This window comes from Eptatretus burgeri, chromosome 10 (assembly GCF_056783735.1).
Source record: "Eptatretus burgeri isolate ZD-2024b chromosome 10, Ebu_testis_v1, whole genome shotgun sequence".
NCBI lineage: Eukaryota > Metazoa > Chordata > Myxini > Myxiniformes > Myxinidae > Eptatretus > Eptatretus burgeri.
The window spans coordinates 105,178,259-105,322,437 of record NC_140970.1 but is presented as its reverse complement, the minus strand read 5'-3'; the positions used below and the strand labels follow the sequence as shown (position 1 = coordinate 105,322,437).

At 45.4% G+C, this 144,179-nt stretch overlaps 5 protein-coding genes and 1 pseudogene across 13 annotated transcripts in view; all 6 read left to right on the top strand.

Annotated features, from left to right (window-relative positions):
* The window catches only part of LOC147019366 (uncharacterized), a 46,649-nt gene extending 15,843 nt beyond the window's left edge, over positions 1–30,806 (top strand). Inside the window, exons 5-12 of the mRNA XM_085899821.1 lie at positions 559–659; positions 801–868; positions 974–1,146; positions 1,272–1,431; positions 6,401–6,601; positions 13,077–13,129; positions 19,225–19,316; positions 30,347–30,806. Of these exons, the coding sequence (XP_085755947.1) occupies positions 559–659; positions 801–868; positions 974–1,146; positions 1,272–1,431; positions 6,401–6,601; positions 13,077–13,129; positions 19,225–19,295 (827 nt within the window). The 3' untranslated portion in view covers positions 19,296–19,316; positions 30,347–30,806. The remainder of the gene's footprint in view (positions 1–558; positions 660–800; positions 869–973; positions 1,147–1,271; positions 1,432–6,400; positions 6,602–13,076; positions 13,130–19,224; positions 19,317–30,346) is intronic.
* Positions 30,807–35,244: 4,438 nt separating this feature from the next.
* On the top strand, positions 35,245–46,310 carry LOC147019365 (MICOS complex subunit MIC27-like). 8 transcript variants are annotated; one of them, XM_085899814.1, is made up of 10 exons: positions 35,499–35,590; positions 37,757–37,844; positions 37,948–38,070; positions 38,527–38,581; positions 39,353–39,451; positions 40,454–40,545; positions 41,522–41,605; positions 42,134–42,191; positions 45,611–45,714; positions 45,895–46,310. In XM_085899814.1, exons 1-9 carry the CDS (start codon positions 35,514–35,516, stop codon positions 45,697–45,699), a joined length of 765 nt encoding a protein of 254 aa, XP_085755940.1. In that variant the 5' UTR covers positions 35,499–35,513; the 3' UTR covers positions 45,700–45,714; positions 45,895–46,310. The 8 variants fall into 8 exon arrangements, with proteins under 8 accessions (XP_085755941.1, XP_085755942.1, XP_085755943.1 ...); XM_085899815.1 differs by lacking the exon at positions 35,499–35,590 and adding an exon at positions 35,245–35,385 and having other exon boundaries at positions 45,611–46,310; XM_085899816.1 differs by lacking the exon at positions 35,499–35,590 and adding an exon at positions 35,292–35,412 and having other exon boundaries at positions 45,611–46,310.
* An 11,921-nt stretch (positions 46,311–58,231) lies between these two features.
* LOC147019364 (uncharacterized) lies at positions 58,232–77,795 on the top strand. Of its 2 annotated transcripts, XR_015062759.1 has the most exons (4): positions 58,232–58,520; positions 58,807–58,899; positions 69,519–74,359; positions 75,020–77,795. XR_015062759.1 is itself a non-coding variant. In XM_085899812.1 (3 exons), exons 2-3 carry the CDS (start codon positions 58,837–58,839, stop codon positions 70,728–70,730), a joined length of 1,275 nt encoding a protein of 424 aa, XP_085755938.1. In that variant the 5' UTR covers positions 58,232–58,520; positions 58,807–58,836; the 3' UTR covers positions 70,731–77,795. The 2 variants fall into 2 exon arrangements, 1 of the variants encoding a protein (XP_085755938.1); XM_085899812.1 differs by having other exon boundaries at positions 69,519–77,795.
* Positions 77,796–82,940: 5,145 nt separating this feature from the next.
* On the top strand, positions 82,941–85,973 carry LOC147019363 (uncharacterized). The gene is made up of 2 exons (XM_085899809.1): positions 82,941–85,324; positions 85,816–85,973. The coding sequence occupies exons 1-2, from the start codon at positions 83,576–83,578 to the stop codon at positions 85,849–85,851; spliced, it is 1,785 nt and encodes a 594-aa protein (XP_085755935.1). The 5' UTR covers positions 82,941–83,575; the 3' UTR covers positions 85,852–85,973.
* Positions 85,974–86,520: 547 nt separating this feature from the next.
* Positions 86,521–87,817, top strand: LOC147019362 (uncharacterized; annotated as a pseudogene).
* Positions 87,818–93,573: 5,756 nt separating this feature from the next.
* Positions 93,574–132,332, top strand: HCCS (holocytochrome c synthase). Its single transcript, XM_085899811.1, has 7 exons — positions 93,574–93,648; positions 101,863–101,963; positions 106,737–106,849; positions 120,819–120,967; positions 127,096–127,215; positions 131,266–131,352; positions 131,516–132,332. Exons 2-7 carry the CDS (start codon positions 101,864–101,866, stop codon positions 131,709–131,711), a joined length of 765 nt encoding a protein of 254 aa, XP_085755937.1. The 5' UTR covers positions 93,574–93,648; position 101,863; the 3' UTR covers positions 131,712–132,332.
* The last annotated feature ends 11,847 nt before the right edge of the window (positions 132,333–144,179 follow it).

Below are 144,179 nucleotides of genomic sequence, written 5' to 3'. Positions count from 1 at the left end.
AGCGGTTGATGAAAAACAAATCATTTCAAGGAAAAAAAAAAGATAGCTCCAGCGAACTATACTTCTGAGGTTGTTTGCATTGATCAAATTCTCCCGAAGAGTACTTGACTGAATCGGGAATTGATTTTTTTTAATCATTTTTTTCGTTTCCCGATTTGAATGAACCTTGGTACTGCACACCACAAGCGAATAGTGAGTAAGGTGGCCCTAAAATTTTTGCGCTATTGTGTACTGTTTTGGCTGTATTTCGGGAACATGCATGCATACCTACACACATGCATATATATATATATATATATATATATATATATATATATATATATATATATATATATATATATATATGATGAGAATTTTAGTAATATATAGATGGTTGGATGAGAAATCTATGTTGACCAGTGAGACTTGAGAAATCTGCAAATGTTCTCAATACGTCATCATTGTGCTATCATCGGAAATAAGTTCATTCATTGGGAATTATGTATCTCGCATGAATAATTGTATGTATCAATGATTGATGCCAAGGATCCTCTGGTGTTTTTGATGTCTCTTATTTAGGGATAACAAATCCTCCAAAAGTGGGATTTGCAATGAGCATAATATTCACCAACGAAGTGTATCCTGTAACACAGAATGATCAAATATTACTTGAGAAAAAGGTAAGATTTCACTGCTGATCCTGCTCTCATCCGATTAGTTGTGGTTTAAACATGTGAATTGACTTCACCTTCTGTGATTTTAATAAAAACTTGCAAAAAAAATTAATTATTAATAATTATATTCCCACATTGCATTTTCAGATACAAGATAAATTATCTACTGTGTGCAAATTTGATGACTTTTTTGCTATGAACGAACCTACATTTAGGTGAGTAATTACTTCATCACTTTCTTAATGTATCAGTGGTAAATATTGTGAAATGTACCCTTGCTATATTTAGAAATTAATATTTATTCTGCTTTTTGTGTATAGTGACAGCAATGGTCAACCCAAGGTTTCTTTCAAAGCTTTTTACAATTACACCACCAACAACATTGATGAAATATACAATGGTACAATGAAAAAAGCAATTGAAGAAAAATTTATGAGTCCCCAACGCAACACTAAAAACGTGGAGCAATTAGTTGAAATTCAACAGATAAATGGTGAGTTGCTCCACATATCACTGGAGGTTTTTATAATTGCTGAGTGTCTGGACAAACTGCACAGATGCATGCTCGCAGAGATCTGCAAACAAATACCTTTTTTTCTTCTTGCCACACTCTTTCAGCAACGAAGTTGAATGACTTCTTTAAATGTGACACGACCTACACAGGATATGATATTCAGACAAATGGCACAGCAATTTACTGCATCTCTCCATGCGAAAGCAATCGCAACTATTGCAATAGTGGAAACTGTTCACACACTCCAACTGGGCCAAAATGCAGGTACGTTCATTTTTTTTTTAATAGTTCTCCACAGTTTCTCTACTTTATATCTTTTTTTACTTTGTCTATCTCTAAATTCTCTTTGAAGACCTGTTTCCTTTCTCATTTTTAATCTTGCAATAAATATTACCATATGTTGTTGCTGTCGCCTCCACAACCTTATCCTGTTCTTTTCATACAGAGTCAATGCTCTTGGGAGAGCGAGAACCCAGAACGAATCAGGATGCAACATAACAAAAGGAACAGCAGAAAGAGAAGGGGGAAATGACAACAGTAGGGCCGAGGGACAAAATAAACGGAGACGGACAACAGGGGATACGTGGGAATGCATGGGGTGGATAAGATGGGTGCAGAAGCAAATTTGGCGAGGGAGAGGGGTGGTTTAATGGGTGTAGAAAAGATCATGGCTTTGGATAGGGATGATCTGAAATGGTGGGGAAAACTGTCTTGAAGACCTGGAGGGAGCAGAATGAGATTGAAGAAAATGTAGAAGTTTCTTCCACAGGTCGACAGAAGAGGAACAAACGAGTGGTGGTGAGCAGTGATTCTGGATTTCGGTAGTTTCATCAGAAGATGGTTGATGGTGGACTGTGTGCGCATTCCAGAAAATTGGGTGGGTGAAGTGCGGTTGGGGCGGGGGGGGGGGGAAGAGGAGAGGGTGCAAGATCAGAAAGGAGGTGATAAAAGGCAGAGAAACCACCGACCTGTCTGCGATGGCAAAGTGTTAGACCCGTACACTCAGCTGCATTGTGGGAGATGCCAATAATCTTCTCCTTTTGCTGATCCACATTCACCATACACCTTCACGATTTTTCCTTCAATGTCTCCTTTTCCTAATCTTACCCAATCTTTATCAAGAAAAAATATAAATAAAAAAATGATCTCTTAAAATGTTTCAACTTCCTCTTTCACACGTGTGGTTCTCTGTGCTGTTTCATAATTCACTACTCTTTTTCTTCTTCTGCAAAAGACTGTTTTCAATTTGACCTTTCCTCCATCCCATGTCTAAAACGTCCCACTGTTCCAACGTTCCTTTTCGCCATTCGTTTAATTCTCCATTATTGCATCCCTCACGTGATGTCTTTAATTTCATCTCTGACTTAAAAAAATTTAAATCCCAGTTTGCAATGCATGCTCATGTTCCATCAATCATCCTTTTTTTTTCAACTTCAGTGACAATTCACCCCACCTCCTTAAATCTACCTCCTCCTGACTCCTCACCTGTTATACCCTCTCCTTACCCCTCTCATCTTGCTCCTCATCCTACCTCTGCTCTTGGCACCTCTAAACTGTCTTGTGCTTCACTATCAGCTCCTCCTCTGGTGTCCCAAACTGTGTGCTGTTCTAACATCTGTGGGCTCCATCCTGACCTAACAGATATCTCACTCTCTCATTAATTACACTCCTCAACATCTCAAACATGCTCCTCCCACACTTCCCAAACCCTCAAATCTTGTACCTCCCCATGCCTGCTACCTTCTTCACCATACCACTAAGAAGTCTCATCCCTCCCCTCTCCCCACCACTCCCATCAAACTCCTTCACCTTGGCTGTGCCTGCTCTCATCATCTCCCCTCCCTCTCAAAGCTCTCCTCTCACCCCTCCCTCTTAAAGCAACATTCACACTTTTCCCCCTCCAAGCTTACATCACCTTTCTCAAAAACTCCCTCCTCACCCTTCTTCCTCAACTCTCACCCTTCTCCCTCAACTCTCCCCTCTCAACCTTCTCCATCCAAACTTCCCCCTCACACCCCCTTCCCAAAGTCTCCACCCCTCACATACACAAGGTGCCTCATTCCCCCACCCTCTCTCTTCCATTTCATCACTCCACCTCTTCCAATCTTCAACTGCCCTCTGACACCTCGCATACTACTCCCCACTGTGCCACAACCCATCACCACCGACACTTCTCGCTTCCTCATCCGGCCCTCTCCCCTAGCTCTTCTGCAATACCCCACACTGTCAACAACTCTCCCTACCTCTCACCAACGCCCTCCTTCCTCATCCTACCCTTACCCTCTCCTCCTCTGCACCCAAAGCCTCAACCTCTCCCTCTTTCTTAACAGTGCAGACCTCAAACATCTGGGGCCTTCGCTCTAACCTGACAGATCTTTCCATGCAGGTTGCCACTAACAAACCAGACATAGTCTGCTTAACAGAAACTTTCCTCCTTCGATACATTTCTGACTCCGTAGTTACTCCCTCCTCCGGTATCACAGACCTGAGCCCCGTCGTCCTGACAGCGGAGTTGCTCTCTTCATCAAAGACTCTATTCCTCACTCTCCATGCACTGCCCTCCCTCCCCCACACCCCTAGGAATACCTCTGGCTACGGTTTCCCCTCCACTCCGACCTCATGTTTATATGTGTGTTATACCATCAACCAAACAGTGATGACTCCATTTACATCTCGCTCTCTGAGAACATGGACCAACTTCTATCTTCTCATCCCAACTCTCTCTTCCTCATATGTGGTGACTTCAACTGTCATCATGCCAGTTGGCTGGGAGTGGGTACATCCCTCACCTGCCTTGGTACTTCAGCAAAAGACATCTGTGACTCATTGGAACTGACACAATCTGTGAACTTCCCACCCCAGATCTCAACCAATGGTACTCCATCTCTTCTGGATCTGATCGTGACCAATTTTCCTGAAACTATCTGTTCTTTCTCTGCTCCAATCAGTTCACCTGACCACATGCTTGCCAAAGTAGACATCTGTCTGGTTGCCATTACAGAACCACCTCAGTGCCGTCGAGTCTGGCATTTCACTCAGGCTGACTGGCAGGTATTTCATACAGGTATCATACTTCTAGACTGGTCTCCCATCTCGACTTTCACAGACATCAACTCATCCTGGGAATTCTTTCAAGGAAATCTGCTCTCTCTCATGCACAGATTGATCCCATCTTGTTTTCATTTGTCACACCTTTCCTCCCACACTGAAGCTTGTGGTGAGGCAGTTGTCCTGAAAAAATTTGCTTTCACCTTATGGAAGGTAAATCCAACTGAAGGCAATCTCAGTTCTTCCACAAACCTCGGAACAAGTGTGTGTCTACCCTCAGGAAAGCCAGGAAACAACATCTTTCTAATCTCAAGTCTGAACTCTCAAACCTGTCTCCCTCCTCCAAATCCTGGTGGTGTCAAGTTAAGTCTGTTTCTGGTACATGTTCCCCCTGCATCCCTCCCGTGCCTCAAATGGCCGCACAGCTGACAATGCACGTGAAAAGGCTGAATGCCGAAACTCGGTGTTTGCTTCAAAATTTTGTGTCCCAAACCCATCGCTTTCTGTACCCACCTTACCCAATCACACCCAACTTTTCCTAGACTCTGTGTCCTTTTCTCCCAACAAGGTGGAGACCTTGCTGTCAAACCTCGACTCAGATTCTGAAACCGGTCCAGATGGCATCAGCCCACATGTCCAATAAACATGTTATCCTGCTCTTTCTTACCCTCTCTCTCTCTGTTCTATTCACCCTCTCATTTGCTCAAGATCATCTTCTTTCTGCTTGGAAATCGACAAACATTACCGCTCTGCATAAAAAGTGCGAAAAGAGATCCCTGCAAATACAGACCAATCGGCCTTCTCCCAATCGGCAAGGTTATGGAATTCATCATCACTTCCGACATTAAATCCTTCCTCTTCTCCAATGGCTTGATTTCTGAACATCATTTTGGTTTCAGACAGGTCACTCTACCCTGCACTTGCTGCTCCTGCTCTCCCAACAATGGATGGAGGTCCTCAATGCAAGACATGATATCAGAGCCATCTCCCTCAACATATCACATGCTTTCAATATGGTCTGGCACCCTGCTCTGCTCACCAAATTCTCTTCCTTTGGTATCCCAGGCCATCTCTATTCATGGCTCGCAGACTTCCTCTCCTGTCGCAGTCAACGTGTAGCCCTAAATGGAGTTCTTTCATCCCCCCCTTCCTGTCCAGGCTGGAGTTCCTCAAGGTAGAGTTCTGGGCCCTGTTCTTTTTCTGGTTTTCATCAATGATATCTCCGACTCTCTGGAAAATCCTCTTTATCTCTTTGCTGATGACTCCACCCTCTGCCGTACCATCTGTCATCCCTCAGGTCAACAAGCAACAGCCTCTTCACTCTCTGGAGATCATCACAAGCTGGTCCAACATGTGGATTATATCTTTTAATGTTGACAAATCTCACTCTCACTCTGTCTCTTCCAAAGGACTGTCAGGAAAGCGAAAAGAAAAAAAAACAAGTTACAACCAGCAGAATAACACACGTGACCAACCAATATACTTTAAAAATCCTCGATTTTTCACAAGTAACAAACAAATAGACAGAAAAACGGATGGAATCAACCAATATGCTTTCAATAATCTTCAATCTTAACAAGTAACAAACAAGAAAAAGAGCAATCAGAGATTGCAGACCCTCGCCAGGACTTGTTTTGTGTTGTGCGTTGTGTGGTGTATTTTGTGTGGCGTTTGTGCACTGGTGTGTTACGTAATAAATAAGAAACATAATTAGAGCTGGCACTTTATCAATGCTGGCAGTGATGACTGGTTCAGCCATTTCAGAGAAGATATTTGAAGGTTAAAAAAAACACAAACACACAATATGACTGCCGAATCACGTGACTTATGACGTCATCAAAAACTGTTTTGTGGACCATTTTATCCCTCGATGACCATCAAAAATTTTCATACTGATCGGATGTGACATTCGACATATGCAATTATGACGTCACAACGCAGGCACCTTTGACGTCACAAGAAAAAATCGCACTCATTCCCCATGACGAGTACTTGCTATGTGCCAAGTTTAAATTTTTTCCTTGGTGCGGTTTCAGCGATTTAGCGATACTAGTAGGGCCTTGTTTTAATGCAAGCCCGTGATTTAATATACACAAAAATGTTGCATTCCCCCTTTTTTTTGCACATACAGTATATGCATTTGTAAGTAAATTGGATATTGATCAGAATTTTTTTTTTTCCCCAGCTGTGGTCAGAGCAGCAGCATGTACCAGTCCACAGGAGATCGCTGCCAGGAATCAACAATTCTCACTGACGCCTTCTTCAAAATCCTTTTCGGCACACTTGCAGGCATTTTGGGACTGGCCTTGTTGTTGGGCCTGATTGTCTATTGCATCAAGCGCCGTTCTCATAAAGGTTTCATGAACATTCTCACTGAGAGCGACAGGTGTGCTGTGATGTAATATATGTGCGCAGACTCATGGTAATAATTGCAAGGCATTTGGATTTTTTTTTTTTTGAAGAACATTAATTATTTCCTGGCCCACCCATAGATGAGTGACACCCGATTGATGAAGTAATGGTGACGTCACAATGGATTATATTATAGTACTACCTTGAAAAAAAATGTTCTTCTTTGAGAAGAAAACAAGATGCATATTTGATAGAATAATAATCTATCTATAATTACAACAGTGTGTGTGTGTGTGTGTGTGTGTGTGTGTGTGTGTGTGTGTGTGTGTGTGTGTGTGTGTGTGTGTGTGTGTGTGTGTGTGTGTGTGTGTGTGTGTGTGTGTGTGTGACCGCTGTTTCTCGACAACCATTGGTCCGATCTTATTGAAACTTGCCGGCTATATTGCTGGCGACCTGAGGATGTGCCTTTTCAAGGTTTGATATTAATACGGACAAGTGCTTCCCAAGTTATGGCCATTTATTTACCAACCAATGACAGGACACGTTGCTGCGTAGGCGTGGCCGATGCGCCATTTAGTTACCAAGCACAGGACACATTGCTGTGTAGGCGTGGCTACGTAGGCGGGTGTGCGGCCAGCCGTGCGATGACGTCACGTGCCGTGCCGGTTACCAGCCAACGATGACGTCACGTGCCGCGCCGGTTACGATGGGGATTGTTGTCTTAGTTACTGTGGCGTATGAGTGGCAATGGCCAATGGCAGCGAATGTCATGGCAAGCAAAGACAGGGAGGTAAACTTGATTTAAATTTTGATTTTATTTACCTCTGTGTGTGTAAGTATCACAGCAGTTGTTACTTCAATGCAAGCGATAATTCGTGGAATGCATGTGAACATTCTGTACGGGCACGCACCACTTCCGGATAGTGATGACTTAATGTATTCTAATAATTTCTCGATTTCTTATGCGCATTTACAGATAAACACAATGCCCCAATCCAGTCGTCGTTTCCGAGAGCGAAGGAACGGCCTGTGTGTTTGTTTCTGTCTCGCGGTTTCAATTTTTTTTTCCACGTACGGCCACGCACGTACGGGCACGTACTTGTTTATATATAAGTAGCAAAGAACCAATCCTTATGGACAGGCTCATTCTCCGAGAATTATGTACACGATAATTCCCCCACTCTTATAACTTTCACTTGTAATACCGGCTTTCACCAATTGGCGTAATACGATACACATTTACATGGAGAGAAATCTGTCCCTCCCACCATAATCCTCCAAGACTAAATTTTTGTTTTACCCCATTGTCGAAGAATTAAATTCCTCTCGAAGAGTTTGAATTATTTATTAATAATATAAGCATCATGATGGAGGAAAGAGACAATTAAGTAACACAATAGCAAGCAACATGCTTGATCCTCTTTCCCAAAAACACATGGATCTTGAGTTCTTTTAAAACAAAGCAAAAATTGGGAGGGTGACATTAGAGGAAGATATCTGGTAATTCTCAAAACAAGATACTGCTGAGACCAGCTTTTGTTGGGTTAGAGAAGATGATCACTCAAAGCCTTCTGGCAGTGGTTATTCAGAGTTCAGCTTGAACACAACATTTTTATGACCAAAAAGATTTTTATGACCAAATTCTCCCGAAGAATACTTGACAATGGGGAATTGATTTTTTAATAATTTTTGTTGCCCGATTTGAACAAAACTTGATAATGCACACCGCAGGCGAATGGTAAGGTGGCACGAAAAAATTTGCGCTATCGTGTACCGTTTTGGCTGTATTTCGGGAACATACATACATACCTACACACATGCACTTGAATTAAATTATTGAAATTAAATTTATTGAATTAAAAATTCAATATTAAATTGAATTAAAAATTGAAACTTGGCACTTAGCCCTCATCTATACTGAAGGTGTGTGTGTGTGTGTGTGTGTGTGTGTGTGTGTGTGTGTGTGTGTGTGTGTGTGTGTGTGTGTGTGTGTGTGTGTGTGTGTGTGTGCACGCGCGCACGCGCGTGGCATAACTCCAAAACCATGTAACCTAGCAGCCTGAAACTTTGCATGCAGACAAAGAAAACTCCAAGGAAGTGCCTGACTGAAAATTGTGTTTGGGTTAATTAAAACACCCTTTTTGAAGATAATTAACGGGCTTATTTAATTAAATCCTTCATCAGGTGCATCCTTTGTCACCGTTCTCGATGAGGTCTGAAGGTGTATCCGAGGTCACCTCACTGGGGCCTGAAGCCGCCATGTTTTTTTTGGCCTACTCAAACATGCCTTGACTTGGAACAGGCCACAATGACTTCTTAATGATAAAGTTGTTTATTTCGCTTTCCTCACTCATATTATCGAATGCCTGTTCAACATCACTATGAATCGCAAAAAGCATTGCTTTTGTAAGTGCTACCGCTTTCAAATATGAAGCTTGGAGTGTTTTCATGCATGATACAACGCAATTTTCCACGATCTACCCTCACAGGCTAATTAAAGTATATCATCAAAATATTATTTCGGTTTTGAGGATCGGATATCGTCAGAACGAAATATGTGTCGAAATCTGTTGTGAAATCTGATAATTTAAAGAAATAACGAGTCTTATAACTAAACCTATCTACCTATTTCCTTTAAGCAAGTAAGGCGATGGTCCCTTCTTATCCATGCACACACAAGAAAATGTGAATTTTCCAAACCATCAGTCAATCTTTTTTTTTACTGTTTGCAGAATTACTGTATATTGCGTGAACAAAAGATTTAGGAACGTGCCAAAATTAACCAGCTTCGTTGAGCTATATGATTCAATGCATTCACTGGCAGACCTCCTCACCTCTTGTCCCACAGAGGGACTGCTTATCCACTGTGTCTGTCAGATCTGTGTCTATATTTTCGGAGGTTTTGAGGGGTGCTCTACAGGGAATCAAAGCAAATGCGGTGAAAAACGGTCGTTTCAAAATAAAGTTATAATGTTTGCGCGGACCGCGAACTGATGCACCACGTGACGCGTGCACAAATTAGCAGGCAACTTGGCAGATTATCTGCAAACCTTATTTTGTGGGTGATTAAACGTTGCAATGTCTCCAGGACTGTTCTATGTTAAACAGCAACTCCTTAGTGAATAAAGTCATTCTTTGATCAAATTAATTTAATTTTTTTAACTACTGCCTGAAGACCAGCTTTAAAGTTAAAAGGATCCTTCATGGTATGCAGCCTAGCCAGCTGTTCCTCATCAACCATTTAATTGGAGTGCTTGCTTGAGTGCTTAAACCACTTACCGAACACCCTACAGTCGACAGCAGTACTGCGCTACATCATTATGAGCGAATCGCTCACATCCCGAGTGAATGGCTCACGCTCCGTCGCCCCGACCGAGTGGCTCGCGCTCCGTCGCCCCGACCGAGTGGCTCGCGCTCCGTCGCCCCGACCGAGTGGCTCGCGCTCCGTCGCCCCGACCGAGTGGCTCGCGCTCCGTCGCCCCGACCGAGTGGCTCGCGCTCCGTCGCCCCGACCGAGTGGCTCGCGCTCCGTCGCCCGACCGAGTGGCTCGCGCTCCGTCGCCCCGACCGAGTGGCTCGCGCTCCGTCGCCCCGACCGAGTGGCTCGCGCTCCGTCGCCCCGACCGAGTGGCTCGCGCTCCGTCGCCCCGACCGAGTGGCTCGCGCTCCGTCGCCCCGACCGAGTGGCTCGCGCTCCGTCGCCCCGACCGAGTGGCTCGCGCTCCGTCGCCCCGACCGAGTGGCTCGCGCCCCGTCGCCCCGACCGAGTGGCTCGCGCCCCGTCGCCCCGACCGAGTGGCTCGCGCCCCGTCGCCCCGACCGAGTGGCTCGCGCCCCGTCGCCCCGACCGAGTGGCTCGCGCCCCGTCGCCCCGACCGAGTGGCTCGCGCTCCGTCGCCCCGACCGAGTGGCTCGCGCTCCGTCGCCCCGACCGAGTGGCTCGCGCTCCGTCGCCCCGACCGAGTGGCTCGCGCTCCGTCGCCCCGACCGAGTGGCTCGCGCTCCGTCGCCCCGACCGAGTGGCTCGCGCTCCGTCGCCCGACCGAGTGGCTCGCGCTCCGTCGCCCCGACCGAGTGGCTCGCGCTCCGTCGCCCCGACCGAGTGGCTCGCGCTCCGTCGCCCCGACCGAGTGGCTCGCGCTCCGTCGCCCCGACCGAGTGGCTCGCGCTCCGTCGCCCCGACCGAGTGGCTCGCGCTCCGTCGCCCCGACCGAGTGGCTCGCGCTCCGTCGCCCCGACCGAGTGGCTCGCGCTCCGTCGCCCGACCGAGTGGCTCGCGCTCCGTCGCCCCGACCGAGTGGCTCGCGCTCCGTCGCCCCGACCGAGTGGCTCGCGCTCCGTCGCCCCGACCGAGTGGCTCGCGCTCCGTCGCCCCGACCGAGTGGCTCGCGCTCCGTCGCCCCGACCGAGTGGCTCGCGCTCCGTCGCCCCGACCGAGTGGCTCGCGCTCCGTCGCCCCGACCGAGTGGCTCGCGCTCCGTCGCCCCGACCGAGTGGCTCGCGCTCCGTCGCCCCGACCGAGTGGCTCGCGCTCCGTCGCCCCGACCGAGTGGCTCGCGCTCCGTCGCCCCGACCGAGTGGCTCGCGCTCCGTCGCCCCGACCGAGTGGCTCGCGCTCCGTCGCCCCGACCGAGTGGCTCGCGCTCCGTCGCCCCGACCGAGTGGCTCGCCCTCCGTCGCCCCGACCGAGTGGCTCGCGCTCCGTCGCCCCGACCGAGTGGCTCGCGCTCCGTCGCCCCGACCGAGGGGCTCGCGCTCCGTCGCCCCGACCGAGGGGCTCGCGCTCCGTCGCCCCGACCGAGGGGCTCGCGCTCCGTCGCCCCGACCGAGGGGCTCGCGCTCCGTCGCCCCGACCGAGGGGCTCGCGCTCCGTCGCCCCGACCGAGGGCCTCGCGCTCCGTCGCCCCGACCGAGGGGCTCGCGCTCCGTCGCCCCGACCGAGGGGCTCGCGCTCCGTCGCCCCGACCGAGGGGCTCGCGCTCCGTCGCCCCGACCGAGCGCCTCTCGCGCTCCGTCGCCCCGACCGAGCGCCTCTCGCGCTCCGTCGCCCCGACCGAGCGCCTCGCGCTCCGTCGCCCCGACCGAGCCCCTCTCGCGCTCCGTCGCCCCGACCGAGCGCTCCGTCGCCGTCGTCTCCGCACGTATCCGGAAGATGGTCGTGTCCGGATGGATCCCCTCCGCACGTTTCCGGAACGTGGTCGTGTCCGGATGGATCCCCTCCGCACGTTTCCGGAACGTGGTCGTGTCCGGATGGATCCCCTCCGCACGTTTCCGGACGGTGGTCATGTCCAGATGGATCCTCTCCTCACGCTGCCTTCAGGTTGTATTTGCTGGTAATAAATATACCCCACTAAGGCACCTATAATACTGATTTACACGAAGAACAATGAGGAAAGCAAGGTCGTGGATGGCACAAAGCGACTGGTATACGCAGGCACACGGGCAAAGTGCTGCTCGGATGGGCAGTGTCGCAGCAACGATCCAGTCAAAGACAGAAGATGATGATGCAGTTGAAGATGTCAGAAGAAGGTGATGCAGTAGAAGACCAGGAAGGAAAAGATGGCGGCCATACCGAGGTAATGCAAGAGATTATTTGTGGCTTATAGTTCAGCTCCAGCCTCCAACTCTCCATGCGTTTCCAGCTCCAGTCACCATGCATCTGGCCTGCCCTCTTTCCTTCGTGTAATGTACTCAACAGACAGGGATGAAGGCTCTCTAAGATGGTGGCGTCTGCACACAGCATCAGAACATGGGTGGGTCACCTGACTCCCTTAACCATGCCCCGGTGCACCCATGTATGCATGCATTATCATAAACTACTGATACACCTCAATTCGGGACCACCTTTCCCTTCTGTGGCCCCCGTCATTAGTTTCACTGTCATTGTGGGAGGTCCATACTCCTGGCTGTCCTGCCCATGGGGTGGCCCCAATATAACAGTCTTCCAAGCTCCACAACCTATTTTGCTACAATGGCTCACACAGATTGGCCAGACAGATCCTGACTGTCTACCAAGCCGCTCCATTGGGCCTCAAAACTTAAAATTCCTCACCTGGCCATGTCTTTCCCAACGTCAGACATTTTACAACCTCACTCTCTCCAAATTACATACCTGTATGTATGTCTGTTTGTATACAGAGTTATATTGTGAGGAAACAAAGGTCAATGTCAGATCAGATAAGTGAATAAACAGGTGGGTGTTTTTCAAGCAGTATTCTGACTTAGAACTTGGGTGCACTTGAGCCAGGAAAGGAAAGCTTTAATTGTTTGGGGAATGAATAGAGAATTAACAAACACACAAACGGACACTTCTCGAATCACAGTGTGATAACGTGCAAGTTTTAGCGATCACTCAAATGAAATACCACACGTCCTATCAGATATGACAGGGATGTGAATTCCTAACCCATATTATTTCCCAGCACTGCTTGAATTCAGCAGCTACTTGAATGACTTTTGATGCAATCTCCTGACTTCATGTTCCCATGTTTTCTTTCCTTTGTTCTCAGCACTGCTCCTGACAGAATGCCCAGCAACATATCCAAAGGACGCAACGCCTCTTGTAAGTAATACATCATTTGGATTTTGTGCATGGCTCACTCACCTTTGCACTGATAAATAAATCTCTCATGAAAACATAGCGATAAAGGTTCCATAACTCGCCAAACTTCGTCATCGGGAAATCATGACATTGATCACTTAAGTTGGCTGTTGATAATTCAAGAAGATAACTTGGAAATGCAGAGTTGTATAAAGCTAATGTTTTGCAATGAGTCGATAGATTTTTGCGTGGTGTGCGCTTAAAAAGTTCTCGATGGTTTTGAGGTCGAAAGGGTGAACGCAACACGGCAGCACATATTCTGGGAGAAATATAACAATGATGGACGAATATGTGACCCGTCTCTGCTACCACCCTGCAAGGAGAGTTTGATCTTGCAGAGAGCCATAGTCTGCCACACATGGAGATTGTCACATGAAATTCTGTTTGCGGGAATCGAACAGGGCATTAGCAGAGATGACTTACCGCACATATGATGATACATCGCTCTGACGTCATTCCTTTTTTTTGACTTTTTTGTTTGACAACCCAGAGTTTTCTTCGGATCTTCGTGAAACTTGCCATGTATATGCAGAAAGCCCACGCGCAGGCAGTAACCATCTCCGATTTTGGAAATTCCTCCGAGAAAAAAGTTATGACGTCAAAATATCTCCGCTAATGGAAATCGCCTAAAAAATTATCTCCGAAACTAGGCAAGCTTTTTGAATTCTGTTTGCGGGAATCAAGCCGGGCATTAGCAGAGATAATTATTTATCACAAACCTGATGCATCACAATGACGTCATATTCGTTTTTATGACGTCATCATTAAGAGGACGAGGATCTTAGCTCATTTGAGCTTGTTTTTAAACGAGTCTTGATGCTTAAATGTTGATATTCTTGATGGTTACATTGGACTTGGCATAAAAGCTTAATATCTTGACAAAGTTATGAGAGAGAAGGTGTTAATCTAACAAGAGAGTTGAAAAGTGACCCTTCCTTCAATCTGCATGGAATTTAAGGGGTAGCTTTTCCTTCTGAACATATCGGTGCTTCCAAAATGTATGATGCTGAGTCAAGTGTTTGTACTCAATGAAAAGGTCACACAAACAGCCATCCAATGATTCCAAGTTTGTTTATGTACCTTTTACGAGAATGGAGAAAGGCGTGCCGATTATATGAAATGCGCAAAACTGCAATCTGTCTGCAAGATGAGGTTTATATGGCTTTCTTTTTCTAGTTTGTAACTTGATGGTATTCATAGAATACTTACCCTGCACATCAACGGTTTTGGAGATATAGAGGTGCAACGTTTTTGGGGGTTTTTCCAAGATGGCATCTGTAACCTGAAACACGTGACTTATGACATCATGATTATCATTAAAATATTCTACAGGAGGAGCTGCTCCGATGGTAAAAAAAAAAAATTCGTGTCCATCAGACCTACAGTTGATGAGAAAAAAAATCATAATGATCGGATAAGTCTTGTACTTGTTGAATTATGACGTCATAACGAAGGCACTGATGACATCATCATGAACATATCTTATTCCCTATGGGGAGTAGTTGACATTGAGAATGTCTCAATTTTTTCCCATGGAGTGGTTTCAGAGATATCGAGGTGCAAAGTTTTTCCGAGATGACACATGTACACGTGACCTATGACATCATAATTATCATCAGAATATTCTACAGGAGGAGGCACTCCTATGGTGAAAATTTCGTGTCAATCGGAACTGCAGAGAAATAAAATTAATACTGATCGGATCAAGCATTGTACTTGTCAAATTATGACGTCATAATGAAGGTACCAATTACATCATCATTAACATATCTTATTCCCCAAGGGGAGTGCTTGACAATAAGCCATGTTTCAATTTTTTCCCGTGGAGCGGTTTCGGAGATATAGGTGTGCAATTGTTTTCGATTTTTCTAAGATTGCGCCTGTACCACGTGACCTATGATGTCATAATTGACCTTAAAAAAAATTTGACTGGAGTAGCCGCTCATATATTTTGAAAATTGTGTGTCCATCAGAATAACAGCTGCAGAGGAATTTTTTTTTCATTCTTATCAGATCAAGTGTTGTACTTGTCAAATTACGATGTCATAATGAAGGCACTGATGACATCATCATTAACATATCTTATTCCACATTGGGATTACTTGACAATGAGCCATGTTTCAATTTTTTTCCCATTGAGCAGTTTTAGAGATATAGAGGTGAAATGTTTTTCCAATATGGCGTCCGTACCACTTGACTTCTGACGTCATAATCATGAATAGAAAAATTCTACCAGTGGAGGCACTCCGATGTCAAAATTTCGTGTCAATTGGACCAATGGTAGCAGAGAAAATGAATTTTAAAAATGCAGGCACGCGTGCCCGCACATACGCCACACATATGCACAACTGCAACCGAATGCTTAACCCTGCTTTTCACTTCGCGAGCACACAAGCAGAGTACCCATCCGATGGGTGATCTTGTTCCAAACATGCAACACGTTTTTCTGATGCACACCTTTATTTGTGCGGTGTATAGGCAACTGACAGCTCACAGCACTGGAAAACGTGGGGACAGGTATACTGCACTGTAAATGGTGGAGACTTGTATTACCCCCCCCCCCCACCTAGAGGCAGCAGAACACAAGACACATTTACATGGAGAAATTGCGTCCCCCCCTCTAACTTCCCCAAGACCACTGACAAAGATAAAAACACCCTATGTATTAATTGGGGCCATGCTGATCCTACATAGCAAGTCTGGATGCAATTGGCCCAGGACTTTAGGAGGAGTAGCACGACAAGCAACCAAGCACACAAACACCGGTCCATGAATTCCAGTAAGGATTAAGATTTCCAAAATCTGTATGCATTTTATTGGGCAAAACAGTCATGGCCAAACATATTGTCACCCTTGCACTTTTTTTCAAATAACTCACAATTTTCTTTAAAAACAAGTTGAAACTGACAAATGTATTTCGTCTCCAAATTCTTTATTTCACTGTTAATATTACAGAACCTTTGTTTTTGATTCAAAACTTAATATATCCTTTTAAAATCGGAAAATAAAAAACAAATGGAATTGATAAAATTATTGCCACCCTCGATTTAATATTTGGTAGCACGGCCTTTGGCCAAAATATCTGCAGTCAAGCGCTTCCTATAGCCATGAATGAGCTTCCTTCACCTCTCTACTGGCAGTTTGTCCCACTATTCTTATACAAACTGCTCCAGTTCTCACAGATTTGAAGGGTGCCTTCTCTCAACTGGTTTTCAGATCTCCCCACAGGTGTTCAATGGGATTTAGATCTGGACTCATTGTTGGCCAATTCAGGAGAGTCCATCGTTTCGTCTTGAACCATTCCTGGTACTTTTTGAAGTGTGTTTGGGGTCATTGTCCTGCTGCAAGACCCATGACCTTCGACAGAGACCCAGCTTTCAGACACTGGGTTGAACATTGTGCTCCAAAATCCTTGATAATCTCCTGATTTCATGATGCCGTACACATATTCAAGGCACCCAGTGCCAGAGGCAGCACAGCAACCTCAAAACATCACTGAACCTCCTCCATGTTTGACTGTAGGGAAGGTGTTCGTTTCTTTGAAGGCTTCATTTTGTTTTCTGTAAACGTAGAGATGATGTGGTTCACCAAAAAGCTCTAATTTAGTCTCATCTGTCCACAGGACATTCTCCCAGAAGGATTTTTAGCTTGTTCAGGTGTGTTTTGGCAAACTCCAGTCGGGCTTTCTTATGTCTCTCTCTCAGCAGTGGGGTCCTCCTGGGTATCCTATCATAAAACCCCCCTTCATTGAGCTGGTCATGGATGGTGCGAGTTGAAACTGTCGTACCTTGTGTCTGAAGATCAGCTTTCATTTGTTTGGCAGTTGATTGAGGTGCTTTCTCAACCATTCGAACATTCCTTCGCTGTAATCTTCGATCAAATTTTCCCCTTGTGGCCACGTCCAGGGAGGTCAGCTACAGTGTCATGGGCCTTAAACTTCCTGATAACATGGCGTATGGTAGACACAGGAACATCAAGATCTCTGAAGATGGACTTGTAGCCTTGAGATTGTCCATATGCCTGGTGTTGGCTTAATGGTTGGGGTGGTGGGCTTGGGATCCTAGGGTTCTAAGTTCAAATCCTGCTTGGCTGTTGAATTAATACCAGGAGGGGTTGACTGCCTGTCATCCTTCTGAGGTTGGCAAAATGAGTACCAGCTTGCTGGGATGATTGAGCCATTTGAGTATCCTTTATCAGTGGAAACCCGTCTGGGATTGTGCCTAATCGCCCAGGAGACTGCTTAGGCAGCACCAATGCTCTGCACATTGTGTTGTCCCAAGCGACATGCAGCCTTGAGATTGTCCATGCTTGGCTACAATCTTGTGTCTGACATCCTCAGACACTCCTCTGAGCCTGGTGGCGGCTTGGCGTCCTCGGGTCCTGAGTTCAAGCCCCGTCGGCTGCTGAATTAATACACCAGGGGGTTGACTCAGCCTGTCATCCTTCCGAGGTCAGCGAAATGAGTACCTGTTCCAGTGTGTGTACCGGTAGAGGGGCACTGCATCAGCGACACAGTCGCGCTTCAAGAAATGATAGCTACCCCAGCAGCTAAGCTGCCATACGACCACCAGACACTCCTGTTTTTCTTTCTTTTCTCCATGCTCATTGCAGTGCACACAGTGACACAAAACAGCAGAATGTCTCCTTTTCTCGATTCAAACTGGTTGAATGAGTGATTTTTATATTGCAGGCACCTGCAACGCACCACAGGTGAGTTAATTTCCAAAGTAAAAGAGAATCACCTGCTTGAAATCTAATCATTTCTCACTTCTAAAAGGTGCCAATAACATTTTCTGGGACATTTTAGGATTTCTGTGTGGAATAAGCTAAGATCTTGTAATTTTTTCAGGTTTTGGTTTTGTTTTGTTCCACTGCAAACCAAGATCTCTGGAGATGTGTGCCTTACAAATACCTGGGGGAGTGGGGAGGGGGGGGTGATGGTGGTGTGCAAAGCATGAAAAGAGCAGACGGTGCAAAAACAGAAAGGAGGGAGTAGAAGACAGAGAAATCACCGACCTGTTTGTGATGGCAAAGTGACTGGCCCATAGACACTTTCACTCTCGCTCTTTCCGAAAGGACCATCTGACAAACTCTCCTATCTACCTTCTTAACAATCCTCCATCGTACAAAGTCCTGCCTTAACACACCTGTACTCCTATCCACCAACAATGCCTTAATGTGCAGATTCATGGAGTACTGCTCTCCCCTCTGGGCTGGCCCCCTGCCTCACATATTGCTCAACTTTACGCCATGGAAACCAAGGCCTTCAAGATCATTGGCATCACCCACGATGAAGCTGAGTCTATGGGCCAGTCACTTCGCCATCACAAACAGGTCGGTGATCTCTCTGTCTTCTACCCCCTCCTTTCTGGTTTTGCACCGTCTGCTCTTTTCATGCTTTGCATACCACCATCACCCCCCCACTCCCCCAGGTTTCTGTAAGGCACACACGGTCCACCATCAACCCCCTTCTGGTGAAACTACCTAAATCCAGGATCACTGCTCACCTCCATGCATTTGTTTCTTATTCTTTCCTGCCTGTGGAATCAACTGCCACATAGTCTTCAATCTCATTCTTACCTCCAGGTCTTCAACACAGCTGTACACCACCGTCTCAGATCGTCCCCATTTCAAAACCATGATATTTTCTACCCTCGTTAACCCCCACCCCAATCCCTCCTTCCAAATTTCCAATTTTCCTTCCTGAGAATTTGATTCTGTATCCATTTTGTTCACCCCATGCATCCTCTCCTGGCCCCCATTCCTCCACACACCGATTGTTTGTCTGCCTCCCTCTGTGCTGACCTTCAGCTCTGCTATTTGTTCACCAACCCCCCCCCCCCTTGCTGTTTCTTTTGTCCTGTTAAGTCCTGATGAATGGATACGAATATTAGGTTTTGCACGAGCCTCAACTCTGTGTGCAAATAAAATTATCCAAACCAATTTAAAATATATGAGCATCACAGTGGATTATCTCAATAGATTTGTCAAGGAGACATCTAAGTTGGCCTGTCATTGATTGATGTTTTATTATTTATTCGTTTTCCCTCAATTAGGGATGCATAATGTTCAAGAGACCAAGCAGTATTCTGGCGTGTTTCCTGTGTCCTGGCATCCAAGCATCTGAACGTTGGATAAAAACGACAAGGTAATCATTTATTAGATTGGATACAGTGTTTCTGTAAAAAGTGGTCCAAGAGGAGAGTTGATTAAACTTCTCAATCGACAACTCTTTCACAAACACCGAGCAATTTTCACACCTGAAAAACATCGGTGACACCTGTAAAACATTGTTGACTTTTGTAAGTCTAAAAGTTCACATGCCACACAAAACATGCCTCCATAGGGTCTAGCGATATATCGATATAATTTTTCATATCAATATACTGTCAGGCCCCGCTATTCATGGGGGATACATTCCTAAAAAAAAAAATGCCGCAAATGTCGGGCATTGTTTTTGTTTATTTAACATGGATTCATGGAGTACATGGCTCGTGGCAGAGCGATTACACAGAACAAATCAGGACACAACACAACAAAGTGAACAGCAGGAGGAAAGGGAAACACCAACAGCAGGGCGGAAGGAGAAAGTAGACGAAGACTGACAAACAAGGGATGCAGGTAACGATGAGGGGTAAGGGAGAACGCAAAGGGTGGACAAAGTGGTTACATAAGCAAAATTGTGTTTCACCAGTTTGTGATTTTTATCAAGGTCTAAGGACAGGGAAGAGGCTTCTTCGTGTCTGTCAGAAGGATGAGGGGATGTCGTGGGAGAGAGTGGAGTCATCAGCAAAGAGATAAGGAGGATTTTCCAGAGTCGGTGAGAACATTGATAAAGATTAGGAAGAAGATGGGGCCTAGAACACTGCCTTGTGGTACTCCAGTGTTGTAGAATTTTGTTGTTAATCGACTCGATGTAAATCCTGTTACTCAAAAATAATACACTGTCCACAACGAGAGTACATTACATCAGAGAACCTTTATGAACATGGTACCACGGAGTCCAAACCACTGAGATGGTATACATCCACAATGATTTGCACAAAGCTAAGATGACATTTCCTGGCATTTATATGCTTTTGTGGGAGTGGAGGGGGCTGATAAACATAAGGCAAAATAACTCCAACTGCAATACGTGTCCAGTAGGTGAAAGAATCATGGCAAAAGTTGCAGCGTTATCAACCAGGTCACTTTGTTCCATAGCAAAACATTCCTTTTATCAACATTTAGGTCAAAAGACTCTTGGGTAAAGGGAAGCATAACTGACAGCCAATTCGACTTATAGCATAACAATTAAATTTATAAAGTACCAGCAACCATTATAATTGAGAGTACATTAATATAATTATTTTTCTTCCACACCAGCCTTGACAGGGAGAGGATATGAAAGGGTTCCGTTGAGAGTCACACACTGCCTACGAGATTGGAAGAAGTCAGTAATCCAAGAGTGGAGTTGGCCTTGGAATCCCGAAGCAGCCAGTTTGGAGAGCAAGCCATAATGACAGACTGTATCAAAAGCTCGAGATATGTCCAGAGAGACGGCCCTGATCTCATGTCTGATATTGAGGGCCCCCATCCATTGTTGGGAGAGTAGAAGCAGCATGTCCAAGGTAGAGTGACCAGGTCTGAATCCGAATTGATGATCTGAGATGAGGCTGTTGGAGAAAAGGAATGATTTTATATCAACTGCGATTATGGATTCCATGACCTTGCTGATGATTGGATGTGCACAAAGCTAATTGAGCTGTAACTAAGAAGGCGATCCGTTTTTGCTCCTTTTTTTATGTAATGCGATGATGTTTGCTAATTTCCAATTTTTCAGGTGGATTTCCAACAGGAGACCAGTCTTGAAGTGTTAAAAAAAAAAAATTTACAAAATGCGAATACGTGAAGCATGAACGTCGAAGCAGGTCACACTTTATGACCTGTGAATACACGGAGTTCGCGAATAGCAAATCTGCGAAGTGGCGTCTGGCAGTACCGATTTCGGAATTCTGAATATACCGGTATCCTGAAAAAAAATTGCTATGAAAAAAATAAATATTGGTTTATCACCAACAAATCAAAGAAAGGTGTTTATAATCTTGAAATACTGCACATGATTGAAAAAGCTTTGATGCACTCAGCTATACCTGGAACAGTGGAATGTAGATGACATCAAGATGTACCAGGAAGTAGGTACAGTAGGTGTTAACTTTTAACCCTCAACCCCTGGGCACCGTACAAGCAATCACGCTTTTCTTTGCCCTCGTGGCTGTTTTTAAAGCCATTGGATTGTTACGTATTTATGGAACCTGGGTAAAAAAACAAAAAATGTTCATTTAAGGAAAAAAATTATACCAATATACCAGCATATACCGTATGAGCCCACCAAAATCAATACCGACTGAGCCTACGCTAGTCATGTTGATGCAAAACTTTCAACATTGGAGCAACTGACCGTGGAGAATGTTTTAATGATAAGTCTGACGTCATAGGTCGGGTGGTATGGCAAACATATTGGATTAAAGGAAAGACTTTGGACATCTCCGAAACCATGGAGCAAAGAAAATCGAAACTTCACGTCGTCAACTCCCCATGAGGAATAAAGTTTGATAAAGATGATGTCATCGGTGAAGCTGGATACCAGTCATAATTGGTTGAATCGAAATGCTTATCCAAAATTTTGGGAATTTCATATATCTGATCTACAACGCAATTCTGTTTCAGTTTTAAATTTATGACAATCAGTAATCTGGCCTGGCAGCCATATTGGATTGGAAAAAGTTTTTTTTTAATCTTCCTTTACAGAACAGCTTAATCGATCAATGCAAAACTTTACATTCAAGTAATAAAAACTTTTTTTTAATAATATAAATGAATAGGCATACATACATAATATGTATATGTGGGAAAACGATGCACTCAGACTGGGATTTGAACCCAATTTGTTTGGTGAACCACACCAGTGCTCTGCCATCTGAGCTATCTGGGCAAAACCAGGTGAGCAGGTCAGGTCAGGTATGGGAGCATGTGCCGGAGCAGCGTGTCGCTGCGTCCTCTTTCCACTTGAACTCCAGGGGCCTCCGTCTGGCCACCCCAAGGCAGATGCCTGGCCCATTCCCATCTCCTTGAGATGCTGATAAACCTGCTGCAACCACGTGGCACGTGGTCGGCCCATTGGCCTACTCCACTCATGAGGCTCCTTCACTGAGAGAATCTGGTGAGCAGCATTATCGTCAGGAAAATGAGCCACATGTCCGTACAGCCGCAGCTGACTCTCATGGACTGTGCAGGTAACAAATCTCATTTGAGTCTCTCTCAGCAACCGCTCGGACACCTCTGTCCAGTGATGTCTGACCAGTGATGGACAAGGATTCTCCAAAGGGACCTGCTACCAAAGGAATTGAGTCACCATCGCAAATTCCTGGTCAGAGTCCAAGTCTCACATCTATAGAGTAAGACTGGAAGCATCAAGGACCTGAAGACTAAGACTTTCGTCCTCCCGCACAGGTGCCGACAGTGCCACACACCATGATCCAGTGAATCCTTGACTCCCCAGGCCCGACCCAAACATCTGTTGACCTCTGGCTCACAGCCAGGAGATGCATGAATATCACTGCCAAGGTAAGTGAATCTCTGTGACCTCAACATCCTCACCACAAACGGGTACAGACAAGATAGCAGCATCCAAGATGTCAATGAAAGCCTGGATCTTAGTTTTGACCCAGGAAACCCGGAATCCCAGTGGCTCCGACTCCTCATTCAGCACCTCGAGGGCCCCCAATAGGATATCTCGTGTCCACAAAGATGACTGCATCATCTGCAAAATCAAGGTCAGAGATCTTGACATTTCCAAATGATGCACCGGCTTGATCTCTCCGACATCTTCCCCAAAATCCAGTCCATACAAGTGCTGAAAATCTTTCTTTTTTTTTTTTTTTTTTCTTTTTTTTTTTTTTTTTGTATACCTTGGTCGAGGCTCGTATGAGAGCTAACACACAACTCACAGCAAGGAGGCATGAGACAAGAGGGGCGGGAGTGGAAGGGACAAAACATTGGGGAACAGACACAGGTGAACTGTGGAAGGGAGAGGGATGGGGATGGGACGGGGAACATGGCGAGGGGAAGATGGACATTAAAGGGACTTTCAGGAAGGAAAGCAGGAGAATTGAAGGAAGTGGGCTTGGGTGGATTATCGGGGTAGAAAAGATCGAGGATTTGGATGGGGGAAGATAAGAGGTGGTGGTGAACAGCTGTTTTGAAAGCCTGAAGGGAAGAATGGGAAAGAATAGAGTGAGGAAGTTTATTCCAAAGGCGGGAAAAAAGAGGAATGAAAGAGTGAAGATGAGCAGTGATTCGTGATTTTGGTAGTTTTACCAGAAGGGGGTTGTTGGCGGACCTTGAGCGCCCTGTGGAAATGTGGTTGGGACAAATCGCAGAGAGAGCAGGGGGGCAAGGCTGGAGAGGAGTCGGTAGAAGACAGAAAGACCACCGACCAACCTGCGGTGATTGAGTGAGAGGCCCAAAGACTCAGCTTCATTGCGGGAGATGCCAATGATCTTAAAAGCCCTGGTTTCGACAGCGTGAAGTCGAGAAAGGTGGGAGGCAGGAGCACCAGCCCAGAGGGGAGAGCAGTACTCCATCAGGCTACGGACAAAAGCTTTGTAAGTGGTCAGGAGCTCAAGAGGGCCGAGGAAGGACTTTGCACGACGGAGGATTCCCAGTCGGCGACTGGCTTTTGAGGCAAGGTTGGAAATGTGACTTTCCCAGGAAAGGTCATGGCAGATAGTGAGACCCAGAAGCTTGAAAGAAAAGACTTCTTCCAGAGGATTGTTGAGAAAGTGGATGGGGGGGTTTTGTAAACGGTCCTTTCGAAGAGACATAGTGAGAGTGTGAGATTTGTCTGGATTGAAAGACATGTTCCACGTGTTGGACCAGTTTGTGATTTTATCCAGATCTGCAGTGAGTGAAGAAGCTGCTGCTTGCCGGGCTGAGGGATGACAGATGGTACGGCAGAGGGTTGAGTCATCAGCAAAGAGAAATAGAGGATTTTCCAGTCTCATAGTCTCATTCCAGTCCAGTTCCAGATTTTTTCGTCTCATAATACGTTCGTTGACTGGTGTTACCTCAATTACCATTGGAGTCACCTTATTGGACACAGCTACAGCAACTCCCTGGGCATGGTAACCATCAAAGCGACCAGACCAATAGTAGGTGTAACCACGCACCATGATCTCACCGCAATCCGGTCTCCGAACCTCAGAGAGCGCTGCAATACCGATATCTAAAAGCTCAGATGATAACTGAGAGAGGTGATCATGCTCTTAGGGATAGAACATTCCAGGCACCCACCCGAAGGGACCACCTCAGGTTAACCCAAGGAGACAGCCGTCTGGTGGACGACACCTCAGCACCATCCCAACACGCACTACCACAAAGTGACCCGGGGAAGGTTACCCCATGGTGTTCCTCCTTTCATCAAAGATTGGGGGTCCCGAAGGCTTTGCCCCAATCCTGTCATCCAGTGAGCGGCTCTGCAGAAGGCAGCTGCACAGGAGGTACTCCCATGGAGTGGGTTTTCAGATTTTTTTTTTGTGCTTTTCGTATGTGTTGTGGAATGAAGGGTTTTACGGTGGCCAGAGTGCAAATCCTGCCACCAACCTTCTAATAAATAGTAAGCCAACTGCAGGAGGAAGTCCGTAGACACAGTTGGGCACTATATATGGATGGCCTTTGGCTCACAAGGAGCTTCTCCACCCTTTGACAGCTTTTATTTTTAATCCTGCTGGGTGTCCATATCATACACCCTCCTCACCAGAAAACCCGGTGGGGGAGACTGTTTAGTCGCCGACAACCCGACCATGGAACAGGTTAGTACAGGTTTACATGGTACCTGTAGCAGGTCACAGATCTAATCTGACCTGACCTGACAATATTCTCCCACATAGAAAGAACATGTAATTGTACTCTCACATCTACGTTTGACCATGTAATTCTCCCACATATTGAAGTGCCACTCTCTTTCAGATCGCAGAACACCAGTACGATCCACCAGTAGAAGCGAGGTTCAATTCCCGGTCTGGGTGCGTAGTTTTCCCATGTATGCATGTTATTTTTTTAATGTAAAAGGATGTATGGATGTTACTCAAAAAAGTATGTAAACAAGTTAGGGCTGATCACAAGAAATGATCATGTGAAACCATCCCTTCATCTTTGTTTGAATAATGGTTGTCCCAAGAAAAGACACTACCACACAGTGGATTGCAAAAGTATTCACCCCCCCTTCCAAAGTTTTCACATTTTGATGCCATCTGAGCTTATTTCATGATTCTTTCAAATCAAAGTTAATAAATAGAGTCTTCATAAACTACTCCAAAGTGATAAAGCCAAAAATTCAGAGAAAATGTGAATACGTTTGATTAAGAGAAAATCAGATGATTCTCAGTTACATCAGTATTCAAACCCTTTGCCTAATTAATCCTAAACCAGGAGCAAATTATTTGTTTGAAAGGTTACAAAATAAGTGTAATTGTTTTCACCTTTATGTAATCAGTGGTTTAACTTCAAAATTAAGCTCCCCCACATATCGAAGGAGTTTTAAGGTGCAACTCACTTGGTCAACCAACAAGGCAACCATGAAAACCAAGGAGCTTTCCAAAGAAGTCAGACATGAAGTGGTGGAGAAGCACCATTCAGGAGAGGGTTATAAGAAGATTTCAAAGTCACTCATTATTATCCCTTTGAGTACGGTTAAGTCCATCATTAAGATGTGGAAGACGTATCATACCACCCAGACTTTACCCAGATCAGATTGCCCATCCAAACTCAGCAGCCGGGCAAGCAGGAAACTGGTTTGGGATGTTGTAAATCCATCAATGACTTTGAAATATCTGCAAGGCTCTATGTCCGAGATGGGGGTCAGTGTTCATCAATCAACAATATGCCATTCCCTTCACAAAGTTGGCCTCTTATGGACAGGTGGCAAGAAGGAAGCCATTCCTGAAAAAGACACATCAAAAGCTCGAATGGAGTTTGTGAAGAAAACATCGTAATGATACTGCAGACATGTGGAGAAAAGTTTTGTGGTCAGAAGAAAAAAAAATTTTGAACTTTATGGTCCAAATTCAAAGCGTTACGTCTGGTGCAAGCCTAACACTGCACATCCCCCAGTCAACACCATCCGTACTGTCAAGCATGGTGGTGGTAGCATCATGTTCTGTGGCTGTTTTTCATCAGGAGGGACTGCCAAGCTTGTCAGTTTGGAATGGACAATGGACGGTGCAAAGTACAGGAGAATCCTTGATGAAAACCTGCTCGAGTCAGCCATGAATCAAACTGGGTAGGAGATTCACATTTCAGCAGGACAATGATCCAAAGCACAAAGCTAAAGCCACACTGGGGTGTCTGAATAAGAAGATAAGAAATGTTCCTGAGTGGCCCAGTCAAAGTCCTCACTTGAACCCAATTGAACATTTATGGTGAGACTTGAAGATTGCAGTCCATCGACCATCCCCATCAAACTTGGCAGAACAAGAGCAATTTTCATGTGAACAATGGACAATGATTCCACCATCTCACAATGCAAAGCTGGGAGAGACCTACACAAACAGACCAGAAGCAGTTGTTGCTGCAAAAGACCACTCAGGGGCTGAATACTTTTAAAACCAGTGAACTTTGATTTGTACATGTTTTTGCCGGTGTTCCTGACATGCAACCTCCTTTAACTATAACAGTGTTTCTATCTCTCTCGGGAGAAGTGAATTCTGGCAGAATTATTTCTGTAAGGCTCACTTGGCTGTGCCTGGATGGGTTTGAGGATAGTGGAGTAGCAGCTGAAACCCAAATCCTCTCAATGTTCCTCCTGATGACTCCATTTTGCTCTTTACTCCTTTGGGTGCCTTGTTGGTGTTCCATTTGATCTCCTCAGTTATGAATAAAAAAGTTCATTTGGAAAAAAATGGGAGCGGCCAGGGGTGCAGCGAGAGGGGAGGTGACGATGGTGGTGGGTCATGCGGATGCTGATGGGTTAATTCGGGTGCCAAACCTTTCAAGCTGGGTAACCTCTTATTTTTCTTCTGTTTATTTATTATTCTTTGTCATTATTATTACTAGCAAAGTACCTGCACGATGTGCGATGTTGTTCCAGGTATGCAACACGTTCTTTTGACGCATACCGTTATTTGGGCGATGTGGAGGCAACTAACAGTTGCCTGAATCGCTCCCAAAAATAAAAAAAAACCCAGATTACATGCATGAAGGAAAAACATACCTACTGCTTCCAATTCAAAATACCTCACTGCACTGGAAAACATGGGGACAGGAATACTGTGCTGTAAATGGTGGAGACTTGTAATACCCTCCACCGCCTGGTGGTGGCGCTACACGGTACACATTTACATCGAGAATTTGTGTCCCCTCCCCCTCCCCCCCCCTCCAAGACCACCAGCAAAGATAAAAACACCCCTATACATCAATTGGGGTCATGCTGATCCGATGTAGCGAGTCTGGATGTAATTGGTCCAGAACTCTAGGAGGAGTGGTGCAACAAACAAATAAACAAGCCGGTAGGCGACATGGGTGGTCGCTAGACTAAGGCGAATTTGAAATAGATAGATAAGAGAACACATCAGATGGCATTTTTGCCGTTCGTTGTTCCATATAGGAACATGACGAGCAACTGTCCATTCATCATTTGTGTTCGATTCCCTAACCCTACGTTCGGGAATCCCAACGCGAACGTTGGGGTGAAAGCATATAGTAATATAATTGCATACTAGTCATACAGTTTTTGACGGATCAGGCTGAAATTTTTTGACAAAGAGGTTGATTATTGTGCGCATAAAAGCGCGGAAGCCGATTTTTGATTTTTGAAAAAAATATTTTTCAGATTTTTTTCAAAAATTTCAAAGTCCCGTTGCTTGACAACGGTGGCGTCCATAGCAACGGTGCTCAAAAGCATACAACTAGATCCTTGTATGAACCTACCATTCAAGTTTCATCAAAATCGGTTGACTCCTCTGGCCTCCTGAGCTGTCCATGACATACATACTGTTACGGTTGTGGAAATTCGCATTACACCATAAAGAGTCCTCAGGTGAGATATCTCTGTAAGTACATGTGTAGTTAGCCCAAACCCGTTGTACAGAGGGAATTTATGTGATCCATCTGGGCTGCAACGCATTGAGTTAGCCATTTTTCTGTTCTATCTTTTATTTCAAACAAACAGCATCTCAACAACCACGCCATCCCCACCACAGCGCCAACCACACGACAACCACGCCACCTCCACCACCTGTGCTACCACATCTTCGCCACTCGCCATTCAATGGGCACCGTGCGGTCACGATCTCCACCAAAGAACAAAAACCACCAACGATGCTCGGGGGTTTTCCCGCCTGTTTCTCCCGTCTAAATTCTCCGCTCTCGGTGTGGTGGAAGTGCGATCCGAGTCGGGAGTCAAAGGTGAGAAAAGGTGGGGGCCTCTTTTTGGGGGAATAATTCCCTGGCCCTGAGCCAAAACTGACTCCCCCGGCCCCCGCACGGGGCGGTGTGGAGGGAGAGCGAGAGGGCACGCCCCCCTTCGAGAGGCTTCTCCAAGAAGCTCGAAGGGAGGCGGGGCCGAAAACGGGGCGGAGCGAAGGGCGGAGCCCCGCGCTACAAAAGGCGGATAGCACGGACCTTGAATAGTTGAGTTGGTTTTTCGAGGCTTCCTGTCTCCTTGTCTTCAAGAGTTCCTGTGTTCTTCGGGTTGTTTGAGCTTCTGGGCTGGACGTCGTCGTCTTCTTGGCGCTGCTTGTCTTGTCGGGGGAAGAGGTCCTGCGCTCGCGGCTTGGCGAGCGGCCTGTCAACGGAGGCACGGACGGGAGACGCGGCAGCGCCGGTTGTGAGGTGGACCTGCGCGTCCGGATGATGAGTGCCGGAGAGGGTTCGCCGGCCGCGAGAGAGGTCGGGGCCAGGCGCGACCACGCTGAGGGTTGTGGGAGAGGGACTCACCAGCCACGAAAAGGGAAGTTGTGACTTCTTTTCTTTTTCCTTTGCTTTTTGTGTAAATGCTTGTGGTGGCACCGTCCGTAAAGTAGAACTGTGTAAGTGTTGCCGTGCATGTAAATAAGCCCTTGCTTTTATTCGGTTTTAACTCTGCATATGCTTTTATTGTATTATTGCTGTGCTTGAATACGTGCCTTTTATTATTGTTGCTGTGACTGAATATACGTGCTTGCTTTGTGTCCGTGTGTCGCGCAATAAAGTGCTGCTTGTTGAACTGTTTTCCCGCTTCACTTCGTCTTTTCCTTTTTTTGACTCTCCATCCTGCATCGCGTAAGAGATTGCTAGTGGGTGTAAGTTCCCGGTAACTAATCTGAACCGTCGAGGTCGACGATAACTCTGCTCGGTTATCTCTGCAGTACGGAACGAACCGCTTCAGCGGTTCGTGTCCGAAGTTGACCTGCGGCGAGGTACGATCGCCTGATTAACCATCCGCATAGGTACTTAGGTAGGTCGAGTTTGGCGAACTACCCTATCCTACGCGGGTGGCCGATTGGCACGATTGTGGTGAGGTCAAAAGACCCACCCGTGACTAGCTCCCAGCGTTGTTCCGAGAGGGTCACGACTGAATTGTCCGTCCGGTGGGCGACGTGCCGCGATTTGAGTTACGTGGCCGATCGCACGCCGGCGGGCGCGAATTCGCAACAATACAAACAAGCAAACAGACAGACATACAGACAGACGGAAAACCTGAGTATAAGGGTAGTCGAGCGACCACCCAACACACATATATATATATATATATATATATATATATATATATATATATATATATATATATATATATATATATACACACACACACACACACACACACACACACACACACACACACACACACACACACACACACACACACACACACACACACACACACAGGTCTGTGAATTATAGTCAGGATTGTATGGATATTTTTGCATGAAATGCCAAAAAATTTTTTTTATAAATTTATGACGTATAACACTATCGACATGAGAGCACGACACGAGCTAATTTCACGCGTCGTCCCATGTGAGCCTTAGTAAGTGAGCACATCGCGTGAATCTCTCTGAACATATAAATGCTCCTGTTGCACGAGCAGATTTCTGTGCTTTATCTTTATTTTTTGGTTTATCTTTCTGTATCTGTACTTGATCTTGTTGATCTTCACAGGTTTCCATCTCAACGCCGACGTGTTTTCGCAGCCATCATGGAGCAGAATTCATGCAAACCATCGTCAATCAAATTGGTTCATGTTACAGTGTGGATGCATTTTTAATGAAAACATTTTAAATAAAATACAATATAATTTGTGAAATATAATGATCAAAGTGATTTTGGTTGGGGTTCAGGATCAAATAGTCATGTTAGTTTGAGGTTACAGAACTATGGCACTGCATCATATTGTTTTTATGCACTTGGAACACAATTATCACTTTAAACATTTATCTGTGGAACAACAACACGAAGTAGAGACTTTTATCTGCACAACGAATATAATTACTTTGGATTATTCACAACCTGCAAGGTACAGGACACAATGTAATGTTGACAATACAACTTGCATCGTTTGCCTTGGAAATATAATCATTATCGCTTTATTTTAAATCCAAATAAAAACTGAAAACCCAAACGATTTCATTGCTTTTGTGATATTTTGGTGGTGGTGGACTGAAAATGTATAAAAACATAGGGGCAATACACCTGGGCGCTCACCTGGTTGAGGTTGAATAGAATAACCAGGGAACCACTGGTAGGCACGGACAACCCACAAAATATGTAACGAAGAAGAGAATGAATTCCGATGGATTTTTTTTCATGCGGTGAACAAACTTTGGTACATCACGGGTGATGAAGGTTGTGATCAAATTTCATCGGAATTGTGTGAGTGGTTTCTGAGAGGAAAACAAATACAAATTTTGGGGGACAACAAGTGTGTCCACCCTCAACAGAGCGAGGAAACAATATCTTTCCAATCTCAAGTCTGAACTCTCAAATCTGTCTCCCTCCAAATTGTGGTGGCATCTGGTTAAGTATGTTTCTGGTGTATGTTCCCCATCTATCCCCACCCTTACCTCAAATGGCTGCCCAGCTGACACTGCCCATGAAAAGGCTGAATGCCTAAACTCTGTGTTTGCTTCTAATTCTTGTGTCCCAAATCCATCACTCTGTACCTACCTTACCCAGTCGCACCAGGCTGTTCCTGGACTCTGTTTCCTTTTCTCCTGACAAGGTGGAGAGTTTGCTGTCAATCCTCGACTCTGATTCTGCAACCGGTCCAGACAGCATCAGCCGACCTGTCCTAAAAACCTGCTCTGCTGCTCTTGCTCACCCTCTCTCTGTTCTATTCACCCTCTCATTTGCTCAAGGTCATCTGCAATCTGCTTGGAAATAGCAAACATTACCGCTCTGCATTACAAAAAAAAGCTGCAAAAGCAGATCCCTGCAACTACAGACCAATCAGCCTTCTCCCAATCATCAGCAAGGTCATGAAATCCATCATCACTTCCGACATTAAATCCTTCCTATTCTCCAATGGCTTGATTTCCGATCATCAATTTGCATTCAGACCAGGTCACTCGACATGCTGCTTCTTCTCTCCCAACATTGGATGGAGGTCCTCAATACCAGGTATGAGATCAGAGACATATCGCGAGCTCTCGATATTCTCTGGCACCCCACACTGCTCACCAAACTCTCTTCTTATGGTATCCAAGGCCATCTCCACTCATGGCTCACAGGCATCCTGTCCTGTCACAGTCAACGCGGGGCTCTTAATGGAGTTCTCTCATCTCCTCTTCCTGTTCACGTTGGAGTTCCTCAAGGCAGCGTTCTGGGCCCTGTTCTTTTTCTGGTTTTCATCAATGATCTCTCTGACTGTAAAATTCTCTATCTCTTTGCTGATGACTCCACCCTCTGGGTCTTTTGGTATTTTCGATTTGTAAGGGTCTTTGGGGTCTTTTCGGTGTTTGGGGTATTTTGTGTCTTTGGGGTCTATTTGAGTGTTTTCAGTCTTTTTGATCTTTGGGATATTTTTGGGTCTTTAAGAGTCTTCAGGGTCTTTTTGGTCTTCTTGGTACTTTTGAGTCTTCGGGGTCTTTTGCGTATTTTTTATTGTTTTTGGTATACATTGTCGAGGCAAGTATGAGAGCAAACACAAAACGCACAACAAGGAGGGCAGGAGACAAGAGGGGCAGGAGAAGGAAAGACAAAACAGAGGGGAACAGAGACATGAGGAGATCTGTGGAAGGGAGAGGGATGGGGCGGGGTACAAAAGGTATACAAGATGGACACCACAGGAACTTTCAGGACATTGCACGACAGGGAACTTTTGGGAAGGAAGGCAGGGAATTTGAAGGAGGTGGGTTTGGGATGGATGGAACGGGGGTAGAAAAGTTCATGGTTTTGGATGGGGGAAGATAAGAGATGGTGGTGAACAGCTGTTTTAAAGACCTGGAGGGAAGAGTGGGATTGAAGAGAATGTGGGAGTTTATTACAAAGGCGGGAAAAAGGAGGAATGAAAGAGTGAAGGTGAGAAGTGATTCGTGATTTTGGTAGTTTTACCAGAAGGGGGTTGCTGGCAGACCTTGAGTGCCCTGCGGAAATATGTGGGGGACATATTGCAGTAAGTGCGGGAGGGGGTGGGGTGAGACTGGAGAGGAGATGGGAGAAGACAGAAAGACCACCGACCTGCTTGCGATGAGAGAGTGAGAGGCCCAAAGACTCAGCCTCATTGTGGGAGATACCAATGATCGTAAATGCCTTGATTTCCACAACGTGAAGCTGAGAAAGGTTGGAAGCGGGAGCACCAGCCCAGAGGGGTGAGCAGTACACCATCAGGCTGTGGACGAAAGCTTTGTATGTGGTCAGGAGCTCAGGTGTGCCAAGGATGGACTGCATGATGGAGGATGCCCAGTTGGCAACTGGCTTTGGACACCAGATTGGAAATGGGGCTTTCCCAGGAAAGATCATGGTAGATAGTGAGACCCAGAAGCTTGAATGAAAGGACTTTTTCAAGAGGATTGTTGAGAAAGTAGATTGGAGGGGGGGGTCCAAATGGTCCTTTTGGAGAGACAGAGTGAGAATGTGAGATTTTTGAGGATTGAAAGACATGTTCCACATGTTGAACCAGTTTGTGATTTTATCCAGATCTGCAGAGAGCGAAGAAGCTGCTGCTTGCCAGTCTGAGGTATGACAGATGGTACAGCAGAGGGTGGAGTCATCAGCATCAGCAAAGGGTAGTTTGGGTCTTTAAGGGTCTTCAGGGTATTTGGGGTCTTCGGGGTCGTTTGCGTCTTTAAGGGTCCTCAGGGTCTTTGGGGTATTTTGGATCCTCAGGGACTTCTGGGTCTACAGGGTCATTTAAGGTCCTCAGGGTTGTTTGGGTCTTTTGAGGGAGGAGAAGGTCTTTTGGGTCCTCTGGGTACTTTAGGTTAAGTATTTCAGGTTACTACAGTGGGTGACGTCAGGTCAGCTGTCCAACCAATGGGTGAAGAGTGGATAAACACACATACATACATACATACACTTGCTCCATCAGAGAGTACGCGAGTACTCTCTATGTCGGGATGGCGCTGGAAATGTCCGCTCCATTTGCTGCATTCAAAACTAAAGTTGGAGTATCTTCTCTAAAAAGTTGCTTTGGCTACATATGAGGACCTATTTGGTTTGTTCAGCTGGTTGTCGAGGCAATGATCACTTTTCAGTTCTCCACACCATGGGAAAAGCAAATAAACATTTAAAAAAAACAGATCGCTCAAACCTGGGAAATCATCATCTCGTTCATAATAATAATAATAATAGTCTATCTATAATTCCAGCAATCTCTGTGTGTCTGTCTGTCTGTGACCGCTGTTTCTCGACAACCACTGGTCTGATCTAATTGAAACTTGCCAGCTATATTGCTGTGGCCCTGTGGATGTGTCTTTTCAAGGTTTGGTATTAATTGGACAAGTGGTTCCCAAGTTATGGCCATTTATTTACCAAACCAATGACAGGACACGGTACTATGACGTCACAATTGACGTCACAACTCTCCTTCTTCGTTTGATATGACGTCACAATCGACGCTGGGGACCTGAGTATGTGCCTTTTCAAGGTTTGATATCGTTTTTATTCATCCGTTTCAGCTGTTTCCCAAGTGTTTCCGAAGTTATGGCCATTTATTTACCAAACCAATGACAGGACACGTTGTTGCGTGGGCGTGGCCGTTGGGGAAGAGATCCTCAGCCGCGTTCCCCATTACGGGTTACAACGTGCGGACTTCCGGATAGTGATGACTTCCTGTATTCCAATAATTTGTCGATATAAACACAATGCCCCAATCCAGTCGTCGTTTACGAGAGCGAAGGAACGGCCTGTGTGGTTGTTTGAAAGTTTTTTTTTTTGCACGTACGGCCACGCACGAGTAATAATAAAAAATAATAATAATTAATTTTTTTCATGCAGCATATTTCCGAGCTGCCTCTATCAATGGCGATGATTCCGGGACCATCCGTCAGAGTTTTACCTCGTGCATCATCCTTTGGTGTTGTAATTTTAATATCCTGAAAGGATTCCACGAAACATACTAAAATTATATTCCTTTGTGAAACAACAGGCAGGTATCCGGAGGGGGGGGGGGTGAGCAGAACTATGCGACAACAAATCAGCCTGATGAGGGCGGGGCCGCGATACATTTACCTCAGTGTCGTCACAATCGATCGTCACAATCACAAGGAACACAAGGAAATTCGACACATTCAAGGAACCAGCGGGCATCAACAATGAAGTGCGCGCGCAATCGATCTCTTCTTTGGTGACGTTCTTCGAATTGTAGATAAACATTCTATTACTAGTGTTTCAGTCTCTGGTTACCACCGCCATAACTGCATTCACTATTTTGGAAGTCTCAGGTAATGTAAATAAACCGCTTGAGGTGTTTAAATGAAAGTTGGTGATTTAAGCGGTGTATAAACTGCGATGGGGGTTCTATTGATGCAATTCTTTTCATTGAAGTTACATGGCGTGTAAATGTCGTCCGTCGGAATGAGGCGTGCTCATGTTTTGAAGTATACATTAAAAGGAAGGAAGAATATATTATCTTGAAAGCCAAACTCAGTTCAGGACAGTTTGAACTTTGACCCCGCGAAGAAGAAGAAGAGGAGGAGGAGGAAGAAGAAGAAGAGGGGGAGGTGGAGGAGGAGGAGGCCGCCGTGTGGTCGGGTTTGACTGTGTGTGTCCAAATCCTGAAGGACGTTGTGTGTGGTTTGGTATTTATTTATTTATTTATCGTTTTTAACACGGTTTTGTGTTGGAAAAGCTGTTTGTGTGTGATTTGTATGAAGTATTAAACAAGGACATGATCATTCTCTCTCACGGTGTTCTCTCGTTTATTTATATCGAATGCAGGATCCGAGACCGGGTGTGCGTTGTTGGGTGCGTGTAATACGGGCCATCCCAGGGTCATAGAATGGTGTGTGTTTGTGTATGCGACATGGGCAGTCTTGGGGTCACAGAACGGTGTGTGTAATACGGATGATCCCCGTGTCACAGAACGGTGTGTGTAATACGGATGATCCCCGTGTCACAGAACGGTGTGTGTAATACGGATGATCCCCGTGTCACAGAACGGTGTGTGTAATACCGATGATCCCCGTGTCACAGAACGGTGTGTGTAATACCGATGATCCCCGTGTCACAGAACGGTGTGTGTAATACCGATGATCCCCGTGTCACAGAACGGTGTGTGTAATACGGATGATCCCCGTGTCACAGAACGGTGTGTGTAATACGGATGATCCCCGTGTCACAGAACGGTGTGTGTAATACGGATGATCCCCGTGTCACAGACTGGTGTGTGTAATACGGATTATCCCCGTGCTACAGAACGGTGTGTGTAATACGGATGATCCCCGTGTCACAGAACGGTGTGTGTAATACGGATGTGTGTGGTGTGTGTAATACGGATTATCCCCGTGCTACAGAACGGTGTGTGTAATACGGATGATCCCCGTGTCACAGAACGGTGTGTGTAATACGGATGATCCCCGTGTCACAGAACGGTGTGTGTAATACGGATGATCCCCGTGTCACAGAACGGTGTGTGTAATACGGATGATCCCCGTGTCACAGAACGGTGTGTGTAATACGGATGATCCCCGTGTCACAGAACGGTGTGTGTAATACGGATGATCCCCGTGTCACAGAACGGTGTGTGTAATACGGATGATCCCCGTGTCACAGAACGGTGTGTGTAATACGGATGATCCCCGTGTCACAGAACGGTGTGTGTAATACGGATGATCCCCGTGTCACAGAACGGTGTGTGTAATACGGATGATCCCCGTGTCACAGAACGGTGTGTGTAATACGGATGATCCCCGTGTCACAGAACGGTGTGTGTAATACGGATGATCCCCGTGTCACAGAACGGTGTGTGTAATACGGATGATCCCCGTGTCACAGAACGGTGTGTGTAATACGGATGATCCCCGTGTCACAGAACGGTGTGTGTAATACGGATGATCCCCGTGTCACAGAACGGTGTGTGTAATACGGATGATCCCCGTGTCACAGAACGGTGTGTGTAATACGGATGATCCCCGTGTCACAGAACGGTGTGTGTAATACGGATGATCCCCGTGTCACAGAACGGTGTGTGTAATACGGATGATCCCCGTGTCACAGAACGGTGTGTGTAATACCGATGATCCCCGTGTCACAGAACGGTGTGTGTAATACGGATGATCCCCGTGTCACAGAACGGTGTGTGTAATACGGATGATCCCCGTGTCACAGAACGGTGTGTGTAATACGGATTATCCCCGTGTCACAGAACGGTGTGTGTAATACGGATGATCCCCGTGTCACAGAACGGTGTGTGTAATACGGATGATCCCCGTGTCACAGAACGGTGTGTGTAATACGGATGATCCCCGTGCCACAGAACGGTGTGTGTAATACGGATGATCCCCGTGTCACAGAACGGTGTGTGTAATACGGATGATCCCCGTGTCACAGAACGGTGTGTGTAATACCGATGATCCCCGTGTCACAGAACGGTGTGTGTAATACGGATGATCCCCGTGTCACAGAACGGTGTGTGTAATACCGATGATCCCCGTGTCACAGAACGGTGTGTGTAATACGGATGATCCCCGTGTCACAGAACGGTGTGTGTAATACGGATGATCCCCGTGCCACAGAACGGTGTGTGTAATACGGATTATCCCCGTGCCACAGAACGGTGTGTGTAATACGGATGATCCCCGTGTCACAGAACGGTGTGTGTAATACGGATGATCCCCGTGTCACAGAACGGTGTGTGTAATACGGATGATCCCCGTGTCACAGAACGGTGTGTGTAATACGGATGATCCCCGTGTCACAGAACGGTGTGTGTAATACGGATGATCCCCGTGTCACAGAACGGTGTGTGTAATACGGATGATCCCCGTGTCACAGAACGGTGTGTGTAATACGGATGATCCCCGTGTCACAGAACGGTGTGTGTAATACGGATGATCCCCGTGTCACAGACTGGTGTGTGCATACAGGTAGTTTCTGGTTTTAAGACCGGTGTGTGTGTGTGTTTTCAAGTAGGCTGCTGAACTATCCCACCACATACATCATGAACATACTCCATGCAGCCGAGCTTGGTGCTGGTTTGAATCGGATCCCTTTAGAGCAAGTAAGCATTGTTTGTTTGGTCCTACCGTTTTGGGATTGCTGGGGCATAACAGCGAAGTAAACATTGATGTTTTATCATTTTTGTCTTCCGTTTTTTTTTTCAGCTCCCTATATATACAAAACCACATCGACAATGCTGCAAGGTGCAACCATCAACCCCTGGGATGTTGGAGCAAGGAATTGGTGCAGCTCGTATCGCCCTTGCACCATATTGCGTTTGGTTACTGGTAATTCAACAACCCATCCGCAGCTTTGACCAAACAACGTTTCTTTAGTATTTGTAACGGCTAAAATAGTTACGTTTGAGAGAGCGGGTTGAGACGAGGCGGCACGGCTGAGTGTGCGGGTCGAGATGAGATGAGACGTCACGGCTGAGTGTGCGACTATGGATTCCATCAGGGAATGATGGATATGCATTGGCCCAGAGTTTCCTTCGCTTTGACAGCTAAACGGGTGGTCGCAAGGCTGATATATTCAGGGAATATGATTAGGATGAGAGGAGACAAACCTCAGCTAAGATGAGACGCATAATCAGATGGCGTGGTGAAGGGCGTCTGCATGATAGACAGGTGACACTATAGAGGGTGAAAACTGTGATAAAAAGGAGGTATAGAAGGCAGAGGAAATGAGAATTGTGAGGATGTGGAAAAAGTTTGACACACTTTTGCCCATTGTCTTCACAGAAAGCCTTTTCTTTGGCTTCCACAAGTGTTGAACACAGTTTAGATTTTGTGCAAGGTAAGATGTAATCTTTCTTTTGTTGTATTTTTAAATTAGCTTCATTGCATTCTTCATGGTTATTCTTCTGGTTGCTTGTCTCTTTGTCGTCGGGTGTGCTTAGTCCGACAGGATGGTGCAGAGGTATCTCGCTTACCTTTGAGCTGTCTCGTCTGGGGTCGATGCTAGTCCTGAATTTAAACCGTCTGATTGATGTTTTGCAAGCAGTGTATTTCATCACAAAGTGAGCCGTCCCTCGGTTGGACGTTGCGCTGTGTGCCATGTCTGCTAGCTTAATAGTTGGACGTCTTTCCAAAAGATTCGGCGAGTCCCATGCACCTTGACAAAGAAATACAAAATTCTTCCCACATTGGCTGTGGTCAAATGTCAGTCTTGGCCAGTCGATAATTTTTTTTATTTTTTTATTTGTTTTTTAGAGGTTTGCTCCAAAAGGTGGTATAGAGGGCAGGGGAAATGAGAATTAAGAGTATGTGCAAAAAGGTCAATACACTTTTGCCAAGGTGGTGTTTGTTTTTGCTCATTGTCTTTACAGATTTTTGCCCATTGTCTTAAAATTACATTGTATTCATGTTTTACTAACGTTTCTCATAGCAGTGAATGTAGTTTGGAGTAACTATATATCATCTTTGATGTGATCAGCTCCTGCTGTTTGTTATCCACAGCCTTTGCTCTGGTCACTTCATGCTCTCATCAGCGTGATTTCGCAGTCTTGACATCTTTGCAGTCAGTGCACATGGTCTTACGATTTATAATGTAACCTGTTAATTTCAGAGGCGTACACAGTACTTGCTTCTCCTCCACCGACACTATATCCACGGCTGGGCCTCATCGCTGGTGCTGGCCTCACGGGAGCTGCACTGGCCTCGGGTGGTACGTCTTTAGCAAGGTTGATGGTGTCAATCATCTTATGTTGTTATTAAAGGAAGAGCCTCCCCCCCCCCCCCCGGCTCGATAATTTAGACCAATCGCAGTTTTTGGGCTAAGTCGTGACGGTTATCTCCCACGATGAGCATTTTGTTGTTTCTCGTGCACCGTTGCTAATGACGCTGAAGCGTAGAACGATGTAGAAAATAAGTGATTTTTGTTAACGGCTTCGACTTTACACATGCAATTGCAAATCGGCGGTGCTGCTGTGGTGCAGGTGGTAACAGACACGCAGTGCATACAGTACTGTACCAATCTCCGCATCAACAGTGTTTGGTGGAATCTTCCATGTAATTGTAATAATTTTTTTCCCTTTGTTTTCTGTTATTATTGCCCTTAATGTGTTTTTTTTTTTTTTTTAGCAACCATGGCTTCCAAGAAGAAAACTGTTGCAAATGTTGAACAAAGCACAAAAAAGTCGAGGAAAGCGATATCTTTGACTCAGAAAGTGATTCTTCATCATTGAAAGATGGGATCAAAAACGATATATTGCATGATGTTAAAAGTTATGTATGGTTTTGGACAAGACTTATTGATATATATATATATATATATATATATATATATATATATATATATATATATATATATATATATATATATATATATATATATATATATATATATATATATACATACCGGGCGTAGTGGCGTGCGCCTGTAATCCGGCTACTCGGAGGCTTGGGTTGGAGGATTGCTTGAGGACGGGGGCTCTGCACTGGGCAGGGTGTAGAGCAGCCCGGAATCATGGCAAAACCCAAATCCTGATCCCTGTGTCGTAAGAGGCGACCAGGGTTGCGTCAGGAAGGGCATCCGGCGTAAAACCTGTGCCAAATCAGTATGCGGATCATAACGGATGATCCGCTGTGGCGACCCCTAACGGGAGCAGCCGAAAGATGAACAACAACATATATATATATATATACATATTTTGTATTTTCTCTTGAGGTGCGAGGTGGAAGAGAATAACATACCCTGTGGCTCTGGCAACAGCAGCTGCCTCTCTTTGCTACCCAAGGAAAGCTGTTTCATTATCACAGGTATGGAGCTGGTTTTAAGAATTGCTTCTTTTTTGTTTACACAGTCCAGGCTCGTGGAAGAGCCAGAACAAAGAACAGATCAGAACAGAAAGAATAGTAGAAATAGTGGATGGGACACTAACAGCAGGGTTGAAGGACAAAATAGAGGGGGTGTGGAAAGAATGGAGGGGTACAGGAGGACATGCAGATTGGACAACATTGATTGATACAGAAGTAAATGCTCAGGAAGGAAAAACTGGAAGGGGGTGTGGTTGATGGAGGAGGAGGAGGAGGAGGAGGAGGAGGAGGAGGAGGGTACTAAGGTGGTAGAAAAATATCATGGTTTTGGATGAGGGATGATCTGATATAGTGGTGAACAGCTACAAAGGGAATATAGAAGTTGGTTTCATCGGCAGGAAAAAAAGTAGAGGGACGAATGAGTGGAGGTGATTGGTGGTTCTTCTGTATTTTGGGAGTTTCACCAGAAGTGGGTTGTTGCTGGTGGACTGCGTGTGCCCTGCAGAAACCTGGGCCTGGGGTGGGGCTACCAAAGCACGTAGAGGGCAGAGGGTGCAAGACCAGAAAAGAGCCGGTAGAACACAGACCATCAACATGTCTGCCATGGGAAAGTGATTGGCCCATGAACTGAACTTGATTGCGGGAGATTCCAGTGATCTTGAAAGAACTTGGTTTCCATCGTGACGGGCTGAGAAAGGTGTGGGACAGGGCCATCAGCCCAGAGGGGAGAGGAGTGGTTCATAAAGCTGTGGATGAAGGCCTTGTCTGTGATTAAGAGTTCATGTGTGGCAACGAAGGACTTTTTATGGGTTGATGGATTTATCTTCCATAACTTGAGGGTAATGAGATGGGTCTATCAGTATTTCGTCCCCAAACTCTCCCTTTTGTCTCAATACCATATTCGGCCAACTGTGATTTCCCGATTGACTTTTAACCTATGACTCTTCATACGTTATTCTGTTTGTGGCTTGTGTTGCAGGGAACAGTGGAGGTGGTACAGAGAGGTGTGAAAAATGTGGCCAGTTTCTGGAAAGGGAACCAAGCAGGAACCTCAACTAAACAGGCAAGTGACTGTTTTTTGGGGAGAATGCACATTGACCTTTTGAGTCAAACAAAGTGACATTAAAAGCAACATGTAATGATTTGGGTTGTGCTGAAGTGATTGTTATTTAATAGTGAAGAATTCAGAATAAAGGATTCCCAAAATGTTATCCATCCTTTTTTAAATGAGGTTTATTTATTTTTTTGGTCATACCTTTTTCACTTCCATAAAATCGTTGAAAATCCTATGAATATAGAAACGTAAACTATTATTTCAGTTCCTGCCTTGCAGTCTTCTGTTGTCGTGGAAAACACATAAAGATGTGCAAAAACATTTTGTCTGATACTTTACAATGCACTGTTTGTTGCATGTCTGTGACTGTGCAGTTTACTGTTTGTAGAACGTCTGTTACTGCACAGCACACTGTTTATTGAAGGTCCAGTATTGTATTAAATGGTTGATTTTTAGATCTGGTACTGTGCTGTACTGTACTGTACTCTACATCATATGGTTTATTAAACATTTGTTTTATTTTGGATTTTCCCACAGGACGTTGGAGTTGAAGGAAATGCTGTTTCTCAGAAGTTTGCATCCGATTCATCACCAGGCAAGAATCATTTTAGATCCCACACTGTATCGATTACGACACGTGCCCGACAATAGCCCCTCAACTGTGTTTTAACATTTGTCCTGTGTGATCTTGTCGATCGTAATGTCGTAAAATCCTGTTACACGTGATAAAGCAACATAGTCATCCGTGGGGAACATACTAGTTTATCCAGGTGAAGGCCATGTCTTTTAAGTGTTTGTCTTCAAGGCCTTATTTATTTTCAAGGCAATTGCTGGTGAGATTGCGAACCAGTGACGATGTCGTGGAAATGGTGCAGCTGTAAATTTTAACAGCTGAGAAATGATGTAATAAAGCAATAATTGACTTGTCAGAATAATCCGACCATAAAGGTACTTTCCAAATGAATGCACAATGTACAGTAAGTGAATTTTGTTGTTTCACTTGAAATGAATTGAAAAATTAAAATAAAATTTCAGTATCCGGATCTGGATTCGGATCTTCACCAAAATTGAAACGATTCTTCCGTGTCATACACCCAAACTTTCCACCAAATTTCGGCTGAATCCGTTCATAACTTTTTGAGATATCCTGCTCACAGACAAAGAGACGACAAACCGGGGTGAAAGCACAACCTCTGTCCACCTTTGGTGGCGGAGGTAAAAAATAGTTGTCAAATTTACGGCAGGACTTCTTTGTTCCATGTGACGTGCGTCATACCTCGCACGCCTCGATCAGCTCCCTGAAAGTGGCCGTATTTCCTCATTTTGTATCAACTTGCTTCAGAATTGCTAGTTTTTATTGTGATGTTGACTTTCCTCATGTGAAAATAATTTTGCAAAACAAATATGGGGTGAATGAGGATCGATTTTGCACGGAAAATTCGCCCCGACGCCATGATGTCGCACAGAAGCATATTTGTGGCAAACATGCATGTCCAGTCCAAGTTCCATCCCTGTCGATCATTTTAGTGTTATAAATATTGAACCATGAATGGGAAGGAGAGGGCAACCCCTCATCTATTTTTGGTGAAATAAATACTCACATATTTGTACGTACTTTGTGTAATGTGTGTGTGGGTTAGGTTCTGACGAATGGTAGTGCAAGCCACATGTCCCATTCATCTCATTCCTCCTCTTCCTCACCTCCTGTTATTTTATCATACTGTATTTAATTAGAGAAGTGTGTATGTGTGTGGTGTTGGTTGTCATCTCCATATGTGGGTTTCAGAAGGTTGAACGGAGCTGTCGTGTGTATTGTGTGTGTGTTTGCGCACACTGCCGCCACTGGTCGTCATCTCCACTCGTGAGTCCTTAAGATTTAACACGGCCTCCCCTGGTCTTGAAGCATCCATCTTCACCACAGCAAGGAACCACGACTCATGGATCAAGCAGTCTCTTTATCAGTGCTCTGTTTCCACCTGCATCCACAAAGAGGACACAATGTAGATACACGCAATTCCCCGTGTGGCCTCCGGGGTACGTCCAGTCTCGTGCTTCCTTGACAGGATACAGTGTACAAAACCCAACAAGGCAAGGCCACGGCACCATGCCACATCCCAAACGCATGTCGATCAGCGGAACTCCAAGCACCCGCCCCCCTCCCCCTTCCCAACCAAGCCTGCCGTCCTCAGCTTGGTTCTCGCTCCCATCGAAGTCTTATTTAGAACGGTCCTGGATCCCACGGAACTCGGTCCCATGCGGGTGGAACTTCGCCAAAAGGGAGTTGCCAAACTTCGGGTTTTCGTTCTCGGCATGATGGGGTCAGCAAAACCCAGCAAGCCGCAAGGCCAGGCCACGTCCCAAACGCATGTCGATCAGCGCAACGCCGGGCACCTGTGCCTCACCAAACCTGCCACCCTCGGCTTGGTTCTCACGCCCATTGTAGTCGTTTTATTCATCATGGTCCTCAATCCCACAAAACTCGATCTCTCTCTCATCCTCAATGGGCAAATCTTTGCAAGAGGGAGCTTGCCAAAGCTTGGGCCTTCTTTCCTGGGAGAACATGGTGAACATGTCTTGCCAAGCTGCAGGGCCAGGCCACGTCACAAACACATGTAGAATAGCGTTATACCGAGTGCCGAGTGCGCACCTCGTCGCATCGAATATGCTGTTTTTGGCTCGGTCTTCACTGCCTTCAAAACTGATGTATTTGATGCAGCCCTAAGTCCTTTCCATCACTGACAAGAGGGAGGCAGCATATCACTTCACCTTTCCCTCGCCGCTGTTGTGTATCTGTGAAGCTTTTAGGCAGTAAACAAACATACTCCTGGAAGTTGAAACTACCATGCCAAACTTGCGTTTAAATCTTGAGATTATGCTGTCAGAGATGACACAACAAAGCGGAGATGCTGAGCCTGGAGACCATCGTGAAGATTGACTTGCCAAAAAAAGATATTTATATTCCCGGAAGTTGGAACTTATGTTTTACGCCAAACTTCTGGTTTAATTTGAAGAAGTATTTGTATTTGACTTCTGTGCGCTCCTGTGTTCATATTGGAATGAGAATCACTTGATGGAATGAGTTGAAAACTGGTAGTTGTACTATAGGGTTGGTTTTGGGCAGTTAAAAAAGAAGAAATCATGGCCCCTGGGGTTCAGGGTAGGGGAAACCTCAATTCTCTCTGTAAATATCATATAGCGCCACCTGGTGGGAGCTGGTATTACGAGTTGTAATAACATACGCCGCAGACGTCGTGAAAGTGGGGTAATTAATCCGTCTATATGGGTGAAGAGGAGAGATGAGCTGCAAGTTGGAAGGAATATCCTCGTGTCGCCGAGTTTGCCATCAAGAACGATCCAAACCGGCTTCAGTGTGGCTCAAGCATCCGCCTAACTGTCTACCTGTCCCACAGAGAGTGGGTGTGTATGGTTTCCACAAGGACAAGAGGCCGCCATCTTCTTTGGGCGTGGGTATCTACTTTTGTTTTCTTTATTCCTTCCCTGATTCTTTATTTTACCCCACCAGCCCATACCAATCATCTGTTGTGTAAAACCCATGGCAGTACATTGTGTTTGGCATTAGTTTTGCATGTTTTTTCTGTTCATCTTGCATTGAGGTTCCGACTGTTTTGGTGCGTGTGTGTGATTTATTGATGGTGTTAGTAAAATTGTTAATTATTGGACCAGCTTGTGAGCTTACCCGCTTGTTCTGTGTTGGTGGAAAAGACAGTGCAGAGAAACTTTGGTTATCACACACAGGCCACGTGACCGTTTGGAGTGACTCTGAGTTGTTTAGTGTCAGTTTGATTACCAGATTATAAACCTGTTGTTTCACAAGCAAGGTGTTTTATCAATTGGTGCACCATCCATAAGTGGGGAATGTTAACCTCTCTCCTTTGATTCGAAGACTCGTCTTATTATAAAAGTTATCTCGTGCTGCTTCAGGTCGAGTGAGGTGGTGTGTTCTGTAGTCCTAAATTTGAAGAGCTGAAGTGTCGTGCGCTATGTCTTTTGCAGAGAAAGGAAGCGATGCAAAGCGAGCTGGCTTGGTGGATCATGGACAGGCAAATCCCAACGATGCAGACTTGTACACAATGCGCAGATGAAGATGCTTGAACGATGTACGTGGGACTTAACTGCTCTGTGTCATGATTACGCCGTTCCATGCACCCCTCAAATTGCCTCCCCAGTGAAATGCTTTGTTGAAATTTGTTTTTGAATGTGTGTGGCAGGATTGTTGAGTATACTAGCCTGTTGTGGCTGTGTTCAGTAGGTGTTCATTAATTGTGCCTGCTCTGCAGTAACAATGCAGACCTGTCGAAGATGAAGACTTGTGAGATGAGAAAAATAAAAGGCTTCTTTTAATTGGTGGAGTTAAAAGTAAGGAGCAATTCAAAATGTTTGGGGAGTGTGCAGGGAGGGTTGTTGTTTGTCCATCGAGCCATTTTCATACCTGGGCGATGGAGTCACATGGGAGGCATCAAGAAGGAGTTGGGAAGGGAAGAGGGAACGAGGAAAAGACAGCAGCGAAGGACTGGTGTAAACGTTTGGTAATACAATTCACTCGACAACACGATCAATTTGATCCAAAGGAGATGCAACTTCCCTTTACAGTGGAAAGGAATTGATTTGAAGAAATGCAAAGTGAAGCCTTTTATTATTTTTTTTTTTTCTTGTATTCGCAAGAATAAAGGAGGTGTTAGGACCGAACCACAAACTTCTTTCCTGCCATGTGTGGCTTTTAAAAATTATTATTAGGTCAGCTCGCTGACATAATATTGTTGTGGTGCCGGGTTCGGTGGCGAGGAACAACCGCAAGATGGAGCAATAGGGCCGTCTCCCACCGAACACCCGGAATTAAGTCGTCACCCGGATAACTCCGGAGTCGACGGGTCACTTAAAGGACCGTGGTCACCAATATTTCGACGGCGTGAGGTAGGGTCCACTTGTCTATTACAATTTACCGAAGTACTCACGCCGTCTAGCTACCGGAGAAGCCACACCCTCGGCCGACTGTCCGAACCGAGTCGCATGTACCGACTCGGGTCCGGCATAACCGAGCGGCAGTTACCAGAACCGTGCTGGTCCCAATGACAACTTACGGCACAAACTGCCTTACTACTTCTCAAACCCGAACCATGCTGGGTCAATGGTAGAAATGACAGACAACGATCTGGAACATTTAACAGATATTTATTTACAATAGGGAGGGAGACACAGAGACACAGAGCAGAGCTTAATCATGAATATAATGCAATGTACAATGAGCAATCAACACTTAACTGAACAGGCTAGCACCACACACACACCCAAAATAAATGGGGCTGGTTGGCCTTTATTTGACCCTTCAGCTCGGGAGGGAAGGCGAGCTGAGGATAAGAGTTCGGTCGTGCACCTTTCGCCTCGTCTGGTCGAGACGAGCTGGTTCGGGCAGGGGGGGGGGGTGGAGAAGGGACTGGAACCCACACCTTCGTCGCCACACCAAGCACCATGGACCAGGAATGACGCAACGGACGCCAGCCAGCACGAGAATGGACGAGAAGAGACGAGCACTTGCGGGCAAGACGCGAACGCCAGCAGGCCGAACGACGGCAAAACAAGGTGACGAGGCTTCTTTATTGAACACATGAGGTGTGTCCAAAAAGTATCAAACCTTAATTTTTCGTGCGTAAACAAATGAAACTATGGAGGTGTGGTTTGGTGCACGTATGTAGGCGATCCTAATTCGTATGCGTGAATATTTTCCCGCCTGTAGATGCTGTCAGTCGCCGACAGACCGCCGATGAGTGAGGAAGTGTAAGTGAGCGCCGTCGGATTTTCGTTTTTGACAAAATGACGGAAAAACTTGAACAACACTACCATATCAAATTTTGTGTAAAGCTTGGTGATTCCCAAGTGGAAACGATCCGCAAGATTCAACAGGCCTTCGGGAACGAAGCAATGGGCACCACACAGATAAGAGTGGTACGACCATCTTTGAAGCAGTTGTACATCAGTGGAAAGTGAAGCACGTTCTGGTAGGCCCTCAACATCCCAAAATGAGATTGTCATTGACCAAGTGAGGACCCTGCTGATGCAGGATCGTCGAATCACGATCAGAGAACTTGCAGACGAGGCGGGCGTCAGCATTGGATCCGTTCATTCCATTGTGACTGAGGATTTGGGCTTAAGGAGAATCTCAGCGAAGTTCGTGCCAAAGCTGCTAACGATCGAGCAGAAGCAACTCCGTTTGGAGATCAAACAGGACATGCTGGAGACTGTGAACAGCGATCCCAACTTCTTCAACACAGTGATCACTAGCGGTGAGACCTCAGTGATCCGTCATTTTGTCAAAAATGAAAATCCGACTGCGCTCACTTACACTTCCTCACTCATCGGCGGTCTGTCGGTGACTGACAGCTTCTGCAGGCGGGAAAATATTCACGCATACGAATTAGGATCGCCTCCATACGTGTACAAAACCACGCCTCCCTAGCTTCATTTGTTTTCGCACGAAAAATTAAGGTTGGATACTTTTTGAACACACCTCGTGTGTGTTTGTGTGTGTATATATATATATATATATATATATATATATATATATATATATATATATATATATATATATATATATATATATATATATATATATATATATATATATATTTATATATATATATATATATATATATATATATATATATATATATATATATATATATATATATATGTGTATACCCGTGCTCCGCACGGAATTGAATGGGTGGCAAAAGGTAGATGAGGCATAATAGTTGATGTTATGGGAAGCTGGGGAGGGTGTCATTAGGGATGTGATGCAATATGGTTACCTGTCCTTAGTTTTCTAAAGGACCTCCCTGTGGATGACATTTTGGGTGAGTGTCTTGTTGCTGAATAGTCCTTGTGAGAAATTATTTTCCACTTTGATAGATATATAGGAGTAACCTATTGCATGGAAAAATGCAACATATTGTTGGCCATGGGAGAACACGGGCTGGGAGGTATATTCCGAGTTTGTCAAATGTTTGGCCCTGGGATTTGTTTATGGTCATCGAGTATGCGAGTCTGACTGGAAATTGCATCCTCTGCAGTGTGACTGGAAGGTTGGCGTCTGATGGGGCAAGTTTAACATGATATAGGCCTAGCCTGAGACTGAACAGGAGCAGTAGAGAGTAACCGAGAATCAGAATGCAAATTTCATTGAATGGCACTTTTTGGCGCACATCCGACGATCGAACACCACTTGGACGCTTTAATTTGAAGACCACAAACGCAAGACACAACACAGGTAACGATGGCGGTTGATATTGACAATCAATGTAATGAACGGCAGTTGTTTGGGTGCATCTGACAATCGAACACCTCTTTAATTTGAACAGTTAACACGCACACATTCAAGGTACAGAATCTATTGTCGGACACCGCGTTTTCGAAGAACAAAGAAAAGAGAATCCGGGCACTGAAGGGATGACCTCATACCTGTTCCCTGGTTCCCCCTACCTTCAGATTATAGCCTTTGATGTTATCTGGACGTAGGCCTATTGCAACTTATTTTCAGGTGTTTTTAATATGTACGTTGGATTTCAGACACAAATTGCCAGTCGAAGAGGGCGTGTTCAGTCTTGGAAAGGGCCAATCGGGGTACATCATGTTGGCACAGCTCTGGTGCTCATTGTTCCCCTCCTTCCACGCCAATTTTTTTTTTAAAACATGACAACCATTGCTGATGTTCTAAGCGAAACTATTTATTATCAGCTGTGTTTATGTTCAGTGTTTGATGCAATGAGTACTCCCTTACTCCAGCTCATATTTTTTTGGATAGACGGCAGCAGTTCAGCGATGGCGACCGAACGGGAATAAATGCGGCCGTCGATGGGTTGAAAATCTTGTTGAAGCCACGTTGTCATCCAATTCCAGCTTAGCAATTTAGTGCATCGTCTTCGTCACATTAAGAAACCCCAGTATATGGGAAATGAGCACTTTCCTGCCAGCGGTTTCGGAGGAGAAACATCAAATTACACGTAGACGTTAACCGAAATAATATATATATATATATATATATATATATATATATATATATATATATATTGTTATATATATATATATATATATATTGTTATATATATATATATATATATATTGTTATATATATATATATATATATATATATTGTTATATATATATATATATATATATATATATATATATATATATATATATATATATATATATATATATATTGTTATAGATTTCCGCCGGTTCGGCGTGCGCACGACCTTTTCAGCCCAATCCAGGCCGCGCGTCCACCGAACGCGACAATGTAGTCGTAGCTTCCGGATCAACTCCGAAACTCAGCTCCGGGTGTTTTTAACACACCACAAACTTGTCAGTGCTCTCTCCATGCGCTACAGGGTCTAATCGCTGAATTATCGATCTTCCTAATTATTCACGCGGACAGAAACTATCGAGAGTTTGTACCTCAACGGGGCCTGCACGAAAACGAGCTGCTTAAGCGGCTCGTTCCGTATGCTCATGCCGAGCGGTTTTAATTCGCCAGATCCCGTCGGACCAGATTATTTTATCGGCTTTGTAATCAGCCAGCTAATTTCCCGAACGCATCATGGCAGTCAATGGAGAAAGTGACGCAACGAGCGGGTTGACATTCAAACAATATGGTGTTTATTTTCACCCAGCACGTAAGCAGTCAATGGGGGAATAGGGGACAAGACAAGAGCAAAAGCCTACAGCCGATGTCTGTTATGCAATGTACATACAGGCACTTAACAACAATTCTACTTAAGGACAAGGCGCCACAGACTTTCATGCAAAACTCAAGAAAGAAAGAACCGGGCTCGTGAGCCTTTAATGTACTCAGGGCCGGGATGACCAGAACAGGCCCTGAGAGACCGGGCAGGCTACCTGGCCACCCTCGTGGTGACTCGATGGGTCCTTTTTATCGGCGACCCTGGTGTCATCGCGAACGCGCCAGTCGCTTGGGCGGCTTGATGAGCAGCTTGTACGGTTCTCCTCGGTCGTCCGGCCTTCACTGCGGCCTGGCCTAGCCGACGACGCGCTGGAGGAGCGAACGGGTCTTGACCCCGGCTTCCTTCTGGCAAACCTTCCACCGAACTAACTCCACTGCTCCACAGTGAACACAAGCACAGGGAGGTAGCCAGCTGCCCATTGCAGTCCCAGGCTCCTCCCTGAAGTGAACTGTATGACGCAAGCAAACAAAACGGTGCATGGGCTGCACCAACGCGGTCCCTGTGTGTGGCTGCCTGCAGGGCAGTCCTTGCAACTTGCGCGATGATCCTGGCACACATGGTAATGGATGGACACTGGGGCAAATGTAAGACACAAGGGTAGCAGGCATGGGGTCATGGCAGAGGCAGGCAGACAAGGCATGGCGAGGCAAGGCAGGAACAGGCCGCTGTAGCACAAACAGGCTGGCATATGAAGCTGGCCAGCCTCTTGTCTCATTCTGGGAGGGAGTGTGGTGGTGCCGGTCGCTCCGAAGGCGGGCTCGGACCTAGCCTACGGTCTCCCCCCCCAACCTATCGCCTTTGCCTGTCTCTTTCCATACCCACTCCCTTAGTTTGCAAAAATCCAACCAATTTAGCCCCTTCTATAACTCGTCTCCCTAACCCCTTTTATTGTCTCTGTCCGGCTAACCTATCGTCATCCCAGCCTCCTCCCAACCCCTACGTTCCCTTCCTGGAGGGGAATAAGGGAGAGCTACCGTCCTGTCCCGAGGCCCAACAAAGCCTCAGAATGGCCTCCCTCAGATCTCAGCGATCTTTCTCCACGGTGAGTCCAGTGGCCCACCAAGAGCGAAGGGATGGATGGTGTGAAGGGGTACACTTTCCTATCTACCCTAACATTTACTAGCCTTAAACTACCCCGGGGCTTTCAACAAACGCCTCTCACTTGATCTATTGGTTCTACCAACCAAGATTCCCGTCACCTGTGTTGGTGTCCTCACAAATTTGGGCCTTGCCCTCAAATTTTCCTTCGTGCTCTCACACGGTTTCGCAGCTGGCCAGCGTGGCTCACTTGGCAGGAACTACCCTCTGCCGATTCTCCAACCATGGCACCTCCGGGCCCTGAGATTGTCTCCGAGCCTACTAGCTCCCTAAAATCTGGGGAGTGCCCTCCCTGGCTACTCTCCCTCGACGCTCATGTGGCAGGCTGGCGCCACAGGCCCCTTTCCCCGGGTGCCCGTGCCCACGACACTGCCCACGTGGCCATTAGCGCTACGGGCCCCGCTTCATGCGGGCCCACCCGTGCCCACTACGCTATCCCAGCGCATGGGCCCTTGGCCTACCGCGGCCGACTCGTCTGGTGCCCGGGGTGCCCACGAAGCGATACTCACTGTTCGCAGCCCGTCAACAGGACTCCTGCACCCCTCCAAATGGGTTTCGAGCCTACATTCACACCAATAGTAAAATGACCTCCATTTTGTCAATTTGGCTAACCCACTAGCTGACTTTACACTGACCCTTGGATGGGAATCACTCCTCCTCCCAATAACTCATCGCACCATGCATTCCACAATCACCCCATTCATACAGGCCCGCTGGCCCTCACTCGCCCATCAAGTACATTTTTCACTTTTCAATTCTCATTTCTCACATCACTGAACACTGCCCTTCCACTCACTGGGTCCCCTAGCTGACTCATGCTGCCTCGTCATCCCTTAAACTATAGCACATCCTTTTACTCTACGTAGCTAAGCTACGTCCCCACGAACGACACATTCAAGTCTGTCAGTGTCTCCAAATCCATTTTTTCTTTCTAAATCTAAACTGAAATTCCCAGTAACTAACCATTCCACGGGCCCCATGAGGACTTGTCCCTGCCCCGTGAGGCCGGTCTAACTATACTAACCCTTCCCGCTAGCTAATGCTTCCTGTGCCCTGAGCAGGGGGTCTCCCACCCTCTGCCCAGGAATCCTGTTTACCCGAAGTGGCGAGGCTTGCTTTTTTTTTTTTATGTGCACCAGCGTGGCAACTCACAACCTGCGCTCTTTTCCCGTGACGTCATGGTAGCTGTTCACGCTCCTCGTCCCTTCTCGGACGGTAACGTCCAGCAGGGATTTTCCTTCTGCTGCATTCCAACCGTGCGTGCAGCCACGACGTCACTGCGCATCACGAGCAAGCCTCGCGTTTCGAGGGGTTCCCCACACGAGCACATGTGCTCTGCTCGCTCGTAACCCGCACTGCGGAATCCCCGATGAAGTCACTCGCACTTCGAAACCGCGCGATTTCTCGCGCAAGCCCGGGCACACGTAACGCATCGGGGAAGCTGCTTCGCGCGCTCTGCGAACAGAATGCACGGTGGAGGCCACACGGAGCTTTACACAAACGCTCGCCTGGAGAACCCGCCCGATCCAAATTCTCAATTCCCAGCCTAACTTCTGTCCGTCTGCGGGGTCGGCTTGTATCCACCGCGGGCGTTTCCGGACCGGATTTCACTCGCGTAGGCGCGCCCGTGGCGGCCTTGTGCGAAGCACGGCACGGACCTCGCGCGCGCTGCTGTGCGAATCCGGCACGGTCACCAAAATAGCTACGGCCGCTACACGGCCCTTGTCCCTCGTCTGGCGCCATATTCGTCGCAATTCCACGCACGCACTCCCACGTGCCATGATGCTTACACACCTCGCCATGACACTCGGACACGCGGTTGTGTGTTCCCGCATACCAACCGCCATTTCCATCTCATACCACTCTCTCACACACACGGTTCCTCTCACACACAGTGCTTCTTCCATACACGGCTTTTTACCCACGCACGCCATTTTACTCACGCTATGCGTACGTTTCAGCAAACATTTCGACACACTCTTCACCACACACACTGGGACGATCGCGCTGGGGATTCGCGCTACCACAAGCGCTCCCGGGGTCTCCATACCCCCCAAGCTCTGCCTGCACCAGTTCACAGCACTCGCCCCCCCCAACTCGCACGGCGCGACTGAACCCAACTGGTCGCGATCCGCTTCAAGGAGGCATATTCCCTCCTCTCGTTCCTGGAGGAGGCCATCCTGCTGCTCGCACCGGGTCACGACACATTCCCCCAGCTCACCCCCATTGTCTTCCACTACCTCTACCTGTGTGTGCTCCCATGTATCATGTAGTTCCTCCTCTACCCTTTCTATCTCCCGCGTCTCTGGTGTTCTTTCCTTTGTCTCTTCGTGTCTCGCCCTACACGTTTCAGACTCCTGGGCTACCGTTATTATTTCCACAGTCACCATTTTTATTTGTGTCTCCTTTATCAGGGTTTGCCCTAATTGTTGTTTCATCCGACGAGTGGTGTCAATAAAGCTCCGCACCACTAACATTCCTCCCTGTGGTGATATCACACATCCCACATTATTGTGCTGTTCTACTTCCTGGCTCCATTTTTCTTCCCATTTGAGTCGTTCTTCCTCTCTGAGCCCCCTTTGTTGTTCGTTATCTTTCCGGAGCTTTTCCATCTCCGTGGACTCCAACTTTGCTCTCTCCTTCAGTTGGTTAATTTCAAATTCATATTGTTTTTGTTTTCTACCCCACTGTCTCTCATGTTCTTCATTCTCCAATCTCATTGTTTTTCAATTGGCTGATTTCCTTTTCCTGTTTCATTCATCATTCTTTCACTATCTCCACGTACTTCAACCTTGCTTTCTCCTTTAGTCATTCTTGTCCTTCTTTTTGTTTCCTCTCCCACTGTCTCTCATGTTTTTCCTTCTCCAATCTCATCGTTTCTTTCAATACTCTTTCTTGCATCTCATTCTTTAATGTTGCTTCTGCTTCTAACTGTTCGATCTGCACAGTGTGGTACCTGAACATTTCATTCTCTGTTCTCTTTCTTTCCTCTCTCAACATCCTCAGCTCGTTTTGTAATCCCGTCTCTTTGTTTTGGTGTTTCCGGAACTCGGAAGCTTTTTTTTTTCTAATTCCTTTCTCATCTCCACACCTCTTTCACATTCTTCCTTTCTCATTTCATCCATTCACTTGCTCATCTCCTTCAGTTGGTCAATTTCCAATTCGTGTTATTTTTGTTTCCTATCCGCTTCTTCCCATAATTCCTCTCTTATCTCCGCATCTCTTTTGCAGTCTTCCTTCCTCATTTCGTCCATTGTCTTACCGTATTCCTTTAGTTTTTTTAATATATTTCTCTCTTCTTTTTATCTTCTGTTCTAAGCTTCCTCTTATCTGATCGCCTGATGTTACCTTTTTCTTCAGTTGTTGCAATTTCAAATCGTGTTTGTTTTTCCTTTTTTAGCTTTGTTTTCCATTCTTCTTCCAAGTTCTCTCTATCCCCAGAGTTACTAATTTGCTCTTCCTCTATTCTTTCGTTCAGTTTGCTCTTCTCATGTTCCAACTCATGGGTACTCCACTCTACTTTCCTCATTTCTCCCTGTAGTTCTTTGAACTGTCTTTACTTTTCCAACAATTCTTCCTTCCTTTCCTCCAGATGTTCCTCTCCTCTTTTTATCTTCCGTTCTAGGCTTTCTCTTATCTGATTGCCTGATCTTACCTCTTTCTTCAAATGTTTCAATTCCAAATCATGTTCTCGTTTTTCCTTTTCTTGCTTTGTTTCCCATTCTTCCTCCAAGTTCTTCCGATCCCGAGAGTTCAGTTCGCTCAACTCATGTACCACAAACCCACGCAACCAATCTGCTTTCATCATTTCTCCATGTAGTTCCTCAACTGTGCTGGCTAAGTCCTCTTCCAGCCCCCGAATTCATTCCTGTGCATCGGCAAATTGTTGTGACTCCCTGAGCACATAATCCTCATGAACCTCGTCTGCGTGCCGTTGTGCCTCGTCCAATTCAATTTGCAATTCCTCTATATAGTCATCACCACACCTCCACTGCTCCAAGGCATCCGACAATCGTGTATGAAGTTCGCCAATGTAGCTTTGTCATCCTGCTTTGCCTGCCATGACCACGTGGTTTGAACCGGTGGGCGGGAGCGCTTCCTCCGTGCCGTGCGGCTCATTGCGCTATTAATAGCAACCCGCTCACACCTCGTTTCGCGCTGAGGTGGGGCCGCGCCGCCATTTTGCGACTCCGAGTTTAGTTGCCAGTAACGTTCATGCTCAGGCCGCTCCCAGTGATCACAATTCGTGGTGTGGTTATTATAAAAAGAACCGTCCCGGGCCATGAATTCTACATTAAAACCTATTCCCACCTGCCCCTGCTCGCCTTGAGCTGCCATTTTGCATATCGGGTATAAAATATTTCAACGCTCGCAATTTGGGGACACGGGGGGGGGGGGGGTTCGCTCCCTACACCCCTGATCAGAGTCCATAAATTTTGTTTCTGGCTGCGGAGGGGTTCGTATCTCCACTACTGACACCAGTGTTGTAGATTTCCGCCAGTTCGGCGTGCGCACGACCTTTTCAGTCCAATCCAGGCCGCGCGTCCACCAAACGCGACAATCTAGTCGTAGCCTCTGGATCAACGCCGAAACCCAGCTACGGGTGTTTATAGCACACCACAAACTTGTCAGTGCTCTGTCCATGCGCTAAAGGGTCTAATCGCCAAATTATCGATCTTCCTAATTATTCACGCGGACAGAAACTACCGAGAGTTTGTACCTCAACGGGGCCTGCACGAAAACGAGCTGCTTAAGCGGCTCGTTCCGTATGCGAATGCCGAGCGGTTTTAATTCGCCAGATACCGTCGGACCAGATTATTTTATCGGCTTTGTAATCAGCCAGCTAATTTCCCGAACGCATCATGGCAGTCAATGGAGAAAGTGACGCAACGAGCGGGTTGACATTCAAACAATATGGTGTTTATTTTCACCCAGCACGTAAGCAGTCAATGGGGGAATAGGGGACAAGACACAAGCAAAAACCTACAGCCGATGTCTATTGTGCAATGTACATACAGGCACTTAACAACAATTCTACTTAAGGACAAGGTGCCACAGACTTTCATCCAAAACCCAAGAAAGAAAGAACCGGGCTCATGAGCCTTTAATGTACTCAGAGCCGGGATGACCGGAACAGGCCCTGAGAGACCGGGCCGGCTACCTGGCCACCCTCGTGGTGACTCGATGGGTCCTTTTTATCGGCGACCCCTGATGTCTCCGTTCGACCAGGTATGTCACGAACGCGCCAGTCGCTTGGGCGGCTTGATGAGCAGCTTGTACGGTTCTCCTCGGTCGTCCGGCCTTCACTGCGGCCTGGCCTAGCCGACGACGCGCTGGAGGAGCGAATGGGTCTCGACCCCGGCTTCCTGCTGGCGAACCTTCCAGCGAACGAACTCCACTGCTCTCGCCAGCTCCCACAGGCTCTCCAACCCTTCCACTCCGAACTCCAACGGCTCAACTCCTGCCGGTGGCTCAGCGTCTCTCCAACGGCTCTCAACTAACCACTCTCCAACCCAGCCAACAACACTCTTGTCTGCGAGCGAACGCGGCCCTTTATAGCCCCAAGGGGAGGGCCGCGGTGGGCTTTGCCACCCGAAATCAGCGCCCTCCCCCTTTTCACCTTTGAACCTTCACCCAGGCTGGATCCGCCCCTCTCACCCGATCCATCCCGATTGGCCAGCTCCTTCAGAGGGTAACGCCGTTTTGATCCGATTTTGCGTGAAATCGCTGATCAAATACGGACGTGGTGGAAATCACTATCAAACGTGGACGTGTTGGAAATCACCCTGATCACAAGCGGATGTGTTGGAAATCGCCATCAAACGCGGACATGGGTTGTCGTTGTTATTGTTGTTATTGTTATTATTGTTAAAATAAAAGATATCGAAAGAATAACGGCTAACTCAAAGATGCACAGCCCGGCACACGAACGAGACCGATTATACTTCGGTGGGGAAATCTAACCTGGAACACACACTTACCGAAATAACTGACCTCGGGGAACCTGACTGGTGTTCTGTGAATTTCCACAACTGTAACAATATATTTATATATGGACCAAAAGCAGGCAGCAAGCCACGACAAGCGGGCAGCAAGCCACCACAAGCAGTCAACAATCGGGCAGCAAGCCACCACAAGCAGGCAGCAAGCCACCACGAGCAGGCAGAAAACCAAGCTGATCGGGTTATACTAATTGGTGTCGATTTGGTTTCCTCTTGAAAGTATCGGTTCACATGAAACGTGTGAAACACCTGTCTGGTCCATTTGTTTCTCGTGTACAATCTGCTGTTCAGACAAGTCACCACACGAACATAGCAAGCAATGTAACCTGGTGCCGAAGAGTCTCCAAAAGACCGAGTTCAGGCAGGAATTTGTAATTCGGCCAGGGTGTCGGCGATAACTAGCAGACAGAACACCCGGTTTAACGTCCATCCGAGGGTCGACGGACATCGATGCCCCACTCTGCGTGTGGAACACCGGGATAACCTGTTGTACACTTTCCGGTTCGGGATTCGAACTCGGATTCGCCAGCTGAGACGTGAGTGTGCGTACCTGCAGGCCATTCTGTCCAGCCCACAAGATGGGGGAAGTGAAACTTATTCCACTCGAGGTGAGTGCGCATACTTGCGCATGAGCTATTCTGCAAGCTCTGTCGATTGTGCAGACGATGCGGATTTTAAAATGATCGCAAAAGTGATGAAGAATCCGATTGGTTCGTTGGCACGGTAACGCAAGGTGCTGTTTCCATGGAAACGAGCAGGTGAGGAGAGGCGGTGCAGAAACACCGGGCAGTCGAGCTGGTTGAACGAAGGTGCAGCGACGATTAGTTTTGGTTATTATCGATTATATTTCCATTCCAATGTCGGGATGGTTTGGTAATAATAATTTTTTTTTTAAAAAGTTTTCATAAATCGAACCGATGGTCGTGCGTCATAACCCGGGCAGGTGGAATCGTTAGAATGTTTGTAATTATGATAATATATGAAATAAAATAAAAATTAATCAAAGCAAGAACTGAGAAAAAGAAATTCAAGTTTGGGTGAAAGGTACAAAACGCCACTGGACAGGTGAGTTAGTGCGTCGGTTGTCTCACCTTGTATTTCACCTTTTATCGGAATTCAAAGTGCTGGAACGCTTTACACAATCAAATATAAAGTTTATATCTAAATAAATGTGTCCTTTGTACTTTAATTATTCAAATATTCCAATTGGAGACGAAACCGAAAATGTCCTTGTAATTGATCGGTTATCGATCGAGGTTAACGTTTATTGATGAATGGAGTATCTCATCACTCGCGGACATATTAACGGACAAGGTGGTGTGAGGGACATTGCTCATGACGTCATGCACAGGTTTGCGCACGAGGATCGAACGAGTCCGACATGTTGGGTGGACATAAAGATTTCCTGCGTCCATTGAGCCCCGGATCACCTGGTCCTATCGAGGTAACCAACACGCCGTGTTCGTGTCTGTCTTGTGCCAATGCAGTGTACACCTGTCTGTCCTGTGATCTGAGGCAGGTGTGAACGTATTTTAAATAATCTTTCGGGTAAAAGTTTTCCAGTTGAAGGGAAATGTTTCTGCCAAGATGTAAGAGCAATTTAACCAAATGAACATGAAACGCTGTTTAATCTTCATGGCACGAGGTAATAACTGCATCTGTGCACAAAGTACGAACCAATTGTTTGTTTTTAGTTACACTTCCACCTTGGAAACCGAACAATGGAAAGTTGTTTAATTTTCAGCTGATCTGGAATTGGAATTCCACATAAGGTATCATCGTCATATGCACCGTCTTTCCGTCTGTCAGTCTGTCCGTCCGTCCCCTATTTCGACTTCTCCGGCCGAACCGATTGAAATTTTGCAGCAAAGTTACGCTCCTGGCTGGCAACGGGGATTGTAAAGTGCGTTGCGGTCACGTGACTGGAAGTAGCTCAAAATGGCACACTTGCTAAATTCTTTCGAGAATCTTCTTCTCGAGACCCACCAGTAAGAATGCCACCACATTTGGGTTGCAACATTAGGCCATGTTTGGGATGTTAAATTGCGGAGGTCATGCCGACCATGTGACGGGGAGTGTGTCAAAACGGTGGATTCAGAATTTTTTGGGGAAAATTGCGTAAATTCCTTCAAAAATCTTCCTTTCCAGACTCACCAGTCAGAATGTTACCAAATTTGGGTTACAACGTTAGGCCAGGGCACAGGGAAGCTACAGGTCCATTGGTCCTATTTTTACTTCCACCTTGAAAACCGAACAATATATGGTTATTTAATTTTTTACTTCCACCTTGAAAACCGAACAATAGATGGTTATTTAATTTTTTACTTCCACCTTGAAAACCAAACAATAGATGGTTATTTCATTTTTTACTTCCACCTTGAAAACTGAACAATAGATGGTTATTTAATTATTTACTTCCACCTTGAAAACCGAACAATGGATGGTTATTTAATTTTTTACTTCCACCTTGAAAACCGAACAATAGATGATTATTTAACTTTTTACTTCCACCTTGAAAAGCGAACAATGAATGGTTATTTAATGTTTTACTTCCACCTTGAAAACCGAACGATGAATGATTATTTAATGTTTTACTTCCACCTTGAAAACCGAACAATAGATGGTTATTTAATGTTTTTTACTTCCACCTTGAAAACTGAGCAATGAATGGTTATTTAATGTTTTTTTTACTTTCACCTTGAAAACCGAACAATCGACGGTTATTTAATGTTTTTTTTACTTCCACCTTGAAAACTGAACAATAGATGGTTATTACATTTTTTACTTCCACCTTGAAAACCGAACAATAGATGGTTATTTAATTTTTTACTTCTACCTTGAAAACCAAACAATAGATGGTTATTTCATTTTTTACTTCCACCTTGAAAACTGAACAATAGATGGTTATTTAATTTTTTTACTTCCACCTTGAAAACCGAACAATGCATGGTTATTTAATTCTTTACTTCCACCTTGAAAACTGAACAAGAGATGGTTATTTCATTTTTTACCTCCACCTTGAAAACCAAACAATCGACGGTTATTTAATGTTTTTTACTACCACCTTGAAAATCGAACAATAGATGGTTATTTAATTTTTTACTTCCACCTTGAAAACCGAACAATAGATGGTTATTTAACTTTTTACTTCCACCTTGAAAAGCGAACAATGAATGGTTATTTAATGTTTTACTTCCACCTTGAAAACCGAACGATGAATGATTATTTAATGTTTTACTTCCACCTTGAAAACCGAACAATAGATGGTTATTTAATGTTTTTTACTTCCACCTTGAAAACTGAGCAATGAATGGTTATTTAATGTTTTTTTTTACTTTCACCTTGAAAACCGAACAATCGACGGTTATTTAATGTTTTTTTTTACTTCCACCTTGAAAACTGAACAATAGATGGTTATTTCATTTTTTATTTGCACCTTGAAAACCAAACAATGGATGGTTATTTAATTTTTTACTTCCACCTTGAAAACTGAACAATAGATGGTTATTTAATTTTTTACTTCCACCTTGAAAACCGAACAATAGATGGTTATTTAATTTTTTACTTCCACCTTGAAAACTGAACAATGGATGGTTATTTAATTTTTTACTTCCACTTGAAAACCAAACAATGGATGGTTATTTAATTTTTTTACTTCCACCTTGAAAACCGAACAATAGATGGTTATTTAATTTTTTTACTTCCACCTTGAAAACCGAACAATGGATGGTTATTTAACTTTTTTACTTCCACCTTGAAAACCGAACAATGGATGGTTATTTAATTTTTTACTTCCACCTTGAAAACTGAACAATAGATGGTTATTTCATTTTTTACCTCCACCTTGAAAACTAAACAATCGACGGTTATTTAATGTTTTTTACTTCCACCTTGAAAATCGAACAATAGATGGTTATTTAATGTTTTACTTCCACCTTGAAAACCGAACGATGAATGATTATTTAATGTTTTACTTCCACCTTGAAAACCGAACAATAGATGGTTATTTAATGTTTTTTACTTCCACCTTGAAAACTGAGCAATGAATGGTTATTTAATGTTTTTTTACTTTCACCTTGAAAACCGAACAATCGACGGTTATTTAATGTTTTTTTACTTTCACCTTGAAAACTGAACAATCGACGGTTATTTAATGTTTTTTTTACTTCCACCTTGAAAACTGAACAATAGATGGTTATTTCATTTTTTACTTCCACCTTGAAAACCAAACAATCGACGGTTATTTAATGTTTTTTACTACCACCTTGAAAATCGAACAATAGATGGTTATTTAATTTTTTACTTCCACCTTGAAAACCGAACAATAGATGGTTATTTAACTTTTTACTTCCACCTTGAAAAGCGAACAATGAATGGTTATTTAATGTTTTACTTCCACCTTGAAAACCGAACGATGAATGATTATTTAATGTTTTACTTCCACCTTGAAAAGCGAACAATAGATGGTTATTTAATGTTTTTTACTTCCACCTTGAAAACTGAGCAATGAATGGTTATTTAATGTTTTTTTACTTCCACCTTGAAAACTGAGCAATGAATGGTTATTTAATGTTTTTTTACTTTCACCTTGAAAACCGAACAATCGACTGTTATTTAATGTTTTTTTACTTCCACCTTGAAAACCAAACAATAGATGGTTATTTCATTTTTTACTTCCACCTTGAAAACTGAACAATAGACGGTTATTTAATTATTTACTTCCACCTTGAAAACCAAACAATGGATGGTTATTTAATTTTTTACTTCCACCTTGAAAACCGAACAATAGATGGTTATCTGATGTTTTTTTACTTCCACCTTGAAAACTGAACAATAGATGGTTATTTAATTTTTTACTTCCACCTTGAAAACCAAACAATCGATGGTTATTTAATGTTTTTTACTTCCACCTTGAAAATCGAACAATAGATGGTTATTTAATTTTTTACTTCCACCTTGAAAAGCAAACAATGAATGGTTATTTAATGTTTTACTTCCACCTTGAAAACCGAACAATGAATGGTTATTTAATGTTTTACTTCCACCTTGAAAACCGAACAATAGATGGTTATTTCATGTTTTTTACTTCCACCTTGAAAACTGAGCAATGAATGGTTATTTAATGTTTTTTTACTTTCACTTTGAAAACCGAACAATCGACGGTTATTTAATGTTTTACTTCCACCTTGAAAACCGAACAATAGATGGTTATTTAATGTTTTTTTTTACTTCCACCTTGAAAACCGAACAATAGATGGTTATTTAATGTTTTTTTTTACTTCCACCTTGAAAACCGAACAATGGATGGTTATTTAATGTTTATTTACTTCCACCTTGAAAACCGAACAATCGACGGTTATTTAATTCTTTACTTCCACCTTGAAAATCAAACAATCGACGGGTTTTTTTTTTTTTGCAATCCTCTCACAGACAACTTATCACACATCACTCGTACAGGAATGCCATCTGAAGGATATTCATGATATGATAGTTTTCCCCCATTTGGTATCCAAACATCCCAGATTGGGGTTACCTCCATGTTGTGAACGAGTACACCCCATCGGGCCCTGTTGGAGCCGTCCATCCCCTGGGGCCACACGGTTCTGTGTTTTACTTGCCTAATGAGTTTCCTTCGATGTGATTATAATATTTATAACGTGTCGTTAATTATGCGATGTGAGCTCAACAAAGACGCCAATGAACAATGCTTCCTTTGTGGAAATTAACTGTTATGGTGGTGTTGATGGTTATCGTTGTTGTTAGCGATTATTTGATATTATGATTTGAATGTTGAAGTCTTGCTTTCAGAGGTTTTTATTGATATGTCTTATGTCGGGAAACCCATACTATGGGACTGCCTGGGTAAGGGCGAGAGGAATGACATCACTAGGGATCTCGTTAGCACTATCCTAATGACATTGCTTTGGACATTCAAGTCTTGGTGGATCGATGTTGCGCAACACAGTTTTGTGTTGACGTCAGGAGGTTCACCTTAAACACAGCACGAACGTGCCTTCACCTTTATCTGCCTGCAATGCTTTGTTTTTACCTTTTGTTCAAGATATGGTCTGAGTCACGTCCAAATCTGCTGAAGTTTGCAAATAATGCCATGGGTGCGGTAGAGTGTGGTGCGGTACTGGTGCTTGAGTGTGCTGGGGTGCGATACGCGTCTCATTAATTAGTCGATCGAGTCATAATGCTCTTGTTCTTACACTAATCTGTCCCAAGAAATAAACACCATTATTGGTCCCTTATTATCTATACTACGTGCATACACCAACCTTCCAAAGTCATATAAGTGATTTTATGTCTGATGTTGGCTTAATGGTTGGAGTAGTGAGCTTGGGATCCTAAGATCCTGAGTTCAAATCCCACTTTGCTGTTGAATCATTACCAGGTGGGGTTGACTCTGCATGTCTTCCTTCTGAGGTTGGCAAAATGAGTGCCAGATTGCTGGTATCCTGTGTCGGAGTGGCGACCCATCCAGGATTGTACCCAATAACCAAGGAGACAACTTAGGCAGCACCAACGCTCTTCACAGAGTGTGGTCCCAATGGATGGATAAATGCTTTTTAAGTGTTTGGCTGTGTTTGTGTGTTTGTTAGTTACTCTTTCACGGCCGAATTTCAGCAATTACAGGCCCCACATTTTGGGTGTTGGAACTTCATAATCTGGGCATGGTTGTAAGCTCCCACACATTGGCCTTGATGTCCGTTTTGAGGCCACCGAAGGCCACTGTAAAGTGTATATTGGGATGTGGGGTCAGGCAGTGCTGCCGCTGGCCCGCATGCAAAAGGTAACCACCATGAGGCCAATAACTCCATAGCTTTTCGATGTCTTACACATCCAGAAAACACTTCTGAGAAAAGCTCACCTTGCCGGGCAGTGCCACGTAGACCCTCACCCACTCCCCCTTTCCTGGGCAGCACAGGGTACCCCCCCTCCCCTTCCTAGTCAATTATATAGCTAACCCTAAGGAGGAATTTAATGAGTGCCAGAGTATTGGGATATATTGGCCTCCTCATTTTTTTTTTTGAAAGACTCCAGAATCTCAAGATTCCACAACACAAAAGTAGATTGTTCGGCCAGCTTTACATGTCTATCGAAGGGATGACAGGTTCAGAGATGAAGCACCCTTTCCTGGAGCCGTGCATCAGAACTACAGTGTGTCCATGAAGTCCTTGTGCAACTTTGAACTTTTATAACTTTTGATGTGCACTTATCTCTATAATCCGGATTTCAGAAGAAACCAAGATGTGAAGATTTCTTGTTCTCAGTTTTGGTCCGAGGGCTCTTTTTAGGATTGTCACCGAGCTCCGGACAGCTTTCAACTGCAGTTCGCACGCACGGATCCATGATTTTAGATTGGGGGAGAGCGGGGAGGGGGGGCACAAAAATTGACATTGAACTGAAAGATATAATTTGGCCGAGTTGAGTGAGGGGAACATTTCGTGTGGGTCTTTCTTTTTGCCATAAATTTCTGAAGAGTATTCTAAATAGAGACAAAGGATGTTCTATTACACTTGAAAAGAAGACCTCCAACAACAAAAAAACTTTTGCTCAAAACTCAATATTTATTTTAATTATCTAATCATACAAATTCAATCGAATGAAAAGCAGAAATTACATATAATGAAACGAATGATGTAATGATGAAAAACAATCAATGTCTGTGACTTATTGAACAAGGTTTGACATGGAAGTGACCTTCGATCAGAATTAGTTTTCCTCCCCCCCCCCCCCCCATCAGATGAACATTTGCCTTCATAAGCTCAACGATGTGAATCAATGATGAAAAACGGTGCCCAGCTGATGATCCGAGTAGTTGGGAAATCAGTCAATCGTTTATAAGTGAAGGTTATAACTTCAAACATAACAGCTTTTGTAAGTACTTACTCGCACATTGTGTGTGTGTGTGTGTGTGTGTGTGTGTGTGTGTGTGTGTGTGTGTGTGTGTGTGTGTGTGTGTGTGTGTGTGTGTGTGTGTGTGTGTGTGTGTGTGTGTGTGTGTGTGTGTGTGTGTGTGTGTGTCTTGTTATGTCTGGCTTTCTTCTTGGCTCTACAGTGCAGTAAAATTGGTCTTTATTTTGATTGAGTTCCATCAGGCCGTGACCTTCTCCTCGTCTCGGTAAGGTACATTCTCGGGCTGCACTGAGATTTTTCTGGATGGTGTGAAGTTTCCTTCTTTTGATATCTGGTTTGTTGATTTCTGATTGTGCCCGGTTTCTTATTCCGGAGCTGTTAAATTTGGACATCATTTTCTCCGAAACCGCTCAACGAAAAAATATTGAAACTTGGCACATGTCATCAACTCCCCATAGGGTATTTAGGGTGATAACGATGATCGTCATCGGTGAAGTATGACTGGTATTCCAGCCATGACTGATTGAACCGAAATCCTTATCCGAAAAATATGAAACTTCATATATCTGATCTATGACCCGAAGTGAGTAAAGAATTAAATTTACGACATCATCAGTCACGTGGTGTGGTGGCCATATTGGATTGAAAATAAAAAAATCTTTTTAAAATCTTCTTCAGAACCACTTACAGATCGATGCGAAACTTCATACATATGATTGACTAGCCATGGGGAATTTCGTTTGAATCTGTTTTTTTATATTCATTTTCATTTCCAGAATTTATCCTATTATTACACAAAAGAATATTAAACATAATAGCAAGGCTTTCTTTAAGCATATCAGGGGAAAAGAACAGGCTTGGACCAGTGTGGGCCCATTGAGGAATAGCACCGGGAGAGTGGTTGGTGATGAAAGTGAGATTGTAGGCTTATTCAACAGGTATTTTATTTCAACTTTTACACAACAACAGTCAGGAGAATTGCCAATAGCTGAGGGTATCTATCAAGGAGGTGAGGAAGGGCTTTCACAGAAGATCCAGGTTGGAGTGGAGGAAGTAAAGGAACAGCTGGGAAATCTAAGAGAAGATAAGGCTCCAGGTACAGATAATATGTACCCAAGAGTTTTGATGGAGGTGGCTGAGCAGGTAAGCGAGATGTTAACGGATATTTTCAATCGTTCACTGGAGTGAGGGCAGGTAGCAGAGGATTGGAAAGTTGCAAATGTAACACCATTATTGAAGAAAGGATCCAGAATTGGGAAACTATAGACCTGTTAGTTTGACTTCAGTTGTGGGGAAGGTGTTGGAGACATTAATTAAGGACCAGATGAGGAACCATCTATCTATAATTCCAGCTGTGTGTGTGTGTGTGTGTGTGTGTGTGTGTGTGTGTGTGTGTGTGTGTGTGTGTGTGTGTGTGTGTGTGTGTGTGTGTGTGTGTGTGTGCGACCGCAGTTTCTCGACGACCGCGGTCCGATCGGATTGAAACTTGCCAGAAATATTGCCGGGGACCCGCGGATGTGCCTTTTCGAGGTTTGATATTGATCGGACAAGCGGTTCCCAAGTTACGGCCATTTATCTGTCGACCAATGACAAGACACGGTGCTATGACATCACAAATGACGTCACAATTAATGTTTATTTATTTATTTATTTATTATTATTTGTTTTTTTTTTGCATGATTGATGGTCCGATCTGATTGAAACTTGCCAGGAATATTGCCGGGGCCCCGCAGATGTGCCTTTTCAAGGTTTGATATCAATCGGACGAGCAGTTCCCAAGTTACGGCCATTTATCTTCGACCAATGACAGGACACGGTGCTATGACGTCACGAATAATGTCACAATTAATGTTTATTTATTTTTTTATTATTTCTTTTGCACGATTGAAACTTGCCAGGAATATTGCTGGGGACCCGCAGATGTGCCTTTTCAAGGTTTGATATTAATGTCTGTGTCTTAATGTTAATATTAATGTCTGTGTGTTTGAGGGGGGAGAGAGGGGGGGCGAGAGAGAGGGGGCGTCACAATTCTTCTTCTTCGTTTGATATGACGTCACAATTGATGCTGGGGACCTGATACTGCAGGCACGAAGCTGCACATACGGGCACGCCCCTACCGGCCCGCACTAGTTTAAACAAATACAAACTAATTAAAGGTAGTCAACATGGGTTTACCAAAGGTAGTTCCTGTTTAACAAATCTTTTAGAGTTCTATGAAACAGTGTCTGGGTGGATGAGGGAAAGGTCATGGACATAGTATATCTGGACTTTAAGAAGGTATTTGTAAGGTACCACATCGGAGGTTGTTAGCCAAAGTGAGGGCTTGTGGAGTGGCTGGTCAGGGAGCCAATTGGATTGCAAACTAGCTTAGTGATGGGAAGCAAAGAGTGGCTGTGAGTGGGAAGATGTCTTGCTGGGAGGATGTAAGTTGCGGAGTACCTCAGGGATCAGTACTCGGACCATTACTGTTCATTATTTACATTATTGATTTGGATAATGGGGTAAAGAGGAAGCTTTCCAAATTTGCAGATGACACAAAGCTTGGAGGTGAGGTGGATAGCAGAGGGGGTGGTGATAAGATTCAGGAAAGTATTGATACTTGTATAGATTGGGCAAAAGATTGGCAGATGTAATTTAACCTGAGCAAGTGTAAGGTGTTGGGGATGGGAAAGAACAATGAAAATAGAGATTACATGATGTATTAGGCGTAATTTTGGAGCGTGTCACACAGGAGAAGGATCTCGGGGTGGTAATAGATATGGGAGGTCTTCTTCTTCTTGCGTATGGAAACTCAGCTACTGGGGTAGCTATAATTTCTTGGAATCGCGACTGTGTCGCTGATACAGTGCCCCTCCACCAGCACACACTGCTACTCATTTCACCGACCTCAGAAGGATGATAGGCTGAGTCAACCCCCTGGTGTATTAATTCAGCGGCCAACGAGGCTTGCATTCCGGACCCTCGGATCCCAAGCCGCCACCCTAACCACGAAGCCAACACCAGGCTGTGCTCCGGCAGGTAAGCAGGTAGACAGTGCCAGGCAGCTATAAGTAAAGCAAATATGATTTTAGGTTGTATTCAGAGGGGGACATTTATAAATCAAAAGAGGTGGTGTTTACATTGTACAGGAATTTAGTGAGGGCCACATCTAGAATATTGTGTGCAGTTTTGGTCACTACAGTTCCTGAAGGACAAACCTGCCTCAGAGAAGGTTCAGTGCAGGGCTACTAGATTGATTCGCTGGACTCAGCTATGCGCCGCTGAAGGAGACAGGGCTTTATACACTAGAAAGGAAGTGGTAATGAGGAGATGTGATGGAGATGTTTAAGATAATGAAAGGTAGAGATAAAATAAGTGCAGATGAATTATTCAACAGAGTAGACAGTGATAGGACCAGGGGTGATAGCCTGAGAGTGAAGAAGAGGAGAGTTAAGACGGTAGTGAGGTCGGGGACTTTCACTCAGAGAGTAGTTAATGCATGGAATTGTCTCCCTGGAAAGGTAGTGGCAGCAGAAACAGTGGATAAGTTTAAATTAGAATTAGATAGGTACCTGGAAGTGATGGAGATAGAGGGGTATGGGGATGTTGATAAGACTTTTAGGTAATTTGAGCATTGATGGGTGATTGTGTGCATGTGTACGGAGTGCTGTTGGTGGGGGTCTTGTCAAGGGGAGTTGTGTGGTTGATGTTGTGTGTTTTTAAGCAAACCCATTCCCCCTCCCCAAGGGGAAGAAAATAATAAAATAAAAAATACAAAAACTACAACAACCCCCCCCCCCAATTTTTTTTATTTTAAATTTCATTAATTGAAAACATTTTTTTGCATTTTCTTCCTTGGATCTCGTGTGGATGAATTAGTGTGGTGTTCGTGCAGGCATGATGGGCTGAATGGCCTCCACCTGTGTTGGATTTCCATGTTTCCTTATCGTTATTGTGCTCAAAAGTGGTCGTTTAAATATAATAATCAATCAATAAAGCTACAGATAATGGCAATAGATGTGACATAATAGTGTGCATGAATGATACAGTAAATATGGACCATAATAGTAGTGTGTTCAGTTCATGATGGTATTTCTGTTCAGAATGAGTGTGTGAGGCAAAACTACTTTATGAGCTCCACCATGTGCCGTTCACGTTTTTTTTTATGTTATTCAGTTCCTGCTGTATAATGTACATTGATTCTGTACTTTTGCATTGCAGTTGGATGTTACAAAGAGCCCCCTGGTGCTTCTGGCCCGGACCTGCTCACAGATCGGTCGCCATGACAAGACTGAACCGGCCATAAATCCTCGGCCACAGCAACCTGGACACTCAAAGACGACGTCAACTGCAATTATTCCTCATGTCTGGTCTTCTACACCCTCAAAGATCTTTAAAAACATTACTACCACACTGCAACCCCACCCTCCTCATTCCCCTTCTCCTAAAACTAAACCCCAACTCGTAACCAACCTGTTTCAGGCTCACAATGTTGCGCAGCAACTTCATCAACATTCACTTTCCCATCAAACCAAGCCTCAACACTTGGTCATTGCATCTGAACTTCATGAACGTTCGCCTACGCCTCGAACCAAGCCTCGACACTTGGTGGATGCATCTAAAGCCAACAAGATTCCCCCTCCCTTATCCTATCATTCTCCATCCCCCCCTAAATCTCCCCAGGTGCAAACCATTCAGTCTCCAGTCAACAAGTCCTTTCGGCCTACTGATGCAAGCAATCCCAAAGAGTTTGAAACCCCTCTCTCAAATTCGAACTCACCGACTTTCAAAGAAAGATCTCACATATCCGTCCCATCAGATGCCTACAAAGTTTTCTCTCACTTTACTGTCCCATCTGAGGCCTATAAAGCCTTCACTCATGTAACTGCCTCCGAAGCCTACAAAGCCTGTCCTCGCTTTGTCACCCCTCCAGGCCTATACAGTTTTCCTTCTGATCCCTGCGCTGCCTGCTTTAAACCCCCTTCTCGTCTTGCACCATGTCTCTTCCCATCACCTCGACTTTCCCATTCTACACTGCTTCTTGCCCCATACCCACCTCCCTCTGCTCCCTCTGCCATACCAAACCCCCTACCTCGATTTGCCCCAGCTCCAGCTTTATCCCAAGCCTACTTCAATCCTGAATCTCAGCCATTTACAACAGAATCAGGATACCCCCATTTTCATATCGCTCCACCTCCTATTACTTTTTCCCATCCTCACTGCCGTCAATCCTCACCCCTCGCTCTTTCGAGATTTCACCCTTATACACGCAGACCCCTCACAGCCCCTTTTGGTGTTTACCCAACCTCTGGTCATGCTCCTTCGCCCCATGTTTCCGTTCCCTTGACTCTTGCACCCTTACCCTCTCTAACTCCCTTCTATGCTGGCTATGCTTGTTACCCCCCACACTTTGCTCCAGGGTACCACAGCTGAGAGCATTGTTCTTCCTGTTGCATATGCAGCATCTAGCTGTCAGTTGAAGCATTTTTGTGGGTATGACTACACCAGCCTATCATGCAAGCCACCCTCATAGATCAGGGTAGGAATTTATGTACCAGCACACAATGGCCTACTCTTTGCTGATGTATTGAAAGATTGGGATACAGGGAAAAGCAGAAGAGGGCTGGTGAGTAAGAGAACAAAGAAAAGATGAAAAGTATTTTTTTAAAGTAGACGACTAGTTAGTGACAACCAAATGAAGATGCATATACATATGAATATTTGACAATACCAGTAATACTCTCTCCCCCTGAGAGTGAAATATGGTGTCGATAGCCCCCCCCCCCCTTAAGGTCAGGATCAGTGGTTAAACCACTTGCACTATTCCACGTGTGCAGGTGAAAATTGCAAGGCGTCTCCCCAGATTGTCCCAGCCATTTTCTATTATATAATGATCAGATTTACATCCATACACACATACAGAAAATTCCCTTCTTTTAATACCGTAGGATAAATAATTAGAAAATAAGTAGAATATATCGGGAAGAGTGAGTGATGGAACAACAAAGAAATAAATAAATTTACATTAAGCAAGGGAGAAAGTTATTTTGACAAACGAGTAAGTTTGTACAATTGTTACTAAAAGTAGTGGGAGTAATGAAATGTATGGGGTCACACATTCATAACCGCTTAATTACACTTTGTACCAAATGTTGTGATGGTATTCCTGATATCTTCCATCATTCCTCATTCAGAGAAGGTGTAAGTTTACTGGTAGATTACACACTGCTGACTGTGACGCTCAGGTGGCATTACAAGATGTCTCAAAGTTTTGATTACCCCACGCATATGAAGCAAAATGCCAGGTTAAGCAATTGGTTAAGCAACCTATGTCTGTCCGTCTGTCTGTCTGTCTGTCTGTCCATCTACAAACGTCAGTTTATGATCGAGGAACAGCTTAATTGAAATTGAACACAAATTTGAAAACAAACCTGTAGTGTAATAGTACTCTGGCTCTGAATTCGTCCCGATCGCACATACTCAGATAGGAGTGACAATATTCTAACTCTGTCTGCCTGTCTGGCAATCAAAGGAAATTGAAAATCATTCCAAACAGGAAACTTACTGTTTTTAAGGACGTCATAAAGGACACAAACAACAGGCACAAAGAACTAACGTAATGTTTTAAATAGGATGGTGTATCAGATGCTGCATCAACGGTGGTAAACTTCCAGAATTTTTTTTTTCTACAACCTTTAAAATCTTTATTTTATTTTAATTGAATAATCTGCTTGAACTCCGTGGAACACAAATCGCCTTTTAGCACTTTTAAAGCCCTTCCGTTTTATCGGTACAGGGGGTCCTCGTTATACATCCAAGATAATATGTTCCTGGAAAAGTTAGACTTGCAATGAAACGACGGATTGCGAGAATTTGTCCCTCATTAGAATTAATGTAATTAAGGGGGGGGAGGGGGATGCGTTCCAACACTTAGTTTCCGTCTTGTACACCACCACTCAATTGGCCTAGCGATCAAAAAATCCATATGAAATGCACAAAAAAATTTTTTTAACCCAAACACCTTTTTATCTTACTTACCATAACTTTAAACTATTTTATAATGATAATTTAGCGGTCTTACATCTTGAAAAGGTGGCTGATTTGGTCTACATTGAGTACGTGCAGGGGATGGATCATAGCCACCGCCTTTGATAATTGCCTTAAACGTACTGGGAAACACATCGGCATCGGCTGTGTCAGCATCGGAACTTGCTCTTTTGCACAACACTCGGATGTTCTTGAGTCCATGCCGTGACTGAAATCGGGAGAAACAACATCCGTGACTCGCACTAAGTTTTTCTTCTTTGGTGGTCTATGATATCTCTCTCTCTCTTTCTTCCCCCTCCCTGATGTCTTCGAATAAGCTAACGGCCTTCTTCTGTATGAGACCAAGGCTAATTGGGGTCTTTTTGTTGAGGTCATCGAACCAGGTGAAGAGTGTCCTCTCCATTTTTTCCCCATCACCTCGCTTCATTGACAAGTTATCAGACGACTTCGTTGACGTCGGCATTCTTTAAAACACCTTGAACAGTCGATGGTGGCGAACCAAGATAGCGAGTGATATCGGCTGGTCGGTCGTTCACCGTTCTTATTTCATTTGACTATGTCCAATTTGACATCGAGTCACACGATCACATTGTTGCTTACGTGCAGGTTCACCCTTTTCGTTACCACTTCCTTTACCATTCGTTGTTCCACGATTACCATGGTACAGTGACACAGCACACAGTGCACAAAGATAAAAACACAGCACTGTACAGCATGTGGCGGCGTTGAGTCCAGCAATTACGGAGGTCTTGTACTAAATCTGGAGGCGTGATGCGCCGTATATATTTATTACCATGAGTGAAGCCAATTTGAAGTGCTCTGGTGGCCATCTTGGATTGCCGATACTTCTAATACAGTTGATTGAAGTTTCTTTCCTGAAATCTTTGCTTTCATCAATTCCTCTGCAATTTTGGGCGATTTTCCTCAAAAATGACAATGCCCCTCCATGTGCAGCATCCGGTTGCACAAACACCTCTGGTAAGGGCTCAAATTCGTCACTCATCGAGGAAGGCTATCGACACGCAGTGCGAGGACCTAACCAACTCATCCACCAAGTTTCGCCTGAATAACATCCACAAGTTTTTGACCTATGGCTGATTACTTTACGTTTTGCATCCCACTGATATGCCGGATCTGGATTCGAACCTGAACCAAAATCGATCATCATGACCAATCAAATTTGCTGCTTGCAGACCCTGACCATGTCCTTGTTTCCTCAAGACAACGTGGGGTCACATGTTCTATGAACTGTCTAGTTGGATTTAAGTTCTGCCTGTGAGCTGGCCATTCTTCCGTCTAATTCATGGCACAGCCGTATAGCAAGGTGTGTTGTCATCCTCGTGGAGATGTTATCACCCTAAATGTGGTATTGCATCAACACAATAAAGCAGAGCTGTCCAAAATGTCACAGCAAGACACCTTTATAAAGCACATACTACTTTTCATTGTGGAAAAAATAAATACCTGCAGCAGGTGAGGATAATTAATTACAAATTTGGATGCACTGTCCTAGTACCCTTGGTATGAGGGCCATACAAGAAATTCTACTTATGAGATGCTCATGATAGTGTACAAAATGTCAATGCATGTTTTATATTATTATATGTCGTAAGGAGATATTCTTTCTTGTATATCTCATGAGAAAATTATATTTTTCAATACACTGTGCCCTGCAAGAATAAAATGAACACTTCATTGTAAACAAGTTTTACTGTAACAAACTGTGATGGAAACTCAATCCAAATGGACTCCATATCGTAGTATGCGGTGGCATGTCCTTTGGCATCCGGCAGTGCTTAAATCGATGATATTCAGTCTGATCGACGTTTTGCCAAATGTCGAGTACTTTTTGGAGAACCTTTTTCTTATTACTTGGTCGAGGTTGGCTTTTCTGCAGCTTTCGCTCCATGTTCTCAGAATCGTTCGATGACATTCACGTCAGGACTCTGTCGTGCCCGGTGAAGAAGCTGTGTCCCACTCGGTCTCTTCCAGGCACGGGTGGTTGTGGACATATGGTGTGTGACTCCATCTTCCTCCAGTGCAGTAAATGTGTTCCATTCTGCTCTTGGCACTAATCCTCTTACGACGCATACCAGCACTGTCTTCTGTGTTTTATATGGTGCCTACCAAATATTCCTGCACGTACTCCATCCAACTGCGTTTGCATCACAGATTGGTAAAATCGTTTGTTTTTACGACAATAGACATTGATTTTTTTTCTGGCAAGGGACCTGTGTATTCGTGATAAAGTTGTTTAAAACTCGAATGGCACTTGGTAGAACGCATAACTCCGTGAGGCTGATTACTTGACGTTTTGTATCCCACTGATAGGCCGAATCTGGATTCGGACCTGAACCAAAATCGAATCTGCTTGTTCTTGTCACCTAACCAACTCATCCACCAAGTTTTGTCCAAATTCGTACATTAACATTTTGAGCTAAGGTGTTAAATATCAGTTTAAGCTCGATCGCTCAATGGTGAAAAATCACCTTAAAAGTTCTCGGATCCGAATTCTGATCTTCTCCAAAATCGAATCAATTCGTCCTTGTCACGAACCCGTCCTGTCCCACCAAGTTTTGTCTGAATGCATCCACAACTATTTTAGGTATCCTGCTGACAGATAAACAAACAAACAGGGGTGAAAACATAACCTCCTTCCACCTTTGGCTGTGCAGGTAATAAATCTGTCGGCAAATATGACCAAACGAAGTGAAATGATTCGGTCCCTCAATCTTGATGCAACCAACCAGGCTCGGTTTGATTAAGATATTACCAGGTATTTTACTTTTACTATTGATTCCTGAGATTTTCGATCTTCAATATGTATATTGTATCATTTCGTTATATTGTTATTGAACCTGATGTTTATACACAACATGTGGGTATTTAAGGTAGTACTGACGTACTTGCTCGTCCCCTTGGTGTGATGCAGACTTTTGTAATTGGCATTGAGCAATGAAGGAATAATTTAACATTCGAGCTTTGACTGCATTTTATTAACACAATCCACATCATGAGAATGTGAAAAGGTCTTGTCATGTTTCATGATCAATCTGGATCTTGTAATGACAGACTTTGCTCTTATTTGAATCTATGAAGTGGTTTATTGGACCTGATTACGATATAGTATGTCCGATTGTAAACTGAAACAATTTCATAACATTGTAGCTTTGCGCTGTGTGCTAATTACGAACCAATAACTAATATATATGTATATTCAGACGCACCTCCTGATTGTCATGGTGAGAATCACTGCAAATTATGTCTCACACAGTAAAACCACATAATCCGCAAAGAACAACCATCCGTCTGCTACCCAGACGATTGTTCCGACTCATGCAAACCATTCAACCAGAAGGCATGTGATGTGATTGGTGGGTAAATCGACATATGTGGAGTGTGACGAGCACTTCCCCGATCTCCATTGGACATAATCCGACAACAAAGCGTCACCTCCAACCCAGAGGCCTCCGCCCAGCAACTCTGTCACACAGACAAAGACTACGCGGTCAACATCAGTTAAACATCAAATGGAGCCGCCAATCCGGATTTCGGGCTTATTTGCCCTCATCAGGACAGCATACCGATAAATATCTAACCAATGATGACCACATTTGTCTGGAGAGGCGGCTCTGTTACGATGTCGAGCCGAGGCCTCTGGGTTGGAGGTGACACTTTGGTGTAGGACGATGTCCAATGGATGCTCGTGTCACACTCCACATGTTTCAATATATATTGTATATATTACATACATACAGTACCTATAGAAAGTCTCCACCCCCTTTCAAATTTACACTTTTTCTTCCCTTATAACCTGGAATTAAATAACATTAAATCAGACTTTTCCACCTTTATTTACATGTCGTAACTCACAACTTCCAAGTGAAAAACGAATTATACAAATTACAGGAAATTAATTAATAAATACAAAACTAGAATATCTTGGTTGGATCTGTGTCCACCCCCCTTATAATAACAATCGTAAATTAGCTCAGGTGTAACCAATCTCCTTCAAAATCACACACCAAGTTAATTAGCCTCCACTTGTGTTAAACTGTAGTGATTCTGATTATTTCAGAATAAAATCAGCTGATCCTGTTGGATTCCTCTGCTGGGTAATGCATTTCATAAGAAAGACTCAACCATGAGCACCAAGGAGCTTTCAAATGATCTCCGGGATAAAGTTGTGGAAAGACACAGATCAGGGGATGGGTATAAAAATATTTCAAAGGCCTTGAATATCCCTTGGAGAACAGTCAAGACAATCATTAAGAAGTGGAAGGTGTATGGTACCATGAAGACCCTGCCTCGATCAGGCTGCCCCTCCAAACTGGATGACCAAGGAGGAGACTGATCAAAGAGGCCACCAAGAGGCCAATGACAACTTTGAAAGAGCTTCAGGCCTTTATAGCAAAGACTGGTCACTGTGTGCACGTGACAACAACATCCCAAGCACTCCATAAGTTTGGCCTGTATGGTAGAGTGGCAAGAAGGAAGCCGTTACTCAAAAATCCCACCTTGAGTCCCGTTTGAGGTATGCAAAAAAAACCCCAGAGATTCTGAAGCCATGTGGCAAAAGTTTTCCGGTCAGATGAAACCAAAATGGAACTTTTTGGCCTGAATGTAAAATGTTACGTTTGGCACAAAACCAGCACAGCACATCACCCAAAGAACACCGTCCATACTATGAAGCATGGAGATGGCAGCATCATGTTATGGGGATGTCTCTCATCAACAGGGACTGGGGCACTTCTCTGGATTTATTTATTTATTTTCATCTACAATATCGAGGTTTGTTTAAGAGCAAACACACAATGTATAACAAGGGAGAGCGCTGGTTGAGGAGGATAGAAGGGAAAATGGATGGAGCAAAATGCAGAAAAATCTCAGAGGAAAACCTGCTGCTCTCAACAAGAAAGCTGAAATTGGGATGGAAGTTCACCTTTCAGCATGACAACGACCTGAAGCACACAGCCAAAGCTCCGCTGGAGTAGTTAAGGAACCAAAAGATAAATGTCCTTGAGTGGCCCAGTCAGAGCCCCGACCTAAATCAAATCGTAAATCTGTACAATGACTTGAAGATTCCTGTCCATCAACGCTCCCCACGTAACTTGACTGTGCTTGAACACTTTTGTGCAGAAGAATGGGCAAGTATTGCCCAATCAAGGTGTGCAAAGTTGAGAGGCCTATCCCAACAGACTCACAGCTGTAATTGCTGTAAAACGTGCTTCCACCAAGTATTAACTTTGGGGAGGGGGGGGGTGAACACTTATCCAACCAAGATATTCTAGTTTTGTATTTATTAATTAATTTTTTGTAATTTGTATAATTTGTTTTTCACTTGGAAGTTGTGAGTTACGACATGTAAATAAAGGTGGAAAAGTCTGACAATGTAATTTAATTCCAGGTTATAAGGGAAGAAAAGATGAAAATTTGAAAGGGGGGGGAGGAACTGTCGATATATATATATATATATATATATATATATATATATATATATATATATATATATATATATATATATATATATGTATATATAGATACACACACACATATACACACACACACACACATATATACACACACACACACATATATATATACACACACACACACATATATACACACACACACACACACACACACACACACACACACACACACACACACACACACACACACACACACACACCGGTGTGTTTTTACCAGTTTACACACAGGTGTGTTTTTACCAGTTTACACTCAGGTGTGTTTTTACCAGTTTACACACAGGTGTGTTTTTACCAGGTTACACACAGGTGTGTTTTTACCAGTTTACACACAGGTGTGTTTTTACCAGGTTACACACAGGTGTGTTTTTACCAGTTTACACTCAGGTGTGTTTTTACCAGTTTACACTCAGGTGTGTTTTTACCAGTTTACACACAGGTGTGTTTTTACCAGGTTACACACAGGTGTGTTTTTACCAGTTTACACACAGGTGTGTTTTTACCAGGTTACACTCAGGTGTGTTTTTACCAGTTTACACTCAGGTGTGTTTTTACCAGTTTACACACAGGTGTGTTTTTACCAGGTTACACACAGGTGTGTTTTTACCAGTTTACACTCAGGTGTGTTTTTACCAGTTTACACTCAGGTGTGTTTTTACCAGTTTACACACAGGTGTGTTTTTACCAGGTTACACACAGGTGTGTTTTTACCAGTTTACACACAGGTGTGTTTTTACCAGGTTACATTCAGGTGTGTTTTTACCAGTTTACACTCAGGTGTGTTTTTACCAGTTTACACACAGGTGTGTTTTTACCAGGTTACACACAGGTGTGTTTTTACCAGTTTACACACAGGTGTGTTTTTACCAGGTTACACACAGGTGTGTTTTTACCAGTTTACACTCAGGTGTGTTTTTACCAGTTTACACTCAGGTGTGTTTTTACCAGTTTACACACAGGTGTGTTTTTACCAGGTTACACACAGGTGTGTTTTACCAGTTTACACACAGGTGTGTTTTTACCAGTTTACACTCAGGTGTGTTTTTACCAGTTTACACACAGGTGTGTTTTTACCAGGTTACACACAGGTGTGTTTTACCAGTTTACACACAGGTGTGTTTTTACCAGTTTACACTCAGGTGTGTTTTTACCAGTTTACACACAGGTGTGTTTTTACCAGGTTACACACAGGTGTGTTTTACCAGTTTACACACAGGTGTGTTTTTACCATGGATTCGTTGAGAAAAGGATTTTCCAAACCAAATTCACACAATTATTTACAGCACAAGATAAATATATTTTTGCCATATTTCCGTACATAATAAATAGACGGTCCCCAATAAAATATCATCTGGTTCGAATGTATTAACCGAACTTGTTCTGAACAATCCACGGATTTCATTTAAATTTATTTGTTCTAGTTATGATAATAAGAGAATAAAGCAATTAATATGAATAATCATATAGGACTCACTTTAATGTATATGTCATGAGGTGTGATCTTTGCCTGTAAACCCGATTCACTGATTTACTCCTTTGTTCAAATAAAGGAATTTTAAATACAATTATAATTGGTCTCTTTGAGAACACAATTCTTCTTAATGAAGGTTAATTAGTTTGTTGCTTTGGTTCCTCACCTGATAATCACCGGGCATGGCTCAATGAACAGCAGCACTCACATCGGTCAGATATCCCACGTGGTGAGGATGGGGGGGGGAGTGTTACATCACACTGTAATGATATATCCCATGTGGTGAGGATGGGGGGGGGGTATTACATTACACTAATGATATATCCCATGTGGTGAGGATTGGGGGGGGGGGGGTATTACATCACACTGTAATGATATATCCCACGTGGTGAGGATGGGGGGGGTTATTTCCCATGTGGGGAGGATAGGGGTTATTTCCCACGTGGTGAGGATGGGGTGTTATTTCCCATGGGGTGAGGATGGGGTGTTATTTCCCACGGGGTGAGGATGGGGGGTTATTTCCCACGTGGTGAGGATGGGGGTTATTTCCCACGTAGTGAGGATGGGGGTGTTATTTCCCATGGGGTGAGGATGGGGTGTTATTTCCCACAGGGTGAGGATGGGGTGTTATTTCCCACATGGTGAGGATTGAGGGGGGTATTACATCACACTGTAATGATATATCCCATGTGGTGAGGATGGGGGGGGGTATTACATCACACTGTAATGATATTTCCCACGTGGTGAGGATGGGGGTGTTATTTCCCATGGGGTGAGGATGGGGGTGTTATTTCCCACGTGGTGAGGATGGGGGGGTTATTTCCCACGTGGTGAGGATGGGGGGTTATTTCCCACGTAGTGAGGATGGGGGTGTTATTTCCCATGGGGTGAGGATGGGGGTGTTATTTCCCACAGGGTGAGGATGGGGGTGTTATTTCCCACATGGTGAGGATTGAGGGGGGGTATTACATCACACTGTAATGATATATCCCATGTGGTGAGGATGGGGGGGGGTATTACATCACACTGTAATGATATATCCCATGTGGTGAGGATGGGGGGGGGTATTACATCACACTGTTATGATATATCCTATGTGGTGAGGATGGGGGGTATTACATCACACTGTAATGATATATCCCATGTGGTGAGGATGGGGGGTATTACATCACACTGTAATGATATATCCCATGTGGTGAGGATGGGGGCGGGGGTATTACATCACACTGTAATGATATATCCCATGTGGTGAGGATGGGGGAGGGGGTATTACATTACACTGTAATGATATATCCCATGTGGTGAGGATGGGGGGCGGGATTACATCACACTGTAACGATATATCCCATGTGGTGAGGCTGGGGGGGTATTACATCAGACTGTAATGCTATCTCCCATGGGGTGAGGATGGGGGGGCGGGGGTACTACATCACACTGCAATGATATATCCCATGTGGTGAGGATGGGGAGGGGGTATTAATTACACTGTAATGATATATCCCATGTGGTGAGGATGGGGGAGGGGTATTACTTACACTGTAATGATATATCCCATGTGGTGAGGATTGGGGGGGGGTATTACATCACACTGTAATGATATATCCCATGTGGTGAGGATGGGGGGTATTACATCACACTGTAATGATATATCCCATGTGGTGAGGATGGGGGGTATTACATCACACTGTAATGATATATCCCATGTGGTGAGGATGGGGGCGGGGGTATTACATCACACTGTAATGATATATCCCATGTGGTGAGGATGGGGGAGGGGTATTAATTACACTGTAATGATATATCCCATGTGGTGAGGATGGGGGAGGGGGTATTAATTGCACTGTAATGATATATCCCATGTGGTGAGGATGGGGGGAGGGTATTACATCACACTGTAATGATATATCCCATGTGGTGAGGATGGGTGGGGGGGTAATTACATCACACTGTAATGATATATCCCACGTGGTGAGGATGGGGGGGGGTATTACATCACACTGTAATGATATATCCCATGTGGTGAGGATGGGGGGGTATTACATCACACTGTAATGATATATCCCATGTGATGAGGATTGGGGGGGGGGGGTATTACATCACACTGTAATGATATATCCCATGTGGTGAGGATGGGGGGGTATTACATCACACTGTAATGATATATCCCATGTGGTGAGGATGGGGGGGGCGGGGGTATTACATCACACTGTAATGATATATCCCATGTGGTGAGGATGGGGGAGGGGGTATTAATTACACTGTAATGATATATCCCATGTGGTGAGGATGGGGGGGGTATTACATCACACTGTAATGATATGTCCCATGTGGTGAGGATGGGGGCGGGGGTATTACATCACACTGTAATGATATATCCCATGTGGTGAGGATGGGGGAGGGGGGTATTACATTACACTGTAATGATATATCCCATGTGGTGAGGATGGGGGGGGGTATTACATCACACTGTAATGATATATCCCAGGTGGAGGGGAGGGGGGGGGGGGGTATTAATTGCACTGTAATGATATATCCCATGTGGTGAGGATGGGGGTGTTATTTCCCATGGGGTGAGGATGGGGGTGTTATTTCCCATGGGGTGAGGATGGGGTGTTATTTCCCATGGGGTGAGGATGGGGTGTTATTTCCCACGGGGTGAGGATGGGGGGTTATTTCCCACGTGGTGAGGATGGGGGGGTTATTTCCCACGTGGTGAGGATAGGGGTGTTATTTCCCATGGGGTGAGGATGGGGGTGTTATTTCCCACAGGGTGAGGATGGGGGTGTTATTTCCCACATGGTGAGGATTGGGGGGGGGGTTATTTCCCACGTGGTGAGGATGGGGGTGTTTCGGGGAGGTAACAAACAAATCGGTGTTTGAAGACATGAGAGCGCCGTCCATGGTTTGTCCACATTGGTATCGCTGATGATAAAACAGAAACCGTGAAACATCAAACACGTCATGGGTGGAGAAAACGAACATCTGAGGAAATGTATCACGTGATGTGTGGTTTGGGGAAGAAGAAGAAGAAGAAGAAGTAGAAGAAGAGGGACAACTCCTCCACTCCAGACCGATGGTGTTGAGGCTGAAAGTGAGCGTCTCGACCAGTAAAAACAGTGTCCGGAATGTTTGGAGAAATCTGATAAATTCACCAGAAGGCCGAAACGACTTGAGGAACTCGATAAAGTTACAATTTTCAAAAATCTATTTCGGAAAAATTACACAAAACTGACTCATCCATGTCAGTGACGTCAACACCCCCGATCGTCACCACGACAAAGGCAAAGCGTCTTGTTGATTACGTGACGTCATCCGTTTTTACGGCCTCGCGTGGGCCGGAACGTGCTTACGTCAGGCGGAAGTCGCTGCGGCGGCCTGGTCAAGGTTAGCCGGCGATATCGGAACAACATTGAATATTGACCGAGTCTGTTCATCGGAAATATTATTTAATTACAGGTTTGGCGTCCGTGTTGCCGTGGAGACGGAGTGTTCTGTGATGTGGAGTTAATTATAATAGAACACGCTCCTCGTGACGTCCATGGTGAGGTAACCGCTCATTGCCGACAGGGACGTTCACGTGCCTGACAGGTCGTGGTGTTATTTATTTGATACCCCATGTTAGTCCGGCAGGTCAGTGAAATATTTTGGGGGAATTGTGCCTTTGATGATACAAGCATGAACTTTGGCACACTGTTAAATCATGCCTTAAGGAAGATATTTAGCTATAGGGCCATCGCACAATTGTCCTGTGGCCAAAATGGCGGCCATTTTCCAAAATGACCACCACCGGTTGTTATTTTACCAGTTTCTCAGGTTCTAGACCAGCTAGGATATTGATTCTGGTGGCTAATCGTACATTTTCAAGGATGAGGAATGCAGTGGTACTATTTATAACATGCTAGCAACTACCAAGCTACATATATCTAGCATTGAGGGAATTAAATAAGAGTAAAACCATCAGATATTAGCGGAGTTCTGCACATTTTCCGGAATTTCAGAATCAGCCCATGAGTTGTGTGCTGGCCTCATAATTATGTTTATGTGTATTCATGTTTTTTTTTTTGCTGCATATTCACACAGAACATCATGATAATAATCTGCATGTATATCTGTATGCTTTCAGTTGACCTGGACTGTGACTGTGGTGGCAGCCAACATATTTTCCTGGAGATTTCAGCTTATGGTAGAGCGGTGGTGGTGTAACTAGTACATACTGTTCTCATATTATAACTAGTAGATACTGTTCTAAAGTAGCATAGTGCCTAGGGACAATGGCCAAACTATACAAGGCGGTGGACCCTGATGAGCCGAGCTCATCAGGTAAACAGTGCCTGACCACAGACTGGAACAAATGTGTTCTGTGTCAGGAAGACACAGATGAGATGCTGACATGTCCATATAATTCATCACGTGGCACAGATGGGGCAGGATACAGGACCATAGCTGAGCATCTTGTGGCATTCGACAAGATCAGTTGCCTGCCAAGAACACTAAAACTGTCACAACTGGATGAGGGTCAGGGCATCGAGGCAGCAGTCCGGGTTCACAAAGCCAAAAGGCATGACTCCTGCAGACTGCAGTATAACAAAACAAAACTTCAGAGAACTGAAAAGAGGAGAACACACCACGATGATGACCCAGAAACCCACAAGTTCACCCGTCAGAGCATTGAAACTCATTCAACAGAGACATGCTTCTTCTGTGGCAAATCTGCAGCAAGAGATGCTTTGCGTAATGCATCAACATTCGAACTTGACGTTCGTGTGAGGCAGTGTGCCCTCAAACTCCAGGACAAACACCTCCTATCCAAACTCAGTGTTGGAGATCTCATTGCCCAAGAGGCTAAGTACCATGCTCAGTGTCTTGCCTCTCTGTACAATAAAGCGAGGGACACAAAGGCACAAGAATCTAATGTAGACACTGTTAACCAGGGAATTGCATTCGCTGGACTTGTCGCCAAAATTGAGGAAGTGCGCATGGACAATATGGTTGCACCGGTGTTCAAGCTAACAGACTTGGTGAATATGTACAGTACCAGGCTGGAACAACTGGGGACACACGTGACGGGGCGTGTACACTCCACTAAACTCAAGAACAGAATACTGGGTTACTTCCCAGACATGGACGCTCACAAGCAAGGTCGTGTTGTGGTTCTCGTGTGCAATGAGGATGTTGGTGCTGCATTAGGGAAAGCATGTGAGCACAATTCTAACAATGATGCAGTTCATCTAGCCAGAGCTGCTAACATAGTGAGGAGAGACATGTTCAAGATGAAGCAACAATTCAGTGGTTCATTTGATGCCCAGTGCGAGGTGGAGTCAGTGCCAGTATCACTCTTGGCACTACTTTCCATGGTGTTATATGGGCCAAACGTCACAACCCAGTCCAGCTCTGCATTTATCCCTCAACCAGCCCTCACCCTCTCACAGCTACTCATGTACAACAGTTTGGCATGCCAGAGGGAGATTGCCACCACAAGTAGGCCGACTACGAGGCACAGCCAAGACCGTGGGACACCATTACCCATCTACCTGGGCATCATGATCCACACGAAGACCCACAAACGAGCCCTTGTGGATACCCTATTTGACCTGGGACTGTGCATTTCATATGATAGGGTGCTGGACATCTCCACAGAACTTGAAAATAATATCTGCCATCACTATGAGGTCGAAAAAGCTGTCTGTCCTCCTCAACTCAAGGGTGGCCTGTTTACAACTGCCGCAGTGGACAATATTGACCACAATCCCAGTTCTACTACTGCACATGACTCATTCCTTGGAACTGGGATCTCACTCTTCCAACATCCAGACAATGCTTTCACTGGGGTTCAGCAGAATGTTGCTACCAATCTGGACAACACTCAGAGAGGTTCCAAGAAAAGGGCAGCTCAACTTCCAGGCACGTACACCAATGTGTCCCCTGTTGCTCTGATCAGACAGGATCCTCCTGCACCAAAGGTTGAGGGACCCAATGAATCACTGTCAGCTGATGCCTCAAGCCATGCGGAAAGAGTACAGGTATATGTTACATTTTACCATCGTATATATTATTAGTTACATTTATAATGTTCTGTATAATATTATGTACATTTAAAATGTGCTGTATAATATTGTACACAATAATCTAAAGCGCAGAACATAAAATACTAGTTCAGTTACTATAATGATGGAATTGTCACAAACTAAAATTTAAAAACGAATTTTAATGCCATCAGTTCATGACTGTAAATACTGTTTTTAAAAGATGACTCTTTAATTGTCTTTTGAACATATCTCTACTGTCAATTTGGCAAATGTCGTTTGGCAACTTATTCCAATGCCTCGGACCATCTAGTCACCTCGTTTAGTTCTCCATCTTGGTATTACTAGTTTATTGTTTACAGCAGATCACAGTCTCTAGTATAGTATAGCAATGATTGTGCCAGTTATCAGTTTTAAAACACAATGACTACTATCACGCTAATGAAACTACAACCAACCTAATACAGCATCACTTGTTTGTTTCACAGGTGGCTCGAGCAGATGAAGACCGTGCTGGCCACTGACACCCTACAAGGGGATGAAACCATCTCGTGGGCTGCACACCACGCTAGCCTTCAACCACCAAATGCAATACCAGAGAGCAGAGTCACGCTTACTTCTCTACTTTCTCTCTTCTATGACCAGGCCAAATCTGTCGCCATGATTCGCCATTCCATGGATGTGGTGAAGCAGGCAGTGGAGATTCTAAATCCTGGTCAGGTACCCATCATCACTGTGGATCAACCACTGTACACAGTGGCAAAACAAATTCAGTGGAGCTGGCCAGCGACGCATGGCGAAGATCACTTTATTGTGATGTTTGGTGGTCTTCATATCGAAATAGCGGCACTCAAGACACTTGGTGTACTGGATACCAAAGACCTTGCAGATGTAGCAGTCATCGACACTGTGAACAAGATTGAGAAACTTGGACAGGATCAGTATGACACCTATGTCAGCGAGCACCTGGTCAACCAGACGACACCATCAAAGATCCCATCAAGAGGAACAACCTCCCTCTATTCAGCCGACCTCCAGTCCGAGATAAGTCCAGGTCCCAACAACAGCTCTCATCCCTGAAGAATGACTGTTACCTGTTCTCTCGGCTGTGCATTGTATCACAGACACGTGATGGAGATCTGGAGAATTTCTTTGCGCATGAAAACCAGGCATGCCCACCAGCATTGTCGCAAATGGGTAAGCTGAGAACTGGTACAACGTCAGACTTGGTGGGCTGTTTGGAGGACCTGGTTCCTTCCCACGAGAATGCATCCAACCCCACAGTACAGGACATCATCCTTGATGGGGCTGCTCTCGTGAACATGCTACAACCCGGTGCTGCTAAGACATTTTTGGATTACGCGCAGCAAGTGTTCTCACCATACATCCTGTCTCAGCTGCAGCATGTCAGAAGAGTGGATATCGTGTGGGATGAATACCTCTCTGAAAGTCTGAAGGCCGACACACGAAGCAAGAGAGGGAAGGGAGTTCACAGGCGCGTTGATCCATCCAATGACATTCCTGGAAAATGGCCTTAGTTTCTGCGCATCGATGACAACAAGGCTGAGCTGTTCTCCTTCCTGGCAACTAGTGTGACAGCCCTTGACACTGACAAACAAATAATCAGCACTCATCATGCTGAAGTCATCTGTGCTCAGCCCCGAGATATATCCGGTCTTGCACCATGCACTCATGAGAAGGCTGATACCCGCCTCCTACTGCATGTAAAAGATGCTGTGAATGAAGGGTATACCAATGTGTCAATACACACAGTTGACACAGATGTGCTAGTACTGGCAGTGACAGCAGCCCAATGCCTCAACATCACTGAACTGTGGGTTGCCTTTGGAGCTGGGAAGAGTTTTCGGTATTTAGCAGCTCATGCGATGGCGAGGGCACTAGGTCCGGATCGATGCACAGCCTTACCAATGTTCCATGCCTTCACTGGATGTGACACGGTGTCATCTTTTTGTGGCAAGGATAAGAAGACGGCGTGGGATATATGGATGACCTTTGATGACGTCACTAGAGCCTTCTGTGCCTTGGCTGCCACCCCAGACACCATACACAACTGGATGGAGTCTCTGGAGCGATTCGTGGTATTGCTCTTTGACCGCACTAGCAGCCTGGAATTAGTCAATCAGGCACGCAATCAGCTGTTCACCCAGAAAGGCAGAGACATTGAAGGACTCCCTCCAATACAAGCAGCACTGATTCAGCAGACAAAGAGGGCTTCCTACCAAGCTGGTCACTGCTGGGGACAGATGATGGTTGCAGTCCTGGAACTGCAATCCCCAGGTGACTGGGGGGTGGAAGAAGGAGGACACAGGTGGATGGGAAGTTCACTGGACCACACTGCCAGAAGTGACCCAGGCCTGTCGAGAACTTGTACGCTGTTTATGCAAAAAGGGGTGCAGAGGACAGTGCAAATGTGTCAAGGCAGCACTTCAGTGCACTGCCCTTTGCCACTGTAGTGGACTGTGTTCTTGAACCGAACATTACAATTCATTGAAAACCTGTAATATTACCATGGAAGGCCTTACCTGGTTAATAATAGGACTATCGTAGACTTGCCCTCATCACTAACATGTCAAACAACAAAGGGACATGCACAATTGATTTGCAAGATATAGCATAATCTCATGAACTGTGTGCTCATATAAATAAACTACCAAATATTATAAAGGAAACATTGCGAAGACTGCATTGTACTCTCATGAATATGCCTCAGTTTCAAAACATGTACGTGTATAACTCCACCAATATTAAATATATATATATATATATATATATATATATATATATATATTGTTACGAATTATCGGCCGCTTGACTCGAATGGCGGCCACCTCGCCCGCCGGAACGGACAATTCAGTCGTGACCCTCCTGGGACTACCGCCAGAAACCAGTCACGGGTGGGGGTTTAACCCCACCACCACCCAGTCTGCAGTCTACCCACGTGAAATAGGGTGAATCGCTGAATGTCGATATACCTAAGTACCCGCGCGGGTAATCTGCCGAGGGATAGGACCACGCCACAGGCCGACTCCGGACACGAACCGCTTAAGCGGTTTGTTCCGTATTACAGGGATAACCGAGTGGAGTTATCGTCGGCCTTGACGGTTCCGACTAATTACCGGGTGTTTTAAAACCCAATATTAATCCCTTACGTGATGCAAGATGGAGATTCAACAAAGGAAAGGACGCAGCGAAACGGGGAACAATTGGACAAGCACACTTTTATTCACACTCAGACAAGCACGTATATTACTGTCATACAATCATGCAGTAATACAAAAGAAACAAAAGCAAGAATGACGCAGAGTTAATACCGAATAAGACTTACACAGTTCTACTTTACAAGACTGGCGCCACACACACACATTTACACAAAACCCAAAAGAAAAGAAAGGACTTCCCTTGGTGCGGCCGTCGAGTCCTCCTCCCACAACCTCAACTCCGAGCTCCGTCTTCTTCGCCGTCCTCCAATGCCGACTCGACCCGACTCGACGACGACACAGCTCGACTTGAAAGAGCTCCTCGGGCTCTGCGAGTTCCACGAGCTCCACACCGATGCAGAGACATTCGACCACGACGACACGGCTCGGCGACGACCCAACAACGACTTCAGACGGGGGCGAGTTCCATGCGTCAGAGTGAGAGCGAGACCTCAAGCCACCCCACTGGGACAAGGGAACAACCAACCAACAACGACGCTTCACGCCCACCCTTTTGGTGGGGCCGGCTCCGCCCTTCGCTCCGCCCCGCGGCCTGCCCCGTTCTTGGCTGTTCCTTCCTTTGAGATGCTTCCAGAAAGCTCTCGAAGGGGGGCGTGCCCCCACTCCGACCGCCTCACGCCATGCATCCACCAATCAGGAGTGAGCTGCCGCACTCCTCCCCTCACACCAAGCGTGGTGGGGGGGGGGATTCAGGCGGAAGCATCATGCGGGGAAATTAGGCGGGAAAACCCCACTCGTGTTGTTGGTTTTTGTTCTTGCACGTGCCTGCACGTTGCTCGTTGAATGGCGAGTGGCGAAGATGTGGTAGCGTAGTTGTGGAAGGTGGCGTCGTGTAGTGAATGGCGTCCTTGTTGAGATGTTGCTGGTGGCGATGTTCGTTGTTGTATTTGCACCAAATTAACTACAGCAAAAGAAAAACGGCTAACTGAAGCGTCGCAGCCTGAATGGATCACATATATTCCCTCTATACGACGGGTTTGGGCTAACTACACATGAACTTACCGATATATCTCACCTGAGGACCCTTTATGGTGTAATGCAAATTTCCACAACCGTAACTATATATATATATATGAAGCAGTAGAGTTTGTTTGTATGTCCCCCTCTAGCGCCCACAGTTTGCAAGCTAGACCCGACAAACCATGTATTTTCTAAACCAGCATGATGCGGGAAAGGTTATAGGACAGGTCAGTGGCAGATCCAGGGGGCTCAGGGGGCTCGAGCTCACCATGTGTAGCGCCCACAGACTGCCGAAGTAAATTATAAATCCAACTTCACCCCCAGTGGTGAGAAAGAGAGGCGTGCCAGCAACCTGGACTGTGTTCATAACAAAGGAAACAAAAGTGAAAGTGACAGCGTCACGACACGAAAGCAATAGCGTGTTGTCTGTGACGAATACAAGTAATTTTTGTGTTGTCTGCGACGATTTTGTGTTGTCTGTGCCGAATATACAATGTGTCCAACGTGTCTGGAAAGTACTATACAACGTGTCCAACGTGTCTGGAAAGTAAGTGGTTTGAATATACAATATGGCACGCCCGATTCCACCCACAATTTCCTCTCGAGCTGCTGCAAATCCGACTCCAGAACAGATACTTCATGACCCATGCATGCAAACTGACAGTATTCACCAGCAGTTACTGACTAAAATTTCCGTCGTAAAACATCAACTGACCACAGCTGCATCTCACAAGGACACAAATGATGCAGTTGCCACACTCCAAAACCTGGAGACATTTATTACGCTTGAGATGAACACTTTGAGAGATAAGCTGTACTTCATTGGTCGTGGATTTACAAATCAGCACATTCGAAGGATAACTGCCCAAGAGCACACCATTGCATATTTACATCAACTTTTCCCGAAGTGTTTCCACCAGTGGCCATTCAGTCCACAGTCATGTAATTGATGCTGCTGTAAATCATATCTAGAATTTTCACATTTTCCATGGGTGTTTTCACCATGACATGTGACCATAGTCCACAGTCGTGTAATTGGTGCTAATGTAAATCATATCTTTGAACGATACACAATACAGTTTATTTGGTAAAAAAAAAAATGACAGCTTTCTTCTACCCAATTCCCTTTAGATGCCGAAAGACCGCCCTACTCGAAGAAACACGGCGGCTGTTGGTTGCAATTGCTCCCTGGATACCCCCTGGATCCATTCGTTCGTTAGTAAGCAAATATGCCCCATAAAGAACGATTAGGACGTAATTCTGCTGCAGCCGATGCCAAGAAGAGGGCCCGAATGACAGAGACAGAAGATTTGAAAACACTGCGTCTTCTCCAAAATGAAAAACGCAATGAATCTGCCCGAGCAGCCGAGTTTCCGGAAAGCAAAGCTCGTCATCTTGAAGATCAGCATGCACGCACTGTATTGACCCGAGCAACCGAGTCTGCTGAAGCGAACGCTAGCCGTCTTGAAGATCAGCGTATTCGAAACACTCGACAAAGAGAGCGCAATGCTGCCAATAGGCCAGCACTGACTTGTGACCCAAATGATCTCCATGTTAAAGCAAACATTGGGCCAATGGACAAGCTCTGCTGCCACTGTGGTGCAAAAAAATTCAAGGCAGAAAGGCCTGGCATTTGCTGCTCAGGAGGCAAGGTTATCCTGCAGCTATTCCCTCCACTCCCTCAAATCCTTCAAGAGCTCTTTTCAGTAGAGAGCCCCATGAGCAAGACCTTCCTGTCCAATATCCGCGAGTACAATGGCTGCTTCTCAATGACCAACTTCGGCCACAAGGATGCCTCTGTGCAGGGATGGAACCCAAGATTCAAGGCCAGGTGTTTCACTGCATCGGCAGCCCCCTTCTGCAAGGTGTGCACCTCTTCCAATAATACCTGGTAGATGCCTACTCTAAGATTGAGACTGAGAGACTTCAGTTCTTGTGCCGTGAACAAAAGGCTCTCAGAGCAGACAGCTACATCAGCCTAAGAGACTCTATCCTGGCTATTGATGGCGACCCTCGGCAAGTCAGCCAAAGAGTAGTGCTTCCGGCCACCTACACTGGCGGTCCATGCTACATGCGTGAGAGACAGAGTGACGCCATGGCATATGTCCGAAGGATGTGCCGGGGATCACCATGACATGTAACCCGCAGTGGCCAGAAATCGTGGACAACCTCCTGCCAGGTCAACATGCACAGGACAGACCAGACATGGTGGCACGGGTGGTCCTCCAAAAGCACAATAAGCTGATGGAACTGATTGTGAAGGAGGCTGCCTTTGGCAAGGTGCATGCTTGGCTGTACAGCATCGAGTACCAGAAGCGAGGCCTACCACACGCCCACATCCTCACCTGGCAAGACCCACAGTACAAAATCAGGCCGGAAGAGATTGACTAGGTCTTTGCGGCTGAGATTCCCGACAAGGACAAACCCACAGCTTCACAAATTGGTGCTGTCCCACATGATCCACGGCCACCTGCGGAGCAATCAACATGAACTCGCCCTGTATAGTGGACCGGCAGTGCACCAAACATTTTCCCAAGAAATTCCTTCAGTGCACAGAACAAGGCATAGACAGCTATCCCAAGTACCGACGCTGCAAGCCGGAAGATCGCGGACACACAGGCAACATGAAGATGCTACAGCGAAGCAAATGCATCAATCAAGAGGTTACCAACCAGTGGGTCGTCCCAGACAACCCACTCCTACTGCGGGAATTTAATTGCCACATCAACAGGGAACTCTGCAACAGCATAAACTCCATCAAGTATGTACTCAAGTATGTCACAAAGGGAACAGACCAGGCAGTTTTTGAGCTCCAGCGAACACACGACAATGAGCAACAGACCGACCAGCCGAGAGTGGTGGACGAGATCATCCTGTTCCAAAATGTGAGGTACGTGGGCAGTTGTGAGGCAGCCTGGCGCATTCTGGAGCACCCAACGCATGACCACTTTTCACTAGTGGTTGGCTTGGCCGTGCACCTCCAGAACGGACAAAGAGTAATATTCACCAAAGTCAACGCAATTAACATAGCTCAAGGGCCACCCCCAGCCACCACCCTTACTGCCTTCATTGAACGATGCAACAATGATATATTCGCCAAAACTCTCAAATACGCTGATGTCCCTGAGTACTACATCTGGAACCGAAGCACAAAGAAGTGGATATGGCGCAAGAGGGGTGTCCTATTAGACGGAAACGACCCACGAAATGAGATTTGGCGGGCTCCAGCAATCGGCCGCATCTACACCGTCAGTCCGAGGGCAGGAGAATGCTACTTCCTGCGAATGCTCCTCAATGAAGTGACCGGTCCAACATCCTTTGAGAATCTGAGGACAGTCAACAACCATGTCTGCTGCGATACATTCCGAGAGGCCTGCCATATGAGAGGACTTCTAGAGGATGACCAGCACCTGCGCCTGGCCATGGAGGAGGCCACAGTCACCCATTCTCCAGCCAACATGCGAAGTCTCTTGGCAATCATCCTCACAGCCTGTGTCCCCAGCAACCCAATTGACATATGGACACAGTTCCGCGATCACCTCTTAGAGGATTTCCTCTACCAACACAGGCACCGCGTGAACAATGCAGACACAGACTACAATGACGACATTTACAACCAAGCCCTCTGCTGTCTCGAAGACAAGGTTGCGCTGATGGGTGGCCAATAGGGTGGTTCACAATATAATGGTACAAGTAAAAGTTTTCCAAATTTTGCCAGATCGCATTTTGCCTTGTTCCTATTGACATTTTGAACATCTGTACCAAAAATTGAGCCAATAGGACACCAGTAAAGGGTGGCACACTTTTTCACAATTTTTATTGCTCAACCTGAGCTCTATGGATAGTTGCGGAACTTACTGAGTAATTGCTAACATCATGTCCCAAGCTCTTGGCTGTCACTATGAAGGATGCAGCAGCCTGACGATTGGGTAGACCCTCTCTGTCCCATGTTGTTGTCAATGAAGCAACAAGTACTTCAGATGAGCCTCGCTTCTTTAATCCTGCATGTGAGATATGGCTGGGCTTGACAGGCGTTGCCCTGTAAGCGAACTCTTCGTCTGAACCATCTTCAGAGGCTGTTGATGAATCTTGTCCAACTTCTTCCCTCAATCGAGATAGCGTGTGAGTATCTCGGATACACTTCTGTTTTGCCATTGTTTCTGCACTGTGTTCAGCTCTTGCGTTTCTCTCAGCTTCTCTTGTCCTCTTTCTCTTATCCTTCCCTTGCTGAACCTTGTCTACACATCCAAAAGAACCTTGTCTACACATCCACATCCATGACATCCGGTCTTCTCTTTGGTGCCTTAGAAATTCTTTGTCTTCTTCGGGGATCTTCAGGTCGAATATGTTTGCTGCAGCAATATCGAAGAGGTCCTGAAGATACCCGAGCCAAGTTTCACGACGTAAAAGAGCTCCATCCGTCTCTCTGTTTTTCTCTTTTATTAGTTTCTTGTACTCCGCATACAGCTTCTTGATCTTTTTTCGAAGATTGGCATCCGTCATTGTCGGTAAACTGGCTCTCTCCCATATCTTCTTTACTTCATCCATTGTTGCTGTTGTGGCCTTTGATAATGCCTTCCCCTCTTCAATATGACAGAGGAGGTGGAGTATCACTTGCTCCTTTGAGGGAAGGCGAGCTCCTAAAATGGAAGGTAGAGGGGGCTTCTCGAGCAAGTTACATTTCTTTCTTGATGCCATTATTCCTGAAAATAGAAAAAAATATCAACATTGTGAAAAAGTGTGCCACCCCTAAATGTGCAGCAATTGATTCCATTTTTGGTACAGATGCTTACAATGCCAATTGGAACAAGACAAAAAGCGATCTGGCAAAATTTTGTGAAAATAAATTTTGTGAAACACCCTAGTGGCCAACCTCTGCAAGTCTACGGCCTCCCTGCACCACAGCATGACACGAACGAGAGGCTTTCCCGAGAATACCAGAGGGAAGTGAGCTATGACCTAGAAGATATGGCGGCGCAGGCAGAAAACCTCTAAACCAATCTTACAGACGATCAGCACACGGTTTACAACACGTTCCTCGAGATTATGCAACAGACCGATAACCCTAATAACAGCCACCAAGGCAACATCATGTTCTTGGATGCCCCATGTGGCATGGGCAAAACGTATCTGATCAATCTCATCCTTGCTAAGATCAGGTCCCAAGGCGAGATTGTGCTGGAAACAGCCTCAAGCGGAATAGCCGCCACTCTCCTCCAAGGTGGCCGAACAATACACAGCACCTTTAATGTGCCGCTCGATACGCACAGGATGGACCAGCCAATGTGAAAAATCACCCGCAGCTCAGCCATGTCTAAAGTCCTGCAGGACACATCAGCCATTATCGTAGACGAAGCGCCCATGACCCACAAATCAGTATACGAGGCGATTGACCGCACTCTTCAAGATATCAACAGACCAATGGGTGGCATCCCCACTCTCCTTTGTGGCGACTTCAGGCAAATCCTGCCGGTAGTGAAAAATGGGACAAGGGAAAACATTGTCAACGTCACCCTCAAGAAATCCTTACTATGGACCAATGTCAAAATCATGAAGCTCACCACCAACATGAGGGCTCACCTTAGTAACGACACTGCAGCTGCTTTGCACACCTGCTTCTGGACATTAAAGAAGGTTGACTCCCTCTCGCTGCTGAGCCTGACACCGTCAACATACCACCTACACTTGGAAAGTGTGTTGTCAGACTGGAAGAACTCAAGGCGGAGGTCCACCAAAACTTGGCAGCCAACTACAACAAGCCGGAGTGGTTTGCAGAACGGGCCATCGTCTCTCCACTTAACACCAATGTCAACCACCTCAACACTTGGCTCATGAATGAGTTCCCCAGAGAAGACAAACAGTACAAGTCGGTGGACAGTGCCATGAGTAATGAGGAAGCCGTTACCTACCTGTGGAGTTCCTTAACTCCCTCGAGCTGACAGGCATGCCACCACACCTACTTAAACTGAAGGTCGGCTCCCCATCATGGTACTAAGGTCCCTGGAGCCACCGAAAACCACCAATGGCACCCGGTGCACAGTCACAAGACTGCACAAGAACGTGATCGAGGCAACCATCTCCTGCGGCCCTGACAAAGGTCAAGTTGTCCTCATCCCAAGGATACCACTGATGCCTTCTCATGCGGAACTGCCATTCCAGTTCCACAGGCTACAGTTCCCCATTAAGCCTTGCTTTGCCATGACGGTGAACAAGTCACAGGGCCAGACTTTCAAGGCCATAGGAGTTTACCTCTCCGCAAGCTGCTTCTCCCATGGAATGTTTTGTGTGGCAACATCTCGCACTGGCAACTCTGCAAACCTCAGCATCATGGCTCCCAACAATCAGACTAGAAATGTAGTGTATCAAGTGGCACTGCAGTAATCACATGAGAAGTTGAGACTGTTTTAAAATGCAGGATAACATCAACGGTCAGTATACTCCAATTACCCATTCAACTTGAAATGAACAGTTTCTCATTGCTTATTAACCCCCTAAGTGCACAATTGCACCATCGCTCTTTATCGAAAATTTATGTCGGCCTCGCACTTGAGGGGTTTAAGTGGTTAACCCCGCAGCGCAGCGCGGGTACCCCAGCGAGTGCGTTTATAATTTTACTCTTATTTCTTTCCCTGAAAGCTAGATATATGTAGTTAGGTACTTGTTGGAGTAGTTATAGCATGTTGTAAATAGTACCACTGCATTCCTCATCCTTGAAAATGTATGATTAGCCACCAGAATCAATATCCAAGGTAGTCTAGAACCTGAGCTACTGGTAAAATAACAACCAGTGGTGGCCATTTTGGCCACAGGACAAACCTGCGATGGCCCTATAGCTAAATATCTTCCTTAGGGCATGATCTAACAGTGTGCCAAAGCTCATGCTTGTATCATCAAAGGCACAATCCATTCCCATATCTGCCGGACTATGTGGGTGTTGGACCCGCTGGTGGTGTTTGTGTGCTGTATTCGGTTTATTTGTTTCTTTTTTTGTTTGTTTGTTTGTTATGCATCTCGAAAGCGCTGGATAGAATGAGTTGAAAACTCCCGCTTGTGTTTGTGCTCGGACTGTGCCGGGGGCGGTTTTGGATGGGAAGAAGAGTTCGGGGTTACGGCAACACCTCCAATGTCCATGTAGCTGTGTACCATGTCGCACCACCCGGTGAAAGCTTGTGCTTCAAGTCATGAACCATTAAAGGGAGGCGAGTAAGCCGGCCGTCCATAAGGAAGAGTTATTTGCTCTGATATTGAACATGCTGAAGTTTTTCCCGTCGAATGACCAAAGGGGTGTGTGTGTGTGTGTGTGTGTGTGTGTGTGTGTGTGTGTGTGTGTGTGTGTGTGTGTGTGTGTGTGTGTGTGTGTGTGTGTGTGTGTGTGCGCGCGCGTGCAGGTGCGCACCTCTGGATTATTAACGATTCATTAGCGCCTGAAGTCTAAAAAGCATTAAAATTGTTTTTTTGTTTAAAAAAAAAAAAAAAAAGCGGTTCATCTATTATGTATGCAAAAAGTTAATTTCTTTCCACACCTCCACTCTTGTATTCCCTTCTTCTCTTCACTCCTTTCTGATCTCAATTTCTTCTCTTTTCTTCACTCCCACACTCGCATGCAGCGGGGGGGGGGGTGAGGAAGGGAGTGGGGATGGGTGGGTGAAAGAGGAGGTGTGAGGGGAGGGTAAGTGCAAGTTCAGGCAGTATGGGAGGATGGTCTGTCCAGACATAACCACCATCTAGAGAGAGAGAGAGAGAAAAAAAGAGGTGGGTTGGGACAGATGGAGAGAGGGGTGATGGAGGGAGAGTGGAGAGAGATGGGAAAGGGGGGGGGGGAGAGGAGTTGGGGGAGAGGGATTCCAGCAGACATGACGTCCAGTTTAATGGCACCCACATTGGTGATTCGCCCTGATTGTGAAACACCGGGCGAGCCCAGGCTCGACAACGAGCGTGTGTATCTCTCGGTTATCTTGCCGTGATGTTAACGAAATGTTTCTTGTTTTTTTTCCTACTTACCTATGTTGAAGTGACGGCTCGAATAATGATAGAATATCGGACAAAAAGGGGAAATTGCACATTTTCAGCGAGCCAGCAATCGCCCGATACACTGCAGAACAACACGTTGCCAATGGAGATGAGTGGCCCCTGAACATTGTTCAAGTCGACCGATATACAGTATTCTGTGACGGTGTGAATATTTTAGAGTGCTCGCCAAGTGGCTTAAGCACTCCAATGAAATGGTTGATAAGGAACGGCTCGATTGACACGGAATTGGCAATCTCCGAAGCGTCATATTAAACAGTTCCCGGAGACACCTGAAATATCAAATCTGTCCCAAAATGAACACTTTTTTTTTCTTTTTATTCTTTCAACATTCAGAACTGCTGCTAAGCTCAATTCTGGAGCTTAAATTTTGTAATTCAGCTTTGTTTAAGCGATTCTCGAGGTTATGACATGTGGAAATTAAATAAAGCCACGGACACTGGCGTTTCCGAGCTTTTATAAGCATTGCAATGTATCTAGTGGTTCGTATGTGTGATGAGCAGGCATTCGATAATATGAATGAAGAAAGTGGGGGGGGGGGAGACTATTGTTGAGAAATTATTGCAGCCTGTTCCAAGTCGAGGCATTGTTGAGCAAGCCGAAGACATGGCGGCTTCAGTCCCAAGCGAAGTGAGGGATCGTATTACGATCCCATAGAGAGTGAGGCGGCCGAGGATCGCCTGATGAAGGATATAATTAAATAATGCTGTTGATTATCTTCAAAAGAGGTGTTTTAATTAACCTAAACACCCAATTTTCATTCTTGCTCTTCCTTGGAGTTCCCTTGGTATGCATGCAAAGTTTCAGGCTGCTCTCGGTTTCATGGTTTTGGAGTTATGGAGGACGCGCACACGTGCTCGCGCACACGCACACACACACACACACACACACACACACACACACACACACACACACACACACACACACACACACACACATCAGTTCGTTTCTGTGCCACAAGTGCCACCCATTCTACAGGTCATACCTTCGTTCCTCTCCCCCAGCATGATGAGCACCACCCACTAAGTAGGCCACGCCTTTCCCTCTCGAGGCCGAGAAACCAACGCCATTTTTCTCGCTCTGAGGCTTCACAGGCCTCGTGTACATTTGAAGACTGAACAACGCGTCTCCTGTCATTAAACAAAGGCACATTTTAATTACAACTCATTCCGAGGAAACGAGGTAATTCATGGTTTTATTGTAGCGATAAAGGCAGTGGTCTATTATACACTGCCTAAAGAAGGTATGCTCCCATAATGCAGAGGAAAGAAAACAGTGGTCTTCAATCAAAAGACCAGGGGGGGGGGGGGAGAGTGGTATCTCAATGTGGGTAAATTTCATGTGTAGCCTGTGGGTCTCACAGATAGCTCAGATGGCAGAGCACTGGTACGGTTTCACCAGCGGACCTGCGTTTGTGTTGTGGTGCCGGGTTCGGTGGAGAGGATGACTGCCAGATGGAGCAGTTGGGCCGTCTCCCACTGAACACCGGAATTGAAGGTCGTCACTCCGGATAACTCCGAAGTTGACGGGTCGCTTAATGGATCGTGGATGTCATTATTTCGACCGCGTGGTTAGGGTCTTTTTGTCTGATTCCAATTTACCTAAGTAGCCGCGCTGTCTAGCTACCGGGGAAACAACACCCTCGCCTGGCTTTGTCCGAACCAAGCGTAACCGTAACCGAGGATCCGGCGTAACCGAGTGGGAATTACCAAAGCCGTGTCGGCCCAAATGACAATTTAAGGCCCAATCGGCCTCCCGACTTCCCAAGCCCGAACCACACTGGGTCAATGGAAGAAGCACAGACAACGAAATGGAACATTTAACAGTTATTTATTTACAATGTAAGAGGGAGGGAAACACAGAGCAGACTTAACCACAAATATAGATGTAGGCAAATGTACAATGGAAACACTTAAACGATTTCTACTTATCAGAGTGGCCACAGACAGACACACACACCCAAAAAGAAATGGACCTCGTGGATCTTTATTCGGCCCTTCAGCTCGGGATGGAAGGCGAGCTGAGGGTCAGGGTCTGGCCGGGTACCTGGCCCCGCCTCGTGCAGTTTTATATGCGAGTCAGAGTCCGTGGACGGGAACGGCGATCTCCAGCTCGAGCGCTCCAACACAACCCACCACGGTGAGACTCGAACCCACGACCCAGAATCCAACAAGCGATCCTGGCTGCCACGAATGACGATCGACGACGCGAGCACCACGAAACACCTCCGCCATGACCACCACCACCACGAGCACCAGCAGGACCACCGACCACCAAGGAACCCCGAAAAAGACCATGACCAGACACACGCCGACCGCTGAGACAGCTCGCCACCTTTCTTATCCCTTCCCCGGGCGGGTGGAGGGATCCACTCTGAGGTAACTCGCCTCCGGATTGGTCGGAGGGCATCAGGCGATCGGTGTCCTCTCTTCATTGGACGAGGAGAACATTCCATCTGGCTGGGGCGGAGTCGGCCCTGGGGTGATCTCACCCCCGCCTATGTCCGTGGCCTCGAACACGTGCGTAATGCTGCCGTGGTGTGAAGTGAATTGATGTAGAAAACTAACTAGAAAGAAACTCGCAGCGCACACATGAAATTAACCCATTGGAGTATTAGACATAGGGGAGGCATTCTAACTATCCACATCCACTTAACAAAATAACTGAACTATGGGACTGCTGTCTAGACTCTCTGTGTGCAAAAGGCTTCCAAATTCGTGACATTTGATAACTGGTTTGGGCAAGTAATTTCCTGACATATAAATATAATCTGTGTGTGCCTGTTCATTCATAATTCTTTAATGAAAAAAAAAAAAGCTTTTGGTTTTCGCACAAAATCTCAGGGCTGGAAAAGTGTGCAAGTACAGGATTTATACGCATTCGATGCGATGAAATGCCTGCGTACGTAATTTATTAGTTGGGAGGTTAAAAACTGGACAAGGAACATTTTCATCACGATGAAAGTAGTCATGATTAATATTTCAAGTATTTAATGTGACAAACTGTCCTTTTGTTGGCGTTTTGTTTTACTCTTTCCCACGTCAAGATGTCCAGGTGTGTGTTAAGTTTCCAAGCGGCTGGCTAGCGCTTACCAAGCCAGTCGTTCCTTAACGGTTATGAATGAAGTTCTTGCTTGGGTGATTAAGCTCCTTGGGGAGCGCTTGACAAGATACTTGGTAACTGAAGACACCTCGTATTCATTACCTGGCGACGAGGACAAACTTCCGCACCTTGACTTATTTGGGCCATATCGATGAATTCGTCCCTTGGGGCACATTTTAACATGACTCGTGGAATGTTGGAGGTGACAAATTTATTTGTTTTTACCCAGACTTGGTTAAAAATGCTTCATTCACGGACATTGACACAAAATGCACCAGAATACCGAGATAGCCGTTTATTGACGGGTAATGATGAGGAGGTTCCAAGTAATACAACTTCCAAACGCGGTGATTGTGGTGACATCACGTTAAATATGTAATCATCTACGTAAGAATGCCTTTTCGCTTTTATGAGCAGGAGTAGTAGATTGGGGGGTGGGACAGAGAGTTGTACTTCAGAGGGGTTGGTGGAGAGAGAGCAAAGATGGGACATAGTTGGGAGGGGGGAGATTGAAACTTTGAGGGGGGATGAGGAGTTGTTGGAGGGCAGACTGGGGAGGGTTGTTGAAGATTTGGAGTGGGGATGTCATTGAAGCATTTGATTTAAGAGGTGGGGGGGGGTTGAAACTTGGGGTTTGGGAGTGAGGGTTGATGACTTGGGGTTTCTGAGTGGGGGGGGGGGACGGTGGGACTTGAAGGCTTGAAGTAACCTTTTACATCTCGCTGATGTTCCGCAAATACCCGCTATCTAATATATAGAGATTGTTCCTTATGCTTTCGGACCCTGCAGAAACCAGTGCAACCAAACTTTCCATGGCTGCCTCCTTTCATCCAGAGGAAGGTCGAGGGCTATGTTTGGATAAAAAAAATGGAAAAATAAAGAATTAGTAAAATAGATAATTGAATTTCAGGCCTTGATTGGGTTTTGTGCTTATACACTGCCTACTTCTACCCTCATGATGCACTCATAACAAACCCTCCACACTTACCTCTCAGTCAATGCTCAAAACCACTTCCAGGATTTGCATCTCATGCCTCTGGCCATCCACACTCACCTGCACTGCACTCTTCTCCATTCTCTTCTGTCCTGTCTTGTATCTTGATGTCTTCTCACTTCTCTTCCTTTTGCACATTTCTTTATTTTACCTTGTGCTATTCCCGACCATAACTTTTCTCAAAGTATTTTCTTTCCTGTGTGATGTCTCAGGATGGGGCTCACAGAATCGACTCCTGCACAGCCTTCACCAACTCCAAATGAGTCGGCAGAACCGCCACCGGGCTGCCCCATGCACCATAAGGCGCCGCAAGGTAAATGGAAAGCAGCACGTACCTCTATGGCAGTGGTCACCATATGGATAGACATTGGCTGTTACCAAGATGATAATGCAGCGGTTATTAAGAACTACACTACACTAAACCTGTGAGCATTGCAAAACAAAGGGTTTTGGCGGGATGACGAAGTCGCAAAGTTAAAATGCCTCTTCAGGCCTGGTTCGATGCAATGATGGGGGAAAGACGACATCTTCCTTCTCTGCTATTGAAGATAGTATTAACATTTGGTAACATTCTGACTGGTGGGTCTGGAGAGGAAGATTTTGAAGGAATTTACGAGATTTTTTTTCCCCAAGCATTTACTAAATCCACCATTTTGACACACTTTTGGTCAAGTGATCGGCACAACCTCCGCAATTTAATATCAGGACCCTGTCCTAATGTTGGAACAAAAAATTTTGTAGCATTCTGACTGGTGGGTCTGGAAAAGAAGATTTTGGAAGGAATTTGCGTGATTTCCGGTCACGTGATCTGCATGGCCTCCGAAGTTTAACATCAGGACCCTGTCCTAATGTTGTCACCCGAATTTGGTAGCATTCTGACGTCGGTTTGGAGAAGAAGATTTTTTTGACCTACTTAAACTCATGTGACCAGAAGGAGCTTTGCAATTCCTGTTACCAGTCTGGAGAGGAACGTTGCTGCCAAATTTCAGCCGGATTGGCCCAGCGGTTTGGCCAGAGAAGTCGAAATAGGAGTTGGACGGGCAGATGGATGGACGGACGGACATAAAAAAAACCTGATTTGTCGAAGTTGGTCACACCACTGTCACTTGTTCGTGGGAACTATAATAAATGGCTAACTAAGGCCTTGAGCGAGCAATGTGTTGAGCGATTACCTCCGTCACTGAAGGTGGATGGAGGTTATATTTTGACCCCTGTCTGTCTGTCTCTGCCTGCCTGTTACTTGTGAAAATCGAAGATCTTTCAAGTATATTGGTTGGTTGCATACGTTAGTCCGTCTGTCCATCTGTCCGTCTGTGTTTGTATGTCAATCGCCAACAGGTCACAATTTTAAACCGATCTTTATGAAACTTCACCACATGGTAGAGTTCATCATAAGCAAGAAGCCCATCATTTTTGAGGTGAAAAAGTCAACATAGGCCAAAGGTCAACAAATTTGTCACATTTCTGAAATCCTCAATTGTCATCCGATTGACGAGAAGTTTGAATAGGATTTGCATATCAAACCACTGAATTCAAGCACCAATTATTTTTGAGGTCATCATCGGCCAAAAGCTCAACGTGGGCCAAAGGTCAACTTCATAGGTGAGATTTCTAAAAGCCTCAATTTTCATCTGATTGACTTGATATTTGAAGAAGATTTATATTTCAGGTCACTGAATTCAGCCAATTATTTTTGAGGTCATCATCGGCCAAAAGGTCAACGTGGGCCAAAGGTCAACAACTTTGGAATTTCTAAAATTATCAATTTTCATCTGATTGACTTGAAATTTGAAGAGGGTTTGCGTATTTGGTCATTGAATTGAACCATCAATTATATTTAAAGGTCAAATTTGTTTTATTGATTTCACACGTATCGTGTTATGCATGACATCTTTCTTGTTTGTTTTTCTGAACAAAATACTAGTATCTCAAAAAGTTGTTGATGGATTCAGACGAAATTTGGTGGAGAGTTTGGGTACGTGACAAGGCCAAAATTATTCGATTTTGGTGAAGATCCAAATCCAGATCTGGATCTGAGAATATTTTAAGTAATTTTTCACCATTGAGAGATCCCATCGTGTGCTGTTTTTTGCTGTTGGTTGCATCATTGTTTAGGGGCGTGGCTATGCCGCTGATGCAGTGCCCCTATTAGCAGAATGCTGGTGCTCATTTCGCCGACCTCAGAAGGATGACAGGCTGAGTCAACCCCATGGTGTTAATTCAGTGGCCTATGGGGATCGAACTCAGGATCCTAGGATCCAAAACCACTGCCTTAACCGATAAGCCAACACCAGACAACCATTGAGAGATATCGGACCAAAAACGACATGTAGAAGGATATCTCAAAAAGTCGGAGACGGATTCGGATGAAACTTGGTGGACAGGTTGGGTATGTAACAAGGAAGAATTGATTCAATTTTCTTGAAGATCAGAATCCAGATCCGAGATTGTTTAAAGTGATTCTTCACCATTGAGTGATTTGGTTAAAATGATATATGGTACTATATCTCAAAACTTTATGGATGGATTCAGCCAAAATTTGGTTGATGAGTTGGTTAGGTGACCATAACAAGCCAATTAAATTTTAGTTAAGGTCCGAATCCAGATCCGGCCTATCGGTAGGATACAAAACGTAAACTAATCAGCTTGGCGGTGGTATGCGCTCTACCGAGTGCCCTTCTATTTCCTTTATTAATTTGTAAAGTGGTGGAATAGACAGCAAAGCTGGAAGATGAGTTCACAAGGCAATGGATAAAATTTCATGAAAGAACAGAACTTGTGGTACATGGTAACGTGGGCTACAGATTGAAGTGACGCGATAATGGTGTCAGGACCAGCCTAGTTTTGATGAGCTTGATTCATTGGTGTTGTTGTGAAAGGGTGTGTGGAGAACTGTGATGGAGTGAGTGAGCGATTGGCTCTTGTGGAAGGTGTGGTGGAAAAACTTATCCCAGACAAATTTTCCCATTCAGTTGAATTCATTTATTGTTCCACATGTGCACGGGATAAGAGATACGTAGGGCAACACCTTCTCTGCCAACCTCTCTCTCAATTCTGTCTTGCAAGTTCAGCTTTTTTTTTTATACAAAAGGGGGAATGGGGGTGTGGTGGAAAATAACTCTATTTCCACAATGGATGAGCATACAAAAGAGAATCTTTAATTTCGTATATACGGAAGAAGAACATTCAATGATTCAATGAAGCATTCAAATGAACTTCACTAACGAGTTACCCAACGCATTCCCTCTGATACTTGTTTGACAGTGAAAACATGGGAGGGTGAGACATTTGGCAGTTCAACGACTGGAAAGGTTGATAGGCGCAAGGCGAAAGTTTGCAGTGTTAACCTTGAAGAAAAGATGATAACAGGTTTGAGGAGGAAAGGCAAAGAGAGAGTGTGGAGGGATACATGAGGTCAGCACTTTGAACATGCATTCTCAAAACACCCAGCCTATTCCCATGCAGCGAGCAAGACATTTGCCATCAAAAGCCAGTAGAGTTATTTAATTTTCCTTAGACGGCAAGACGTTTGCTCCAGGAGTCTTCCGAAATTATTTACTTTCTGCTGGACAATGGGGCCCCTCTTCTCAGTCAAGGCGTCCTTCTCTTCAGCAGCTGGGCAGTTCCATTTAAACATTGAAGATACTCATCTTGGTTATATGTACTTCAGTGAGATAAAAGCACATAAGATTTAGTAAGATACAATTCTACTTCATTGGTATATTTGTTTATATCACAATGGAGGTCAAAAGACTGTCGGGGAGGGAGTACAAAAGTAAGACCTTATTTTATGCAGTGTTCAATTGAGAAAAACACCAACAACAAGTGAATATTATTGAGAATAAATGAATATAATTATTTTTTTATTCCACTGGGGGTATGGTCTTGACAAAGAACAGTATAAACCCGCCGACATTTAAATGGCCTGATATGATGTTTTTCAGGCGAGAGACGTTCCGATGTGCTGACAAAAGATGGGGTGCTCTGATGTGTGCAATAGTTTTGTAACCATAATATAAATCCGAGGACCAGAGCAAACTATGCATTCAACAAGATGAGGATAATCTCAACGTTCCAACGGTTTGCCTGGGAGGCAAGGTCAACTCGTGTTATCGTTTTAATTCGAATGTAACGATATATACTTATATAGTATATAATGTTAATTATATAATAATAAAAATGACCGTTTTTACAGCCATTTTTCCCTGCTGTGCAGGGGTTTGGCTTTTTCTTGAGGCAATGTTTTATGGCCGGATGCCCTTCCTGACACCAACCCTGGTCGCCTCTTACGACACACAGGGATATGGTACACCTATTCTAACCGGGGCATACACCGGGACCAGTACACTGGTACTCATTTCGCCGACCTCGGAAGGATGACAGGCTGAGTCAACCCCCTGGTGTTAATTCAGCAGCCAACGGGGCTTGAACTCAGGACCCTGGGATCCCAAGCCGCCACCCTAACCACTAAGCCAACACCAGGCTATATAATGTTAATTATGTCCCCTTGAAACATATCCATTTCCACGGGGCTCATGCATTTCAATCAGGCTAACATATGAACCATTAATGCAGATACATTTTGCAGTAAATGTAATATTCATGTTTTAAATGAACTTTAAATCAAGCATTGCCTATCCTCCAAGTTCCATCGATATACTTTGTTATATATGGGCTTAACATAGCCTTTATTTGTCAGGTTAATTCACGAATCAAGTTTAATTGGACTACAATTTTGTTCTCCTGAAAGATCATAGAGCGAGGTGTTAATGAAAGAAATTGACCACCACAAAGGTGACGATTTAAAAAATACAATAAAAATCAAGAAGGCGCTGTTGTCATGAAGGTGAAAGTCGGAAATGGAGAGGTGTTGGGACCGAATTGAAGCTGTTGATGGAATGGTTTGTGAAATTTTGGTTTTTCCTTGAGGTCTCAATTGGGCCCAGTCTTCGGATTGTATCCACAATTCGAGCAAATGCAGCATATTTGTTCAATCCCTTGTAAAACTGTACCAACTGTAATTGCTTTTTATTTATTTAAAAAAAATAAAATTTGGCTTCACATATTTATTTATTTTCTTCTCCAGGTGATCCCTCTTCCGCAGTGCCAGAACACCAGCTGGGTGCTTACAACTTTGTGTCTCAGTGTCCATCACAAGGAGCCACCACGCAATCGAATGTTGTGGACCCTCGGAATATGGTATGTTTATTTACTTATTTTCATCGTAGAGCCCGTGCTTACATGCATCGAACAGACTCGCATGAAGAATCGCAATGAAAGCAAAGGCCATTGTTGCATTTGTAAAGGTGTCGAATGTGTCTTGGCCTTTTGCACGCACCAAATAATATTGTGCATGAAGCTTCATTGGCGAGCCTTCGTTGAAAGTTTTAATTCGTACATTCTGCAACATCTCATATAAACTCTTAGAGACAGGAACCCTGTGCCGCACACTTGTTTTAACCACATCACCAGCATATTGTGCATTCAGTAAACGCAAGACTGGCGCTTGGTAGAGCGCATAGTCTCACATCACGCACTCTTTCTGAACAGAAATACCATCGTTAACTGACCATGCCGACTACTATTATGGCCCATATATCCATATCATTCATGCACCCCATCATGTCACATGCATTGCCATTATCTGTAGCTTTATTGATTATTGATTAATTATTAGGATATTTAACTACAACTTTTGTGCACTTTATGGATAAATTGCATCAATAAACGTGAATATGTGAAAAATTCAAACTATAATCCTCATGGTTCGTCGATCATATCCTGGCCACCAGACCACATGACCGATGACCTCAAAAATAAATTATTTACTGCCATTCGGGCCATAGATCAGAAAAATGAAGGTGTTCAGATTTCTATTTTTATTTTGAATAAGGATTTTGATTCAACCGATTATGGCTGCAATTCTACTTTATCGATGATGTCATCATTATCACCCGATATACCCCATGGGGAGTTGATGACTTTTGCCAAGTTTCAATTTTTTTGCATTGAGCAGTTTCAGAGAAGATGATGTGCAAATATTTTTCCTTTAATCCAATATGGCTGTCGTACCATGTTACTTATGATGTCAGAGTTATGGAGGGGAAAAAAAATTAAGCCGAAAATATATTTGATTGATACTACAGTATCAAACCAGAACACGGGGCGTCCTTTCTGTGAGATAGGAACCAATTTTATTAACCACGAGCTGTCTGCAACACCACCAAACATACAACAGGTTCACGACCCTCGACACACACACACACACACACACACACACACACACACACACACACACACACACACACACACACACACACTTCGAGAGCACACAGGCATTGCAATCGTCTCGCAACCCCTTCGGGGCGAGACCAGCTAGAAAGAGCAATCAAAGATTACAGACCCTCGCCAGGATTTACTTTGTGTTGTTTTATAGACTTACTCGCATTCTAATTGTGCAGTGAACCCTCAAATATCGTGGGTTTTGACCAACCGCAGGCAACTGATTGTGTTCCGATTTAGTTATCGCTGTATTTCATTTCAGCCAATCGCAGTTTTTGAGCTGAGATGAGTCATTGTTTGCAACCTTGTGTACGATTTCCTCCCATTACGAGCCTTTTGTTGTTCCTTGCACATCATTAATTGTATTAATCAGATCAGCATACAGGAACGAAGCTAAATTTATCAATTAAGCATCGTCAAACAGGAAATGACATATGGAAATCGATTAGATCTACAACATCTGGTCGACACACAACAGTAAATAATGGCATCCAAACGTAAAACGATGGACAAAATTAATTGTGCCAAAAGGCTGAGAAAGGTTATGACATTGTGCAAAAAACTCCACTTGTTCGATACGTTGGCAAGAGGTCAAAGTGTGGCATCTATGAGCCGCCATTACCGGATCAAGGAATCAACTTTGTGTAAACGTGAGTCAAATACCCGTGAAAGGGTTAATACCAGCAAAAGCAAAAAAGCCTCGTTGTAGTCCCATGATCCTCATATTGAAATATTGGAAAAAGCATTTCATGTTTGGATCGAGGACCAAACAAAAAAAATGCCTTTGAGTGGACCAGTGTACAAGAGAAACCATTGCGGATTTGCCAACATTTTCACGAGGCACCCAGGACCGAAGGCTCCAGTTCAACCATGGCTCACGGGACTAATCGAGGCAAAGGGATTTATGCTGGAGCAGGCTTTTACGCCGAAGAGACAGGATTGTTTTGGAATAGGATGCCATCTCATACCTTCCTTTCCAAGCAGGGAAGATCTTCTCTGGATCAAAGTGGCTCAGGAACATGTTACCCTTCATCTAAGTGGCAATGCAGCAGGTGCCTTCGTCATGCTCCTGATGATCGAACAGCCATCACAAGTTCTACATCCACATCTTTATAACCTCCACCCTCCCCCCTACAACACCATCACCATCTCCGAGCTGTCGTGTGTTTTCTATTTATGGCAGAGGGCATTTTGAACATTTACATAATATTGTTATGGTTGTGGGGTAGATGGAGGACTTTAATCGGAAAGGTATGCTTGAATAGTTATTTGGTCCATGGACGTGGAGGAGACATCTTGATGTAATTAACGAGAGAAACTGTGAGTTTAAGTGTTACGTGTCACCACATGGGGGCGGGGGGGGGAGGTGGTGCGGTGTTAATTCGATAGGGATTAAGAATAAGTTCCCCCAATATGTAATTGCCCCCCTGTAACCTATTCCTATGTTTTTGCATTTACAAGTGAGCCAAACGTACTGAGCAGGCAGAAGCCCCGCCCCCAAGGGCGGCAGGTGAAGTCATGCCCCCGAGGCTGATGATTGATGGGCGTGACATCAGAAGCTAGCCAAACGTGCTGAGCGTGCCGAGGCCCCGGCTTCCTGGGTTTCGTGCGAGTAAGCCACACCCCGGAGGAGGAAACAGGGGTTCGGTGTGATGTCAGTCAGAGTTGAGAAATCGGGAGAGTGCACGCACGGGGTCAGTGACATCAGTCAGAGTTCAGGGAAGGAACGCACGAGGGTGGAGTAGGGGGTCGCACGCAGTCGAGGGAGAATGTGGCTCGGAGATGGCCTGGAAGAACAAGGCTTTGCAGCTGGCTTTCCTTCGACGCATGAAGAAGACAGCACAATTCTCGTATTCGTGTTGAGGTGATTTGACTTCCGTGGTGAAGCAAGACGCTGGCCATTGACTCTTGGCTGGTCGTGAGGAACGGACCCCGAGCCTAGTGTATGTCAAATAGCGAGTCGGTGAGGACGATCGACGCACGAAGAAGCTGCACGGGGTCTCTGAGCCTTGGTGTTGAATACCGCTCACGAATTGCCTGATGTACATTTGTCCCAAGAGCGAGTTGGCACCATTTTGGGCACGTCTACGAAGCGCCTCAATTCCAAGTTTCACAAAGACCATCTCTGGGCCAAGCTCAGTGCCAGAATAAAGTAGGGATTTGCTTTGCTTTTGTTTCGTTTTTCCCTTGTTTGTATTTAAGAATGTGTGTAGAGGAGCCAGGATTTCGACTTTAGGAGTAGTTTACCGCACATATTATTTCATTCTGATTATTGTCATTTGTAAATATTTGTTTATTTTCATAAAATGTGTTTATTTTAAGTGGCTGTGCCGGTGTATTTGTTGTGAGGTTCAAGTACAAACCCCTCTATGCATCCATTTCTGTGCCCCCATCGCACCACCATTGCCCCATGATTTTGCCGCGTGCACGCATTAATCTCTGAGAGTCTCGGCTGTCGACCTCCAAGAGAGAAGTTTGACCATCCGGGCTGATGGTGTTAACCGCCCATCATCAGAATTTGGGTTGGGGAATTAACCTGGGCCGCCAGCGCCGCGTCAAATTGTTTACCCTCGCACACCTCGCTGTTTTGTAATAAATTTAAAAGGTAAAAGTCTTTTGTTTTTGTTTAATTACATCTGCCACAGAATGATGAAGGAGATCATGTTTTCACCCCTGTCTGTCAATCTGTTTGTTTGTGTGTTTGTGTGCAGGATACCTCAAAAAGTTGTGGACACGTTCTGATTAAATTTGGTGGGCAGGTTCAGTGTGTGACAAGGACGAACTGATTAGATTTTGGTGAAGATCCGGATCCGGATCCAGATCTGGCTACGAGAATTTTTAAAGTGAATCTTCACCATTGAGAGATGGGCCAAAAACCAAATGTAGCATGATGTCTCATAAAGTTGTGGATGATTCGGACGAAACTTGGTGGACACGTTGGGTGTGTGACGAGGACGAATTGATTCAATTTTGGTGAAGATCCGAATCAGGTTCCAGATACGAGAATTTTTTTTAATTTTTAATGTGATTCTTCACCAATGAGAGATGGGGTCAAAAACTATATTTATATATACATTATATACATATATATATATATATATATATATATATATATATATATATATATATATGTTTCTGTACATATGTCTGTATATGTATAAATCATGATGTCTCAAAAATTTATTGGGCCTGATATGTTCTATTGGATCGGGCATTGCATGGCGGAGGTGTGCGCTTTACCGAGTGCCTCCTATTTTATCATGTATTTATTGTACTTACATGTTTATTTTAATGTAATATAAGTATGGTTTTTTTATATCTTCTACGTGTGTATTTCATAACGAATGTGTTTATTTCTGGTTGCCGTCGATCTTCCTCTGTGTTTTCTCAAAGCTCAGGAACCGTACCCCTCTTTTCCCATTGGCCCTTGGTTTCCAGGATCACGGTTTTTAGGAACTTAACCCCCGCGATATTTGAGGGTGTACTGTACATATTTTATCCAGGTACTCGGTTGAAAAAGATAACCTGTAAAAATTGTGGTCTATGTTGGCATATTATGTGTGCACAAACAAACTGACCAAAATGCAATACCCTCTCCTCTGGCGAGGGTTACAGGTTGTAGAATTCATTTTTGCATGAAACTATGGGTCATTCAAACTGCATTGACCATTGATTTTATGTCAGAAACCAGGTCGGGTAATGGCAGAAAAGAATGGATTAAGTCAACAGGCCGTTGATTGAGATATGCTTTCCGCCGTTGGAAGGTAAAGAAGTTGACGTTTCAGGCGTTAACCCTTGCTCCAACAAAGGATAAATGCTCGAAATGTGGCTTCTGCTTGCTTCCCACGGTGGTTACCATGACCTCAATCGACATCTTTTTGACTTCCTCCATTATTTTTTCGGTCATTTGATGTCTGCACAAACTAGAATACTGTGGCGTCCACGGGACTTGAACAGTCCCGCCAACGTAGAATGAGCCGAAACGATGGAGGCGGTTTATTTGTTTATAACCCAAACATGGCGGTTCTAATCGCTCTACCGCAAACGGGACGAGGAAGGTGGCACGAGTCACTTTTCACTGAGTTGATGATGTTTATTTGTTTTTATTATTAACCAGAAATAACAAGACTCGGCAAGAAGAGGGATCCGGGACGATTCGACGGGATGGTGTGGGATCGGGCGTGGGGAAAACACAGACAATTCCAATGAATATACAATTCTCAAACCCTCTAAGGCGCCAAGTACACACACACACACACACACACACACACACACACACACACACACACACACACACACACACACACACACACACACACACACACACACACACACACACACACAAAACGTAGCTACTTCTGGTGGTCAGGCTGGACCGTGGTGTGGACGCAACTGTCCCTGGATCAGCGTCGGACGAGCTGGCCTTGCTCTCGTCAGGGGGGGCAGGAGAAACCATGGTGCTGTCGACCTCCTGGTCTTGGCCCAAGTCCGCTCACAGCCGCCAGGGAACCAGTTCTGGCGCCAAATTGCGAGCAGGAGAGGGAGGCAGGTCCGCCCGCCGTTCGACCCCGTACTCCGAGTCAGCAGAACCCCAGAGCCAACCAAGGTGAGGCACGAGGCTTAGCAAGGCTCCAAGACACGATGAAGAACACGATCGAATCAGCACAACAACAAGTACGCTTCCCGCGCAACAGCCTCCACACCAAAAAAACACGATCTTTTTGTCCCGATCTTCTTCCTCTTCCTTTTCGACCCCAAACAGAACCTTTTTATCCTCCCGTCCTCGTCACTTCCAATCGAGCCGTTTATTGGCCCACCGCCGTCGCCTTCCGCCAATCGTGATCACCGGGCGGAGCCATCCGCAGCACTGTCCTGTGACGTCACGGCTAGCCTCCAGGGACTACTAAAAGGGGTTTACGCAGACACACTTACCCTATCCCGTGTCCCTATCTAATTACGTGACAATTATCATTTCCCCCTTGAAGAAATGAATATTACTAGACAACTTATCACCACTGAATTGCTACTTATTACATCGAGATCCTGGTAAACTCGAACAGCATGGCATACCTAATTAAACATCCTAATTACCCTTTGAATGCATACCCCCCCCCCCTCAAACGTAACAATACATTAGTTCTTTATTCTGTAACGTTGTACGGTTTGTTCTCTAACGGACAAGGCAAAAAAAGCTGATGTATATTTTCACAGCTTCACGCTTTCATAAGGAAACGTGTCGCCATGCATAATATTATCGTTAACTTATTTATGTCCGTATTCTATTTTCACAACACGAAGTTCATCTGATTTTTGTTTTTGATATTAAAACGGTTTTTTGTGGTTCGCCAGATTAGGTATTTTTGGCCGATTGGCTTGCTACTCCCAGACAGTTTTCAGCCTGGTTTTGGTAATCTTGCACAGGAGCAATAATTTATTTGCACTCCCACACATCCATTAGAGCGAGAGTCGGGAACCTACGGCTCTTTAAGGACGTGCTCCCAAGCCTGATTACTCGAACCTATACTTTCTCATAAATTTTCAGAAAAATCTTTTAGTGTGATGAAAGCATGAAATAAATGCTCGAATGTGGCTTCTGCTCGAACATGTCTTTGAATCCTGAGAAATCTCACACACTCCCTATGTCTCTCTGAAAGCACTGTCTGGAACCCACGCCCCCCCCCACCCCATCTACTTTTTCAACAATCTTCTTGGAGAAGTCCTTTCATTCAAGCTTCTGGATCTCACTATCTGCCATGATGTTACCTGGGAAAGCCACATTTCCAAGCTGGCCTCCAAAGCCAGCCGCCGGCTGGGAATCCTCCATCATGCAAAGTTTTTCCTTGGCCCACCTGAGCTCCTGACCACATTCAAAACTTTCATCCGCAGCCCAATAGAGTACTGCTCTCCCTTCTGGGCTGGTGCTCCCGCCTCGTACCTTTCTCCGATTCACGCTGTGGAAACCAAGGCATTTAGGATTATTGGTATCTCCCGCGATGAAGCTGTCTTTGGGTCTCTCACTCTCTCAGCTCAGGCAGGTCGGTGGTCTTTCTGTCGTCTCCTCTCTGGCCTCCCCCCCCCCCGCTTTGTCTGCTATGTCCTCCCCCCCCATATTTCCGCAGGGCGCTCAAGGTCCGCCAGCAACTCCATTCTAGTAAAACTACCAAAATCAAGAATCACTACTCACCTTCACTTTTATTCCTCTTTTTTTCCTGTCTTTGGAATAAATTCCCACACTCTCTTCAATCCCCCTCTTCCCTCCAGGTCTTCAAAATAGCTGTTCACCACCACCTCTTTTCTTCCCCCATCCCAAACCATGATCTTTTCTACCCCCATTAATGCACCCCAAACCCACCTCCTTCATATACCCTGCTTTCCTTCCTGAAAGTCCCTGTAGTGTCCATCTTGTTTACCCCATGTACCCCACCCCATCCCTCTCCCTTCCAGAGATCTCATGTGTCTATTCCCCAATTGTTTGTGCCTCCCTCTCCTGTCGCTCTTGTCTCCTGCTCCCCTTGTTATATGTTCTGTGTGTTGGCCCTTATATGAACCTTGACATTGTATATTAAAAATAATTTTTAAACAATACTTGAGGACTTTGGCAATGACAAACAGGAAAATACATCCAATTACCGGACACTTATGCGAGCACAACTTGCACATTGTGCTTCACGCAAATTCCGCTACGCGGTTATTTCAGCCATCTTGTCGGCAATAGCGCAGTTTTAACTTGCAGCCTCAGTTTAGAATTTGAACTCCACTTTTAAAAAGCTATTGACACCCTGATCCTCACTGGGCAGGTGATCGAGTATCCCAATAATGGGTGATTTTATATCGAACAAATGAGATGTCATTTTGATAGCTCCCGATTTAAAGCACGTGCCTGTGATGTGAATTTGTCTTTTCTTCCTCAATATCCAATTATGTACAAGAGGTAAGTTGTGTGTTTGGGTTTGAAAATTTGCCAGAGGTAGCACATTTACCTTTGAGCTGTCCAGTCTGGGTTTGATTCCTGACCCGACTTTATGCTGTGTGATTGGTGCTTCACAGGAAGGGTGTTGCATCACAGGATGGATCGAGCCATGGATGAACGTTAAGCCGGGTGTCCCATCTGCCAGCCCATTTTGTTTAGTCCGTGTCTTTCACATTACATGTTTGGCTCAGTCCTTGAAAAAAAACGAGAAAACGTATTCTAGTCGTGGAAAGTCCTGAAAAGTTTGTCCATGTTCTTTAAACTCCTGGAAAATCGAGAAAATTGAGAAAAATTGTTATTTACGCCGGTCTCACGGAGGCCGTTACCAATTTCATTCCTCCCAGGAATATGGAGGCCGTTATCAGGAATATGGGGAATAGTGCACTGAGGAGTCATGTGAGAGGCACCAAGTGTCAAAGCATTCTATCAATCACTTTTGTTGTTGTTGTTGTTGTTGTTGTTGTTTGTTTGTTTGCTTATTTGTTTGTGTGGGGGTTTTTCTTTAAATATAGAGTCATGGCTTGTGGAAGAGCTAGTACACTGAGCGGATCAGGACAAAAGGAACAGTACAGAGAGTGGGGGTGAAACACCAACAGCAGAGTTGAAGCCCAACATAGAAGGAGACTTGGACAAACAATGGGTGTATTGAGGAATGGCGGCAGCAAAGGGCAAGATGGATACAGACAAAAGCTCACAGGAGGGAAAAACTGGAAGATTGGAAGGAGAGCTTGGGGTGGGGTTGAGTGTTAGTGTTAGCGAGGGTAGAAAAGATCATTGTTTTGGATTGGAGATGATCTGAGATGGTGGTGAACTGTTCAAGCTGTCTTGAAGACCTGGAGGGAAGAATGAGATTGAAGGGAATGTGGAAGTTAGTTCTCCAGGTTGGAAAAAAAAAAGAGGAACGAATGAGTGGAGGTGAGCCGTGAGCCTAGATTTAGGTAGTTTCACCAGGAAGAGGTTGATGGTGGACCGTGTGTGCCCGACAGAAACATAGTGGGGGACAAAGCAGAGAGCAGAGGGTGCAAGACCAGAAAGGAGGTAGTAGAACACAGAGAGACCACTGACCTCTCAGTGATGGCAAAGTCATGGACCCACAGACTCGGCTTCATTGCGGGAGATTCCAATCATCTTGAAGGCCTTGGTTTCCATGGCGTCAAGGTGAGCAAGATGAGAGTCAGGGGAGCCAGCCCAGACAGGAGACAAGTACTCTATCAAGCTGTGGGTGAAGGCCTTGCAGGTCGATAGGATGAAGGTTTCTTTATCTTTACCTCTATTTATATCTCTTTCGATCTCTCGTGGGCAGAGGCAGATCCAATGATGCATTTGCATCAAATTATACTTTCTAGGTACATCTTTCTTGTATCATTGCGCATCATTTTGTCATATCTGTGACTTGCTCCATGGATGAAGCTATTCCATATGTGAACAGAAACCCGTATTTTTGCTGCAACACATACGGAGATTTCCGTATTTTCGTCGTCAGGAAAACATGCTGTGTTTTCTCGGGAATTGAGTTGCTATTCCGAAATGTTGATTGGCTTCTTAACACATTTCATCCAGATGGGGTGCAATGCTCACGCATTATGACCACGATGATGTGAATTGTTTCCAGGGTAAAAAAAAAGGCCGGGTTAAAAAAAAGCTTGCAAACGTGTTCCTGTGATCAGATGTCCACCAAGCAGGTCAATGTCTGTCGATGTCAGTAAATACGGAAATGGTGTCCATTGTTGGAGTTTCACATCGCCATTCGCTCCTTTGAACTTCATGGAAAATACCGAAGTGCCGTCTTTACATTGCATGGAGTAAAGATGCAATTCTTTTGCGAAACCTGATAATGTCTGATGGTTGCGATGAAGTTTGTGACCACATCGATACGAGACCAATAAATCTTAACAAGGAACTTTGACGCAAGAGGAGGCCATTTGGCCCATTCTGCCTGTGCTGCACCACTACCACGTTAAATAAACCCGTCAGGCTCTCGACTCTTTCAGTCAGGTCAGGTTAGATCTGTCACCTGCTACAGGTACCATGTAAACCTGTACTAACCTGTTCCATGGTCGGGTTGTCGGCGACTAAACCGTCTCCCCCACCAGGTTTTCTGGTGAGGAGGGTGTTTGGATATGGGCATCCAGCAGGATTACAAACAAAACCTGTCAAAGGGCGGAGGAGCTCCTTGTGAGCAAACGCCCATCCATATCTAGTGCCCAACTGTGTCTGCGGACGTCCTCCTGCAGTTGGGTTACTTTTTATCAGGAGGTTGGTGGCAGGATTTGCACTCCGGCCATCGTAAAACCCTTCATGCCGCGAAACACAAAAAAATCTGAAAACCCACTCCGTGGGAGTACCTCCTGTGCCGCTTCCCTTCGCAGGGCAGCTCACCGGATGACGGCATTGGGGCAAAGCCTTTGGGACCCCGGATCTTTGATAGGAGGGAAACCACGGGGTAACATCCCTGGGTCAGATTGCGGGAGAGTGTGTTGGAGTGGTGCTGAGGTGTCGTCCACCAGACGGCGGTCTCCTTGGGTTAACCTGAGGCAGTCCCTTCGGGTGGGTGCCTGGAATGTCCTATCCCCAAGAGAGGATGATCACCTGTCTCTGTTATCATCTGAGCTCAAGTGTTTGGACATCAGGATTGCAGCTCTCTCTGAGGTTCGGAGACCAGATTGCGGCGAGATAATGGTGGGTGGTTACACCTACTATTGGTCTGGTCGCTCTGATGGTTACCATACTCAAGGAGTTGCTGTAGCTGTGTCCAATAAGCTGACCCCAATGATAATTGAGGTAACACCGGTCAACGAGCGTATTATGAGATTAAGGATTCGTCACTCCTTCAGTGTCATTTCCCTGGTCTCTGTTTATGCTCCGACTGAGGGGAGTGATCTCACCGTGAAGGATGCATTCTACGCCACGCTCGAGTCTGTGGTTGATCAGTGCCCCAGACGAGATACACTTCTCGTCTTGGGGGATTTCAATGCATCGACTGGAACTGATAGGGATGGTTATGAGGTGTGTGTTGGTCCCCATGGGTCAGGAACTATGAACCAGAATAGTACTAAGTTCCTTGACACTGCAAGGAGTCATGGACTTAGGGTGGCTGGTTCATGGTTTCAGCACCCACAAGCTCATCGCTGGACTTGGTATTCCAACGCTGGCGGTGCGGCAAAGGAGATTGACCATGTCCTCATTGACGGTCGTTGGAGGATGATCCAGAACTGCAGGGTCTACCGGAGTGCTCAGTTCCTCAATACTGACCACAGGCTTGTTGTAGCAACTCTAAAGCTGCACCTTAAATCCTGGAGAATGGTACCATCCCAGCCGAGGCTGGATGTTGGCAAGCTCAGGGATGAGAGAGTAGCTGAGGAGTTTGCTAACAGGCTGAGTGGACACTTGGGGGGTCTGGGTGCTTTGGGGTGTCCTGAAGAGTTGTGGAGCACCTTCAAGACCACCATCCTTGATGTTGCCAGTGGATGTCTTGGAACTCACCACAGGGCAAAGAAGAATTTTGTCTCTCAAGGGACACTGGATACCATTGACCAGAGTCGCAGGGCCAGGCTGAATGGTAGAGCTGAGCTGTTCAGGGAGCTGAGGCGTAAAACTGTACGTGCACTGAGGGTGGACAAGGAGGCCTATGTGCGAGGAATCTGTGAGGGGTAGAGCATCACCTGTTAACAGTTGATTCTCGTCCCGCTTACAGGGGAATTCGCGCATTGCGTTCATCCAAGCCCATCCCTCGGAGCACTGCAGTTAGAGCAGAGAGTGGTAGGCTCTTGACAGAGGAGTCTGAAGTGAAGGCCCGCTGGGCCGGTTACTTTGAGCGGTTGTTCCGGGCTGATCCCCCAGCTGTCGAGTTGGACGTCAAGGATGTTACAATCCCTGTTGCTGGCCCTCGAATCAACTGTGGTCCACCTTCGCTTGTGGAAACACAGGCTGCGGTGAACCGGTTGAAACGGGGCAAAACTCCAGGGATCTGTGGCATCCATGCCGAACTTCTCAAGGCTGGTGGAAATGCTGCACTCGTGTCGTTGCATGCAGTTTTGTGCTCTGCCTGGAACACAGGCATCATCCCAAATGATTGGAAGAGGGGCCTTCTTGTCCCTCTCTGGAAAGGGAAGGGTGATCGCCAAGACTGCAACAACTACCGATGGGTGACGCTGCTCTCAGTGCTGGGCAAGGTCTTTGCTCGGATAATTCGAATTCTTGATGGGGTTCGCCACCATCTGCTTGAGCACCAGCGTCCAGAGCAGTCAGGCTCTACACCAAAGAGGTCGATTGACTGTATCCTTGCTCTTCGTGTCCTCACCGAACGCAGACAAGAGTTTTGGCAGGGGCTGTTTGTAGCCTATGATGATCTCTGTAAAGCGTTCGATTCAGTGAATCGGGATGTCCTCTGGAGGATTCTTGGTCTTCGTGGGGTGCCACCAAAACTGATCGATCTGATGTCTGAACTCTACTCTGGTACTGAGAGTGCTGTGAACTGTGGTGGTACCATCTCTGACTTATTTCCAGTTGTTACTGGAGTTCGTCAGGGATGTGTACTGACCCCCACACTTTTCAGCACTTGTATGGACTGGATTTTAGGGAGGATGTCTGAGAGATCAAGCTGTGGTGCATCGTTTGGGAATGTCAAGATCTCGCACCTTGATTTTGCAGATGATTCAGTCATCTTTGCGGAGACTTTAGATATCCTTTTGGGGGCCCTCGAGGTGCTGAATGAGGAGTCGGAGCCGCTGGGATTACGGGTTTCTTGGGTCAAAACTAAGATCCAAGCTTTCGGTGACATCTTGGATGCTGCTGTCCTGTCTGTGTCTGTTTGTGGTGAGGATGTTGAGGTCGTGGAGAGATTCACTTACCTTGGCAGTGATATTCATGTCTCTGCTGGCTGTGAGTCAGAGGTCAATAGACGTCTGGGTCGGGCCTGGGGAGTCATGGATTCACTGGATCATGGGGTGTGGCGCTGCCGGTACCTGTGCGAGAGGACGAAAGTCCGAGTCTTCAGGTCCTTGGTACTTCCAGTCTTGCTCTATGGATGTGAGACTTGGACTCTGACCAAGGATCTGAGACGGAGACTTAATTCCTTTGGTACCAGGTCTCTTCGGAGAATCCTTGGCTATCGCTGGTCGGATTTTGTTACCTGCATAGTCCGTGAGCGTCAGTTGCGGCTGTATGGACATGTGGCTCGTTTTCCTGACGCTGATCCTGCTCACCAGATTCTCTCAGCGGGGGAGTCTCGTGAGTGGAGGAGGCCAGTGGGCCGACCATGTGCCTCGTGGTTGCAGCAGGTTGACCATCATCTCAAGGAGATGGGGATGGGCCTGGCATCTGCCTGGGGGATGGCCAGACGGAGGCCCCTGGAGTACCGGCGGAAAGTGGATGCAGCGACGCGCTGTTCTGGCACATGCTCCCATACCTGACCTGACCTACTCTCGACTCGGTTTCACTGGTAGGAGTGGGGATGAGAAAAGTGTGACTTGCAACTTTACCTTGTACACGTGGCACGGTGGGTGTTTACTGACCCCCTGCTGGAGTGGGTGGTTCGAATTGATTCCGTTGGTCTCTTTTTGGAGAACACGACCAATTTTAATGTCCCCATGTGGATTTGCCATTAAAGCCGTGCCAAAAATGGTTTCACACGTGTTAAATCTGCAATGGCCGGTCACCACACCATTATCAGTTTATTACAAGAAGGCACATAATGACGAAAACGGAGAATCCCGGGATAAAAGATCTACAAACATGAAAAGGGGTAGATAAGTAAGTGTGCTCTCGATTCGATGCAACGAAAACCATCTTGATACAGGAAATGCAATCGAATCAAAATGAAATGACCACGAGCGCACAATAGATGGTGCCAGGTGAGGTCGTGTTTTTTTTTTTTTTTCTTCTTCTTCTCATTCTTTCTCCGTTGTGCATTTGCAGGAGATCCCAGCTAGCCAGCTACCAGCAAAAGATCAACCCATCACACTGAGCACCGAGCGTGTTGAATCCTCCATACCACGTGCTGGTTCATCTGAGCAATGGGTTTATCCTTCTGAGCAGATGTTTTGGAATGCAATGCTTAAGAAAGGGTAAGTATCGCAGTTGGTAGTGAAATCTGTCATGCCTTTTTATTTATTTATTTATTTATTTATTTTAACCTTTTCTCACCCAACGCTTTTCTTTGTTACATACCAGTGCTCCAGCGCTCCGTTTCTGACTTTGCGAGGCCAATAATCTGTCCCACACGTCAGACATTACAACCCTTATAATTAGAGAGGAGAAAACTTTTATAACCCTGTTTGCATTGCTTTATTCTGCATGTTCCTCAAACCTGAATATCTCTTATGGTGCACCTGTACAATGTTGCTTAAATCTGAGTCTGCTGAAACCTTGGTTCATGCTCTCCTACGTCGTGCTGTAATTCCTACGACCCCCTTTCGGTCGGCTTGTCGGCTTCTCTCAAGCCTTTGCAACCTATTGGGAATATGGCATCCAGGCTTGTCATTCGGCCTCAAATTTGATCACGTCATTTGAATGTGCATGGCACTTCACTGGCTCCCAACACATCCGTGCGTACCTTTTAAAATTTCCCTGGTGACCTTTAAAACCCAACATCACTCTGTTTCCTTCCAAGATTTCTGATCCAATCACACCTTTTTACCTACGCGTGAACGCGCCGGTCCAACCCCAGGTATCACCTGGTAGTTCCTTGCACGCGAATGAAGAGTTTTGGCAATCCACCGTTCCTCAGACGTTATTAAATCTCTCCAACGACCTCATCTTTCTACAGTTGCTTTTTCTTCACTGTTGCTCTTCTTACCTCTTTCTTCACGGTGCTTTGAGATTTTCCTTTTTATTGAACAGCATGACACAAGAACTTCATTGATTGATTGATGTTATGACGATGATTTATGTGGTGTACTGATTTTCTTCCAATCAGATGTGACTATCTATCACTTCCCATCTCTTTCCTCCATGTGTTTGTATCATGAACCTCCGTCCACAAGGGGACTGGGCAAAGGGTTTACGAAGGTATTCATTGACGTCCAAAATTTACTAACACTCGTATAGTAGTGGAGAAAATGTAATGGCCAGCCCTTCCTTTAACGTGAAGTTGAAAATCGATTCCGTGTTTTTATTAGGTGTGTATGTATTGTAGCAGGCTCGGTCTCCCTCCCGGGTGATGCGAGATAGCTGGAGATTAACTCCCAGGATGCCAAGCAGAGGTGTTCAGCGCACGGGTGGCACTGAGGGTGTGCAAGCCAATTACTTGAGGAATTGAGTAGTTGGCTTACACACCGGAGCTTGGCACGCATTTTGGTTTCAAGGAGAATTTGGTAAAACCGAAGGCCGATTTTTTTTTTATTTTTTTTATTTTTAGTTCAAAACCCACATTGATGGTGCTTTTAAAATGAAACTGGTTTAGTTATTTGTAAATGGGATGGAGAACACAACAATACATCAATGGAGGGAAAGAAAAATCGGATCGGCACAAGTGAGCTAAACCGACACAGAGGCACTGTTCACCCATCTTAATATTGTTACGAATTTGGAAGCTTACTGCACTCAACATTCAGGTCCTTATAGATCAGTTATATCGGTAAGTGTGTGTTTATAGTTAGGGCCCCCTACCTGTGTCTCACGGGAATTACATGTGTGCGCTGTGGAGTTTCGTTTACAATAAACCTCCTTCATTTCACTTCACACACCGACGCCATGGCCCATGTGCGTTCGGCCACGTACGTGGGCGGAGATTTCCATTGCCTCAGACCGGGACTCCACCCAGGAAGGGAGGGGCATTCCCCTTGTCCAATCACGCCACAGAAAGCAACCTTCCCACGGCACCCCGGCCAATGGGATTGAGATTGCCACAGAGAGTGACTTTCCCACGGCGCCCTGTCCAATGAGGGTGGAGAGCGCCTTAGATGGCGATTTGCTCACCCCGGAGGAAAAAGGAATAAGAAGGAACGCCAGGCTGGGACTGGGGTGAAAAAGGGTCGTGGTCGTCGTTGTGGTGGTCATCATCATCGTGTTGCGGGTTCGAGTCCCGCCGAGCTGGATCATCGTCGCCTCTGATCTTCTCCTTGGACTTGGTCGATTGGTGCATGGTCGGTTGGAGAGCGTGGTACCTGGTGCTTGGAGCGGCATCGTGTTGCGGGTTCGAGTCCCGCCGAGCCGGATCGTTGAAGACTACATGAGGTGGACAGGTCCAAGCACAGGCTCTGGTCTCCAGCTCACCTGTCCTCGAGCTAGAAGCCTTCAATGAAGACCCGACGGGTGTGTGTGTGTGTGTGTGTGTGTGTGTGTGTGTGTGTGTGTGTGTGTGTGTGTGTGTGTGTGTGTGTGTGTGTGCGTGCGTGCGTGCGTGCGTGCGTGCGTGCGTGCGTGCGTGCGTGCGTGCGTGCGCGCGCGCGCGCCCGTCTTTAAGTAGCAACTGTATAAGTGCTTTTGCTTGTACATTGACTGCATTTCTTATAGTCGGATAACTCTGCTCTTCTGTGTTCCTTTCCCTCCCTGCCGATTGTAAATAAATATCCCTATTGTAGAATGTATCAGCTCGTTTCTGCATTTCTTTCAATGACTTAGCACAGTGCATGTTGGGGAATTGAGAAACGGTAAATTGTGCATTTGGACCGACGGGTCTTGGTAACCATCCACTCGGGTTACGCACGGTTCGAGCACGATAATGGCTCGTTCCGCTCGAGGCCTGCCGAGGGTGTGAATTCCCCGGTAGCTTTGCCGCGTGGACACTTAGGTATATTGAAGTTGGCAATTAACCCTATTCCACGCGTCCGAATTATTGGCGATTCACGGTCCTGTAAGGGACCCTTGCCTTTCAGAGTTCTCCGAGGAGCACGATCTAAATTCCGGGTGTTCGGTGGAGCCGACTACTGCTCCAACTAGCAGTTGTGCTCGCCGCCGACGCCTGGCTCCACAACAATATAACTTTAACACACAGCCTTGTTCAAGGACACGAGATAACAAAAGAATAAGGTAGACATTGAGGTGTCGAGGTTTTTTTAATGTGCCCTTTTCTTCTCTAGGGGACAGCAGGTGGGCATGGTCTGGGCGTGCTGAAAGGGGCTGTCATCCTGCCACGTGTAGCTTTTGTCCTTGGGCCGCTTCTCCACACTATGATTGTTAACAAACTGTTTGCAGTGGTACCGTGCGCTGTCCCCGCAGTACTTCCCTTGCTTTGACCATCCACGAAGACTCTTTTTTTTATTCTACTGGCTCATGCTGCAGACAGACCTCGTGCTATTGGCTCACCCCAGCTTGTCCTGGCTCTACTTGGTGCCAACTGCCCTTGCTGACGTGACTGTTGGCTGGCACTGTTGTCGACTTCCTGTGCTGCTCTGTTCTCTTCGTTGGTCAGGCACCAACGAGCAGAAAACTGGCTGGAGAACGAGTTTTGTCCCCAAATTCCCTGCGATTACTTTTTCTTTTGATTATTTGAAAGGTCCAACCATACCACGTCTTCTTTTGTTTTGTTTTGTTTTGTTTGAACCTTGTGTTGAAAGCTCTCGTCGTGAAATGCAGAAGTTTTCTTGTGAGGGGCCAAAAAAAAAATCTATTATTCTCTGAGATGAGAGGGAATGTTTTGACAAATGACCACACATTGTAATTGTCATGAGGTCTACGTTAACGTGTGGTGATTAATCATAAAATATTTGTCGTACTTTTTGTTGAAAATGGTATGAAATCGTATTCGGCCTCGCAAACTTTTCCAGAACTATCGATCAGCATTTCCTTCCCTTTGAAGACCGTGATTCTTTCCTGATGGCGACAAGTGTTTTGAGGCATATCTTGTTTATCGGATCAAGAAAACTGGTTCACTTTGAATGAGGCGTGGATCAACGAAAAATGCCCAGGCCTGCGCTCCAAAATGGTGAGCTCCTTCTCGATCAGCGGCAACATCACCTGATCTGATGCTCAGCAGCACAGAATGATCAATGAAAGGATTGGCTATTTGATCGAAATACTGAATAATTCTACGTTTATCGTTCTCATCTTTGTCTGGAGGGCATATCCAAGTCCTTTCACGTCCTCAACTCGGAACAGTATCTCATCATCTTTTCCTCCTCTCCAACTGCAGCAACTCGCTCATTCCCTGGCAATATCCAGCAACGGTACCGCATTCTGATTCCATGTATACCCACTTACCCCACCAGCTGTTCTAATCCATTCACAGTCTGCTCAAGCACACACAGTTGATCGCATGCGGTTGCTGAAAAGCCGTACCTTTCATTCTGGTGGCCGACCCGATGTCTGTCATTCGCACAAGAAGCTTGAATCTCAGAGTGGGTTTTCGACAAACGTGTCATTTTGAGCCAATGGGCGGGTAAGTAATGGGGTAATTTGTCCTATTGTACGCAAAATACCATGGTGATGTTTCGGGAATGGACAGGCGTAGCGGACAATCTGCCTCCCTTGTCGCCCGGATCAAGGCAAGCAGTGTCTGCACCATCTGGACGTATGATCCTCGAACGTGATCAAATTTCCCCCGTAAAACCGTACGTGGTCGCTAAAACCACCACATGATTAAATTAATAAACCAGGACACCAGGAACCAGTCGTGAGTGCGTAATGCCTCCGCTCGGTGTCTTGGGAGTTTCTCTCCATGGTCTAGCATCGCCCGTTTGGGAGAACGAGGCAGTTACGTACACACGTACATACCTTCCAAATTCAAACAGTAATAATAAGTTGTTTTTTTGTTTTAATGGTATACAGCGATGCAGTTTGCTGCATGTAAAAGACCATTTCTCAGTTTTATTTATTTATTAATTTTTTAATCAGGACTTGTCACATTCAGCACCATTAAAGTGATACTCTGTCTCCTTCACGGTTCAGTTCGGCATTCCTGTGTTTATGGTCTCGGTTTCAGCCCTAATCCTCTTTCTCTAGGCACACAATGTCCTTAACATAATGCCATGGAAAAAAAATCCATTGGGCTTTTGTCCAGCAAATATGGTGGCCACAGTATCGGAATGTCACGCCCAATCCATCGATCATTCAAGTGTTCATTGAGGAAACCATGCGTGGTCAGACTCCAGTGTGGGGGAGCTCCGTCTTGTTGGTAAATGATCTCTGGTTGCAGCTCTGCCAATTCTGAGAGTACAAAGTTCTCTACCATATCCACTATCCAGGTAGTTATTAGGCTACAAGACACATTAAACTTCGGGCTGTCGTACTCCAGTTCTCGGATCTCACAGGAAGTCTCGGAGCTCAAAATCCTGACGTTATGTCTGTTTACCTTGCCCAAAACATCGAAGGTTGTCTTGTCTGAGAAGAGCATAAGAGCATGTATGCGTCGTTAGAATCCATCTTCATCCAAGCGATCCAAAATGAACGTTGCAAACACCTTGCATCACGTGCAGTCGTTCTATTCGAGTGCCTGTACCGGTAGAACCTTGCATGCTTACAGCCGTAGTTGCGTACGCAGCACCTTGAGTCCCGTCGATTTGGGGGATAGCTGCAGCTCCCTGGTGGCAGTCCTTGTGGGGACTGTGTTTGAATGCCGTGTGCACGTGCGGCTGTCCGACAGCTTCATGGCCAGATCAGTTGGGATGCATTTCCATTGTTGGTGCGAATCTCTTTCACCTTTTTTTCCAGCAATATGAAAACTCAGGCCTACATCAAAGTCCTGCAGGAGCCACCAATCCACAATACAAATGCCGTGATGTTTATAATCTTGTTTGTGATGTATGACTTTTGATAAATAAAAAGAATATCTTTTGTCGAATAGGTTTGAATGTTGTTCATGTTTTGTACTGCACATAACTAGGTGATGTTGGCTTAACAGCTAAGGTGGCTGGCTTAAGATCTTAGTGTCTTGAGTTTGAGCCCCTGTCGTGCCATCCGTTAAATCACACCAGGTGGGTTGACTCAGCTTGTCATCCGTCAGCGATCGGCGAAATGAGTGCCAGCTTGCTGGAAATGGGCCACTGCATCAGCGGCACAGACATGCTCCCAGCAATGATGCAACCAGCAGCCACAGGCTGCAGACGGAACGACGATTATGATTACTTCACATATCTGATAACAATCAACAACAATTCAATCAAACCCAACATCGATTTAAGAGTTGTACACGGAGAGAAATCTTAAAATTGAAGGAATCATGAAAAATGTGATGATGCAATTTGATTTTTTCCCCCCACCATTATAAAACTGATTTAGTCTTTCTTTCTGAATGTTCTGTTTCTCCTTTTTACAGCTGGAGATGGAAAGATGATGATTTGTCGTCTGCAGACATGACAAACATAATCAAAATCCACAACACAAACAATGAGCAAACTTGGACAGAAATCCTCAAATGGGAAGCCTTGCATGTCAAGTAAGAATGATTATTTTTCAGTATTTATACATACAAGCAAATAACACCCGTCACTTTGCTGGGAAGAGAGAGATAGAGATAGAGAGATAAACATAAACATATGGAGATGGAGAGAACGACGCCTCATAACACATCACTATACACTCCGGGAGGGAGGGGGTGTGATGATGGGGGTGTGAGGATGAGGGTGGCAGCAAGAGAGAGGGAGAGAGAGAGAGTGAAAGGTGTGGGAGGATAGTGCTGCATTTCATTAGGACGGGACAGAGACAGTGACAAGGACAGGAAAAAGTTGAGGGGGGAGTTAGCAAAGAGAATGTTATGTTCTGCTTTGTCACCATATGTACACACGCATATACTGTATCTATATACAGGAACTTTCCGATTTACGTCAGGAACTTTCCGATTTACGTTAGGAACTTTCCGATTTACGTCAGATGCGTTCCTGCAAAACATTTTTAAATGGAAATAATGTAAATTGAACTTCAAAATTCAATTGACATAATGTCTTAGAGTAGGAATGCGTTCCTGACACACACACACACACACACACACACACACACACACACACACACACACACACACACACACACACACACACACACACACACACACACACACACACACACACACACACGATAAAAAGAATTGAGGGGAAATTTTTCAAAGAATAAATAAATTAAAATATTGTTGCGGTCGACCGGGGCTGGACACCAGGACAAAACTTGCCATCAGGACAGTCACCAATTTAGCGGCAGGTCGTTAGAGGCTGCACACTGTTTGCCAACTAGGTCTTTATACGTTGGGACAGCGTACGGTATCTCGAACGAGTTTCTGCAGCTTACGATGCGATTTTTTTTTTTTTTTTTTTTTTTTTTTCCGTGGTATGCATTTCGGGCCGAGTGAGTCCCGGGGGGAACACGCTCCATGTTAATGCAAAACCCCTTAACAAGGTGTTTGCCCACTAGTTATAAATAACCACAGCGCACAAACTTACTACATGCTGGGGATGTGAATCCCAAATGAATGAAACCGCAAACCACTCAGAGATGATGCGAATAACCTGGTTTTATTGCGCAGCAATACCCGAACGAAAAGAAAAGTGAGATGAAGAGAGAGAGAGAGGCGAAAATAACATTTATACAGAACGATTAATAACCCACACGGCATCGTAATCTCGACAGTTTAGCACAGGTACCTTATCCCATACACACAATTGGTACAGAATTCATGATTATAGACGGGGGGGGGTGGGGGGGTGGGGGTGGTGACCGGCCCGATGCTTGCACGAGGTGAGTGGTTGAGCGTGCTAAAACCAACAAGATGCGAAGCCAGCGAGACGTTGCGTGCAGTCTGATTCTCGCAACCAGTGGGACGTGGCAGCTCAGGCCTTTTAAGGTCTACAAGTTGCTCTCCTTTTAACAGGTTGCTCAAAGGGCGGAGGAGCTCCTTGTGAGCCAACGCCCATCGATATCTGGTTCCCAACTGGTTCTGCATACGTCGTCCTGCAGTGGGTAACCTTTCCTCGGAGGTTGGTGGCAGGATATGCACTTGGCCACCGTAAAACATTTCACTCTGCAGAACCCAGGAACAATGCAAAGAAAACTGCAAAACCAGTCAAGAGCATATTATTGGACTGAGGATTCCTCACTCCTTGGGTGTCATTTCCCTGGAAATCCCCCAAGACCAAAGAAGAGCATCAGGTGAGATGCCCTTCTAGTCTTGGGGGATTTCAATGCATCAGCTGGAACTGATAGGGATGGTTATGATACGTGTTGGTTCTTATAGGTCTGGAGCTGTGAACCACAATAGCTCCTAAGTTCCTTGACTTTGCAAGAAGTCATGGACTTAGGGTGGCCGGGTCATGGTTTCAGCACCCACAAGCTCATCGCTGGATTCGGTATTCCAACGCTGGCGGTGTCGCAAAGGAGATTGACCATGTGCTCATTTATGGTCGCTGTAGGATGATCCAGAAATGCAGGGTCTACCGGAGAGCTCAGTTCCTCAATACTGACCACGGGCTTGTTGTAGAAACTCTGAAGTTGCACCTTAAATCCAGGAGAATGGTACTGGATAGCAGGGTGGTCCCTGCTGATAGAGGAACTTGAAGGAACGTTAAGCGCACACTTGCGCCTCACTATAATAGCTCAGTTTGTGGTGGTTCCAAGCTTGGGTACGAGCGTGAACCAAAGGCATCCGTTCGCAAGGCGAGAAGATGGTCCCGAGGTGTGGGAAGACTGTTTGCAGTGGTGAGAGACGTATGAGGCTGGTGTAGTTGTGGAGTCGAAGCATCGTCGTCACATGATAGTGATTTGGGCTGTCGAAGAAGGCTGGAAAGGCAAGCTTGAATGGGAATAATATCCGTTCGGTGTGTATTTGAAGTAGGCAGAGTGGTTATCGCTGGCATGTGGGAGAATTGTGGTGAATGCTATTGTGGTTGAAATGACAGTTTCGTTCTGGTGCCGATTCAAACGTGGTTTTGGCGCGCATGTGCGAATTGGGCTGCTCGCAGCGAGTGTTCGGTCGTGTGAGGAGAACATCTTGTACAGAGATGACAATGGGGAAGAATGAGGGAAAAAATAACCTAACTAATCCCTCACAACGGATATTCCCTTTGTAAACCATTAGACACAAGGGGAGGACTTGATTTGGAATGTGGAACATGTAATAACGAAGTAACTGCCTCGGGAACCGCTGTATGTTGTGCGCCATTGCCTTAGAATCTCAGTTCCCAGGACCGTTGCAATATTATGGCGCAAAGATGAACCGATTAGATTTTGGTATCAAGAGGTCAGAGATCAGGTAAAAATGTAACACTTGAAAACAGCTGAAGGGATTGAAATCAAACTCGGTACGTGTATGTATAATGACGTGAAGATGAACTGATTTGATTTTTAGGTTAAGAGGTCAAAGTTCGGAGGTTGTTGGGTAGAAATCCTGTTGCCATGTTGCCTTGTGAACCAATGATGGGATTTTGACCAAATTTGATTGAAGTATATATCATGATGCAAAGATGAACTGACTCGATTTTAGCATCAAGAGGTCAAAGGTCAGAGGTTGACGTTAGGTGAAAATGTTATCGATGTCGGGATTTGAGCTCAACCAAGTACATGTACCATGATACTCATACACAGGTTAGAGGTTGAGGTTTGAGGTCAAAGTTAGAAGAAGCAAAGCCTTAAAGTGGGGGGAGGCATATCGGTCGACGTTGCGACGTAAAATTGTGTCTCGTTTCTCATCATCTCTCGTTGCTTCAGATCTTCATGGGTTAGCTCTACTCCGTGTGATTGCAGAAGTTATGTGACGTCGACTTCTTGCCCCTCATTAAACCCCACTTTGTTGTTCCAGCCAAGGATCACTTTCTTCATGGTGGGAACAACATCTTTAAATCATTTTAAGTCATTGACACATCCAGGCCCCAACTTCCTCCACCCACCATTCATGCACACCTGAGTAACTTCAGCCCAGGACCCACCGATGTTGTCAATGCACTTGATGATGTTTCTATAAGTTTAACATATAAACATGTGGCAGCTTGTCAGGTGGATCACGACTTGTCGAACACCTGAGATCGGAGAGGGTGAGGCAACCACCGGTGTTATCAATGCACAGCTCGGTGTATATCTGGCCTACACTGTACGTACTCTGGGTGGGCTTGTACACCAGTATTTACAGGATGGTTTATACTGTGGCTTTATTAAAATGAGGAAAACAATCAGTTTGGAACTAAATTAGAGGTTATAAGGTGTTTTGATGCAGATGAGCTTGCGGTAGTTATTGACTACACACGACGTCGTAACGAAATGGTGAACAACTTTAAATGAGTACGTTCTCTAATAGATCACCGACTTGATAACGAAACTATGTTAACCGGGACGATGTTAAGCGAGGACTTACTGTATGCTTTTGGAAGGCATTATTTATTTATATACACTTTACCATCTCCACGACCAAGATACCACCTTGAATTATTTATTTCTTTTCATACACCACCATTCTACTGCCAGCCAACTTTTGATAAATTATTTATTTATTTCTTGCCCTCTTTCCCAGGGAGTGCCCTTGTGGTCCAAGTCTCATCCGTTTCTCTGGTCGTCCCCATGATCTGTCTCCACGAGCCCGGATTCGCTCCTGGATGGGGTGATTACGTCTTTCCATGTGCACAATGCTTCACCCTGCTCTTTGTTTGCATCCCTTCATCAATTATTTTTGGAATCTCTTGCGTATTTCTGCCCTTGTTCCTTTACCCCCACCACCCCCCTCTTCTGATGCCTAATCTTTTTTTTTCCTTCCCCCATTGTAGCTACGAACTACCTTTCGACCGTCACGATTGGATTATTGAACGTTGCGGTCGTGAGGTCAGATACGTCGTCGATTTTTATGATGGACCACTATCTCCATCATTCTCCTTCTCAACACTCGACGTACGACCAGCTCTGGATTCTCCACAAGCGTTTTGGGACCGGGCACGCATTGCTTGGCTTCGATGGACTTCATAAAGGAGGGTCTCACATAAGATTGACTCGGGGTGCTCTTTACAATGAGGTGAAACCAATGTGTGGTTTGGCTTTCATAACAGAACCTCTTGGTCCCCCTCTCCTGTTTTATAGCCCCACTCTTTAAATTAAAATAATTGGCAAACTAATGGTTATTTATTATTTCCCCCCACCTCTCCTCCTCCTACCCCCCCCCCCAACCCAACCTGCGTTTTTGCCTTTCTTCCTTCTCAATTCTGTCGTACAGACATCGATCTTTACATTATGCACAACTTACCCAAGTTTTAGTTGAGTTAAATGTTCTACAGACTCAACTGAGGTTGTTTACTTCAACAAGGTAGGTATTCCTAACAAAGATTCCATTTCATGCAGAGTGCATTTTATTCTTTAAGGTGCTTCCTACTTTTGCATTTGGCAACAACCATTTCTTTCTCGAGGAGGGTGGGCGGAGGGGAGTCTGGTGCTTTGGAGAAACAACGGGCATGCCAGGATGTGTACCTTTTGAAACATGTTGGACTCGTTTAGTTGTTGAGCTTGCGCTCACAGACGTCTACAACGTGTTTCTCACAAGGTGACTTGATCTCACCTTCGACACATTGGATTAAAAGTGTGTTTGTCTGTTCAGTATTTGTTTTATTTGTGGCTGAGCGGTGGAGGAGACACAAATTAATGGAAGTAACCTTTATTCAAAAGGTGCAATGCCATTTATTTTATTTATTTTTTTAATACAAAATCGAGGCTCATGGAAGAGAGGTGATGGCAAAAAGGCAACTTTGCTGACAGTGGGGCCACTGGTGGCTACAACTCGCAAAGGAATGGATGAGCAGGAAGAGAACAAGTGAGGAAACCCGTTAACCTGCAAATAAGAGGGGAGGGTTAATGAGTGAAGAAGAGATCGACATCGGCCTGGAGTCCAAGCTGATGGTCAGAGATCAGACCGCTTGAAAATAGGAAAGATGTCGGCACCAATGATCGATTCAATAACTTTGCTTGTAATTGGAAGAAAGCTTATTGGTCTGTAATTAGGAAGATCTGATGTAGCCTTTTTTTAGTTGTACACCGCTCCTTCCCAGTTCCGTATCTCGGTGATGCATGGCATTATCGCCGGGAACCAAAGGAAGGGAGTCCTCAGTTTTTACTCCATTTTCTTTCTTTCTTTCTTTCTTTCTTTCTTTCTTTCTTTCTTTCTTTCTTTCTCTCTTTCTTTCTTTCTCTCTTTCTTTGTTTATCCTGGCAATATCTCACGCATATTTTGAGCTCAGAAGCTGATGTTTGGACACGCCAGTGAACAAGTGATTTGGCTATCAAGGGCATTTTTGATTTATTGATTAAGCAATTAATTATTCATTTTTTGATTGATTACTTAATTTTCAAAAGGTTACAGATTCGGATGAAAACAGTGGTGGTTTCGGTGTGCTATTTGGCAATTAATTAAGAAATTAATTATTTTGTGATTATTATTTATTTATTTTAATTCTGCAATTGATCAATTATATTGTACACCGCTCCCTCCCAATTCCGACTCCATGTGCTGCAAGGTGGCATCGCCGGGCGCCGGAGGATTTTTATTTATTTATTTATTTGGCATGGGGGTGGTGCACTTTGAATGTTCCGCCACTTTTTGTATACCACACTTTCCCACTTCCATATTGAAGCGATGCATGACATCATCACTGGGTGCCGAAGGAAGGAACTACTCTGTTTTCACTCCGTTTTCTTTCTTCTTTGTTTGTTTGTTTGTCTGGGTGATATCTCATCCATCCTTTGATCTCGGAAGCTGAAATTTGGGGACAAAACTGAAGATGTGCTTTGGCAAAAATGTTATTTTTCATTTTTTGATTCATCAATTAATTGATTCATTACTTAATTATTATCGATTTATTATATTTCTCATCTGGGCAATATCTCGGGCACATTTTGAGCAAGGACGCTGATATTTGGTCATGACGGTTAACAAGTGATTTGGCTCAAGGTTGTTTTTGATTTCTTGATTAATCAATGAATCATTGAATTTTTCGATTACTTAATTTTCAAAAAGTTACATATTCAGATGAAACGGTGGCGCTTTTGGTTGCTTTTAGCCAATTGATTAAAAAATTAATTATTTTATGATCATTTATTTATTGTCATTATGCAATTAATCTATTGATCAATTATTGTACACCGCTCCCAATTCCGTTTCAATGTGCTGCAAGGCGGCATTGCTGGGTGCCAAAGGCACCCCGGCGATGTCGAGCGCTGGAGTATTTATTTATTTATTTGGCATGGGGGGGAGGCGCTGTACTTTGAATGTACCTCTACTTGTTATTATTAGTTTCCTTCTTCTAAACTTCTCTGAACATGTAAAGTGTTCCTCTAAACATGGTCTAAACTTCAAGAAAGCCTTTGAGAGCATCCACCGACGGTCATTATGGAACATTACAAGACGGTATGGAATCCCACAGCGATATATCAATATCTTTGAAGCTCTGTCCCAAAACTCCGGCTACTGCATCGAGACCAGCTCTGGGATTCTTGATACTGATACAGGAGTATGCCAAGGGTGTATACTCTACCCTTTCCTATTCCATTTGGTTATTAATCTGCGCGTGCTCGCGAAGCAAAAAGCGGGGCTAAGCAATCGGCCGCATACGTGCGTATGTTAGTGTCTGCATTAAAAAAAATTCATTTTCTCAGCAGCCGTTTGTCTGATTGACACTAAATTTTCCAAATATGTCCACCTCCTCCTGTAGAATTTTTTTGCCATAATTATGATGTCATAGGTCAGGTGGTACAGGTGCCATCTTAGAAAAACTTTGCATCTCTATATCTCCGAAACCACTTCATGGAAAAATAATTTCCACCTGGCTCACTGTCAAGTTCTCCCCATGTGGAATAACATATGTTCATGATGTCATTGCCTTCATTATGATATAATTCGACAAGTGCAACGCTTGATCTGGTCAGTATGAAAAAACAAATTTCTCTGCAATTGTTGAAACCACTAACCAATCAATGCAAAACTTGAACTAATTGATCAACAAAGCTTGGGAAATTTAGTTTGATAAAAGTGACATCATTGGCCACTGGTCTGGCACCATATTGGATCAAAGAAGAAAAAAAAAACCTGAAAAAATATCAATCAAGTCCTTCTCAAGACTGCGCAGGGTAAGTATTCTATGAATACTATCTCGATGACTTTGTAATGAGGAAAGCCATGACGGGTGCCAACTTCAGCATCGCTTGACTTTGCAGATGATGTTGCACTGTTGGCTTAAGATGGTAATGGGTTTCATTCAAGATATGACCTCGAGCTTTGAGAAATGCAGTGCCAAAGTCGGCCTGCATATCAGCTGTGCAAAGATCAAGACCATGATCACACAATGACAAAGGTCACCCTGTTACAGTTGGTCAAGGAAACATTGAGGAAGCCGACCATTTCCCGTATTTAGGTTGCACACTCTCCAGGCAAGCTGGTGCCAAGATTGATGTCCACACAAGAATTGGCAAAGCAGCCTCATTTCAGCACTTCTGCAAAGTATGGAAATTAACCACAATTAATATTGCCACCAAGCTAAACTCTACATATCTATTGTAGTGCCCATTGCAATTTATGTCAGTGAGACATGGAAGAGAACAGCGAAGGTGTCATATCAACTGGAAATATTCCACCAATGTTTCCTCTGCAAGATTCTTGGAATCACATGGAGAGACCATATCACAAACAAGGAAGTGTTAAAGAGAACTGGGTTTAGGTGCTTCTCAGCCATCGTAACAGAAAGAAGGTTGAGGTTAGCCACACATATCTTTCATCTCCCTGAGACCCACCATGCCAAAGTCGCCCTCGAAAGGGTACCATGAGGTGGTAAAAGGAAACAAGGTTGCTCAAAAAAGACCTGGTGAAACTCTTTTAAAGAAAACCTGAAAACAAGAAACCACGTGGATGAGGGCAAGAGAAATGCTCTGGACTGGACGAGATGGCGACACTTTGCTGCCCAATGCCTCACTCGAGGCGAGACCCAATGCTCAATCTTCGGCCTTTTGATTGCAGGTCATAGGCCGCCACCAGAAAGATCTGGTGAGGACGAACACTGGATTTCTCCACAAATGTCGAATTCGATATGTTCCCATGGCATTCAGGTCAGGTCAGATTAGATCTGTGACTTGCTACAGGTACCATGTAAACCTGCATTAACCTGTTTCAAAGTCGGGTTGTCGGTGACTAAACGATCTGCCCCACCAAGTTTCTTGGTAAGGAGGGTGTTTGATATGGACACCCAGCAGGATGAAGAACAAAACCTGTCAAAGGGCGGAGGAGCTTCTTGTGAGCCAACGGCCATCCATATCTCATGCCCAACTCTATCTGCAGACGTCCTCCTGCAGTTGGGTTACTTTTTATGAGGAGGTTGGTGGCAGGATTTGCACTCCGGCCACCGTAAAACCCTTCATTCTGCAAAACATACGAATGCACAAAAAATCTGAAAACCCACTCCGTGGGAGTACCTCCTGTGCAGCAGTCCTTCGCAGGGCAGCTCACCAGATGATTGGATTGGGGCAAAGCCTTTGGGATCCACAATCTTTTATGATAGGAGCGACACCACCGGGTAATGTATCGGGGTAGTGCGGTAGTGTGTCTCGGGGTGGTTCTGAGGTGTCCTCCACCAGACGGCTGTCTCCTTTGGTTAACCTGACGCAGTCCCTTTCGGGTGGGTGCCTGGAATGTCCTATACCTAAGAGAGGATGATCACCTATGTCTTATCATCTGAGCTCAAGCGTTTGGATATCGGTATTGCAACACTCTCTGAGGTTCGGAGACCACATTGTGGTGAGATGATGGTGGGTGGTTTCACCTACAATTGATCTGATTGCTCTGATGGTTACCATGCCCAATGAGTTGCTGTAGATGTGTCCAATAAGCTGACTCCAATGATAATTGAGGTAACACCGGTCAACGAGCGTATTATGAGACTAAGGATTCGTCGCTCCTTGGGTGTCATTTCTCTGGTCTCTGTATCTGCTCTGACTGAGGCGAGTGATCTCACCGTGAAGGACTCATTCTATGCCACGCACGAGTCTGTGGTTGATCGGTGTCCCAGGTGAGATACTCTTCAAGTCTTGGGGGATTTTAATTCTTTGACTGGAACTGATATGGATGGTTATGAGACATGTGTTTGTCCCCATGGGTTTGGAACTGTGAACCAGAATAGCATGAAGTTCCTTGACTTTGCAAGAAGTCATGGACTTAGGGTGGCCAGTTCATGGTTTCAGCGCCAACAAGTTCATCACTGGACTTGGTATTCCAACGCTGGTGGTGTGGCAAAGGACATTGACCATGTGCCGTTGATGGTCACTGGAGGATGATCCAGAACTGCAGGGTGTACCAGAGTGCTCAGTTCCTGAATACTGACCACAGGCTTGTTGTGGCAACTCTGAAGTTGCAGCTTAAATCCAGGAGAATGATACCATCCCAGTTTCGGCCGGATGTTGGCAAGCTCAAGGATGAGAGGGTAGCCGAGGAGTTTGCGAATAGGCCTCGTGGAGATTTGGGGGGTCTGGGTGCTTTGGGGGATCCTGAAGAGTTGTGGAGTGCCTTCAAGACTACCGTCCTTGATGTTGCCGGTGGATGTCTTGGAACTCACCATCGGGCGAAGAAGAATTTTGTCTCTTAAGGGATACTGGATACCCTTGACCAGAGTCGCAGGGCCAGGCTTAATGGCAGAGCTGAGCTGTTAAGGGAGCTGAGGTGGAAAACTATAAGTGCACTAAGGGTGGACAAGGAGGCCTATATGTAAGGAATCTGTAAGGCGGTAGAGCATCACCTGTGGTCAAGTGATTCTCATCCTGCTTCAAGGGGAATTTGTGCATTGCGTTCCTCCACATCCATCCCTCGATGTACTGCAGTTACAGCAGAGGGTGGTGGGCTCTTGACAGAGGAGGCCGAAGTGAAGGCTCGTTGGGCCGGTTACTTTGGGCGGCTGTACCAGGATAATCCACCAGCTGTTGAGTTGGATTGCAGAGGTGTGGCTATCCTATTGCTGACTCTCCCATCAACCGTGCTCCACCTTTGTTTGTGGAAACACACGGTGGTGAACCACTTGAAATGGGGTAAAGCTCCTCGTATCTATGGTATCCCTGCTGACCTTCTCAAGGCTGGTGGAAATGCTTCACTCATGTTACTGCATGCAGTTCTGTGCTCTGCCTGGAACACAGGCATCATCCCAACTGACTGGAAGAGGGGCTTTGTTGGCCCTCTTTGGAAAGGGAAGGGTGATCGCCAAGACTGCACCAACTACCGAGGGTGACGCTGCTCTCAGTTCCGGGCAAGGTCTTGGATATTTCTTGATAGGGTTCACCACCATCTGGTTGACCACCAGTGTCCAGGGCAGTCAGGCTTTACACCAAAGACGTCAACGATTTACCGTTTCCTAGCTCTTTGAGTCCACACCGAGGACAGATTAGAGTTTTGGCAGGGGCTGCTTGCAACCTATGTTGATCTCTGTAAAGTGTTTGATTCAGTGAATCAGGATGTCCTCTGGAGGATTCTTAGTCTTTGTGGGGTGCCACCAAAACTGATCGATCTGATGTCTGCACTCCACTCTGGTACTGAGAGTGCTGTGAGATGTGGTGATCCCATCTCTAACTTATTTCTAGTTGTTACTGGAGTTCGTCAGGGGTGTGCACTGGCCCCCATACTTTTCAGCACTTGTATGGACTGGATTTTGGGGAGTATGTCAGAGAGATCAAGCTGCGGTGCATCATTTGGGAATGTCATGATCTCTGACCTTGATTTTGCAGATGATGCATTCATCTTTGCGAAGACTTCAAATATCCTTTTGGGGGCCCTCAAGGTGCTGAATGTTGAGTCGGAGCCACTAGGATTACAGGGTCAAAACTAAGATCCAGGCTTTCAATGACATCTTGGATGCTGCTATCCTGTCTGTACCTGTTTGTGATGAGGATGTTCAGGTCACGCAGAGATTCACTTACCTTGGCAGTAATATTCATGTGTCTGCTGGCTGTGAGCCAAAGGTCAACAGACATCTGGATCGGGCCTGGGGAGTCATGGATTCACTGGATAATGGGGTGTGGTGCTGCCGGTACCTGTGCGGGAGGACGAAAGTCCAAGTCTTCACGTCCTTGTTGCTTCCAGTCTTGCTCTATGGATGTGAGACTTGGACTCTGACCAGGGATCTGAGATGGAGACTTAATTCCTTTGGTACCAGGTCTCTTCGGCGAATTCTTGGCTATCGCTGGTCGGACTTTCTGTCCAACGAGCGGTTGCTGAGAGAGAGACAAATGAGATTTGTTACCTGAATAGTCCGTGAGCATCAGTTGCGGCTGTATGGACATGTGGCTCATTTTCCTGACGCTGATCCTGCTCACCAGATTCTCTCAGCGAGGGACCCTCGTGAGTGGAGGAGGCCAACGGGCCGACCATGTGCCTCGTGGTTGCAGCAGGTTGATCGGCATCTCAAGGAAATGGGGATGGGCCAGGCATCTGCCTGGGGGATGGTCAGATGGAGGCCCCTGGAGTACTGGTGGAAAGTGGACGCCACAGCACCCTGCTCCGGCACATTCTCCCACACCTGACTTGACCATGGCAGGGTTGGCCAGACAAGTGGTTGCAGGGGAGGCATGGTTGGAGGGTTGGTTTTGCCAGAGGACCAGGCAGGCAACACAATTCTTCACCATGGCTTCAATGTCCCGGTCGATCACTGGCGACCGCACCAGGTGCCGACTTCACCATGGCGAACCACTGAGGTTCACTTTGCCCAAGTGACCCTCATGTGCCATTCCCAAAACACATTCACACAGGGCATTTGGGAGCACCGGGCAGGGCCCACGGGCCACACAGATATTTTAACAGGATCGGTGCTCTGTGACCTTGGTGAATTGCGTCAGCTCCTTCGGCACAGGGGATGCCCATCCTGTTCTGATGTAGGTGCAGAGCATTGAGAAGAATGGGTCCTGCTCAGAGGCCTGCTGGAGTTCCTGGAGGAACACCGTGGTTTGGAGAGGGGCATGAAACAGCTGAATTAGGTCTTGCTCCTTACTCTGTCAGAACAGGTGATAGAGACCAGGCCATCAACAGATCCGGTGAGTCGGTTTGCCACCACATTGTACCTCCGAGGCGTAAACGTGAGCTGAAAGTTGTACTGATGAAGGCGTTCAGACCACTGTTGCAGTCGTAGTGGTCTGTGGGACATGTCTGAGGTAGACAGCAGGCCTGTGAGCACTTGTTCAGTCTGGAGGGTGAATGCACTGCCATACAGATACATATGCCACCGCTCAAATGCCCAGATGCAAGCCAGTGCCTCTCATTTGTCCACAGAATACTTCTATTCTGTAGGGGTCAGGGCCAGGGAGGCAAAGGCGACGGGCTTCACCATGCCATCCTGCAGTTGTGAGAGCACAGCCCCCACAGCAGTAGCCAACGCATCGCAGGTGATGTGGGTGGGGCCGAGCGAGGTTGAAGTGAACCAGGACAGATGCCGTAGTAAGCTGACACTTCAAGAGCCGGACAGCCTCAGCACAGGCTGACATCCAAACCAATCGCTCACCCTCTAGGAGCAGCTGGAGGAGCTGTGCCATCATGGTGGTATGGGCTGAGGTGGGCTCTCAGATACGGTGAATCGACTCTGTTGGACTGAAGTGGGTATATGCCGCTAACTGATGGGTGAAATCTTACAAACTCAATGTCCAGCACAGCAAACACGCTTTTCACCGCTCAAGGTGACGTGTTTGGCGAGCGCCTCAAAAAAGGTAAGCCACCTGTGAGCACATCGTATATGGATGCGTCAGGCCTGTGTATATCAATGTTGTCTCAATAAATGGCCACTCTTGGAATCCTTGTGAGGACAAAGGACATCACTTTCTGAAAGTAGCTGAGGGCTGAGCTGGGCCTAAAATGCATCCTCGTGTCGCGGAGTACTCCAGCGTGGGTGACAAACGCAGTGAGGTCCTTGCCATTGGGATGGAGGGGCACTTGGAGATAGCCCTGGCGAAGGTCCAGCTTGGGAAAAAAAATTGGAGCCACATAACTGGCTGGTCAATTCATCAGATGTGGGAGGGGAGAGGGGGTATTTGTCTGGGATGACAGCCCTGTTTGCTGCACGGAAGCCCACACAGATATGCAGCTCTCTAGACGTTTTCCTGGCAAACATCAGGTTAGAGATCCAAAAGGCCACATTTACTGGTTCGACAATTTCATCTTCCAAAAGGAGCTTCAGTTCAGCAGACCCCTCATCATGGAAATCCGGATCTGATGATTTTTAAAGTGATTCTTCACCATTGAGAGATAGGGTCAAAAACGATGTAGTCCTGTGTAACATGGTATTTCAAAAATGTATTGGACCTGATATGTTCTTGTGGATCAGGCATTACGTGGCAGAGGTATGCGCTCTACCGAGTGCCCATCTTGTTGTCCACGTATTGTGCTATTGAGGCATTCTCTCCAACTTGAAACAGTGTCAGTGGCACCTGGTTGTCCTCCATAACGCCTTCAACTTGGAAATGTCGTTGTAATTGCTGATTAAAGATCGTGAACACCGCCACAAAATGGGACAGATTCCAGTCCATCAGTGGAGTTCCTGCCTGAGTAGCCATGATGAGTGGTTGCTTGGACACCAGGGACGAATAAAACGTACACAAAGGCAAGGGGAACCCTAGTTTGTTGCATAGACAGAGTCTAAGAGGTGTTGTAAAATCGCTGCCACCATGTAAAGTTCTGATATTAAGGAAAACAGGCAAGGTTATTGGAGAACGAAGTGTTTCTCATTGTTGCCAACATTCAGAGAAGAATAACAGGGAGGCTGGAAAGGATCCATGGTGCAAGGGAGTGAACCGACCAAGGTGTGGAGGGTCTGGGAGGGGAATTTTGTAATTTTAAGGTAAAATTTATACATTCCAAGACACTTTTACGCAAAACGAACACGGGTATCAGACGTTGCCCGCCCGATTTTTTGTGGTGATCTAAAACTCTTCTTGACACTCACGAAGGAATTGGGTTGTGGATCATTTAATATGACCTTTCATGTAGCTGCAAAGGCTTCGGCACTTTCAGTGTGTGTGTGTGTGTGTGTGTGTGTGTGTGTGTGTGTGTGTGTGTGTGTGTGTGTGTGTGTGTGTGTGTGTGTGTGTGTGTGTGTGTGTGTGTGTGTGTCCTCCACAAAACCACAAAAGTGTGCAGCCTGAAACTTTGCATGCATACAAGGGGAACTCCACGGAAATGCAAGACTGAAAATTGGGTGTTTGAGTTAATTAAAACCCCTTTTGAAGATAATTTATGGCCTTATTTAATTATATCCTTTATCAGGCGCTCCTCGGCCACCTCGCTCGATATGGGGTCTTGAGGTGTATCCCGGGTTACCTCGTTGGGGTCTGAAGCCACCATGTTTTTTTGATGTCCCAAACAATGCCTTGACTTGGAACAGGCTGCAGTGATTTCTTTGCTATAAAGTTTTTTTTGTTTTTTTTTATTCAATTTGTGTTCATCATAGCAACGAATCACTGGGTACATTGCAATGCTTATAAACGCCGGGAGAGACCAGCATTCGTGGCATTATTTCACTTCCGCACGTGTCATAACCTCGAGAATCACTTAAACTCGGCCACGCTACAAAATATAAACTCCAGACTTGAACTTAGCAGCAGTTCCATATGCTAAAGAAAAGTGTCCATTTGACCAATTCAGATATTACTTGGGTGTTTCTGGGTGCATGGTTTTATCGATGGCAATTAGTAATCTCTTGCCAAACCAGGCGTTCCGTTCGAGTGCTTACTTGACTGCTTGAGCCACTTGCTGTGCTCCCTGCGGTTGATCGCGGTACAGTTTGTGTCCCAATTGGGATGTACATTCAACATTTGCTATACAAGGTGGAGGTACGTGTGGAGCACAAACGGACGTGGTACAAATGGGTAGATTTGGATCTGTAGGAACTCTCCACGAGTGTGTGGACAGGCCATGCCTTGTTCCGATGCTGTGGTGGCAAAGTTTCATCCCGTATCTTACCGAGGTTTGATCAGGTTTTCTTTTGTCCTCGTCACTGTTTGTAAAGCAATTTGTTATCGGGTTTGCTTTAAAAAGGGTTTCTCTTTGTGAGTTTCAAAGTAAAATATATTTGATAACACCAGATATCCGAGCCGTTTGCCGTATTAATGTGTTTTCTAAATAACTGAGCCAAATTTTTTCTCACCCATCACACGCAGCTGTTTATAAAGATTAATGTTCATGGACATCTCCTTGAAATGTCGATATAAATGTAATGTTGTTTTATTAACATGTTTTATGAAATTCCTCAAAACTACAGTGAAAGCCACTGAAGGTTTTCAGGTTGGATACAGTACGTATTGTAGTCGGTAATCACACTGATTCCAATCTGCCGATTCCTAAAAAATTGCCGAAATCGGCCAAGTAATCGTTTGTGTGTGTGTGTGTGTGTGTGTGTGTGTGTGTGTGTGTGTGTGTGTGTGTGTGTGTGTGTGTGTGTGTGTGTGTGTGTGTGTGTGTGTGTGTGTGTGTGTGTGTTTCATAAAGCATCACATTCTCTCTCTGCTAACTCCCTCCCTCCACCCTCTCTCCCTCTCTCTCCCTGTCCCATCCTCGCTCCACCACCTCCCAATGCAGTGCAGCACCATCCCACACATCTCTCTGTCTCTGGATGTGTCGAGCAGTGATTATGTCCAGACGATGTTTATCTCCGAACATGTCAGGATGGTTTTTGTGTCTGGGCGGAGTTTGTCTCTGGACGTGTCCAGACGGTGTTTGCATCCAGATGGTTTGACTCCAGATGCATCCGGCTAATTTGTGTCCGGACGTGTCCGAGCAGTGTTCGTCTCCGGAGGGTATTTATAGTATGACTGATAGAAAATGGATTTCAGACATTATTTTGTTTCCATCTTCACGATTATTCTATGCAGGAGCATTTTGATGAGACAGTATGAGTCATAGTTAAAGCTCCACCACACGTCTGCCTTCCCTTCCTCTCACCTTTCGCTGCCTTCCCCCACATCCATCTCTCTCTCTCTCTCTCTCTCTCTCCCCTCCCCACATTTACTGTTCCCCTCAGTGAAGCGATGGGTGGTTTTTGGAAATGTAACATATGAGGGGAGGTTGGCACTGCCAAGCAAAAATGTTACCCATCTCCTTGAAATTATTTACAAGATTTATATTTATATGAAGTTGGGGGTTTCGAGACGTGGTGGACATTGAGAGGCGATGGGGTTATTCATCTCATGGTGTTTACCTTTTGCCCGTGGGTCGGCGGTAGCACTGCCTGACCATACATCCCAATATATGCTTTATAGCAACCTTTGGTGGCCTCAAAATGGACGTCAAGGTGAACGTGTGGGAGCTAACAACCTTGCCTGGATTCTAAGGTACCAACAGACAAAATTTGAGGCATCTCGGTGTGACGGTTCGGCCCGAAAAGAGTCACAAACAAACGGAGAAATACATGAAGTTACTTCGAAGATTTATATCCCCTGAAGGAT

What these genes read in the sequence shown, in the direction of transcription:
- LOC147019365 (XM_085899814.1), top strand. Translation starts at nt 35,514, where the DNA reads ATGATCATTCTCTCTCACGGTGTTCTCTCGTTTATTTATATCGAATGC. An exon ending in GACCGGGTGTGCGTTGTTGG is followed by an intron (nt 35,591 to 37,756) that starts GTGCGTGTAATA and finishes GTTTTCAAGTAG; the next exon opens with GCTGCTGAACTATCCCACCA. An exon ending in CAGTTTAGATTTTGTGCAAG is followed by an intron (nt 38,582 to 39,352) that starts GTAAGATGTAAT and finishes TGTTAATTTCAG; the next exon opens with AGGCGTACACAGTACTTGCT.
- LOC147019364 (XM_085899812.1), top strand. Translation starts at nt 58,837, where the DNA reads ATGTTGGGTGGACATAAAGATTTCCTGCGTCCATTGAGCCCCGGATCA. An exon ending in GATCACCTGGTCCTATCGAG is followed by an intron (nt 58,900 to 69,518) that starts GTAACCAACACG and finishes TTTGCATTGCAG; the next exon opens with TTGGATGTTACAAAGAGCCC.
- HCCS (XM_085899811.1), top strand. Translation starts at nt 101,864, where the DNA reads ATGGGGCTCACAGAATCGACTCCTGCACAGCCTTCACCAACTCCAAAT. An exon ending in GCACCATAAGGCGCCGCAAG is followed by an intron (nt 101,964 to 106,736) that starts GTAAATGGAAAG and finishes TTTCTTCTCCAG; the next exon opens with GTGATCCCTCTTCCGCAGTG. An exon ending in TTGTGGACCCTCGGAATATG is followed by an intron (nt 106,850 to 120,818) that starts GTATGTTTATTT and finishes GTGCATTTGCAG; the next exon opens with GAGATCCCAGCTAGCCAGCT.
- LOC147019363 (XM_085899809.1), top strand. Translation starts at nt 83,576, where the DNA reads ATGGCCAAACTATACAAGGCGGTGGACCCTGATGAGCCGAGCTCATCA. An exon ending in GCCATGCGGAAAGAGTACAG is followed by an intron (nt 85,325 to 85,815) that starts GTATATGTTACA and finishes TTTGTTTCACAG; the next exon opens with GTGGCTCGAGCAGATGAAGA.